General features: G+C 38.7%; 4 protein-coding genes across 7 annotated transcripts in view; 3 read left to right on the top strand and 1 right to left on the bottom strand.

Annotated features, from left to right (window-relative positions):
* ints7 (integrator complex subunit 7) overlaps positions 1-9,437 on the bottom strand; it is an 18,953-nt gene extending 9,516 nt beyond the window's left edge. Inside the window, exons 1-11 of the mRNA XM_036582215.1 lie at positions 9,246-9,437; positions 7,852-7,981; positions 7,468-7,614; positions 6,705-6,842; positions 6,319-6,365; positions 5,972-6,171; positions 5,180-5,302; positions 3,249-3,366; positions 2,200-2,334; positions 873-970; positions 177-416 (exon numbers count right to left, since the gene is read on the bottom strand). Coding sequence (XP_036438108.1) covers positions 177-416; positions 873-970; positions 2,200-2,334; positions 3,249-3,366; positions 5,180-5,302; positions 5,972-6,171; positions 6,319-6,365; positions 6,705-6,842; positions 7,468-7,614; positions 7,852-7,981; positions 9,246-9,339 — 1,470 coding nt within the window. The 5' untranslated portion in view covers positions 9,340-9,437. The remainder of the gene's footprint in view (positions 1-176; positions 417-872; positions 971-2,199; positions 2,335-3,248; positions 3,367-5,179; positions 5,303-5,971; positions 6,172-6,318; positions 6,366-6,704; positions 6,843-7,467; positions 7,615-7,851; positions 7,982-9,245) is intronic.
* A 685-nt stretch (positions 9,438-10,122) lies between these two features.
* On the top strand, positions 10,123-24,135 carry dtl (denticleless E3 ubiquitin protein ligase homolog (Drosophila)). The gene is made up of 15 exons (XM_036582713.1): positions 10,123-10,263; positions 11,875-12,000; positions 12,095-12,187; positions 12,999-13,060; positions 13,461-13,581; positions 13,896-13,961; positions 14,526-14,638; positions 16,019-16,092; positions 16,258-16,361; positions 19,401-19,505; positions 19,924-20,036; positions 20,237-20,326; positions 20,703-20,841; positions 21,445-22,097; positions 23,810-24,135. Exons 1-15 carry the CDS (start codon positions 10,215-10,217, stop codon positions 23,924-23,926), a joined length of 2,025 nt encoding a protein of 674 aa, XP_036438606.1. The 5' UTR covers positions 10,123-10,214; the 3' UTR covers positions 23,927-24,135.
* Positions 24,136-29,716: 5,581 nt separating this feature from the next.
* ppp2r5a (protein phosphatase 2, regulatory subunit B', alpha isoform) lies at positions 29,717-89,242 on the top strand. Of its 2 annotated transcripts, none has more exons than XM_036582213.1 (13): positions 29,717-30,472; positions 53,057-53,253; positions 64,869-64,970; positions 66,253-66,345; positions 71,069-71,199; positions 72,814-72,873; positions 76,108-76,216; positions 78,888-78,941; positions 79,615-79,665; positions 80,315-80,434; positions 80,856-80,983; positions 82,156-82,257; positions 84,342-89,242. In XM_036582213.1, exons 1-13 carry the CDS (start codon positions 30,313-30,315, stop codon positions 84,553-84,555), a joined length of 1,521 nt encoding a protein of 506 aa, XP_036438106.1. In that variant the 5' UTR covers positions 29,717-30,312; the 3' UTR covers positions 84,556-89,242. The 2 variants fall into 2 exon arrangements, with proteins under 2 accessions (XP_036438106.1, XP_036438107.1); XM_036582214.1 differs by having other exon boundaries at positions 30,255-30,472; positions 64,874-64,970.
* Positions 89,243-96,900: 7,658 nt separating this feature from the next.
* Positions 96,901-128,676, top strand: tagapb (T cell activation RhoGTPase activating protein b). 3 transcript variants are annotated; one of them, XM_036582211.1, is made up of 14 exons: positions 96,901-97,049; positions 104,165-104,250; positions 104,664-104,834; positions 112,834-112,998; positions 117,680-117,721; positions 119,144-119,228; positions 119,366-119,419; positions 119,687-119,753; positions 121,043-121,200; positions 123,175-123,336; positions 123,738-123,847; positions 125,040-125,220; positions 125,886-125,994; positions 126,858-128,676. In XM_036582211.1, exons 1-14 carry the CDS (start codon positions 97,005-97,007, stop codon positions 127,994-127,996), a joined length of 2,574 nt encoding a protein of 857 aa, XP_036438104.1. In that variant the 5' UTR covers positions 96,901-97,004; the 3' UTR covers positions 127,997-128,676. The 3 variants fall into 3 exon arrangements, with proteins under 3 accessions (XP_036438104.1, XP_036438103.1, XP_036438105.1); XM_036582210.1 differs by having other exon boundaries at positions 121,040-121,200; XM_036582212.1 differs by lacking the exon at positions 96,901-97,049 and adding an exon at positions 103,696-103,711 and having other exon boundaries at positions 121,040-121,200.
* Positions 128,677-144,179: the final 15,503 nt, after the last annotated feature.

Below are 144,179 nucleotides of genomic sequence, written 5' to 3'. Positions count from 1 at the left end.
GCAAAGCTAACTGCCTCAAAATGTGTGGAGATGCTCAGTATATCTAATAGACTTGATTATGTGGTTTCTGACACTGTATGACTCACTGTTATCTATAAACATGGTCATACAGACAGTGACAGCACCACCTATCCCTTTAGGTTTTTTTTTTATTATTATTATTTTGTAAGCCTGACCAGTAGCTCCTGCTGCTTTTCTGAGCTTGTATTGCCGGCACTCCTGTACAGCTCCACCAGATCTCCCAGCATGCTCTCTCCCAGGACAGGCAGTTGTGTGGCAATGGCTGCCAAAGCGTGACAGATCAGGATCCGCGCAGCATCGCACGCGTAGTGCAGCTGAGCCAACAAAAACTCCACACACGATTGGCTGAGGTGGGGACGACCCTTCAGCATCCGCACCAGAGACGCCAGAGCTGTCTGAGAATGTGAGAGAGAGAGAGAGAGAGAGAGAGAGCGAGAGCGAGAGCGAGAGAGAGAGAGAGAGAGAGACAGATTTATTGAAGTTATAAATAAATAAGTAAAACAATAAATAAATAAATCAATAAGGACTGTCAAACAATTATATTCAACAATATATAACCATTATAAATAAATTATAAATAAAATAAACAGCAATTGAGCATACAAATGTTTACATCATATACACAGTCAATGGTATAACTTGTCCGTGATTGTAGCCCCTCATTCATACAGCTTGTGAGTTTATGTTGTAGTAGAGGATCTTGAGGAGAGCTGGAGCTCCACCAAGCTTGCTGCCTCATTCAAAGACAAAGGACCCGGTTTTGTATGACTGAACATAACTGCCCAGCAATTATCAGCCAAATGGCCACTGAGTGGACAGAGTTTCCTATAAGGACTTGTGGCTGTACTCACTTTGAGTGTGGCCTGTGCAGAAGTGCTAGCATCCTGACTGCACAACAGTAGTAATGACTCCATCCCCATCACTGTGTCCTGCTCCAGCTGAACAAAATCTGAAGAAAATGTAAGGACATACATGGGATCATACATGTACGTCTTTGCTATGGCACATTTTCTGTTTCTTACCCCCCCCAATACATTCAATTCAGCAAATAAATTGTGCACTATAATCTGCAGAAAATGCCATTTTAAGTTTGTTTTGTATGTATATGTAAGTGTACATAAACACACACACACACACACACACACACACACCCCAGATACAAGTGCACTGGACACAGTACTGCTGGAGTTTTTAAATACTGTGACCACTCACTGTCCACTCTATTAGACACTCCTACCTTGTTGGTCCCCCTTGTAGATGTAAAGTCAGAGACGATAGCTCATCTGTTACTGCACAGTTTGAGTTGGTAGTCCTTCATCAGTGGTCACAGGATACTGTTGGCTGGATGTTTTGGGTTCTCAGTCCAGCAGTGACACTGAGGTGTTTAAAAACTCCAGCAGCACTGCTGTGTCTGATCCACTCGCACCAGCACAACACACACCAACACGCCACCACCATGTCAGTGTCACTGCAGTGCTGAGAATGATCCACCACCCAAATAATACCTGCTCTGAGGGTGTCCTGTGGAGATCATGACCACTGAAGAACAGGGTAACAAAGTATGCAGAGAAACAGATGGACTACAGTCTGTAACTGTAGAACTCCAAAGTGCTCCTATGTGGTCAGTGGAGCTGATCAAATGGACAATGATAGATGCATGGAGGAGTGCTTAATGCAATGGCCAGTCAGTGTATATAATAATGTCCCATATGTATTTTATATAGTCCTTTGCAAAAGTCTCAGACACTAAGCAAACTGGTTAAATCATTTATCTCAGCAATGTTTTCTACTTGTAAAAACACCATATATCATTAGAATAAATGCAAATAAATATTAAGACAGCAGAAAACAATACAAATTTCCTTTAAAAGTAGTTGATATCCTGTGAGAAAGGCTGATAAAGTTTGGTTCCAGATTTCACCTTAATCCCACAACCATCAATAAACCAGGTACTGGAGGCTACCTACAGTTAATACCAGGTTTAGAAATGGTTAAACAAACACATACATTACATAACTACTTACTATAATAGTGTTATGTGAATTTATTCTATGATTATTGTGTTGCCGAGTAAATAATCATGCAGGTACCCAGGACCACTTCCTCTGTTCTAATCATACCTGCAATGTGAACAGATTTGAATGTGCTGAAGAGCAGTGGGTGGGAAGGTAAAACTACCTTTTTCTGGACAGGAGATGGCGATGTTGGCCAGCACTGTGATCCCATGGGCTGCCACTGCCAAATTGCTATGGTAACAGCACTCCTGCGCCAGCTTAACCAGGTCAGTGAGGTGAGGAGCCGGTGAGGATTCACCTTGAAGAGAAGAGAGCTAATTAACCATAACAGATATCTGAGTTTAAGAAGTGCAATAACTGATACTCACAACCGCCAATGAAGCAGTGTTTAACTAAAAGTATTTGAGTATAAAATTGAAATATATAAACAAAATTATAATGGCTGATATTATTGATTACCAAAATTTTAAGGCCCTGGAAATTGGGGGCAGTATGGCCACAAAATTTTCATTTCAGCTGAGGCTCAAGATCGCTGTACAGTTTTTAAAATAAAACGTAAAGCTTTTTAACATGTTTTTAAGACCTAAACATAGCAAAAATAATACCATTTCCACTACACAACAGCATATACAAACTCAGAAAAAAATGGCATGCATTAATATCTATTCAAAGTGACTTGATGAAAAGGCATTCGGGCAGCCTTTTCAAAATAATGGTTACTTTAATATTCTGCAATAAAATCTTTGATACGTGCATATCGCTACTCTGATCTTATATTTCTACTGTTTTTGTGGACTATATATGTGAAATAACCATTTTATTTGAGTGAATACACTATAATTTCACATTGCCTCAACGTGAATGCAGCACCTGCTCCGTTCTCTCAGTTTTAAATGCACTTTTTTGCTAGTAGTCTGAAACCAGACGTGGCACGCCACATCCGTTAAAGCAGAACATTTCTGATGCAACCATTTTTTTTTTAAAACTGGTTGCAACTCGCAAGTGGCAAAACATGCCTGTGTGTTGACCTCCACCTCACCTGACTATGAATACTGGAAGCCACTAATAAAACTACTCTGCACACGAATCTACCAAGAGCGCATCGAGATGCAGCTAAGAAACAATGTTTTTCTCCTAATCTTTGTCTGCAGTGTCTCTACACTGTAATATACACAAAAACAACTTACATTATACAGTTAAGTTCGCTCTTACCTGCAGCTGGGCTGAAGTACTGTTTGATGGCGATGGTTCCAGAAAGAGTGGACAGCACTGAGACCATGCCAAGTTTCAGACTGTTATAGGGGGTGCTGAGGGCACACTCACACAACGTCTGCAACACACAAGGCAAGGCAAAGCAAGTGTATTTATGTAGCGCTTTTCATACACTTATGTAGGAGAATAGAAATTAGAAACATGCCTAAAACATGAGATTTAAAAGTGAAGAAATTGAAAAATCATATTAAAAATTGTATCAAAAATTCAAAATCACAAATTACACACACAAACACACACACAAGTCAAACACAGCCCAGCTCATGAAATTAATGCTCCTGATATTATAACCTTAATTTTTTACTATAATTGTTATTTATGCTAGTTTCTCCAATCTAATGATGCGCACAAAAGCAAAAACTATAAGAACACAATAAAACTGTCTGCATTATTTTTATTGGTTCTTTTTTATTTTAATACTAAGATGAAGTCCTGATCTCTTATACACACACACACACACACACACACACACACAGACACACAGACACACACAGACATATCATCTAAACCACTCATCCAAACACACGTCACCAGTCCATTGCAGGGCAGACAGACAGACAGACAGACAGACAGACATATACATCCACACACACAATCACACACACTCACACCAGGAGGCAATTTTGCGTGTCCAATCACCCTGACTGCAAGTCTTTGGACTGTGAGAGAAAACCCACACAGACAAGGGGAGAACATGCAAACTCCACACAGAAAGGACCCTGGGTGCCCGGCGGGGAATCGAACCCAGGCTGTGAGGCGACAGCGCTAAGTCCTGATCACATTTAAGTCAAATCTACAGCACCTTTAACTAAAATCAATTAGCTTCAACTTTGGCTAGTAAAAACAACTATTACTCCAAGCGCAAAGCTACTGCTCAACATTTTAATTCAAATAAAATGCTTTTTAACATATTTTTAAGACCTTTATTTTTATTACATATTTTAAGAGATCATTTTCCACCTCACAAAATCAAACACTGACAGGTGCTTTGAGATACAGTATAGAAATATGTCGTAGCTCTGCAGCTCTCTTACCAAGCTCCCTATCTAGCTCTTCTAACTGCTCTCTCTTTTCCTTTTATCTGCCCCTCATTAATTACACTATTAAGTTGATATTTTTGGTCGAGAGACTATTCTAAAGTAGTTTCACATATACGATTACTCTGTAGGCAACAGTCTTAAATTTAATACTGATCACAGTGAAAAGGGCCCTTATCCCACACTTTTCTTGAATTCATTTTTAATATATTTTTAATACAACTGGATTGACTACAAATAAAACTGGATATATAATAGTTGTTAGTATATATATATATATATATATATATATATATATATGTATATATATATATATATATCTTTTTTTTAAAGAGGCCACATTTGCATGGTTTTATCTAACAAAAGCAGTCATAAGTATTGTTTTTATGAATCTTGGTTTATCCCTAAGAATCAAACAGGCTTTCTGTTACTGCGCTTTTATTTCTGATATTGAGATTTGATTCCAAGTGATTTTGGTGGATTTTTCTTTTCAAATTTTCACACAGCATTAAGTACCAGTGCTGTGTTCAAATGATGTAGAAAAATAAAAATTTACAAAAATTGAGATGTTAGTTTTTCTTTGGACAGTGACAATATCTTTGATATATATATAAATATTTCCATATGTGGACTCTGTGGACTGGAAAGTAACTGGAATACTTTGAAATTTGAAACACTTTTTAATTATTACATCAAACTCTTATTTTAATTTGTTTTTTCATGATATGGGCCATTAAATATCTCAGAGAAACCTGAAGTAGATATCTAGCAGTTCTCAGATGTTATGCTAATCCGTTTTATTCTGTTTTAATCCCCATGTGTTGAGTGTTTTACCTGAATGTTCTTTTTGGTCCACATGTGAGGAGCTTTCTTGGCCAGCAGTTTCAGGTCCTGCACAGCGAGTCTTTTTACTGCTTTTCTGGGGTCGTCCTTCAGATACTGCAGGAGCAACTGAATCTGCACAAAGACAACAAACACTGCCTAAATATAAGTAAACAACCAACGCTGATTGGCTCAAGAAAAATGCAAGAAAAAAACAGCAGAAAAAACAGCAGAAATTCACAGTCTTAAATACACATACATATTGTTTAATGTTGTCTACAAGTTTTTTGTGTATTATAACATGGTATTCTCATGTCAAAAGATGAGGCTTATCACCCAATATTGCTGAGAGATTGTGTGCTCCAACATCAGCAATGTCGCAACTAAAAAAAGCAGATACAGGCATTTGCAAACGTTTGGGCACCTCGGCTAAATTACATGCTTTGCTAATTTTCTATGTGAAAATAAGATCAACACACTTCTGCACATTTTAATGCAACATCGATGTTATTGTTTATTTTTGTTTCTCTATGTCCTGCTTCTTAGGAGAAGACCTCATATATTCATGAAATATATATTATAAATAACAACGTACTATAGGTCCTCCATAAAGGAGGGGATGGAGGGCTTTTAAAAAAAACACCATATGTGCAATATGCGTAATATTTTTGCCAATCTGATTAAATTGCTGATGTAATCAGCAAACTATTATATCGATCCAACTCTATTAGAAAAATGTCAAAAGAAGGCAAGATGTCTCTAAATGTTTCATACACGGTGCATGTTGAGTATTTGTAATCAGACCTGTTTTGGGATTTCAATAAGTGATGAAGTGGCCAGTTGGGTAAACGTGTGCAGAGTAACGATGACCATAGGGGTGGACGGGTAGGAGGACACCAGCTCCTGCAGTAGTTCCCGGCTCCTGGAGGCCAGAGCGGCATCATGGTGCATGTACTGCAGCATGGGGATCAGCTTCAGCTTCAGATCCACCGGCGTATCCAAACCTGAAGGGAAAAGACAAAACAAACACAAACACATAAAAAGCACAGAGTGACTAAGAATCCGGCTAAATCTTTAACACAGGCAATAAATAAAAGAAAAAACATTTTTGCTGAATTTACACAGACTCACAGAATCAGAGATTCATTTACCTTGAATCATCTCACTGATCTTGTTGCAAATTCCTGCTGCGAAGTCTCTGAAAGCGAGGAGGCCAAAAAAACCACAAATAATTATGCCACAGTTTAATCAAATCTGCTCGCTTTCCAAATCCTAAGAAGTTTACATAAAAGCATTATGTAATAATGAGAACCACAGCTTAAAATGGGATAATAATTAAATAAACCCAATGCAAAAGCTCTTCTCTGTTAATCACATGATTTCTCAGTGCTGCTGCTACATTTATTCGATATGTAAAGAATCTAAACACTCACAGATAAATATGCATACAAATACCATACGTAGCTGAAAATATCTTTTGCACCATGAATAAAAAAAAAACACATTTCAATGCTCACTGAAGTTTAAAGGCCCTTACTTTGACTGGGATGAAAAACTGGCAGCGGCGAAAATAGCTGCTTCCACCTCAACGTTGTCGTGCGAGTCCAGGCTCTGGCGGATGCTGTGATGAGCATTTTTCCTCTCAGGGATGATGGACGCGAGGCTGCCCAGCATTCTGTCAATGAACATTTATAAACACCATAAATACAGCCACAACATCACCATTAAATTTAATGCAACCTTAGAAGTTACGGTTAAAGTATCAGCTCTAACTAAAGCTGATATTTTATATGAATTATTTCGCATGAGGAGCTCATTGAAACAAGATACTGAATATTTTATAACCATAAAAATTTTATATATTATATATTGCAACATTGGCCTTCACATTAATGATACTGCACAAGTCTGCAATATTGCAAATGAGCCTCTAGCCAATTACTAATTTTTTTGTGTGTGCTCTGAGCAACCACAGATGTTCTACAAACATACATCCTTTTGGTCAGACCACATCACATCAAGCATTTATTAACATGTTTTTAAATATGTAAGACACAAGGCAATAACACTAATCCTGTCTAAATAGAGCTTTTAAGGCACAGTTACAAAAACAGGCTGCTTAATTGTAAGACATTAGGAGAGGTAATAAAATGGTCGCGTAAAAATTATGACTATTACTGGTGTATAAAACCACACAAACATTATAAGTGGACCTCAAGAGAAACAATAAAATACAAGAAAATGTAAGATACAGGCCCTTTAAATGATATCTAACTACAAATCTGTAAAAGACTCTGTACCTGAGAGTGATGGCTCTGGCGACAGGATCATTGCTATGGATGACAGAAAAAACCCTTTTAACAAACTCATCCACATTCAGAATCTTCTCCAGGTGCTTTTCGCTCTGTTGTGTCACTTTCAGCACGCACAGCCGCAAGAAGTTATTCCTGAAGTAATAAAATAAAATCTGGGTTAAGATTTACGGTCACACACATCATCGTTATACATCACGTAACCAGTGTTAAATAACTGTACAGGACTTTATTGAAGCTGCAGAGCAACTTGTTGAGATTCAAAAAGATATATATTAAATGTATGGATTAAAATGTATAAAAACATAACAGCCTTTAGAAATTCATCCAGCCTGAACATAGAAAAATGACACCCTGTTGACGAGCACATACCCCAGTCTGAAAATGTCAGCTAGTTTCAGGAAGGCTGAGTTGATGAGGATGGGGAAAGGATATTTCTGGAAGAGTTTGGGGAAAAGTACCACGGCTTCACACTGTTCCCCCAGCTTACAGGATCTCAGTCCTTTAGTTAGTGACAAGAAATGAGTAAAAGAAAATAAAAAGAAATCAGAACTATCAAGCAATTCAGCAGAGACAACAACAGAGTCATGTTCTTTAACAAAGAATATTTATAAAGTCTATTACTATAAATATTATCATATAAAGTACATTTTTTAATACAGCAGATTTCTAACTCAGACATTAGACTTACTTTTCTGTATTTAAGTCATTTTATAAACCATGCAAAGATTTCATATAATATTTTTATACCATATAAAAGTGCATTTCTGCACCATAATAAAGCAGGTCTCTATTTCAACATCAGCTAAGGTCAGCTTTGAGCACTACACACTTGATGGCTCTACACAGATGCTTCTTCAAGCGTCCTTTAGTAAAGGCAATGGTTCTATTTAGAACCATGAGTTCTACATAAAACCATTTCATGTTTAAATGGTTCTTTGTGTATGAAGAAATGGTCCTTTACATTGATAGTAAAAGTGTTGTATGTGTATCCATAAAGAACCTTTTTCAAAATGGTTCTATATGACACCTAAGAGTTCTGCTATGCACACTTTAAAATGATGCTAAGGATTCTTTGGTAATGAAAATGGCTCTATATAGAACCATGGACACTTAAAGAACCCTTTGCATGCTTAAATGGCTCCTTGCATTGTGAAGGATTTCTTCAGATTGATGGAGAATGTGCTGTAGATGCTTCTTTATATAATTATTTTTGAAAAAGGGGCTCTATAGCATTAAAAAGGTGTTTTAAGGGTTTATTACAGTACCATCTACAGCACATTCTGAAGAGCCCTTTGACGATGCAAAGAACTTTAATCATGCAAAGGGTTCTGTGAGTGCTCATGGTTCTGTATAGAATCATTTTCTTTACTAAAGAACCCTTGAAGAACTTGTAGCTTGTAGCAACGGAAGAACCCTTTTTGTTGTTATATAAACCCATATACATCACATTCTCCATCAGTCTGAAGAAACGTTTCACCATTCAAAGAACGCATGTAAATGGCTCTACGTAGAACTAATGGTTCTAAACCATTTCCTTTACTAAAGAACCCTTGAAGAGCCATCTTTTAAGAGTGCACAATAAAGTGAACTTATCTTCATAATCGAGCGATTCTGAAAGTATCTTATCAAGGATTTTTATCAGCTACACACTCAGCTAGCGGAGCAGGACACTGTCCGCTCTCATAACTCAGTACTGTAAATATGTAGCATTAGCCATGCTAGCCGGTTATGCTAAAGCTAAAGCTAAGGCCAGCTGTGTTCACCTTTGTCCAGCTCCATCAGAGCTGAATTAGCGTCCAGCTCCTGCTCTCCATATCCAGCCTCTGATAAGAAGGAACGCGCGGTGGAAAGAGACATTTTAATCAGGACTTAATGAGTTTTAACACTGTTAAATAGTGATGGCTAATCTACACATTCATTCTTATTCCCCTCCTCTCAACATTACAGCGGACTGCTGCCCCCTGCAGGCCGGAGTTTCGGCTAGCTGAAAAAAGTGCTTTTACAGCCCAAAAATATAAAATAAAAATTGCCTATGATTTCTTTTTTTAACTCTTGCTCTGTTTCTGCCAGCAGCATTACAAAATGTTGACTTACTATTTCGACATAATGACTTATTTTCTCTTAAAATAATGAGTTACTTATTAAAATTGTTATTTTTTGTGTTATTGTTATTATTATTATTATTATCATTATTATAAATAATGCGTGTTAATAAATGCGTGTTAGTATAATCTCTGGCTGAATCTCAAATGACTCCTTGCTCCCTACATAGTGCACTAAGTAGTAGGTCGTGAAACAATGGCTCCTGCGTCCAAACAAATATAAGTGCATGTCTAACAACGAGCCGTTTAGGACTCAGCCACGCGTCTTCACATCTCTACTGGACTTAAAGTGCACTGTTTGGGTGAAGAAGTAGACGCCGCACATAGTGCACTATATAGGGAGCATCCGGTTTGAGATACAGCCTCCGCTCATCCGCCTTGTTCCTCTACCCGCCATCTCACAGCGTTGGTTCAGAGTGGGCGTGTCCATCCACTCCGTCCACCAATGAGAAACCGCAACATAACCCAACAGTGTCCTTCGACCAATGAGAAGCCGTGACGTAAATTCGGCGGGTATTTTCGTGTTTCTGTCTTTGTGCTCAGTTCGCGGGAAGAGCTTAGGGGCGATTTGTGTTGTTTTTAATTTAGAATTAAAAAGCGGGTTTAAGCTGCGAGGATCATCGGATCACAATGTTGTTTCAGTGTGTGGTTGATCGGGGAGTCACTAAAAGACGGAACGGTGAGTGGATTTATGTAATTTTGGACGGATTTATGTTGTTATTCAGCTTTTACTTTCTACTAAAGCCAGCAGCTCACAGTCACTCAGTCTGGACTCACATAGCTAACTAACCTAGCTAAAATACAGTTAGCTAATATATTAATGTACCTACGTTCGTTTTGTGGCACATACGCTTATAGAAAAGCTCTAGTAATGCTACAGGGATAAAGAACCCTTGAGGAACCGTCTCTTTTTTATATATATATATATATATATATATATATATATATATATATATATATATATATATATAGAGTGAATGCTGGCTCTGTGAGGCTGCATATGAGCTGTTAAAGGGCCCATATCATGGAAAATGTTCCTTGCATTTTTGAAATGAGTTTAATAAAGTGTGTAACATTTTTATTTCAAATAAATTTAGAAGTCCATATATGGAAACTAAACTGCAAAATCAGCCTCTCTTGAATTTGTTCTTTTTGTGGTCACAAAACCATTACGTTCACATGTGTTAGCCTATGTAGGCTGTGGCAGTTTAGCCCCTCCCCTCCAAGCTAAAGTTATAAAGAGTGTTTCAGCCTGGACTGCTTTTTGAGCAATGCACAATCCAGTGCAGCCAATCATAGCAGAGCTCTTTTACACATATCCTTATATCCTGAAAGGCTCAGAATAAAAGCAGCCTGATCTTAAGGGGCAAAGACAGGTTGGAAAAAGAATTATGTAGGATATGTGGACAGTTTAGACTGACCACAGCTCAGTAGTAGTATGGGAGAGATGGCCAGAGCCCTCAGAGAATATACTCCGCAGATGTTTCATTAACCATACTGTTACATGGTTTCTGTTGTCGTCACACTTTCGCTGTCTTAAAGGGAAATTCCACCAAATTGTTTAAAAATTCTCCATAATTAAATTGTTGAGATGTAAACAGAGTCAGTCAGTTGAGGCTGTGTTATCTTGTGAAACTGCGTTCCTCTGTAATTCAGATGTTGCACAGTTTCCTTTGTAAAGCTGAAGTGCTGTGGAGAGGACTGGACTGGCTGTTTGTAGCTGTAAACATGATTTAGAGTTTGTAAACAGACAAGAAGTGTTCAGTGGACATTATGCTGATGATCCACACTTAGAATCAAGGAATGAATCAGTTCTGCAGTCATTGAGAGTTTATCTATTACAAGACATTTCACAATAAGATACATGTGAAGATATCATGGTCGTTAAAGGGGAATTCCACCCAATTTTAAACACTTTTGCATAATTTAATGGTTGAGAATTAGACAGTCATTCAGAGTGGTTTGGTGTGAAATGGTTTATTGAAGAGACTCAGATTTCTTTACAGTGGTGGTGATAGGAACCAGGGGTCACCATGACTACAACACAGATACCGACATTTTATTTAAAGGTTACCAGTGCACCTACGTGTGTCTTCTGAGTTTTATATGGAATGTTGGTAAAATAGTGATAAATCTGAAAAATATGTTTTTTGAGGACTGTTTTGCCTGTTCAACCTGCACCCCACACCCAGAGTTCTCTATTTAGTTTGACAGGTTTAGTTATGTAATATTTATCTTTATGCGATCTGAATTCTTTCTTGTCTAACCCTTTTATGTCCCTTTAATCCAGTTAACAGGCGAGAATATCCACTGTCATCTCTATTGGAGTGTTACCAGTGCGCCCGTCATGATGAGCACATCTCGTACGGAAACACAGCGGTTGCCGTGCCTCCATTTGGATGCAGCTTCTCCACAGGTAAGACGTTTTTTGAATGAATGCAGGAACACTGAGAACAGCGAATTTTCTGAGTAAATATCTGAGTGCTGAAGCTGAAGTCTGTGCTCTGTAGCTTCTGGACAGAGCAACACTCTGGCTGTTGCGAATGAGGAGGGGATCGTATGCATCTACAACACTGCTGAGAAACAGCGCGCAGTGCTGAAGGGTGAGTATTAGTAATGTTAAAGATGGTTCCGCAAGGTTTCTTTAGTAGAGAGAATAGATCCATACAGAACAATGAACACTCAGGTTCTTCAGATTGACGGAGATGGTTTTATATACACTCTTTAAAAAGATGGTTCTTCAAGGGTTCTTTAGTATAGAAAATGGTTCTATTTAGCACCATGAACTTAAAGAACCCCTTGCATGATTAAAGGGTTCTTTGCTTGGTGAAGTATGTCTTCAGATTGATGAAGAATGTTTTTTTGAAAACAGGTCCTTCTGTTGTGACGATGTCAAGCTTGTAACAATAGAAGAGCTCTTTTTGGTGCTATATAGAACCATTTTCAAAAAGTTCTATATAGAACCATATACAACACATTCTGCATCAATCTGAAGAACCATGCAAAAGGTTCTTTGAGTATTCATGGTTCTATATAGAACCATTTCTTTGCTGAAGAACCAACTTTGTTTAAGTTTAGAGCCTTTTTGGAAAGGGTTCTGTATAGCACCAAAAAGTGTTCCTGCTACTTTTATTGATATCGTAACAATGGAAAAACACTCTTTGGTGCTTGAAAGAGCCCTTTTCATATATGTTCTATATAAAGTCATCTACAGCACATCATCCATCAATCTGATGAACCATTTCACTACGCAAAGAACCCTTTAATCATGCAAAAGGTTCTTTTAAGTGTTCATGGTTCTACAGTTTCTTTACTAAAGAAAGATCTTTTTTTAAGAGTGGTTGTGTGTTTTTGTTTGTTTAAACATTTGAAGGGCGACATGATCACGTTTCTGTTTTTGTCTCTGATTCACAGAATGGCCTGCGCATGATAACGCAGTGTTTGACATCGCCTGGGTTCCTGGAGCGAACAGCTTGGTGAGTTCACCGTCTGCGTTTGATCCTGAAAGTATTTTAGGATTAAAATGATTTTGGTTCAAATGTTCTTTAGTAAAGAAAATAGTTCTATATAGAATAAGAAACACTCAAAGAGCCCTGTCCATGATTAAAAGGGTTCTTTACGTTGTGAAAGTGTTCTTCAGATTGATGGGAAATGTGCTGTAGATTGTTCTAATGTAGAACCTTTTTGAATGGTTTCTTTCATGGTTTCTGACACTGTGACATGCTATAAATAATATCTGTAAACATGAATACAGGTATGTTTTTCGTTCATACGGTGGTCCATTTTTGTAGACAACGGTACGTTAGTCACCAAACTATTGCTTTAACCATATTTCCCATAAATGTCTATATTAATAGGGTTTTATTTGTTCTGAAGGTGACCGCATCTGGAGATCAGACGGCGCGTCTGTGGGACGTGCCCACAGAGGAGCTGCTGGGCAGCTTTAAGGGTCATCAGTGCAGCCTGAAGTCTGTGTCCTTCCCCAAGCAGGAGAAAGGTAAAGACAACGGTGACACTGATGGTTTCGGGCATTGAAGTCATTTCAAAATGTAAACTGAACTGACAGAAGGCAGATTATCTGGTTCATCACGGCTTTAGGATGGTACAACAATATTGATATCTTTATGAAGCAAATGACATGCTTGGTAGAAATGCCACCTTGAGCGATTTCATATTAATTCTCTGATCAAAAGCATGTCCGTCTGTGTGTCCTGGGTGAGCTCGCTTTAATCAGCAGTTATTTATGGACTTTCAGAATATTTGTGTGTGCATGTCTTTTGTCATGTTAATTTCATGTTTTGTTCTCGGCAGCTGTTTTCTGCACTGGAGGCAGGGACGGGAACATCATGGTGTGGGATATGAGGTGTAGTAAGAAAGGTAAGAGTGCACATCAGCATACAACACCTTCAGCAGTCAGACTGGGAAGGTAAATAAATAAATGTAAATGAAATGAATTGCAAGCTTATAAATAAATGTGAAAATACAGTTCTGTGCAAAAGTGTTAGGCAGTCAAGAAAACTTAAACTATTAATCTGAGCAGTAAGTGTTTTTTTGCCAGTAATACTGCTTTATATTATTATAATAAATGCATAAAAACAAATACAGTAAAATGTAGAATGATTTTATTTACATTTTTATTTATTTATAAATAAATCTGTACGTTAGAAGAATGCAGGTTCAGTTTCTACATTTCTCACCTCACTCCAGCCATTGCATCAATTTTTTCAGTTCCATCAGCAGCACCTGATTTAATTTTAAGAAAGGATTGATTAGATAAACTAGGTGGTAGATGGTGACTGTGGATACTGGGCAAATAGTAAAGGTTTACTGCCTGGATAAGTAGCTTTAACAGGCTAAGACGCCTGTACAATTCCTATAATTCCTTCACAATAACTGCTGGAGAGATTAGATTAAAATAGTAATTGTTTATTGTTTGTATAGATGGCTTCTACAGGCAGGTGAAGCAGATAAGTGGAGCTCATATGAAGACGGAGGGAAACACTCCCCAGACCAAGAAGAAACGTGCTTCATCCAGAGGAATGGCTCCTTCTGTGGTGAGTACAGCTCCTAGACACCGAGATGAACATCAGGGCCCAAATTCATGAAGCTTCTCAGCATAGAAGTGCTGATCTAGGATCTGTTAATCATGACACCGGTCTAAATCTCCAGCCTTCTCTGGACTTGCAGCCGTGTGGACTTAACATGCACATCACTGAGGAAGTCCACAGAGCTTCAATACAGACATCCTGTGAATTTCCTGAAAGGCCACTTAGGATGCAGACTACAGCAAAGTGTGCTTGTGAAGTTCATAGTGAAACGTGATGGCATAAACAAAACTGAAGGAGTTCCAAAAATAGTAAATAAAAATGAAACACTAGACAAACAAAAGTAAAATTTCATCTACTAGAACACACAATTTATGTTCAAACATGCAGATTTCGGTGTCAGTATCAACCAAGAAAGTAGTTGGAGCTGAAGCTCTCTCTCTCTCTCATTTAGTGGTTTTTATTCACAGCCCCAAATGCCACAAATAAGTGCTGATAACATGACGTACAAACAGTGCAAGCTGCATAAACGTTATGCAGTTTGACCGAGTCACGTTTAGAGCATGTTTTAAATGAAAATAAAAAACGCAGCAGACCCTCGGTCACCTCCTGCTGTCTAGTCTGCTCCATTCATTATCGAGGCAGCGTTTTGAGGTAGCCTTAGCATGGAACAGAACCACCTGAGCGATAGCTGCACTTCTTTTTCCTCTCTTACTGCCTGAGAAGCCATCTGATTCATTTTGCTCCATCAGACGAAGCTGCGGTTGGAGCCTAGCAGCTGTTACTTGATAGTGTGCATGACTGCAATATTTTCCAGATTCCAGCACAGGACAGACTTATGCAACAAATGACTTGAGAAATTTCGACAAAGTTAAAGTTGGCTTCTTATTTGAATTTCCCGTTCCACGTTAAATGATGCAGCACTTGCATTCAGGGGTCTATATAAGTGCCAGAATGTAACTGCTGCTCTATTTAAGGTCAAAAGAATGTTTACAAAAGCTGGTGGATAAGAAGCCGACTTCTCCAAACGGAAAACGACTTTCAGCACCACTTTCGCTGGAGTTGCAGAGAAAGCAGTATTGTTTAATTTCAAATGGAAAAAGAACTTATATATATTTTTTTTCTTTGTTAATAAAAATTTATTATACCATCATTTTTGACATATAGCCCAAAACTGCTAGGAGGTGAAGTCTTACCTTGATCCTTAGATCTGGATTGTGCATCACTAATGTGCATGAATGTATGTGTAATATATTAAACAAACTGAGTTAGTAGGAAAGTACCTACCTTCAATGACTGAATAAACTTGCAGAAGAATTATTGGCTTCAGTGTGCTGTCAGTGGGATAAACATTTATGAGGATGATGTTTGTCCCTGCTTGCCTCGTAGGACTCTCAGAGAGGTGTGACGGTGGTTCTTTTCCGTGATGAAAACACGCTCATCTCCTCAGGAGCTGTAGACGGGTATGTAATTTTTATGCATTCTATATGGATTCAAAGGGACAACATCTCCTTCTGTCTTTTCTTACTTTCACTGACCACAGTACTAATGTCACCTTTTCACTAAAGGAGGTTGTGAACGTAAGAACCTGCGTGTGTTCCTCTACTAACAGTCTGTTGTCTCTGCAGGATGATTAAGATGTGGGATTTGCGTAAGAACTACACGGCGTACCACCAGAACCCCACTCCTCTGCAGATGTACAAATATCCCGGCTCCAGTACACGCAAACTAGGTACGACAGTCGCACAGAACCACACAAAACGCATAACAGAACCACTCATAACTTAAATCTTTAATGATTTGGGTCGTATGGCCTAGAAGTCAGCACAGTATGCCTTAAAGCGCTCATACAGTGGAAAACCGGATCTTCCTCTCATTTTTAGAAATAAAACAGTCATATATAAACATTTCCAGAGTTTCAAAACATATCAAGTCCCCATATATACGGAAACTAAGCTGCACAAGCAGCCTGTTTTGAATTCACTGGTTCTGTGATGTCACAAAATGCCATACATTTACATGCATCTGCCCATTCAGTGTACAGCAGTTTAGCCCCACCTGTTCACACTGAAGTTATAATGTTTCAGGCTAGACAATGCACAGTACAATGCACTGCATCAGAACAGACATCGTTTACATACAGTCATGGCAAGATATATTAGTTAGCCTGCAATTGAAATGCCTTGTTATTTGCATACTTTCTTTGTTTGGACTGAAACGGCACAAAAAAGCCAAATCTGATCTTATTCTACACATACAAACTCTGGACTGGACAATTTTATTGGCACCCTTTAGAAATTGTTAGATATAATTGGATTTCTAGTAAGTAAACCTTGTTTAATTTGTCAGTAAACACACTTTTGACAAGTTGTAGGTGTAAGCAATATAGAAATCCTAGTTTTAACCAGTTTAAACAACATCAAGAAGTTTGCAGCCCATAACACTTTAGCTGACCCCTCTGGATGTGGACATAAGAGAGAAGTTGACGAGAGATTGCAATGAAGGATTGTTTAAATGGTACAAAAGAATCTGTCAACCTCCAAACAAATTCAAGCTGAGCTGCAAAAACATAGTACACACTATCTGTCGTCACCAGAATGAATGGGGGCTCTGTGGTAGGAGGTCCAGGAGGACCCCAGTGTAGAAACAGAGGCATAAAAAGGTCATATTTAGAAAGTCCTTCAGGGAGAATGTCCTGTAGACAGATGAGATGAAAATAGACCGTTCTGCTGAAGCACCTCGCTGTTATGTTTACAGAAAACAAAATTAACACAGTCCCTACAGTCAAACACTGAGGAGGTTCACAGATGTTTCGCTGCTTCTGGCACCGGTGTCTTAAATGCGTTCATGGCATCAAGAAATCCGAGCAGTGCCAAAAATTTTTGGAGCGCTACGCAGGGCCCAGTGGCATTACGATTTTGGACTTTGTCCTGCTAAAAGCGCCTTGACTATGACCCAAAGCATCCATCAGAAAGCATCCAGAATTGGTTTAAGACTAAGTGCTGGGCTGTTCTGAAGAGTCCAGACCTCAATCCCATAGAAGACCTGTCGCAGAAGCTTAGAGCGGCAGTTGGGAGAAACAGCCTTCAAATCTAGGAGATCTGTAGCAGACTGCACATTTTAGCATTTTAGCTAAATTTAATAAGCAAATAAATACAGTGGCCAAGGCCAGTTTCTTCCGGCTCAGAACAATCTCCAGATTAAAATCATTTCCCAATGCTTCAGATCAGGAAGGTCATTCCTGCCTTTGTGACATCTAGTTTGGATCACTGTAGTGCGCTGTGTTTTGGAATTACCAAAGCATTGTTTGCTTGTCTACAACTAGTTTGACATGCTACAGCCAGAATGTTAACTGGTACAACGAAAAGAGAGCACATTACTCCAGTTTTAGCGTCCTTACACTGGCTCCCAGTGCATTGCAGAATCCAGTATAAAATGGCACTGATGGTTTTAAAGCCTTTTGAGGTCAGGCACCTGCATATGCTGTGGACATGCTTTGTATGTATGCGCCCTCGAGATCTTTTAAGGTCTGTGTCCCAGTGACTTAACTGTGACATTAGGTATGCACCATCTGTGACCTTTTTTTTTAATAACCAAGCTTAAAAAAATACATCTTCATCGATTAACATTCAGCAGCTGTTAAACTGTGGAGCTGTGAACTGAGGACTGTACACTGTTGTGTTAATGCACAATGCTGTTCAGAAGGTGAAAATCCTTTTTGTCTTTAGCTGTAAAGCACTTTGTTTTTAAATGTGCTATATAAATACAATTTACTAATGGTTTTAACAACAAATCATAAGTCAGTAAATTAGCAAGAATTAAACAAATAGATGCAGTAAGTTATCATGGGAGATCTTTTCCCTTTAATTTCTTTCAACATTGAAATCTTGTGTGTGTGAATTTGCAGACAGTCTTCAAACAGCTGAAAACAATAGCTGAGCTAGTTTGTGTTTGAGATCAAATATTTTCAGTAGGATTTAAATCTGGACTCTGAGCAGCCAAAACCATTAGTGTTTTGGACAGGTTTTTATTTATTGATTTATTGATTTATTTAATGCACAGCAGTGTAATATACTCGCAATATACTATGATGCGAGTGGACAAAGTATGGTATTATTAGTGAAAAATTGTGGAAAGCTACTTTTGACAATTTCAACTGTGTATTTTAGGACCATTTTTGATTTACTCAGGAAAAAAAGGCAAGGGTGCCAATGTTTATGACCATGACTGTACCTCTCCTCTTGAGGCACAATAACATAAACAGTCCCTTCAGTTCTAAGGGATAAAGAGAAGTTGAAAATTTGTCTGTATTTTCCAAAAACAGTCACAGTGCTGACCCATGTCAAACACAAGGCCCGCGGGCCAAATCAGGCCCACAGCACAAGTATTTTCATTTTCTATTAATATTACCGCAGAGACTGAGCTCCTGGGGACATTTCAATTTTGAATATTTCATATGTCCATTTAATATTTCAAGATCTACAAGTGTCTGTGTTTTACTGCTGAAGTTTTTGCGTATTTTGAATAAACAGTGGCCAGTTGGGGTATAGCTTAATTAATTAATCATTTAAAAATGGTAATTAACATATGCCCCTTTTAGTGGTTGAGTTTGACACCCCTGCTGTAAGGTGACCTCAGGGAAAAATTCCACCTATAGGCCCTTTTAAGATGAATGTAACGTTTAGGCTGTATCCAGTACGATATTCAGAAAATCAACAGTAACTGCTTTCCTGGTCCTGTTTGAGAGCTCTTTTCTGTTTGTTTCTGGCAGGTTATTCAGGCCTCACGCTGGATTCCACCGGCTCCAGACTGTTCTGCAACTGCACAGACGACAACGTGTACATGTTCGACATTAGTGGACTGAAAACAGCACCAGGTGCAGAACGATTACTCATTCATCCTGCTTTATTTAAGTGGGGGACTTTATTTGGACTCACTTCTCAGAGTTTACTGAACATGTTCCTCCAGACCTGCATGTGTTTTGACTTATTCATATTTAGCAGTGTTAATAATGTGCCTGGACTGAGAATATATTGCTTCTGTTGTAACTAAACTTTGTGTCTCAGAATTTACTGGAGAAAAATGTTCTTACCTTGTGATATATTTCTAAGGGTCCATTCATTATGAAGCTGTAACAGCTGTTGTGAAGGGCAGCTGCAGTTTTCAAATGATATAAAACAAGTAAACAGAATAAAAACAAAGTAGTGCATTTGATACAATGTACAGGGAGCACTTATCTGATATTTATGTAGTGTGTTGCTATATTTAATCCGTGCATTTCTGTGTTTTCACAGTGGCTGTGTTCAGCGGTCACCGTAACTCTTCTTTCTATGTGAAGTCCAGCGTAAGTCCGGATGATCAGTTCCTGGCCAGCGGCTCCAGTGACTTCCACGCCTACATCTGGAAGGTGAGCTGCTTTAGTCTGGAGTGATCATACAGTCATATGCAAAAGTTTAAATACCCCTGGTCAGAATTACATGCTTTATTTAGGAAAATAACAGATTTTATCCTAGTTTTAGTGAAGATTTCTTTTATATTTATCTGCTGGATTGAACATAAACAGGTTCAACACGTGATTCTGATTCCTAACTCATGTTTAATTTGTAGATCTCTAATCCAGCACAAGCTCCAGTGATGCTGCAGGGTCATAGCCAGGAAGTGACCTCAGTCACCTGGTGCCCCACAGATTTCACAAAGGTAAACTGCATTAACATGTTGCCCACACAGCGACAAAGTTGACCTCCAAAATATTTCATGAATTGAAATGGAGGACCAGCAAAGACACTTGATAGATAAAACATGTTTGCATGCTGTAATGTTACTATAATAAACATGTTATAACAGTATAATATTGTTACTATATCACCTAAAATGCCTAGCAAGAACTGGTGAGACTGTACTAAAGCAGCACAAGGATTAGCTCAATGCTAATGGCTGTAAATGTGTATGTTGTATCACTTTTTACATTACATTACATTAACCCACTCTGGTATCGCAGTAATGAGAATTTGCCAACCATTCACTGAACTGAGCTGGCCCACATAACACACACTCCCTGTGTATCTCTCTGCAGATCGCTACCTGCTCAGATGACAACACCGTGCGGATCTGGCGGCTTAACCGTGGTGTAGAAGGGGAGAGGTCTTCTGTTGGAGAAGCTAACCTTGTAGGCTGGGCACAGCGCAAAATTCAAACTCCATCTCGGTCATCTGGTAGGTTTATATGCACTTGTTCTCTTACATTTTCCTGCTGTCAACCGAGCACTAAAATCCTAAGAATTGCTAGTTCCGTTTTAAGACCGCATACCTCAACTCGGGTTTTCTGTTTTTGCTGAGTGTCTGCAGAAGAATAGATTCCAGTCTCGATAGGATGCTGGTTCATAAGTCCAACTTTTAGATCCTTGCTAAAATCTTCTGGCTTGAATGGTTTTAACACAGATATTTCTCATAACAAACATGTCTGACTGTAGTTCATCTTGTTTACAGGAAGCAGCATTTTTTTAACTGTTCACAAGCTTTTTAGCGGTGCAGGATTTAGAAACTGGATTTTTTTTTTTCCTGTTGGCTTATTAATTCCACAGAAAACATAGATCCTTGGTGAATTTGTAACCCAGTGATGTGTAGTATATGAGGGGGCGTGGCCACACCTGTGCAATGTTGATACAGCCACACCCCCAAGAACTGAAACAGTGCAAATGAAGATGTAGGAATCAAGTTCTGGAGAAAAATGTTGTGTATGTTATTGTTGTTAGTACACCTACTAGAAACTTGATCCCTGGTTCTGAACTCTGATCTGTCTGTCTGTCTGTCTGTCAGGCCATTTTGCCCATATGGAGCTCACCCCTGCTCGGATCTCCAGCATGGCCAGTGTAGGTGGTCTGGCTTCTCCTCAGCCCGGATCCTGTCCGTCCAGTGATGCTGATTTGCCTCCTGCGTCCAGCACCTCCGTACCTGCTCACAAAAACAGCCCCACCCACCCTAAGACCCCTAAAACCCCCCAAACGCCCTCCTCCATCCGTCACTGGGTGTCCCGTACACCTGGTTCCCACGGTAACCATACCACACCCCCTCTCCGGAAGGTTCTGAGCCCATGTCCTCAAAGCCCTGAGCGCGTCTCGCCTTCTGAGAGGAGAGCAAAACGACGCCTGGAGACGAGCGACACCACCCTGGATCACCATGACAACAGCGACGGTGTTGCTGAGCTGTGGCCAGGCGCCAAAAGGAGCCGAGGGTCAGCCGGAACTTTCCAACACTCAGCAGAGGAGGAGGAGGCAAAATCTGCGAGTTTGGAGCTGAAAGAAGAGCCGCTTACATCGTCTGTCCAAGCAGACAAGGAGAACAGCTCACCGTCCAAACCAAACTGGCTCTCTGCAATGAGCCGAAGACTTAAACAGGCCCAGAAAGGGGCAGCTTTATCCAAGAGTCCAAACGGGGGCAAGAGACACGAATCCAGGGCACAGTCTGTTTCTGTAAGTTTTTTTTACTTCTGTCAGAAGTGTTAACAACACGGTCACAATATTTATCTATTTTTAAACGCTGCCATAGAACTATAATTTTGTGTTCAGTGTTTTACAATCCAAAAAAATACTAATTATGCTCTCTGTAATGAAACATGCTGTTGAAGTGATTTTGAGTACTGACCATTTCCACAATATGCTTTTCTGAGCATATTGTGAATTCATTTATCACAATAATGATAGATGCATTCATGTTTCCCAGCCCTATTCAGAACAGCACTATATTATTGACTGTCTGCTCTGTTTACATGCATACTAACCCTGATTGCACACCGCTGACGATAAAACCACTGATGGGCATTTCGAAGCAAAAGCAGCCAGCCAGGACATTCGATTGAATTATAGGGTCATAAACATTTTTAAAAGCATAACAGCAGGTAACGTCTAGTGCTTAGCCAGAGTGGACAATATTTATTAACAAACATTGAGACCAAACCATGAGACCAAAATATAGTACAGTGGATATCAAAATTAGGATAAAGAATTTTGAATATTTAACTTCGACTGGTGTCGCTGGCTATCAAAATGAATGAGCTCCAGCTGCCTTGTCACATTAGTTGCTGGCAGTGTGCTTGCAGGGTCATGGTTCAGTATTAGTCTGACTAAGACTCTTAGTCTAAAGTATGACCTGGTTGAATGATTTGTGGAAAATCTAAATGTGAGTTGTCTAACAATATTTAGATTGCAAATAAATGCAGTTATATTCTGTAAAGTATGCTCCAGTTGTTTCTTAACCAATGCTGAATGTAGTTGGCCACAAACTCAGAGTTAAGTTAAATTGCTCCACTTAAAATTTAAAGGGCCCATATCCTACATTCTTTTTGTTTTAATATTCTTTCCCATTATTTTTTTGTGGCCATTTACCAACCCTTTTTTTCCTCTCTAGCAAATAAACAGGCTGTTTTTGTTACTGTGTCTTTAAGACTGATGTATGTAAATGAGCTCTGCTTCATTTAAAAGCAGTCCAGGCGGAAGGACTCCTTATATATATCATCAGTATGATGGGCAGAGCTAATCTGCTGTAGACTGAATAGGTGGAAATATGTAGATGTGTTACTTTTTGTGACTTTACAGAAACCAATTTAAAACAGGCTATTTTTGCAGCTAAGTTTCCATATGTGGACTGAAGAGTGAATGTTGAACAAAATTACAACAAAATTTGTCACAAAATTAGCTTTTTTTTCATGATACAGGCTCTTAAAGATGAGCGTGAAGAATGTACGATTTTCTTTCAGTTGCACTATTTAAAATCTTGGCCAGACTTCTTAGGACAGATTTGGATATAAACACTTGGATCGCTTCGCTGACTGTCTCACTGAGCTTTTGCGGTGCTTTCTGCAGGACCACACAACTGATGAGCACAAGAGATGAAAGACGAGAGAGCCTGAGAGAACGAATCCCTTGCGTTAGATATTTATATATTTGACTGGAATGAGGAAAAAAGGAATGCTTCATATTGTAAAGTCAGACTATGCTGCCATCAGAGGAGCTGTAAATTGATTACTGACTGGACAGTCCAGTTTATTAGATAAATAAGAACTACTGTGTTTATTTATTGGACTAAATAAGAACTTAGTCAGGCTACTGTGTGTGTATAAACATAGTTATTGCTTTAGCTGTTTTTGTGCGGATTTATTGACTTATGTGTCTTTCTTCTTTTTCAGACGTCAAGTTCTCCACACTCTGTGAGGAAGATCTCCTCCCCGCAAGCTAAGCAGACGTCTTCTCCACGTTCCATGAAGAAGATTTCTTCATACTTTCAAAAAACACCTCAGAAATGATTCTTAGGTTTTTAAAATCTCCAGGAAAGGTCCAGGCTTCAGATCTGACCAGAGACTTTTAGTTGGACCCACCATCGTTCTGGTGTTCCTGGAGGAACATCAGAGACGGGAATAAAATTAAATTTTTCAAAAGCGTTTTTATAAGAAACATGCAGTGCTGCATGTATTATATTGTATATTTTACCCTTCTTCATTTTTTTAAATGAGAAAATTCAGAGGGGGGATTTTATGTAAATTGACAAAGTATATGTGATAATTATAACTGTACATTTTACATAAATATTTCCTATAGTTCTCTAACTGTTTGTTCACACTAAATTTTAATGTAAGTGTAAAACACTGACTGTGTAGCTTCTGTATGTGTACATAACACTGCCCTGTTTGTATTCCACATTTTTGGTTGCTGTGTTGGTCTTTAACTGGTGATCAATTAAATTAAGACATGGTCTGAAAATCTGTTTCCTCATTGAGGTTCCTGGAAATGTAGCAGTTAATTCAGGCCAAAAGTGTTCTGTTTAAATTGCATTCTTTATGTAGAATCAGTAATAGGCTTTACATATTAATCTGGACGTGAGGCTCAGCGGTGAGGAATTCTCTGCATTTTAGGACCACTTTCAGTTAATTAATACATCAATTTTTAGATTAATGTATGTGCACCCTGATGCACACTTATGGTGAGTAGTTTGTAGTACTTAAATCCATAATCATACAAGTCGTTATTGTATAGAAAACAACAAAAATATTTAATATGGCAACAGGTTCCAAGCTTTTCAACAGTAATGCAGTGGGGTGCAAACTTATCTGCAAAGAACCTGTATAGCTGCAGGTTTTTATTCCAACAAAACAAGCACATGTGATCAGTTGTTGAAGACTGAGACTGATTAAAGGACTGGAATCAGGTGTTTCCCTGCTTCTTTAGACTGAAAACCTACAGCCACTCTGGCCCTTTGTTGGTAAGACTGGATACCCCTGCAGTAGTGTATATGTGCCATGTTTTTAATCATCAAGCTATCAAACTCAGCCATTAAAATGGCAATATTAAAAAACCTTAGCAAATCCATGGGCCAGCTGTGTTTTTATTTCAGTTTTACTTGACATTTTGCCATGACCTGAACTGGCCACTGTTTATTCAAAATATGCCAAAACTGCAACAGCAAAACAGGCATTGAGATCTTATTCAAAAATAATTTTAAATACAATTAATCATACCAATTTTTCAAAACTGCCTATTTTCCTGAACTAGACACCAGACATCTATTCTTTTTGCGTAACCGCTGGCCCAGAGATTGTTGTTGGGGGAAGGGGGTCAGAACGCACACTTTGTTGCAGTGCATGCTGGGGACTGTAGTGCATTTCAGGCTAAAAACATACTTAAAATTATAATCATTTCGTAGGCCATATAGGACTATGTCACGGGCCTGACTTGGCCTGTGGGCCTTGTGTTTGACACATGGGCTCTAGGTGAAGGTGGCATCTGTTGCTGAAATCTAAGTCTAAGACTCAAAGGGAATATAATATATAGTATTTGACCTTTTCTTGACTTGATTTCTATTTTGTTATGGTTATAAAACAGAAAAACAAATCTGAGTCATCAGTTCAAGTACTGATACTGCTATTGTTAAGCCCTTACATGACCCGGACCCAGCGGTGGGCCTGAAGTTTTATTACACACTTCTATATCATAAGAATAGCTCAACCGGTTTGCATTGAAGTCCCTGTAGTTACTGAATAAAAACAAGCCTGGGGTTTTAAGGAGTTAAGTAAACAGTTTGGCCAAAGTAAAATTGGTCAAATCTCCCACCACCTTACTGTAAATATAGTCAGTCAGCCCAAACATGTTTGGTGTCTGAAGTTTGCTTCTTCAGTTTTAGCACTAGAGGTACAAGGCTAATGTAGCTAACAAGCAATGAAAGCTTAATCCCCCACCAATTAGCGTGGTGCTAACTCTATCCCTAAATCACAAGGCTGAGTTTGAGGCCAATGTGTGATGATTCGGACATGCAGTTAGCAGCAGTGCTAACTGGGTGTAAATGGAAGTGTTTATGTGGTTTCTGACTTAACATACATTTATCCATTTTCGTATTAGCTACATTAGCTTTGTAGCTCCAGTGTTAAAAGAAGCAAACTTAAGACACCAAACATGTCTTCAACTATATTTGTGTCAAAGAGGGAAAATTGAGTAAATATTTTTTGAGTAAATAAAGATTTTTGGCCAAACAATAACTTCACTGATTTTCGTGTCAACGCATTTCAAACTTTTAACTTTTTGGGTGTAACCTCCAGTCTGAGTTGAAATGTGGGGAAAGGCCACCAGGGGGCAACAGATATGTTCCCATCAGTCTCACCTACTGACCTTGAAATCTTAAAGTATGTAAACTCTGAATGTACTGGATGAGTGTGTCTTTTTGAGTTTCTGAGTCAAACATTTTATACACCTGCATATACAATTTAAGATATGAAATATTGAAGTGTGAGCTACAGCTACATAGAATGTTGGGAAACTGAGTTTGTAAACACAAAGCTACTGCTGGGTAACAGTTGAAGGACAACTACAAAACAGTTTTTGCTGTGTTGCAACAAAAAGAACTCTTTAGGTGTAATTTCATTAGGAGTTAAAGGAGAACAACCACCACTGCATGTTCTCAAGTCGAAACGTTTCATTACACTACACACTTTAAAAAGACGTTTTAAGGGTTTTTAAGCAAAAAGCTATATATACTATATAGAACCACGCACAACACATTCTCCATCAGTCCAAAGAACCATTTCATGATGCAAAAAACCCTTTAATCATACAGAGGGTTCTTTGACTTCATTTTCTTTACTAAAGAACTCTTGAAGAACCTTTTTTTAAGGGTGTAGGGACTATTTGCAACTGGTTATAGCTACGGTGGCATGCAGAAGTTTGGGCACCACTGCTCAAAATGCCTGTTACTGTGAATAGTAAAGTGAGAAGAAGATGAACTCCAAAAGGCAAAATGTTAAAGATGAAACATCCTCTTCAGCCTTTTAAGCAAGACTCGTGTATTATTTTTGTTTTGTATAATTTTAGAGTGAAAAAAAATGAAAAAGCACCCTGCAAAGGTTTGTGCACTCCAGAAGATTTGAGCTCTCAGATAGCTTTAGCCCAGGTCTCAGGCCTTAATTAGTTTGTTAGGGCTTTGGCTTGTTCACAGTCATTGTTAAGAAAGGCCAGGTGATGCAAATTTCAAAGCTTTATAAATACTCTGACTCCTAAAACCTCCCAACAATCAGCAGCCATGGGCTTCTCTAAGCAGCTGCCCAGAACTCTGAAAATTAAAATAACTGATGCCCACAAAGTGAAAAAGGTGGTAAGAAGATAGCAAAGTGTTTTCAATGTAAATAAGAAATGGAAATCAACAGGAAGGTCTGAAAGATGAAGAAAATTTTATGAGAGAACTGCTCATTGGATTACTAGAAAGGCAAATCAAACACCTGCACAAATACATCCTTCATGGAAGTGTCATCAGAGGGAAACCTTTCCTGCATCCTCACCATAAAATTCAGCATCAGACATTTGCAAAGGGACCATCTTAACAAGCCTGATGCATTTTGTCATGTGCACTGATGAAGTTGAAATAATTTTTAGGCTGCAATGCGAAACGTATGTTTGGACAAAAAAGGGAGCAGTATTTCATGAAAAGAACTCCTCTCCAACTGTTAAGCACAGGGGTGGATTGATCATGCTTTGGGCTTGTGCTGCAGCCAGTGGCACAGTGAACATTTCACTGGTAGAGGGAAGAGTGGATTCAATTATATACTAACAAATTCTGGAAGCAAACATTACACCATCTGTAAAAAGCTAAAGATGAAAAGAGGATGGCTTCTACAACAGGATAATGATCCTAAACACAACTCAAAATTCACAAAGGGACTACCTCAAGCTGCACAAAATGAAGGGTTTGTCATGGCCTTCACAGTCCCCCCCACCTAAATATCATTGAAAATGTGTGGAGAGACCTCAAAAGAGCTGTGCATGCAGGGCAGCCCGACTTCTAGCTGGCTAGAAAATGCAGGGTGCCCAAAGTTTTGCTTCAGGTCCTTTTTATTTTTTGTTATTTTGAAACTGTAAAAGATGGAAATGAAAAGTAATCTCACATAAAATATTAAAGAAATGTCATCTTTATGCCTTTTGGAAATGAGGTCATCTTTTCACTCGCTTAGCTTTTCACAGCAACAGAAATTTTGACAATCGGTGCCCATACTATATTCATAGTGATATCAACATTAAGTCTAGATAATACAGTTTAATACTCATTTTTCACTACTTTTACACAAAAGGTCTAACATGAACAGTAATTCTCTTCTCTATACTGTTTCTTTTTTTGTTTTTTTAGCTGGAGCGTACTGTTAGCACCCATGTGGTTCTGGTTCAGTTCAATTCCAGCGCAGACAGACGAGTTGAACTGGTCCTGCCACAGCCTGACTTATGCATTTTATCCCTCTGGGCTTATGTAGGAAAGAAAACACAGGTCAGTAGGAGAAGAGTGCAGCTAAAGTGAAGTGAAGCAATGAAGAGTCATAAAAGGCAAAATATTAGTTGTTGCTTTGACCTTAGAGATGAACTAAGACATCTGTTTTTTTTTGTTTGTTTGTTTTTTTACTGGGTTCATATTTGTGCAAAATATGGCCTACATTCACTTTGTTGATCATTTGTTGACAGTAGTTTACCACTTAATGCAGTGTCTCCCACACCCAGAGACCTTCTCTGTTTTTCCTGCTCTAACATACAGATCATACTGGGCTTGAAAATGTGATGATGAGTTGTATTAGATGTGTTAGATTCAAGAAAAACAGAAAAATCTGCACACTTTGCCTAAGAGTGGAAACCATCCTCTTACTTAAAATTCCATTTGAAGGCACAATCAAATGTAAATATGTGTGTAAAGATGAATCCATGAGCGTTCACACAGTCAAACTGCATTAAAGAGGAATTTCACCAATTCCACTCCAACCTTTCTCCAGAATTAAATAGTTGAAATTTAAACAGTTATTCAGAGTGGTTTGGTGTGAAATTCTTTGTTCTAGAGAAACTTACCGAGTCAGAATTTGTTCACAGTGGTGGTGATAGGATCCAGACATCTGAGGAGTGTAATGCCTCTATCAGCTCCCTCATGTGAAATGGTTATGATTATGCTGCCCTCATGTCCAAGACATTGCTTTTACAATAATTTTGAGAAGGTTTTGGTCTAAAAATTTTTTTGCGTTTTTTAAAAGCAATTCATGGCGGAGAGGTACATCATAAGGCAAACAGTCCCCAAAGTGACCCCCTTTTTTTAAGATTTACCACAATACATTTTAAAATAAAAGTTTGTTAAACATAAAATATTTGTGGTGTAGTCATAGCGACCCCTGGTTCCTATCAGCACCACTGTAAAGAAATCAGAGTCTCTACAAACAACCATTTCACACCAAACCACTCTGAATGACTGTTACTGACTTTAGCAGGAATTTTGACAAATGGGTGGAATTATAATAATAATTGATTTATATTGACTATATGATGACAATATACTACAACTTTTAGTTTCTATGTTTTTGTTTTTGTTTTTTTTTGCATTAAAATTCCAATTAAAGCAGTTTTACATAAACCGGACCCACTGACTGGCCCCAAGCGTGCAGCTTGAGGAACTCGTCCCAACACGAATCTGATTGGCCGCAGCGTAAGTCGAGCCTACGCGCTGATTGGACGCACCTCCAGTCCCGTCGCCGTGCGCAGCCTATAGCCGGAGTGGTGGGCGGAGCTTCTGCTTCTGTCATTCACTCCACACTGAGCTGCACATTCACCATAAAGGTCAGACTTCAGCGCTTCGGCGGCTGGAAATAAAACTTACTGCGTCGATTGTGCTGCTGCTCTGCGAGCTTGTTAGTCTTCTTTTTTGCCTGTGTTCGTCTAGGCTTGGATTTAGGTCGAGAATAAGCCGCGGAGTAAATCGATAGTTGCATCAACAAGGCTGCAAAATAATAATAATCCCGTTTGGATGAGCTATGCTCCACTGTGGAGGACGCTGGGATGACTTTATGGCTTTTAAATGGGAAAACTCGGCTATGAGGCACTTTACGTTTTGATCATTTGGGCTGACAACCTGTGGATGAGCCTGGAGAAGAAAAAGAAGCCCATCATGGCCACAACTTAAAGCTCTAGACGCCATTAGCTGGGTATTAGTTTTGTATTTGTATTGGGTCCCATGCTTGTCTTAGTTTGGTGGTCACTCTAGTCTGCTCCTATGGGCCTCTAACACCAAAAACCAAGGGCCCCACTTCTTCTTCTTCAACTTCTTGGACAAAATAGGCTCTCCTCTGCATTGATAGGCTTTGCAAGACACCCAGCTGCTGTCTATATCTGTTTATATTTGTGTGTCAAGATGTCGTCTGGGATCTCAGCCACTGAAAAGGTGGATGGATTCACTAGGAAGTCCATGAGAAAGGCTCAGAAGCAGAGGAAAGCCCAGGGATCAGCCCATTTCAGGACACAGGGAGGAAGCCTGAGCCCTGGTGAACTTTCAGCCTTGCCCCAGCTCAGAGGTAAGGGGATAAGATAAGATACTGCACCACATTTGGACCTCAGTTAACCATGCCAAAGCCTACACTCTTATAAATAAAGGTTTCTAGATGGTCATTGATTAGGGCATGCAGTTCTTGGAGAAACCTTTAAACCTTTTTTTGGTATTAAACCTTCTTTAAATTTGAATATCTCATTTAGAAAAATGGTTCTTTGAAAACCTATTCATTCCCGTGTTTTTCAAGGAACCAGAAGTGGTTCTCCCATGGCATCGCTCCAGAGAACTTCTTTGGGACTTTGAACCAGCAAAAGCTATTGTGGTCTGTTGGCCCATAACAGTTAAACATAGATGATCCTTGACCCAAGGATACAACATTTAAAGCTTGTTTTGTTTTTGCTTGACCAGTCAGGCTTGCTGTCAAAGGTATAACATAAGAGAACTGCCAGCTTGTTCAACTCCTTCAGGCCTGGACTAACTTTGCTAAAAATGCTTAGTCTAACCTGCAAAAATACCTAGCCTACCTAAAACCACTCATATAATGCCCACATGTGAAAGAGGCATGTCAAATCCAAAGGTTTCTTCCTCCAGAAGAAGCCCTTCCAGGCCACAACATGCTCTAACTGGGAAATTAGGCACCACTTTCTGGGTATTCTAACTTCTTTGGACCTTCTTTTTGCTCATTATTCATTTTTTGGCCTGAAATACTGGTACTACTAACTATGATAAACACAACCAGTTTAGCTTATTCAGTGTTTTTACAGCTTCTTTCTGATTCTTCAGCTTCCTTTGGGCCTGAACTAGCCATACAAATGTGACTAGTTCATTTTGTTGAATGTTTTTGGACCTTCGTTTTGCTTATTATACTTTTTTGGCCTGAACTAGCACTGCTAACTACTAATAGTTTAGCTTATTCAATGTTTTTACTTCATCTTTCTGCTTTAACTTCTTTGGGCCTGAACTAGCCATACAAACCATGACTAGTTTATTTTGTTGAATGTTTTTAGATCTTCTTTTTGCCTATTGCACTTTTTTTGGCCTAAACTAGCGCTGCTAAACACAACTAGTTTAGCCTGTTCAACATTTTTGGACATTATTTCTGCTTATTCTGCTTATTATGCTTATTAAATCTTTGGATCTGACCTGACCTGGCATGCCATCCTTCCTAGCTTAACTTACAAAATACACTATGTAGCCTACCACAACAAATTCAAAGGTTTCATCCTCCAGAAGAATCCCCTCATGATCCCAACAAACTCTAGCTGGGAAAAATTAGGCACTGTTTTCTGGGTATTTCACCTTGTTCAACTTTTTTGGACCTTCTTTTTGGTTATGCTTTTTTGGCTTGTACTAACACTGCTAATCACAACTAGCTTGTTGTAAGCTTTCAGACATTCTTTCTGTTGTTCAACCTGCTTGGGTTCTTCTAACCACAAGTAGCAAAAGTTGTTCAACATTCTTTGGGCGTTATTTCTGCTTGTTCAACTTCTGGGCCTGAACTAGCCATTCTCCAAACAAGGAGACTGTACATCCTACAAGGACTTGGCTGTGTTTCGTAAAGCAGGATATCTGAGTTTGCCAGATAACTTCAGCCTGAATTGAAGGCTGATGGCTATTAGACATTCCTATTAGACAACCCTCTGTTTTGGTTTAAGTTGTTAGGCTAAAATGCTAATCCTGCTTTGTGAAATACCCCCTGTAGAGCCATATTAGTTAGGACATGTAAACAAGCTGTCTCATCGTGAGGAAAGCCACAGAATATTTAATGCATAATAAAAATGATCCAAAATAAAGCCAGTCTAGCTGCCATGTTGAGGTTATTTAATGCTCAAACTTTTAACAGTTAATGAAATGATCCAGTTTGATTTGTTTGCAGATGCTTAAACGCAGTCAGCCTGGTCAATCCAAAGGTTTACGCTTGTGCCCACCACCCAGAAATCTACCTCACTCTTCATCTAAGTTGTTCCACACTTTCAAGCAGAGCGGGTTTGCTTACTTTGTGAAATTACAGTTCTCAGCTGTAATTGGCACTGCGCAGTCTCCAAATGCATGAACTTTGCCTTGCATTCATGTGGCTGTTGCTGACCAGTGACGATTTCAGATATCTTGAAGCTTGTAGAGTTGTGACTAATGCTTCACTGTGAGTAAAAGTCATTTAAATGGGAGAGAAGGCTTGATATCAAACAAAGAAGGGACGAGGCTGAAGTTGGCTTCTTATTTGAATTTTCCTTCCACCTTAAATGTGCAGTTACATTCTGGTGCCTGTGAAAATTGAAATAAGAAGCTGGTCTCAGCTTCGTAATGAAGGGGTTCATAAGGATTTAGCCACCATCCATTGCTGTCATAGAGCTGGAAGTGGCTCTAAACCGGCCAGTGGTTGTAGCAGGTTTTTAGCAGTAATGGCCTCCATGCCTGTAGGCCTCAATGCATTATGTGCTGTAAAATGGGTTTGGGTGAGTGGGGGGTCGTCAGATAGCCCCTAGCAGTAAGGAGTGGTTAGCATTGCAGTGAAATCTGGTTGAACTACATGACCCCTTGACCGCTATACAGGATCCAACGTTAGGCTTGTTTTGTTTTTGTTTGATTAGTCAGGCCTGCTGTCAGAGTCAGGGCAAAGGATGTAACATAAGGCCTTTTTGAGACATTTCATCTTGTTCAGCTTCTCTAGACATGATTTTAAGAAGCCAAACAAGGGTTGTTCCAATTAATGAATTATACTTGGTTGAAGAAATGATTGATTGAAATATATCTTCTCAGAGAATTGTCAACGATTATTTGGCAGCCTGCATAATTAAAAAGCATTTGTAAATTTTCATGTGGCTCTATTTTTTGCCTGACCGAGACTGAAGGATTTGTAAAATCCTGTGTTTAAAATATGAGAGACCCAGGGGAAGGCAAATATAGAGACTTGTACTGGCCACTCGGGCCACTAAGCTATGAATCTTGTGGTCAGAATAGTGTGTGTGTGTGTGTGTGTGTGTGTGTGTGTGTGTGTGTGTGTGTGTGTGTATCTTGCTGCTGTTGGAACAAATATAATATTAATAATAAATATACACACACACATGGGTGTTTTTAACTGTCATTTGCATTTGATTACTTTATCTCTAGTTATTTATTTTATCATCACATAACGTTGTTTTCTCAAGATATTTATAACAATATCACAACTTAATGAATGTTATCTCTATAAAACAGTTTTTATGTCATGATCAAAATATAAAGACGTCACAATCTCAAAAAAACAGTATTTCGTTTTGCCATGATAAAACATAAATATCACAAGGTTCTGAGAAAACTAATGAAAATGACTTATCACAGAACAACAGAGTGAAAAGTCATGCAAGTCTTGCCATGTGTATTTAAATTAACCAGCATGTTCCAGTTTTGAAACCCAGTCAGATGTTGCTTTAAAATAAGGAAATATTTATTAAAAACTTTACATTAAGAGGACCATTGTTGTGGTGGGCCCTGCCTCCCCCACCTTGTCACCACTCAATGGCAAGGTGCTAATTTCTGCTAGTTTTAGAGCACAGTTTCTACTTATTTATTGAATTTACCATACTGGGGGGGACCTAAACTATACTGAACTAACTTAACCTGTTCGTGTGTGTATGTGTGTAAATATTTAAATATTTCAAGATTTGAAAGGCTTTGAAGGGTTTGTTTATTTAGTTAAGTAAACTTTTATTATTTAGTCCTTTTTAAGACTCTAACCTCTCAATTAATCATCACCATAATCATAAAATCATAAATGACTCAATTACTAATACCAACAATAGTGACAGCTCTAATCAGCTGTTCATGTCGTTCACTTTGGCATATAATAACAGTGATATGGAACTGTTCAACCTCTGCTCACAGATAAATCAGAGTGACGGGGTTTACTGGCCTGACACTCTGCAGACCGCTCCATTTTTTTTTTTTTCCTTCTTTTTTTTCTTCTTTTCTTTCTCTTGTCCTGAGCAATCAGTGTCTCTTATTTTTGGACCACTTGCTTCATACACTGTAAGGCAGAGGTCATGGCAAATCTCATGTGGAAATACAAATGGGATGTTTACAGACTATTCTTTGTCACCTGATTCAATCAAACTGCTTGAAATAGTCAGAATATTATCCAATGTAACTGTACGCCAGCACAGTGGAACTACAATAGAGGGGTTTCCAATAAAGTGAACAGTAATAAATTTATTTCATGTGATATTTATTTTGTACATCTTGTGTATACAGTGCTGTGCAAAAGTCAGAGAACTTTCATTTATTTAATTTCAAGTCAAAAAAAGCTAGCACCATGTTATTCATTTTCAGGAGATATTTCTGAGGAGATTAGATATCAGATAATCCACCTGCATAATGAAGAGAAAAATTCAAAAGTAAATAAATGATAAACAGGAGTTTCTAAAACTGGAGTTTAAAAACTGATTAACCTTTTGACCAGCTGTTCGGCTGTTTGATTGGCAATGAAATAGATGAATGGTGGTCTTTTGCATAGTGCTGTACATATAATGCTTTGAATGTTCAGTTGGGGTTATTTGGTATTTTAGTCTGAGATGCACAAAAATATATTACTAATTATATTAGTTGTTTTAGATACAGTTGCTGCACGTCTTGAAAGTTTGTTGTTATTTTCACTTGTGCTTCTTTTTAAATTTGATTTAAAGGGCCCATATCATGGACAAAAGAATTACCTTTGTTTTTTAAAAATGTTGTTAAATGTTTTCAAAGATATCCTTCATTTCCCAGTACATACATTCCATATATGGAAACTAAGCTGTAAAACAGGCAGTTTAGAATTCATTTGTTTCTGTGATGTCACAAAAACCAACTTATTTATATATATGTGCCTTCAGCGTACAGCAGTTTAGCCCCTGCCCACTCATATTAAAGGTCTAATGTAGGGGTTGGCGACCCAAATGTTGAGAAGAAACATTCAAACAACCTTGGGAGCCACAGCATTTTATGTCCATTTTACCATCTTCGCTGTAAATATGTCTCAGTATGTGCTAATGTTCTAGTATAGGATAAAAAAATGTAATATAAATGAACGCAGACTTACTTTGATCTGCTTTAAGCTTTAGCTCAGCTATAGCCGCTTTTCTCACATCTCCAGCAGGAAACTGGAAAAGTGGAACAGTAAAATGTTGTAAAATGTCTCTCAGCATTCAACTTTTTATGAGGCTGTAGACAGCTTCTCATTCGCCAGAATTTTTCAGTTCCACCTTAAACGGCGCCAGAATGTAACTGCTGCAACATTTAAGGTAGAACAGGAAAATTCGAACAAGAATCTGGCAAATGAGAATCTGGCTTCATCTTCACGACTTTTTAGTGTGACAGTTTCTCGGTGCAGATTAAACGTCCATTCGTCTCCAAATCATTGATGTTCTCTTGGTCTTTTCTTTAGCTACTAGCTAGGTGAGACTGTTGTCTGCGTTGCTATGGTGACTAGCAGTCTGTACGCCAAACTTCAGGGTTAAAGGGTGAATTAGCAGTTATACATTAACTCCAGCGATTTAGACTGTTAATTGTTAAAATTGTGTTAGAACGACCAGCAGAGCTTTATTTGACAGCAAAGGAGGATTATTTTATTTTTACCTAAAAATCAAATTCTGCTGTGGAGCCGCAACAGGGCAGTAAAAGAGCATGCTGCTCTAAGAAGCATCTCAGCTCTAAAACAGGTTTTCTGCTTTTTGAACAAGACAACATATAGTACAGCCAATGAGACATAACAAAACAGTCTGATTGGAAAATGATCAGGTAAATAATGAGTTATGATTGTTTCTGGTTTGGGCCCTTTAAAGCCTGCATATACTGCAAGTCTCTTAACACAGAAGTTATCCTTGCTTATGCTCTAATGGTTTTGGTACAGGCAGTGAGTGGAAAATTGTTCTGATGTTAAATCGTTTCATTAATTCATGCTTCATTTGACGCCTTGCTTGAATGTGGAGAATGTCTGCATATTCAGCTTTAAAGTGATACTTGAAATCAAACTTTCCCGTCTACTCATTGGCTTCTATTATAAGAGGTTTTGAGTCAACAGGTTTTCTGTTCTTTACTAACTTCAGGGAAATGTGTTAAAATGACTGTGGTAATGGAGTTTGTGTTACAGATACAGCAGATAGAGATTAGATTGAAGCTTTGAGATTTTAGCGCACAGTTCTTTGTGTTTGGGGAAGCCCCTGGCACTGCAGCTGGACGAGTAAACATGACCGTAGTGGACGGCTGACAGATCAATCACTCAGGAAAGTGTCTTACGTAACGCACAAGGCTGTGTGTGCATGTGTGTGTATGTTGTGTTGGACATCAGAACATTGATTTGGGGAATAAGGGATTAGCTCCATGCAATCTGGATTACATAATCTCACCACAGTACCTGTCATTAAAATACACTGTACAAAAGGTCAGTTTAGGTGTGGTTACATTACACTGTCAGTTTTGTTTTATATATTGCTTAACGTAACTAAAAATGGACACTACAAAGTTTTTATATGTTTTGTTTGATAATTTAATTTTTTGGGAACCTCAAGAGATGAGTGATAAGTTAAAAGATTGATGATTAAATGATGAACAGTTTATTTTAAATAGAAAATGCAGAGTGTTTGTGCAGCTTATTCGATTCCCTGGTATTGCTGGGGTGTTTCTAAAGGGTTGCCATGGTAATTTAATTGGTTGCTAGGTTGTTTTTAGGGTATTTTAGGTGATTGTTGGTATGTGCTGACTATGATATCCTTCATAGTTGCAGTGGTGTTGCCATTTAGTTGCTAAGGTGTTCCAGGTAGTTGTGATAGTGTCTGTGGTGGTTGCTAGGGCCTTGCTATGTGGTTGCTATGATATTGGAGGTGATTGCTGATATTGGAGTGGTTACTGTAGTATCTCGCATGTTTGCTGTGGTGTTCCAGGGGATTGCTAGGTGGCAGCTTTGGTGTCTGTGGTGGTTGCTGGGGTGTTGCTGTGTGGTTCCCATGATACTGGAGGCGAATGCTAGGCTATTGCTGACATGGTGTTGCTGTGGACTTTGGTTAAATCTACAGTTGTCCAGTTATTGCTGTCAATCATTAAATACATGTAGATGTATCTGCTGTCTGGCTGTGAATCCTGCTCTTGCAGCCAGCATAAGGGGTCTGTAAGTGAAGAGCTAAAGCCCACCGCTGCTTGAGCAAGCGACTCTCAAGGTCACAGACACTGTATCAAGTTTTTACTAACAGTAAGTTCAGCCAAGTGCATTTCAGCCTGTAAAAGCCCAGCTGCTCTTTTCAGTGTTCTTAGAGGACTCTCTGGACGCTCTCTGCTGCTCTACAGCCCGGCTTTAGTAAACTGTAGCAGTGTAAGTCTCTGACTGTGCCACGATTCCATTGTGATTCCTTGCAAAACATTTCAAAACATCATTAAATTTCACATTTCACTGTAGTTAATTTTGTTGGATTCAGGAAAGAATCCAGCACAAAATAGCATTTGTTATTCACAGTATTAAATTACATCATTAAGAAGACCACGTCGCCATGTTGGCAGGCAAGCTGTAACTCTGACTGTGCTCTGATAGAGTACTGCAGCTACAACCTTGCAAGTAGATAAAAACCAAGCAAAACAGATCAGAATGACCAAGAAAAAGATGAAAAGATATGTAGACGCTTTAGATGCTTCTCCAGGAAACACTACAAGGTGAAGATTAGCTTGATTGGTGGACTGGATCCGTGTAGCCTGCACGTATAGCCTCCAGAGTTCGGAATGTTCCCGTGTCTGATATTTTATAAAAACTAATAAAAGTGGCCATGAATGCTCTTAAATAATAAACTCATACAAATATTTAAACTGAAGTCAACTTCTTATTCGCCAGCTTCTCATTTGAATATTTTGTTCCACTTTAAATGGTGCTGCAGTTACACTAAGGCACCTTAAACATAGAACAAATTGCAAAAGTTGACAACACCGGCTTACTTCCATAAATGCATCAATTTACCTCCATAAATGCTTTTTAATCAACAAGTACCTTAAACTTTCTCTTGGAGGTTACTGAGCAGCTAACGAGCAGCACAGCAGAGCAGCTGTTGAACGTGTCTCACCAGCTGATCTAATGCCGCGTCCCAAACCACACACCTGTACTTCACCTACTACTCTAATGAGAGCACTTCTAATGGTATATGTGCTATTTTTGCATACTATTTAGTGTGCTAGTATGCGGTTTGGAACGGGGTGCTGGTAACGCAGCAGGAAATCTTAGCCATTTAGATTTCAGCTTTCATTTGTTAGCACTACAGCAACAAATCAAACAAAATCAAGACAAATATATCAATTAATATGCTTTAAAAATAAGATTTATTTAATTTATTTAAATTTATTTAGTTATTTTTAAAAATACACTAATGTAACTGGAGGAACAGCGTACACAGTAGTGGATACCCTAAATATTAGGGGTGGGGGGAAAAAATCCATTCTTAGATGCATTGCGATGCGGACGTGGACGATTCTGAATCGATTCATAAATGTCAAAAATCAATTTTCGAAATATTTATTTATAATGTTGACGGAACGCAAAGGGCGGAACTTGGAAGTGGGGAAGTGCAGCGCCCGGACAGTCTGTGGCGGCACATAACAAAAACACCACTGGACGAGCAAGAAATCCGACCGGCTCCCTCTGCATTAAAGCCAGGTTAGGTCAGGAGTCACAACTAAATGTTAAGAAGAGACATTTTGACCTTTCAACAAAAATCTAACCACCTTGGGAGCCACAACATTTAATGTCCAGTGTGTCTCAGTATGTGATAATGTCCTAGAATGGACTAAACAATATAAATGAAAACGCAGATTTACTCTGCTCTGCTTTAAGCTTTAGCTCAGCTATAGCCGCTTTCCTCCCATCTCCGCCAGAAAACTTTTCCTCAAAAGTTGAATAGTTTCTTGTAAAATGTCTCTCAGCGTTTTACGAGGCTGAAGTCGCTTCTCACTCGCCAGCTTCTTGCTGAACTTTCCCGTTCCACCTTAAATTCTGACTGAGGCGCCGAACGTAAATGCGGCACCATTTAAGGTGGAACGGGGAAATTAGAAAGAGAAGCGACTTCATCTTCGCAACTTTTTAGTCTCTTGTTGCACGTATTTTTACGTGCAACAATTTAACGTATCTGGAAACCAACTACGTTGCTTATAAATGCGAATAAGTCCGTTCGTCTCCCAGTGTTCGTCTGTCTTTCTCTTCTCTTTTTTCATTCGCTGCTAACCTCGTTGCTAGGTGACCTGCAGGCTGCACGCCAATTCTCAGTCGTCTCAAAGATATTTTACTGACCCCCCCACCACCCGCTACCACGAGACCAAAACCGAAGTTATAAAATCACTAAAGAAAACAGGCAGGACGGCTATAATGTGCTGCGTGGTCATCCATCACCACTGGATCTTATTTCACCGTAACAGCGCATTTTATCGCAGATGAGTGGCAGCAGCATCACCAAACAAGAGCAGTGAATGAGAGCCTTCTAGTTCACTTGCCACATCACTTCCATTTGTTTCATTGATAAAAGATATTGGACGTAAATGCATTACGGATCATTACAAATACTTAGCTTTAAGAGTACCAAGTCCTCAGACAGTAAGAAAATAGAAATCATGTATAGAAAAAAAAGATGCATCAAGATGCATCAATAATCGTTTTATAATCGCATCGCAGCCTCTGAATCGTAATCTAATCGAATCGTGAGGTGCCTAGAGATTCCCACCACTAATAAATATAATATTGTTAGAACAAAACATCATATCTCCAAAATGATCAGTTCATCAACCTACGTTGAGGGTGACCCTAGTTTACAGTGTAGCCAAGTCTGTACAGAAAGTAGGGACTGATGAAATGGGAGTAATGAAAAAAATACAGTGTAAATACATATCAGTTGTTAAAATGAAAAAATCATAAAGTTTAAGAGTAAAAAAAAATCAATCAGTTCAGAGTAAACCGATAAAATAACTAATGAAATAACATAAATGACAAATCAAAATCATATTAAAGATATAATAATAATAAAATAAAGGAATGGAAAATATACAACAATAACTAAGCAGTAACGAAAAAGCTCCAAAACGTATTAACTTCCATTATTCTACAATAAAATAAAATTGGTGTTTCTGGACCCATACACATATACAGTTGAATGCAAAAGTTTGGGACAAATGTTGGTTTTCTAAGTGAAAATGTTAACACATCCTCTATAGAGAACACACTTCCACACATTTTAATGCACAGTTACTGTTTATTTGCTGAATTCAACATATTTGGGGAAAAAATAAATCATAAAATGTGGCCTGTGTAAAAGTAATGGCACATTCGATATGTTAAGTTGTTTTATAAACAAACCCGTAGCATTATCCCTCCTCTACCAAACTTTAGACCTGGCACAATGCAGTCAGGCAGGTAACGTTTTCCTGGCAAACCCAAACTGTTCCATCAGTCTGTCAGATAGAGAAGCAGACACGCGCGCACACACACACACACACACACACACACACACACACAGACGTGTGTGTGTGTGTATGTATGTGTGTATGTATGTATGTGTGTGTGTGTGTATATATATATATATATATATATATACACACACACACACACACGTCAGTGCATGCATTACTGACTATTATTATAATTCAGTTTATAAACTGATTGGGCCTTCAGATTGATGCATTTTTCCCTCCTCTGCAGTCTGTAAAGGCCCCGCTGCTGTTTGTAGTGTTCCTGTAGTAGTCACCAAATGGTCCCTGCTGTCTCAGTGCTCAGCGTTAGTAAACAGTGTTTCAGAGGCTTTTTTGCTGTCTGCTTTAATGGCTGTTTGAGGTAGAATCATTATTTCTGACTCCGGCGTTACGGAGGGAGTACGTTCACGCACAGCGGATCAGTCCTGTAGCGTGAAAGTGTGTTTATTTCCTCAGATGTGCCAGAGATGCCAACATCATGACTCACCGGGAGACAGGCCATGTTGCCACGGCAACCGGAAGCCCAGGGCGCTAATGGCAACTCTCAGCCGGTTGACTGACAGGCTGCTGCTGCCTGTGACTCATCTTCAGTCTGTGTGTGAGCGTGCACGAGAGTGTGTGCTCCTTCAGGAATGTTTTCTGAAACTTTTCACTATTTTCAGATTAGACAGGTTTGGTGTCTGATGTTTGCCTCTTTGTTTACCACTGAGACTATGAGGCTAAGGTAGTTAACAAGTAATGGAAGTTTATACCCCACCAGTTAGCATCATGCTAACTGCATGCTTATAGCTGCGTTCATGAGACTTTTTTGTATCTAATTAAGATGTGATGCTGGTTTGCTGTGGGTGAGATATGGCAAAAAACATAAATAACATCATAAAACTTAGACACTTTCATGATGCATGATTTGCATCACAATGTTTAGTTTTCCTAAAGATTGATAAGTTGGAACGAGGAAAAAGAATCATTAATGCCACATTTAACCCTCTGGGGTCCACAAACTCGCCCACGCGTCATATTCGATGTTCCTATATCCGTTTCTTTCTTTTTATAATAATACAGCACAGAAATACAGTTCAAACATTTATGAATCTGTAGAGTCGCCCTTTCCTTTCCATCTTATCACGAGATTGTACGTGAGAGTTATGAGGCTATGAAGAGGGGCTGAGATACACGTCATCTGCCTCTCATCGTGTGGAACTGACCAGTGGACACTCAGGAAATCACGAAGGACTGACCCAGCACACTGGAAACCCTTCATTCTTCATTCAGTCCACATTGGAGACTCATGTGAAATGGCGTGCAGAGAGTTTACAGCTGCTAAAGTTGCTGCAGCGGTTTTAGAAAGTAGTGATGAAGATAACAGAGCATTTTGATATGAAACATAAGAGTATCATGTTATATACAAGAGCCTTTAAGAGAGAATTTAAGTCGATGTTCACAAATCAAGAAAATGCCCTCAGACCTCAGAGGGTTAAAAAAAAAATACTAGCAAATACCTACATAAACCTTTTATAACCACAGACAGAATCCTACATAAACCTTTATGAAGGACTACTTTACCAGTTGTCAGTTGTATTGGTGGCTGTTTTGGCAATTTTGATGTCATTTCACCTCAGCAAGTGTTTTGCCAGCTAACGTTTATTGGAGTAAGTAAATAATTGTCTGTATAGGTTTACATCATTAAAGGCTGGTGTAGGTGTAGATTTTGAACGCTGTCCTTCAGTAAAACATTAGCAAAAATGATGCAATGATTATTATTCAACATTTGACACTACTCTCCGCTCTAAATCCATTTAAACTCGATCAATTCTGCTCTCTTTATGAACCACGCCGTTGATCTGTGTTGGTACTGATGTCCATAATAGACTCAGAGAAGCCCATTGTGGTTGAAATGTGACAATAACAATAAATATCATGTTTCCAGCTCTAAAACTTGAAACTGGGAATTTTGGGCCAGTGCCTATAACCAATATTTTTCATGTACATATCTGCTGATGCTGATACATAAACATTTATAAAATGTAGAAATTGAGATTGGATCCCTCTGGATATATAAATATAAATAAAACATTTATTTATGTAAGGTTACAAATGCAGTAAAATGAATAAAATGCAGATAATTTAGTGCAGTAACACTAAAGCAATGATGAGACGTTTTGGAGGCCAAAGAGCTCTCACTGGTGAGCTGAGCCGACCAATCTGACTCGCTCAAAAGAGCCTGAATGCCCATCACAATGAGCTGACAGTAGTGATTAGTTTCTCCCCTGTGTTTTATTTCAGTATCACTGTGACTGACTGAAGCCCCACCCCATGCTGTCTCCTATTGGCCGACGTATGTGTACATCAGAGTGCATTTCACGCATTGCCATGCGTTTGTGACACACGTGTCTCAAACTGTGTGGAGTTGTTAAGTGATCTCTAATAGACTTGCCTGTGTGGCTTCTGACACTGTATATGTGCTGTATGACATTCTGTTATTTATACAAATGGACGAAAGCGTGGACGAGTGTCTGACAGTGAGTGAGCTAGCAAACTGGAGAATGAATACATCAATAAATGAACGTGTTTCATAATATCAAAGAGTCTGAGTTGTCTTTTATGTTGAAGGCCTCTTCATTCAAATGAGTGTTTTTCAGTGTAGGCTGTGCAGGTGAACTGGGTCGTGTGTGTGTGTGTGTGTGTGTTACTGTATTTAGTCTTTTGTGAGGACGGCATGTCCTCATGATAGAAAAACATTAGCATTTTATAGCTGTCAGGCTGATCCCCAGAGTATTAAAGTTTCAAAATGTAATGTTCACTCCCCAGTCCATACAGTCCATATATGGAAACTAAGCTACAAGTTTGTGTGTATATATATATACAAATTTCTGCCCTGCTAGATCTGCCTCAGTCAGCTATAAATGCTATTATTGTGACATTAAAGCGTCTAGGAGCAACAACAGCTCAGCCCGTAGTGGTAGATCACGCAAACTCACCGAGCGGGGCCTCCGAGTGCTGAAGTGCTTATTTCTTTAGAGTTACAAATGCAGGATAATATTTGCTAACTGCAGGCCTAAATCATCACATACTTGCCTCAAACCACGTGGAATTGTTCAGTAATTTCTGATAAACTTGATTATGTGGTTTCACTCACTGTTATCTATAAACATGGACAAAAATCTAGCAAATCTCGATCCATTCACAGTTTTTCCTAGCTGAGGTTTTAGTGTCTGTTTCTTTAAGTTAACAATGTTGGCATTTTTAAGTCACTTGAAGCCCCTGTACTGTTTACAAAACGATATACCACATAAATCTACATGCTAGTCATTACTGCAAACATATTTAGTGGGACTGTAAGCTACAGATTAAACAAAGTCAAAGAAAGCATGTAGAAAAGTGTTTTTCAAGCACTGCATTATGATATCACATTCCCAAGGCCTTTTCTTCAGTTATGTTAGCTGTACAACTGTAAATAGTAACACACTCAGACCTGCATTGCTGGGTTATGTTAGCAGTGTGCGACTGCAAATGGTAATGCACGTAGGCCAGTATTGCTGGGTTATGTTAGCAGTGTGCGACTGCAAATGGTAATGCACGTAGGCCAGTATTGCTGGGTTATGTTAGCAGTGTGCGACTGCAAATGGTAATGCACGTAGGCCAGTATTGCTGGGTTATGTTAGCATTTTGCTGTTGTAAATGGAAATGCTTGCAAGCCAGCATTGCTAGGTTATTTTGGCAGTGTGCTTTTGCAAATGGTAACACACAAGCCAGAATTGCTAGGTTTGTTAGCGCTGTGCTGTTGTAAATGGTAATTCTGCAGGCCTTTGTTGCTGGGTTATGTTAACAGTGTGCTATTGTAAATGGTAATGCATTTAGGCTTGCATTGCTGGGTTATGTTAGCAGTGTGAGATTGCAAATGGTATTGCACGCAGGCCCATGATGCTGGGTTTATGTTAGGAGTCTGTGACTGCAAAAGGTCACGCACTCAGGCACGTATTGCTGGGTTATCTGAACTGCCAACGTTTGTAAACAGTAAGATACGTAGGCTTGTATTGCTGGGCTTTGTTAGCAGTGTGCTATTGTAATTGGTAACACACACAGGCCCGTATTGCTGAGTTATGTTAGCGGTGTGCTATTGTAATTGGTAACACACACAGGCCCGTATTGCTGGATTATTTTGGCAGTGTGCTATTGTAATTGGTAACACACACAGGCCCATATTGCTGGATTATTTTGGCAGTGTGCTATTGTAATTGGTAACACACACAGGCCCGTATTGCTGAGTTATGTTAGCGGTGTGCTATTGTAATTGGTAACACACACAGGCCCGTATTGCTGAGTTATGTTAGCGGTGTGCTATTGTAATTGGTAACACACACAGGCCCATATTGCTGGATTATTTTGGCAGTGTGCTATTGTAATTGGTAACACACACAGGCCCGTATTGCTGGATTATTTTGGCAGTGTGCTATTGTAATTGGTAACACACACAGGCCCGTATTGCTGGATTATTTTGGCAGTGTGCTATTGTAATTGGTAACACACACAGGCACGTATTGCTGAGTTATGTTAGCAGTGTGCTATTGTAAATGGTAACACACACAGGCACGTATTGCTGAGATATGTTAGCGGTGTGCTATTGTAAATGGTAACACACACAGGCCCGTATTGCTGAGTTATGTTAGCGGTGTGCTATTGTAAATGGTAACACACACAGGCACGTATTGCTGAGTTATGTTAGCGGTGTGCTATTGTAAATGGTAACACACACAGGCACGTATTGCTGAGTTATGTTAGCGGTGTGCTATTGTAATTGGTAACACACACAGGTATGTATTGCTGAGTTATGTTAGCGGTGTGCTATTGTAATTGGTAACACACACAGGCCCGTATTGCTGGATTATTTTGGCAGTGTGCTATTGTAATTGGTAACACACACAGGCCCGTATTGCTGAGTTATGTTAGCGGTGTGCTATTGTAATTGGTAACACACACAGGCCCGTATTGCTGGATTATTTTGGCAGTGTGCTATTGTAATTGGTAACACACACAGGCACGTATTGCTGAGTTATGTTAGCGGTGTGCTATTGTAATTGGTAACACACACAGGCCCATATTGCTGGATTATTTTGGCAGTGTGCTATTGTAATTGGTAACACACACAGGCCCGTATTGCTGAGTTATGTTAGCGGTGTGCTATTGTAATTGGTAACACACACAGGCCCATATTGCTGGATTATTTTGGCAGTGTGCTATTGTAATTGGTAACACACACAGGCCCGTATTGCTGGATTATTTTGGCAGTGTGCTATTGTAATTGGTAACACACACAGGCCCGTATTGCTGGATTATTTTGGCAGTGTGCTATTGTAATTGGTAACACACACAGGCACGTATTGCTGAGATATGTTAGCGGTGTGCTATTGTAATTGGTAACACACACAGGCCCATATTGCTGGATTATTTTGGCAGTGTGCTATTGTAATTGGTAACACACACAGGCCCGTATTGCTGAGTTATGTTAGCGGTGTGCTATTGTAATTGGTAACACACACAGGCCCATATTGCTGGATTATTTTGGCAGTGTGCTATTGTAATTGGTAACACACACAGGCCCGTATTGCTGGATTATTTTGGCAGTGTGCTATTGTAATTGGTAACACACACAGGCCCATATTGCTGGATTATTTTGGCAGTGTGCTATTGTAATTGGTAACACACACAGGCCCGTATTGCTGGATTATTTTGGCAGTGTGCTATTGTAATTGGTAACACACACAGGCCCATATTGCTGGATTATTTTGGCAGTGTGCTATTGTAATTGGTAACACACACAGGCCCGTATTGCTGGATTATTTTGGCAGTGTGCTATTGTAATTGGTAACACACACAGGCCCGTATTGCTGGATTATTTTGGCAGTGTGCTATTGTAATTGGTAACACACACAGGCCCGTATTGCTGGATTATTTTGGCAGTGTGCTATTGTAATTGGTAACACACACAGGCACGTATTGCTGAGTTATGTTAGCGGTGTGCTATTGTAATTGGTAACACACACAGGCACGTATTGCTGAGTTATGTTAGCGGTGTGCTATTGTAATTGGTAACACACACAGGCACGTATTGCTGAGTTATGTTAGCGGTGTGCTATTGTAAATGGTAACACACACAGGCACGTATTGCTGAGTTATGTTAGCGGTGTGCTATTGTAAATGGTAACACACACAGGCACGTATTGCTGAGTTATGTTAGCAGTGTGCTATTGTAATTGGTAACACACACAGGTACGTATTGCTGAGTTATGTTAGCGGTGTGCTATTGTAAATGGTAACACACACAGGTACGTATTGCTGAGTTATGTTAGCAGTGTGCTATTGTAATTGGTAACACACACAGGCACGTATTGCTGAGTTATGTTAGCAGTGTGCTATTGTAAATGGTAACACACACAGGTACGTATTGCTGAGTTATGTTAGCGGTGTGCTATTGTAATTGGTAACACACACAGGCCCGTATTGCTGAGATATGTTAGCGGTGTGCTATTGTAATTGGTAACACACACAGGCCCGTATTGCTGAGATATGTTAGCGGTGTGCTATTGTAATTGGTAACACACACAGGCCCGTATTGCTGAGATATGTTAGCGGTGTGCTATTGTAAATGGAAACGCATGCAGACCTGCATTGTTGGACTATGTTAGCGGTTTGCTATTGTAAAATGTAGCGCATGCAGGCCTGTGTTGCTGGGTTATGTTAGCAGTGTTGTCTCTGGTTACGGTGGTTGCTGTGCTCAGCTGAAGGCCTGCAGCCGTTTATGGGGTGTTGAAGATTTGTTATTGGAAACCAGGCTGTGAGGACGCAGAGCAGGTTACGCTCACTGTTTTACTCTGCCACACGTGAGGTGCTCAGCTTCTCAGGCACTTCACTGACCACGCTTTCAGACAAACTGTTGCTGAGCTCTAACAAGAGAAAAGTTCAAGATGCATCAAAGTATAGCTCAGTAAAAAAATCACGTCCCCAAATGACGTTGATCGGCCAAGCCATGCTTGGTGTCAGACAAGTAATACAAGCTTGTAACCCACCAATTATCATACTAGCTACGTGTCTAAATCACACACTAAAGCACTCACCTTAAACTGTGTGGTTCAGTAATCTCTATTAGACTTGATTATGTTGTTTCTGTGTGACACACTGTTATCTATAAACATGGATTAAAGTACATCACGTGCTTCAAAACAGCAGCAGCCAGATTACAGCTTGAATTTTGTCTGTACTTTTGTCTGTTTTGTAGAATAACAATGTCACATAGTGAGGAAAGTGTATGATTTTTGGAGACACAGCTAACACAGTGTTAATTGGTGGGGTTTAAGCTTTCATTACATATTAGCAACAGTTTATAAAAAAACATGGTTCTTCAAGGGTTCTTTAGTAAAAGGAATGACCAAGAGTTCTATATAGAACCATTTCATGCTTAAATGATGCTCTGTATGGTGAAATGGATCTGTATGGAGAATGTGTTGTATGTGTTGGATTCTATAAAGCACCAAAAGGGTTTTTCTATTATAATTTCAAGCTTGTAACAGTAGAATAACCCTTTTTTGTGCTATACAGAATCATATACAACAAATTCTCCTTCTATCCGAAGAAGAATTTCACCATGCAAAGAAACTTTTAAGCAGGGAAATGCCTCTATATATAACTTATCGTTCTAAATAGAACCATTCCCTTTACAAAAGAACCCTTAAAGACATCTTTATTAGCCTCATATCTCCAGTGAAAAACTAAAGAACTTCAGACACCAAAAGGTGACTAAGAAGGTTTAAGAAACTACCGATTTGATAGTTACTTTGTGTTTTTACACTCATCTAAACACATTTAAACGTGCTTGAGTATTTTCTTTGATTTGTTGGTAAAATGGTTTATTTCTGTAGACTGCATTATTTTTATTCTACTTTTTATTATCTGTATCCATAGTTTTTAAATATTTCATAACGTGGTGCTGCTGGATCTTTTTGGTCTTTTACAACTTACAAAAAAAAATCTATATTTTGTACTGTAAAAATATCTTGGAAGTTTTGAAATATTATTATATTTTTCCCAGATTATATTTTTGCTATTTACACCTTCACTGTATATGTGCTGACTAATGCCATGTCAATGCTCAGCCATTTCTGAAATAAAATGCCATCATGTCCAGCGTGATCTCACATGCAGTAACATGTAATGGCTATGAAAATTTCACATGAAAGATCATACTTTTTTGCACACTGTTGCCCACAACTGCTTTGTTTAACAAAACTACAGACACAGTTCAGGCTACACACTGGCTGCTACTGCTTTTTTTAGCTATACAACGTGCTTATGGCAATAATGCAGTAATCTTCCCACAGTTGAAGTGAATCTGAAATCAAAACTGACCTTCCCTGCCTATTTTTTTATTTCGCTTGTCATATTAAGCTTGATTCATCATATATATTTTAAGGCAACGTGACCTTTGCCCTGCCTCCAAAACATCTTCTGATTTTTGATTGCCCCCGCCCACTGGAGCATGGTGATGTAATAACATTAACCAATAATACTGGCCTCTCCTCTGAATGCATATTTATGCCACCGTGAAGCAAAACTAACTAGTCTTTAGTGCATTTAATAGCAAAATGACCATCTGAATGACACTAGCATGATACAACGTTCATCATTTCTACTGTAAATCTGTCACACTGGTTCCTGTTACCTCAGTATGTGTGTATGTGTTGAAGGTCGTAGCAGGTTTGTCAGTATTAAATAACGACTCTGCTTTTCCGTCTCTGTGCCTGTATGCCTGATGGGTAAATCTGATTGATAAAGCTTCTGTATTTATCAGAGCACAGACTGGACATATTGATTTTGGCTGATCTTGTGGAGATGCTGCACGCTAATCTAAACTGACCTCTAACCCAGTACAGCCTTAATGGTCACAACCACTTCACTGTTTGCTCTTTCTATCTGTCAATCTGTCCTCCTATACGTCTATCATCCATCTATTTATCAAGCCGTCCATCCATTTATTTATCTTTCTAACCATTTATCCGTGATCCATCCACTCCTCTGTCTGTCTGTACATTACTATTCATCTCTCTGTCTCTTTGTCTGTCTGTCTCTCTTTGTCACTGTCTGTCTGTCGGTCTGTCTGTCTATCTGTCCATCCACTCATTTATTCATCTATCCATCCACCAGTCCATTCCATCATTCACCCGTCTAAACATCCGTCTGTCCTTCTATCCACTCGTCTATCTATGCCCCACCTGTAAAAATGCTCAATCCATCTATTGATCCACTCATCAATCCACCCGTCTGTGCATTTATGATCCAAAAATCTTTCCATGTGTCTGCCTGTCTGCTTATCTGTTCATTTATCCATCCATCTATCCCCCATCTATTTATTTAAGCACTGATCATCATTCAGCTCCTATCTATCGCTATATCTGAGACCGTCCGTATGTCATTCATAACTGTATCTGTTTATCTATTAATTTATCCAGCCATCGATCTGTCTTTCTATCAATATATCTATCCATCTTATCACTCTCTGTGCGTCTGTCTGTCCATCACTTTATCCATCTGTTCATGTATCTAACCATCTTTCCATCTAAGTTACTCTGTAACTGTAGTGAGACTTTAGCCAATCTATTGTTCAAAGCTCAGGCTGAAACTCTTTTTGCCCAAAACTGGTTTAAACACCTGAAAGGTTTGTAATTTTCTTTCCTAGTTGTTTTATTATTTTGTGATCCAGTGTCATCCAGAGGAGAATAGGTTCCTCTTTTGAGGTTTGGTTTCTCACATTTGGTACTTCCTCTTGTTCTTGTAAAGCTGACAGTAACTTATGTAAAAAGCACTATAGAGAGATACAGAATCTGAACTGAATTGAATTGGATTGAGTGCAACAAGGGCAAAAAATGTGTGGCCTTTAGCTTTATATCCAAGATAGCACGGTCACTAATGTTTTTGAAAAACTGACAAAGAACATGTTTATTTGTATGATAAAAAGCTTTTGTGCAGCTGTGCGTCCCCAAGCATTTGGCAGAATGTACAGTCTTTTTGTCTGAGCTTCGAAACTTGAGTAAAAGATGCAACAAATGTTTTCTAGAGTGAACTCTGATAAAGACCTGGAACAGAATGGCCACATCGCACCAAACACTGTACTTTGTCACAGTATATTTTGTTGCTTTTGGCGCACGGCGGAGCAGCCAGTCATCCAGCTGACTGAACATTACCCACTGGCTCAGCGTCCTGCTGTGGCCAAAATGGAAAGGGTTTATATAACACTGAGCCAGCCTGTGACGCTGGCAGAATGATGGCCTAAAGACAAACAGGGTTATGAATAAGAATATTGATCAGCATGATCAATGAGAGTCCACAGGCCTGAATCTAATATGCCCACACTGATTAGTTCCAGTGCTAGAACCTGTGGTCAGAACGGTGCTGGATTCTATTTATAGACATCTGAGAATTAATTTAGCACTTTTACAGCCTATAAAGGTCCATCTGTTTTATTTCAGTTAAATTTTACTGGTGTAGCTCTTTTTATAACCAAAGCACACAGCAAATTTACAACAGTCTGGGCCGCCGTGAGCAAAGCAAGCCTGACAGCTTCCTGGGAAGAAACAGAGGTGATGTGTATAATAGTAAACAGGTGCTGTGGACAGATGGCGACACAGGTGCAGAGATATTTGGAGATGTTTGTTGGAAAAGACTCGTATTACAGGCGTATTATGAAGCTTTTTTGCCAAATACGACAAGCATCCCTGTTACTCAAAGAAGATACTTTGAGATGTGCAGTCATGCATTCATTCTTACAGACTACTTTATTTATACTTCAGTCAGTAGATAACTTACAGGGCACGTGATTTCCAGTGCAGGCAGAGATACACATATAATATTGTGTGGGTGTGAGATTAGTAAGAATAAAAAAGGTTGATTATTATTGAAGTGATACAATGGAAGAAACTTTCACCTAGTCTTTGTCCTCTAGAGTTTCACAAACACTGGACTGTGGCTCTTATACCTTCAGCTGTGTGCAAATGTGTGTTTACGGATCATTTACACAATTGTTTCATAGTCAGATTTGAAAACACATTTCAGACATTTAACTTTCTTAGACTTTAGACAAAAATCATTTTGCTTTGAGTCACTACCAAAACAGTCATTACTGAAACATTTTCAAGTTTCAGCAATGTTATGGTTGTTTTGGTAGTGACAATTTCAGCTAATTTTGACCAAAACTCGGTACACGACTAGCAAACGCAGCTTTACACATTTACTTCAAAACAGTGGGATCTAATTCCTCACCATGTGGCCATGAGGGACAGGGATGCAGTCTCACTTCCTGCTTTAAAATGCAGGGGTGGCTAAAATAAAGCCCCGCCTACAGACTAAAATTCTGTTTCAGTAGTGACATAAAAATGTGAGACAGCATTTTTTAACGTAAAAATTAAACTCATGATAAATCTTAACCTTCTAACTAAAGATGTTTTTACAAACAGTGTTAAAAAAATACAAAAAATGTAAGTATGATTTTCACAAGTGGAAATTTAGTGGTTAGGGTTTGAGACAGACACCTCCCATAGAAAGGACCCCATAAAGGTCAAATTTGTATATATTTATTTTATTATTATCTCTATTAATGCCTTGGGTTTAAATGGATCACAACATAATCCTTGTAAATATACAATACTTTCTTTTAATTTTGTAAAAGTTTTTTTGGGGTGTGCAGTTTAAACTAATTCAGTAGAGTGGTCCAAATACCTACAACAGTCCATGCATCATTATATTTTTTATATAGTTTACATACTTTTGTACGCCAGCTTTTATGTTTTGTTTTATTTTCCACCAAAATAAACAGCAGTTGTGCATTAAAATGTGCAAAAATATGTTCCCTGTAGAGGGTATGTTCAATTATTTTCACTTAGAGAAGCAACAATAGCATGTAATTTGGCCAGTTGTTTAGTTTATTAACTTCATTCTTGTTGCTGCTGTTTTCTCAGTCATTTCTGGATCTTCTATGGTTCCATTTGGGATCTGTTAAATTTCATATTTCCTTTGTTTCTTTGTGATAATCTGCCCATACGTGGTTTAGATCTAACTTTAAAAGAGGAACAAAACCATAACTCAAACTGAACTGCTAAATTAACTCTGTGCATGTGTGTTTCAGATGCTCCGTCCACAGAGCAGCAGGAGTTGTTCCTGCAGAAGCTCCAGCAGTGCTGTATACTCTTCGACTTCCTGGACACAGTCACTGACCTGAAGAGTAAAGAGATCAAGCGGGCCACTCTGAATGAGCTGGTGGACTACGTGTCCACTAACAGGGGCGTACTGGTGGACTCGGCCTACCCTGAAATCATCAACATGGTAGGACTGCAGCACATGGACAACAATTCATATTGCTGCTGTTTAGCTATTAACTGCATTTGCCTTATTCCTTACAATAAATAAAAAATTCACTAGTGAGCCTCTGAGGGGACACCTTGATTCATCTATGCACCTGTAGAGATCCGAGGTTGGTCAGGATGCTCAGAATGCTGTGTGTAATGGCAAACAAGTGTTACAGACTGTAGTCCATCTCTTTCTCTGCATACGTTGTTACCCTGTTCTTCAGTGGTCAGGACCCCACAGGACCACCACAGAGTAGGTATTATTTGGGTGGTGGATCATTCTCAGCACTGCAGTGACACTGATGTTGTGGTGACTCTTCTGTGAGGTACAGTTCCTTCGGAATTATGGATTGTTGTTTTTGTGGGGGTCCTGACCATTGATGGAGGTAAACGGGGGCTAATAGATTATACAGAGAAACAGATGAACTACATTCTGTAATTGTAGAACTACAAAGTGTATCCGTATGGTCAGTGGAGCTGATAAAATAGACCATTATTAATGTGAATTATTGAATTCATACACTAATTTATCAAAAACTCTCTTAGAAGCTCATCTGTGTCATTGGACAGAATGCTCACACACACATTCTCTGAGCGAGTTCTTCCAGCCAGGTTTGTGAATTGTTGATTTTGTTTGAAAGGGTGTTTTGAGTAATTGCTTGATTAAATATAGCAGGTGTTAAGTGTGTGTGTGTGTGTGTGTGTGTGTGTGTGTGTGTGTGTGTGTGTGTGTGTATACAGTCTTAGGCAAAAGCGTAAATAAGTAAACACCTCCTCTAAAGAGGCCACAGTTCTCCACATTTTAATGCACATTAACTTTTTATTTGCTGGATTTATGATAAGATAATCCTTTATTAGTCCCACAACTAGGGAAATTCACAGTGCTACAGCAGCAAAGGGATAAGATTAAGTTTAAGATTAAGTGACCCGTATTTGTCCCTCAATGGGGAAATTTCACCTCCGCAGTCTAACCCATCCGTGCAGTGAACTAGTGAACTAGTGAACACACACTGGGGGGCAGTGAACTGGCCACCTTCCGGTCACAAGGCTGGTTCCCTCACCTCCAGCCCACGACTGACCCAAAATTAGATAAAATGAGATTAGATTAGATTAAGTGACCCTCATTAGTCCCACAATGGGTAAATTCCAACTCCACATTTAACCCATCCGTGCAGTGAAACACCCACATACACACTAGTGAATGCACTCGGCTCAGGGGATTGAACCGGTGACTGACTACAACTGCCCCAAAGTCGTAGTCGGCAGGATTTTAAGCAAGGCTTTTGAGAATAGAAATATGAAGAAGAGAATTATCAGACAAGGTATTCTCATTAATTAATTACTTAACAAGATTAGTTTGTTACTTATTACTGTGTCGGCTGTGTGTATGTGTGTGTGTGTGTGTATGTGTGTGTGTATATATATATATATATATATATATATATATATATATATATATATATATATATATAAACACAAAAGATAGAAAATATAAACTTCTTCAAAAAATATAAAATCCTTCACAAAAATAACAATATTAACAATATAAATAAAAGATAAAAAAAATATTGGGTGGGAAAAATAAACCATAAAATTTGCCCTGTGCAAAAGTTATGGCACATTTATGCTTTGTTTTATTTTTCTCCAATATGGTAAAATGAGCAGGCAGCTGGCATCCCTTTTGAGGACCTTGTAAAATGGCGTTTAAAGTAAAGCCAAATGAAGCTCCACTTCACATTTACAGACGCTGAATCATCTATATTAAACTTGCTGTTACGTCAAGCAGGAGACAATTTACTCAGGCTGCAGTAAGTCTCCAAAGGTCTTCATGATACTGTTTATACAGTAATACAGCATTCTCTTTATATAATAGTTGTATTAAGGAGGAAAATCTTCAAGCGAATTTTAGTGCTTAATGAAGCCAGTACTTTCATTCTGGAAATGCAGACTGCATCACAAGAGAACATTTAAAAATGGTGTAAAAGTGCAAGACAAATAAGAGCACAAGACTTGGCAGCATAAGAAGTTTTGTTAAATTAGTAAGTTAAATAAAGGCATACAGTCAGTGCCAAACACTGAGCAGGAATTAGACCAGTGCCAGGAGAGCTAATGATACAAAGTAGTTTTTCTGCTTCATAACTGTAGTTATATTTGAGTTGGCTCCTAGCTTAATAATTTATAGTATGATCCTGTTTCCAAAAAAGTTGGGACACTGACGAATTCTATTGTTTTTTGAAAAAATATAATCCCATTTTGAATTTAATGCCTGCAGTATGTTCCAGAAAAGTTGGGACAGTCATGTTTACCACAGTACTTCATTACCTCTACTTTTAGCAACACACTGTAAGCATTTGGGAACTGAGGAGACATTTAAGGGAGATGATTTCTCGTTCTTGCTTGATAAAGAATTTCAGCTGCTCAACAGTTAGGGGTCTCTTTTGTCATATTTTCATTTCATAATATGCCAAATGTTTTCAGTGGGTGACAGATCTGGACTGCAGGCAGGCTAGTTTAGCACCCAGACTCTCTTACTACTGAGCCGTGATGTTGTAATATGTACAAATTAGGCTTGGCTGTGTCTTGCTGAAATAATCAAGGCCTTCTTTGAAAAAACCATCCACTGGATGGCATCATATGTTGCCCCAAAACCTGTATTTATTATTCAGCATTAATGATGCCTTCACAGATTTGCACCCATGCCATGCCATCCACAGTTTCCAAACAAATTTTGATTCATCAGGCCACAGGACATTTTTCCACTTCACCTCAGTCCATCTTAAATAAACTCAGGCCCAGAGAAGGTGGCGGTGTTTCTGGATCCTGTTTATATATGGGTTCTTTTTTGCATTTGAGAGTTTATCTTGCATTTGTGGATGCAGCGATGAACTGTGTTCATAGACAGTGTTTTTCAGAAGTGTTTCTGAGTCCATGCAGTGATGTCCACTACAGAATCATGTCTGTTTTCAATGCAGTGCTGCCTGAGGGCCCAAAGATCATGGCCAGCCAATATTGTTTTTTGGCCTTGTCCCTTGCGTACAGAGATTTTTCAAAATTCTCTGAATGTTTTAATGACATTATGTACCGTAGATGATGAAGTCCCCAACTTCTTTGCTTTTTTATGTTTACAGATGTTATGCTTCAATTACTGCACTACTTCCCCCACAGTTTTTTTACAGAGTAATGATCCCTTCCCCATCATTACTTCTGAAATACTCAGCCTCTCTGAGATGCTCTTTTTATACCAAAACTACCTTCAAAAAAAACAACTTCAGTAAAAGTACAAAAGTTTTAGTACTTAAGTTCTGAGTAACTGCAGTGGAACTTTTTAGTAAGTTCAGCGTCCATCAGCTTCAGAAGTGAAGTTTGTATGGCCCTGTTTTTCTCTATTTTTGTTTTGGTCTGAAATAAAAGTCAGAGATGTGATCAGTCACAAAGCAGTACAGATGTTGTCAACTAAAAAAACTGAATAAAATCCAACTCATAAAGGAATTGGTAACTACATACAAATAGCTAAAATGTAACTGAGAAAAAAAAAGATTCCTTTGCTCACCAATATACTTGAGTAGAAGTGATGGTATTACAATTTGAAAGTACAGCTACATCAATATTTTACTCAGATACATGTACTTGAGTAAATGTAGCTATTTATTACCAACCTTTGATAGTAGATACTGGACAATTCATGGTAGATACCAAATAATTCAGAGAAGATACTTTATAGCATATAAATTTATAGCAGTTATTAAATGATTCAAAAGTAGTTACTGAATAATTAATCGTCACTAATAAATAATTTGGTCAATAATGAAGAATCTTTAGTAGATACTGAATAATTCAGAGTAGTAATGTTATTAATAGTCATTACTGAATAATTTATAGTATCTACAAAATAATTCATAGCAGATACTGAATAATTTTTAGTACCTACTAAATAATGCATAGCAGATGCTGAATAATTAATTATAGGTACTGAATAATTTATAGTAGGTACTGAATAATTCAGAATAATAATTTTGTTTAGAATAATTAATAATAGTTTCCGGATAACTTAGATAATATGTTGAATTAAGTCTTTAGATTAATAGCCCAGTAGTTTAAGGTGTTAAACAGCTGGGTTGAATTTCTACTCAAATGTTTACAATACAACTTAGTTATCAAAAACAACCACACACAAAAAAGAGAGAAGAAATTAAAAGACCCCCCTGACCCCACCCCTCCCTCACTGTGCTGAAATATCACCCTGTCATTCACACAGACAGCAGCTGATCTGAGTTGTTTGGAGCTCTGCCACTCCAGGGCATCTCTCCCCTCTCCAGTGTAGCGGTCAGATCTCTGGGGAGGTGCTGTAGCACTGTTCTCCATATTCTAGTATAAATGTCATGATTATCTTTGACCTGAGGACTCTTCAGAATTGTAATTATTTCTTCAAATATGTACCAGTGTGTAACTAGAGGAGATTTTTCATGCTCTGTTTCTATACTTGGTTTTTAACAAACTGCATGCTGTCGTCTTGCTGGCTCTATGCCCGAAGAAGCTGTCAGTAAGCAGCAAACAAAGCTCCATCAGCTATGGAGTGACGCTGGTACGCCACATAGCACAACATTTCCAATTATGGCAGTCTTTATACACAGAACTTCAGCATCTGAGCATGCTTCTGAACACCACGTGCAGTCATGCAGTGCTCCTGGTCAGTGTTTTCTGATGCTTCACAGATTTCATTGTGGTTTCTAAGAAACTTATTTTCATGAACCGTATTTTGGCAATTTAAAATGGAGCTGCAAAGGAGAATTTTTTTTATTTTTTTTCCAGTGTTTCAGATGTAAATAGTCATTCAGAGTGGTTTGGTGTGAAATGGTCGATTGTAGAGGGTGTAGTGTAGAGTGGTGGTGATAGGAACCAGGGGTCGCCATGACTACAACACAAATACAGAAAAAACTCTGCTACAAATTTATTTTAATATACATTTTGAAATCCATTTTTGATCACAGAACTTTTGTAAATCAATGTCTCAGGCATCAGGCAGTGAATTCATAACGATTTCATGTAATAACTTTCTGTGAGGGAGCTTTTAGAGGTGGACGTCTGGTTCCTATCACCACCACTGTGAACAATTCTGACTCTGTAAGTTTCTTTAGAACGGAGCATTTCACACCAAACCACTCTGAATGACTTTATTTTATTCCCGTGATACCAGATTTATACTGAAATTTGATTATGCATGCTTTTTTAGTAGTAAACATGCCTACATTAGCTTAAAAGTCAACTTAAATCAGCATGTCATGGTTTTACTGCAACACTCTGGTTTCTCCAACCATAATGGGCCAAGCAGGGCCTACATGTAAACTCATAATCCACTCTGACTGTGCATTTTTCAGTAAACTGTAGCTGTGCTGATGCCCTCCGTTGGCTGTTTACAGCTGCAGGAAGTGTGATAGGAGCCAGAGCTGATATTTGTGTGCTTTTGCTTCAGGGTGCTGGTCATCTCAAGCCTGCAACATCCGCTTGCTGCCGATGTATAGAAAAAAAAAGATAGAAGGCTATTCTTCATTTTACAGTACTGTGCAAAACTCAGAGACCCTTTTGTTTATTTCATTTTAGATCAAAATAACCGTAAAGTACAAGTTGTTTATTTTTCAGAGACAGGAAAAAATATATATTAAGTTTTTACATGGACCATCTTTGTACTAACATACGTGGCTGCCACGTTAATGCTTTATTGGACGTCGGTGGAAATGATAAAGTGAAAAGACTGGAATATCCCTTTGTTTTCCATCAGTACAGCAGTTTTAGGCCCAATCCCATTTCTTACTTTTACCCCTCCCCCTTGTTTTCGAGTGTCACCTTGTCCCTTGGAACTGAGTTACAAGAGATAGTGGTTAAAATTCTCCCTACAAAATGGGACACCCCTTAAATAAAGAACATTACTTCATGAACAGGCTACTAGTGCTGCTCTGTGGGTGACCCTGCCAGTCTGCGGTGACAGCAGAGGAGGGTAAGGTTCAGCAACCTCGCTGCTGGGCTTCAGTTAAATTTAGGGGATCATGTGCCCTTGAAGAGGGGGAGAGGCGGTCAATGTTTATTTATCGCCCACCCCTAATTCTTCAGTTATATGAAGCTGAAGTCAGCTATTCTCACATTTATGGGTTTTCCATCTTGCCATTTTTTTTTCCTAATTTTTCCTCATTTGGAATGTGCCTCTGAAAAACCTCTGTTTGGAGAACCATGTAGCCCCATCACTTCGCCCTACCCCTCTATCTCAACAAGAATCAGGACTCCCTACCCCTAGACGTGAACACCCAAAATGGAAGGGTAGGGTTAAGTGGCAGGGGCGAGGGATGAAATGGGATTGGGCCTTAGGGTGCTGTCACCAAGGGTGCTGTGTAAACATTCAGAATCAAAAAGAGAAAACGTCTGAAAACAGGAATTCTTTTCTACTTTATTAGTATCTTTTAAAATGTTTGTGTTTTAGTTTTAAATAAGTATATTAATGAAACTTACATTAACGTTTGGTAAAGTTGTAGTTATTCTGAAACAGTGTTCCATATTTTACTGATGTGTGAATTTTTTATTTATCTACTGTCCTTCACTGGACAAACAATAAATTTGGCATTGTTTGACACACAAACTAATGTCAGTGTTCATAAATAATTGATGAGTGTTTGTATCTATCACTTGATCTGTCTGTCTTATAGATCGATAATATGTAATGCAGGACGATTGGATAATATATTTGTCTTTTATAACATATAATGTTTGAATTAATTTTGTTTGGACTAGTTCATCAGACTTTTCTAGCAGGTGTTAAACTTACCCTCTGTCTGTTACAGTGAACCCACCCATGCTCTAAACACAGCGCTTTCTGTCTTTTTCAGTGGAACTGTACAAGAACGGGAGGTGCTAGAAACAATGGTCAAGTGTTCGTTTGTAGCGGAGATGTATATGCTGCTTGTATAAAAAAAAAGATTATTCCAACTTAAATATTTTTGAAAATTATTTCGCATAAACCAAAACATGTTAGGTTGTGCCCCACTCTCCCCCAAACCAATTAAATTGAGTCTGTTAGCAGAAACCAGTGACCAGTTCAACTGGCAGTTCTTCATACGGTTGGATTTTATGAGAATGGATTTCAACACGAAAAGCTGGGCTTCTTCAAGCATGAAGCCACATTGTCGTCTGAAGCTCTGTGCTTTGTTAAGAGGTTTATGCACAACATTTTTTCTTGCTGTACTTTTGCTTTCACTTTAGTGAGAACCACAAACTGCATGTTGTAACATTGCAAAATTGATGCAGTTGAATAGCCACCTTCACATCAATGCTTTGACGCAGTTTTACACCTCGTTCCTCAGCATTAGCACCGTGCTGAATCAGGGTGCTCTCTGACCCACATTTCTGCTGTAAGCCTGACTCACCGCATCCCTAACATCTACTACTGACTCAGTCAGAGCACCGTGCAGAGAGGGGGAGGTGGGGGGAGTGCTTATCCTCTGTGAAGGAGATGTGTGATGACTCAGAGGGATTGGTGATCCTTGGTAATCGTTGCTGTCCTTGGGTATTATACGTGTCCAACACATCCCCGAGCTGCTGCTGAACAGGTAACAGTGTTCAGTCTGGGTAATGGATCTGAAAGACTGCCCGAACTGTAGGGGTAATAACGTCACTCTTAGGAGCCGAACTGGATCTAAAATAACGAGAACATAGTAGCTTTTCCTCTAAACTAGCTCAGTCCTCATTTACACTCACTCTGTCCTCTCGTTCAGATTTACTCTGCTCATTTAGACTCTAGCTGTGTCCCAATTCAGGGGCTGCATCCTTCGAAGGACATGGTATACGAAGGCATGTCCTTTGAAGGCTGTATAGACCTGCAAAGGCTGAACTGAGATGAGATGGTGTGCTCTATGGCAGATTTTCTGTTTTCTGTCACAGCACCGCTGATCCCGCCCTTACCGGTGTGTCTTGAAACGCTGCTCTTGTCAAGTTATTTTAAAGTTCTTTAAAGATGAAGCCAGAAACTTTCATTTTGGTGTTTTTTTTTTTCATTTATTAGAGCTGGAGATGCTTCTCTCTGTCTGGTCCTTGCTCCATAAAGCAAAACGAAACATTAGTATAAGTTTTGCTTCAAACCACATAGGGTTTTACATTTGTATCATTAGCTATTCGACTCAGTTTAAACCCAATACATACATATTTAAGTGTCTCCTCAGCCGCCGTTCACTCCTCTGCTGACATTTCCATGTCGAATCCTCGCCGGCACACAATGAACCTCATAATATGTTGTTTCCATTGAAAAGGACACATTTCTCGGCCGCATATGAAGGAGCCTTCGAAATGGAACAGCCTAGTCGCACTGCTGCGACGCAGTCGGCCTTCATATTCAGCCTCCAAAGGACGCAGCCCCTGGATTGGGACGCAGCTTGTGTCCCCTTGTTCAGATTCACTGTTGTCAATTAGACTCTGTCGCCTCTTTCAGATTCACTCTGTCCTCTCTTTCAGTTTCACTGTTCTCATTTAGACTCTGTCCTCTCTTTCAGACTCGCTCTGTCCCCTCGTTCAGATTCACTATTCTCATTTAGACTCTGTCCCCTCATTCAGATTCATTGTTCTCGTTTAGACTCTGTCCCCTCATTTAGACTCTGTCGCCTCTTTCAGATTCACTCTGTCCTCTCTTTCAGTTTCACTATTCTCATTTAGACTCTGTCCCTTCATTCAGACTCGCTCTGTCCCCTCATTCAGATTCACTATTCTCATTTAGACTCTGTCCCTTCATTCAGACTTGCTCTGTCCCCTCATTCAGATTCACTATTCTTATTTAGACTCTGTCCCCTTACTGAGACTCACTGTCCTCTCACTCAGACTCCCTGTCCCCTTGTTCAGACTCACTGTGTCCCCTCATTCAGATTCACTGTTCTCATTTAGACTCTGTCCCTTCATTCAGACTTGCTCTGTCCCCTCATTCAGATTCACTATTCTTATTTAGACTCTGTCCCCTTACTGAGACTCACTGTCCTCTCACTCAGACTCCCTGTCCTCTCATTCAGACTCGCTCTGTCCTCTCATTCAGATATTATTTTTAGATAAATTGTAAAATATTGTGTGTATAGTTGTATAAGTTATATGAAAGTCTTTTTCGTTTCTTAATGAAATGTATTTATCTGTATTTAATTTATTTATAAACACTATACACATAATGTGGATGATTATTTCTCATAGCAAGAAGGAACTTTGTTCAGCCTTTTGATACAAAGCCCAGTTTCTGCTGTACCCAGGTAGAATAAAACCTACAACCCTGGTTTTATATTAGTACTCGACCACTAAGGTTTATAAAAGCAATGAGTGTTTGAACTGTACTTCTTCTTCTGTTATTTTAAAATAGTTTCTATTATTGAAAAACAAAGTGCCTGTTTCAGAAACACTTTCTCCCTCTCTCTCTCTCTCACACACACCCACCCACAAAACAATCACTCACGCTGTTTCACAGTGAGCCGTATTTTTGGAGCTGTATTTTTGGTTGCCGTTTTGCATACACTGCTCCTCAGGTGTCGTCGTCCTCCTCTCGTTTGCGGCTGCTATAAATAGGATGAGGTTGTCATGGTGATAACCTTCCCAGAAGCTCTTTCTCCAGCATCACATTTTAAATGGAAGCTGTGTGTTTAATAGGCCATATATTGCCAGTTTTGCTTCAGTATCATTTGCACAATCCTCATAGATGATTCGTCAGGTTTTATATGCAGTCAATACAAAACAATAGCCTTGACATGCTTCACGTTCACTTAATGAGAAACATCCACTATGCATCTACTAACTGCCCACTTTATTAGAAAAAAATAACTTGTACTTCCACTCACTGGCCATTTTATTAGAAACACCTGACTTGTACTTCCACTCACTGGCCATTTTATTAGAAACACCTGACTTGTACTTCCACTAACTGGCCACTTTATTAGAGACACGTTCTTTGTGCTTGTAAATCTACTCATCATGTGTCTGTATTCTGATTTAAATTACTGATTATTAAATTGTTAGTTAAAAATTACTGACAGTGGACATCGTGGCCCCTTTAGAAAGAATGAAAATCTACAGCCTTTCTGGAAAAAAATGATCCACTACCTGTTAATAATGTGTATAATTTATAAATGTGTTTATGCCTCCAAGTTTTCTTTGTTGATGAAGATGATCTCTTCACAGTCAGTATGTTGTAATATTGGACACTTTCAGTACAGTATTGAAAATTTAATTTAAAACCTTATTGTCGATATGCCCCTCACTGGTCAATACACCCCACTGCCAGTGATCAACATCAGGCATCTGAGTGCAGCCTGTCAGAGTAAGGTGGGCAGGGCTTATACTGTGGGCAAACCGATGCTCAAGTCACTAGGCATTGTTTCTGAGCAGTTTATTAATTTTACAAGGTGTGATGTTTGGAGTTTTTGTTAGATGTTGTTCTGTTGGTGGACTTTTATTTGTCTGAGCCAAACCAGTCTGTGTAGAACATTATTAGAGCTCAGTAGAATCAGAATATTTCAACACATAAAAACAAAAAAGCTAATTACATCATGACCTCAAATATGTGTGTCATTAGTTTATTACTTCAGTATTTTGTGCTGTGTTTGTGATGAGTAAGGAGAAAAATGCCCACATAACATACACACCATTTACTGAGTCACCTGATTTTGTTTGTGCATTTAGCATTTTATGCTTAAGCATGTAATATACAGTCCTGTGCAAAAGTCAGAGACCCCCTTCATTTATTTAATTTCCAGTCGAAACAGCCATTTAAAAGAAAATTATACAGAGCTAAATACATCATCAGATGTCTGAGTGTTCAGTGTGTCACTCTTCTCCTTAATTACAGCTTCCATTCTTTTCAGGAGACTCACTTTCAGTTTCTCAAAGAAATCTACAGACACACCTCCAAAGTTCAGTCTTAGAAGCTGGTTGATCATTTTCTGAAGTAATCAAACACATTCAGTGATGTTGAGGTCTGATGTTGGTGGTCAGTGGTCAGTGATTCAGTGATGAGGTTTGGACTCTGGGGTGGTCAGTTCATTATTCAGCTTCTTTGTTTGATGTGTCCGTCTCCTTTTCTCAGTGAGGTTCTTCTTGACAGCTACACATCCTTTCAGACCCATAGCGCTGAGTCGTCTTCTCACAGTGGAAGGATGGACAGAAACACCTGTGGATGTTTTCAGATCTGAAGCAGCTTGATTTTCTCCTCTCTCTCAAAGATGAAAGCTTTAAGTGCCGTTTATCTGATGGGGGCAGTTTTGGTGTCTACCAGGTCTTCCAGGTGGTTGTTAGGAGTCTCATTTTCTCTGTAGCTTTAATCATTTTTTTAAACACCAGGTTTGGAAACTCCTGTTTAATTTATATATTTTTTGACTTTATCCTTTCTTATGCACGTGGAATATCTTATATCTAATCTCCTCAGAAATATCTCCTGAAATCAGAATAGTTAATTCTTAATTAATGGCTGTTTTGACTGGATATGAAAGAAAATGAAGGACTTTTGCACAGAACTGATTGACTGTTGTTTTTCTGACTGTGTTGAAAATGTTCCTCCACAGCACTAATCAGAGTATCCTCGTTTATTCCCAGATCAGCAGCAACCTGTTCAGAACTCTGCCTCCCAGTGAAAACCCTGATTTCGACCCAGAAGAAGATGAACCCACACTGGAAGCCTCGTGGCCTCACATGCAGGTAAACACAGTACAGTTCAAACATTTCAGTCACTTGTAGTGTATATGTTTCATTTTTTATGGAACAACAATAGACAGATTTGAATATTACAATATCTCATAGACCCATATTTTGTTCACAAAAGAACATAGAACACATATCAGATGTTGAGAGTGAGACATTTTTCCATTGCATGAAAAACATTAACTCATTTAGAACTTGATGGCAGCAACGCATCTCAAAAAAAACTTGGGACAGGGGCAACAAAAAGCTGTAAAAGTAAGTGGTACTAATAAAAAACAGCTGGAGGAGCAATTTGCAATTAACTCACTTGACTGGGTATAAAAAGAGAAAATTCTAAACATTAGTTTTATTAGACCTATTAACCTAGATATTTTATTAGACCTATTAACCTAGATATAAGTTTTATTAGAACTTCATTCCAGATATTAATTGTTTTGAAACTTCCTTCTAAATATTAGCATTTTTAGAAATTTATTCTAGATATCAGCTTTATTAGAACTTTAATCTGGAGAATAATTTTGATTAAAATGTCACTCTGGATATTAGTTTTGTTGGAACTTCGCTCTAAATATTAATTTTATTAGAACTTTTATTCTAAATTAGAAATTTAAATATTAGTTTTATTTGAACATCATTCTGGATATGAACATTTAATATTAATATTGAAAGTGAAAGGCCTGTGAATTTGTACAGGATGAGCATCATATGAGAATCACTTTATACGAGTATCTTTAACAGAACTGTTTTCATACTGTTGAACACAGTGATTCAGAGCGTATGAACACAGTAGCACTGTGTAGAGATGTGACTGAGGTGTAATGACTCTGTATATTAATGAGTGCTGGATGAGTAACAGCTCTAATATCACTGCAGACAGGTTGCCTGTTAAAGCGGAACTGAGGAAAGAGAAATAAATCAGTAATGAGGATAAATCCAGCATACAGTCTTATGCAAATTTTGGGTGCCTCTGGTCAAATCACATGTTTTGTTGATTTGTTGAAGCGTTGTCAGTAAGCATCTTTACAGAAAGTGAGCAAGCCCCAAATGAGCTTCGCCAAGGGCGACAGTGGCAAGAAAAGTTCCCTAAGAGTAAGAGGAAGAAACCTGGAGAGGAACCAAGACTCAGAAGGGAAACCCATCCCCCTCTAGTCGACACTGTCGATATTTATGATCTATTTATATGTGTACTTACTGTGTGTGTGTGTGTGTGTGTGTGTGTGTGTGTGTGTGTGTGTGTTTGTGTGTGTGTGTGTGTGTGTTTCTGTTTTTGTTTCCGCAGGTGGTGTATGAGTTTTTCCTGCGTTTCTTAGAAAACCCAGACTTCCAGCCGAGCACCGCCAAACGTTACATCGACCAGAAGTTTGTGCTGCAGGTCTGTGTTTAGCCATAACGTTGCTTAGCATGTTTTGAGTCGAAAGACGAAAAGAAAACACACTTCAAGTTTTGAGAATGAACACATTGTTGTTCACATCGAATCAAAACTGGTGGATTGTGATGCTGCATAAAAAAACTGAATTGGAGCCGGCTCAACTTTGTGTGTTGTACAGATATGATAAAAATCTGGCTGACCACTCTGAGATTCGTTGTCATGGTTCTAGTCCAAACAAATCAAGTGGTCTTTGTCATTCATCAATATAGCTTGTATACATTAGAATGAAATGTTGTTCTTCAGGCCTCAAGGTGGGCAGCAGAACAGCTCATCTTGCTCATGGCAGAGCACGAAAGCTTAAACAACAAGCAACACGTTCACTATAACAATGCAGAAGTTAAAAAAATATGTAGGATCAGGAGTGACTGTTTATAACCGTTCATTTGTTTATCTAGGTGTATCCTGAGCCCCATTTGCATTTGATTATTTGGGAGATGTCTGGAAACAAATTTTTCACACGTCTCCTCAGTGCTGAAATCTCTCACATCCGTATGGCAGTAAAATGACCACAGGATGAGTGAGCTTCTAGTGCATGTCAAACCGGGGACCTTCCGGGCCAAAGTCCTGTGGATATTACCATATACCATCATCTAACACTCTGAATTCAGTTCATAATGCCCTGCTAATTAGCTTATGAGCCAAATCAGGTGTGTTTAATGAGGCAGTGTGCTGAAGTCTGCATTGTTTTGGCCTGCAAGAACTGGAGCATTTAAAATTAGATCTTTAAAGAGCTGACAGTGATGCAGTTCTTATTTCTAGAGAACATTTTCTAAAAGATTTAATGGTAACACATTTTATTTGGAGTGGTCCTTTGTAGATGATTAATAAACTCTTAACAGATTATCAATAACACATCAACAACATAGCAGTGAAGTAGCAGTAGTGCAGCATCCGAATACACTGAAGTAAATATCTTCTAGATGTTCTGTTGATACATTACTGACATTAATTAGATGTATTGTTAATATGTTACTTCCATTATGCAAAACCTAACCTTACTCAGCCTTACCCAAAACCTAACCCTAACCCTGGCCTTAATCCTAACCTTAACCTTAACCCAAAGCCTAATCCTAACCCTCATATGTTCTTGATGTGTTCCTAGGAGTCCGTTGAGTGTTTGTTTCATCTAAAAAAGACCACTCAAAATAAAGTGTCACCAAGTTGGGAGTAAAAAGATCAGAGCAGTGCTGAGTGAAGGAGGGATAAAAACAACAACACAGCAGATCCAGATGGCAATAAAATCAGAGAAAGTTCTGTAAAAGTGGAAATTGCATTTAAACCTGTCTGATTAGGGCTTCAGTCTGTTCATGACTGGTTTCCCAAAGTGTTTGCTTTTTTAGTGACGGTGCTTACAAGAAAATGAAAAATTAATCACTGCTATTCATTGAATCAGTTTTCCTCCCTCTTCTGTCTTGGCCTTTTTCCTGAGTTTCCAGAGCATTAAAAACAAAAACATCAGATTTAATCGGGAGGTTCTTGCTCGATAATGGCAAAAGCCATAATTATGATTATATTGGTCAATATTGAGATCCTGATTATTTAGCATGATTACTCATTGACTTTGGAAACAAACTTTTTGACCGATTGAATTGTTAACCACCATGTAGCATGATGATGAATCTTATGAAGAAATTTCTTCTTAAAGCCCACTTCTATCCCAAAGATTCTAACGTTCACCAGTGTTTTCTTATTTGGGATTTGTTCTTAGATAAGAACACACTCTACACACACTCAAGAGCACAAAGGTGAGAACAGTTCTACAGTTTAAGAACATGTCATGACTTATTCTTAGGACCTTTCTCAAGAAAAGCTTTAAGAAAAAACAGGAAGATATTGGTGAATTAGGCCCAATGTTTTTTTGTTTTTTTTTCATGTGAAAAAGTAGTGTTTGGTGTGAATAGGCCATTACTACAGCGTGATTAATTATTACTATTGTGGGACTGTTTGTTGCATGTTTTCTTTCTTTGTACCTTAAAAACAGCATTTGTTTTGTCCTCTAGGGGGAAAACTGCAGCATGAACCACTTGTGTATCAAACCCAAAACTCTGCACACAATGCATGAAATAGGATCTCCTGAATAAAAATCTCAGGCTGTGTTATAAATAGCACATAGTGGTATTTATACACTCTTTAGCAAATGTGAGGATATTCTGGTCAAGAATTGTGCCTGTTGAGCTTTGAAAGGTACCATGACAGAGAGGAGGGTGTTGATCTCCAAAGCCACAAATTCACTTAAAATTGTCAGCTTTGGGTTCGTCTGTAATGACAAACCTGTTCGGCCTCCAGAGGCACATATTCCTAGGCTGTCAAATTGTTTGGAGATAACCAGGCGGTTACATCAGTGGTTACGTCCTCCTACTGGCCAGAGTAGAAGGCGTCATCCGGGCGTCTGTGGCGTACTGGAGGAATTCATGTTGGTAACATACTGCATACTACGTACTACTTTAGGGCACAGTCAGTATGCGAGCAGTATGTAGTATTTCCAACACAGCCTCAGGCCTTTGCAGTATTGTATTTTTTTTAAACATTATTTAGTGGGCTGACCACTAGATCAGGGGTCAGCAACATTAGATTTTTAGGTAAAAATAAAATAATCCTCCGTTGCAGTAAAATAAAGCTCTGCTGATCGTTCAACACAGTTTTAACAATAAATGGTCTTTAACGCTGGAGTTAATGTAGAACTGTTAATTCACCCTTTAACCCTGAAGATCAGCACGCAGACTGCTAGTCACCATAGCAACGCAGACAACTCGCCTAACTAGTAGCTAACGGAAAGGCAAAGGGAAAGATTTAAGATGAACATCAAAAATTTGGTGGCGAATGGGCTTATTTGCATTTATAATCACTCCAGCTGGTTTCCTGATACGATTATTCTGCAACGAGGAACTGACATAGTCACATTCTGCACCAAGTATATGGTCATTATTTGTGTTGTAGTTCACAGTCCTTTCAGAGAAGCGTCTACACGCACTTCAGTAATCAGATAATGAAAAAAGTAAACAAGAAACTGACTCCACCTTTGCGACTTTTTAGTGTTTGGCAGTTTCTCGCTGCAGATTAAACAAATCAGGAAAGCAGCTGGAGTGATTATTAATGCAAATAAGTCCATTCGTCTCAAAATGATCAATGTTCATCTTAAATCTTTCTCTTTACCTTTTTGTTAGCTACTAGATAAGCGAGATTGTTGTCTGTGTTGCTATGATGACCAGCAGTCTGCACACCAATGTTTAAGTTTAAAGGGTGAATTGGCAGTTATCATTAACTTCAGCGTTTCAGACCATTTATTGTTAAAGCTGTGTTAGAACGATCAGTAGAGCTTTATTTTACTGCAAAGGAGGATTGTTTTATTTTTTATTTTTACTTTAGAATCTAATTCTACTGTGGAGCCACAACGGGGCAGTAAAAGAGCCAACCCCTGTCTTAGAATATAAAATAAAAATTATATTATTGGTTACTGGAATTTTTAGCCACTTAAAATTGATATCTGCCACAAAATTTTCATAACAGTTGGGCCCTAGTTTGCAACATTACGGGTTGCATAATTTGTTAGCTACATTAGCCTCGTAGCTCCAGTGCTGAAACAAAGAAGTGAATTTCACCTGCTAAACATGATTTGGCTGATCAACTACATTTGGTTTAAGGTGTAAAACTGTAAATTGGATTTTTTGCCAGACTATTCCTTTGAGTTATGATGGTTGAGAGAGAGTCCCAGAGAGAGGGAGTCTGTGTCCAGTCGGGCTGTCCCTGATTCTCTCAGAGATTCCCCCACCGCTCTGTGTCCAGACTGTAAGTGTCCTGCTGGTATTAAAGGACAATTTTCCATGATGCACGTTTCCCACTGAGGCTTTAAATAGCAGACTGCTGTTTATCAGAGGGACAGAGAGACCGAGAGAGAGAGCGAAGTATGGTCAGTGATGGGAAGAGAGCACTATAAAACAGATTTAGTGTTTAAATTTAAAATAAGTAACCTGGAGTTTTATATGAAATGTTGAGGGCAAAACAGTGATGAATCTAAAAAATAAGGGACTGTTTTGCCTCACAGTGTCCTGTATGTGCCTCTGCCATGAATGTATTTTTTAAAAAAATACATTTTAGGTTCAAATGTTCTCCAAACTACACAACAAGATGGTTCTTTAAGGGTTATTTAGTACAGAAAATTGTTCTACATAGAGCCATGAACACTCCACGAACCCTTTGCATGATTAAAGGGCTCTTTTCATCATGGAAGGGTTCTTCAGATTGGTGGAGAAAATGCTGTAGATGGTTCCATATAGAACTGTTTTCAAAAAGGTTCTATAAACTTTTAAAATCTATTCTGAACGATACAGGCAGTCAGTGCAGCTCTTTTAAAGCGGAAGTGATATGATCTCTCTGTTTTGTCTTTGTTAAGATCTGTACGGCTGCGTTTTGTAAAGCACTGATGCATTTTGATGGTGGTTTTAATCAGTGACTCCAGTCATTCATTTAGAAATTGTTTTATATTTCTTCTGAGCATCAGGACATGCAGGAAATTTGGTATGGGATGCGTAGTGAATAATCACTCTTTCTCTTTTCACTCTTTCTCTTTTTTTGTTCCTCTTTGTTTGTTTCTTTCTTTCTCTTTCTTTCTCTTTCTCTTTCTCTTTCTTTCTTTCTTTCTTTCTTTCTTTCTTTCTTTCTTTCACAGCTGTTGGAGCTGTTTGACAGTGAAGACCCCCGTGAGAGAGATTTTCTGAAGACCATCCTCCATCGGATCTATGGAAAGTTCCTGGGTTTGCGTGCCTTCATCCGCAAACAAATAAACAACATTTTCTTACGGTAATGATACACTGGGAAAACACGAGTTCAGCATCTACATCATAAAAGATAATGTAAGATTAAATAACTCTGTTAAATGAACAGTTTGTGCAAAATTGTCATATATATATATATATTATATATATATATATATATTTTATATATATATATATATATATATATATATTACTGATAATGTAATACTTACATTTTACTACAGTTTTGGTAGTACATTATTGGGAACTTATTGCATCATTGGATTCTACTTGTCTACACTGGAAACGTCAGGTGAGCGTATCAAATCAAAATGTAAACAAAACGCGGACCTATCCGAAAATAGCTGCTCTACTGACGGGGCTGTGCAGCTGTGGTTTTGGGACTTTGTTTATTATTACTTAATTGGGAATGTATTACCTTCTGAGGCTGTTTATATGTAATACCTTATTAAATTATTGAGGTTTATTACATATTTGATTAGGTTAAGTGCAAAGTTTGTTACAATATTGAGTTCTACAAGACGTCCTGAAGACTTTGCGACGCGGTTTGATGCTACATTTGAGTGCTCGCTTGCTGTTAGGACAGGAAACAGTGATGTTGAAGGCTGAGAGCTGGGAAACCTGTTGAACTGTAGAGTTTCACTGAAATCTTAAAAAATAGCAGACTGTTGAGCTCTGCAGGTGGAGCTCTAGACAGAGTGACAGCAGCTCAGGGTCTACATTTGTGTCTGTGTAAGTCTCTCTCTGTCTCTGTCTCTGTCTCTCTCTCTGTCTGTCTCTCTCTGTCTCTCTCTCTCTCTCTCTCTCTCTCTCTCTCTCTCTCTCTCTCTCTCTCTCTCTCTCTCTCTCTCTGTACGTCAGTGGACCACTCCGACCATCTACTACAGGTTGAAAATAGCTGTGTGTAATGAGTGATGTGTCTGTTCGTGTACACTGTATGTCCAAAAGTGTATAGACACCAGCTTTTTTTTTTTTTATGCAATGAACAGTATTAAGTGTGCGGTTTGGGATGTTGGATCAGCCAGTGAGACACGTTCAACAGTCCAGCAGCTCCAGTGTCTGATTATAATGCTGCTGTGCTGCTTCTTAGCTGCTCATTACCCATCTCCTAAAGACAGTTTAAGGTGTTTCCTGATGAATGATGCATTTATTGAGCTAAGGTGGATTTTTTTTATTTTTCTGTATGAGCTGCCAGAATGTAACTGCTGCACTATTTAAGGTGGAACGGAAAATTTGAATGAGAAGCTGGCAAATAAGAAGCCAACTCCACCTTAATTGAGTTTATTATTTAAGAGCTTTGATAGCCATGTTTATTAGCTTTTGTAAAATCTCATGCACTGGAAGGTTCTGAACTTGAGAGTTTAATCTAATCTTCTCCTCATACTGTTTTCTGGAGACTGCATCTAGAGTGTCCACATATCTTTTCATCTTTTTCGTGGTCATTCTGGTGTATTTTGTTTGGTCCTTATCCACCCTCAAGGTTGTAGCTGCTGTTGAGGAGACGAGCTCTAACAGAGCACAGGCAGAGTTACAGCTCACCTACTAGAAAGGCAGCAAGGAGTTCTTCATGATGAAATCGAATACTGTTTATAAAATACTTAATTAGTTTATGGAGTTGCTTTTTTGTTTTTCTCCTCAGGTTCATTTATGAGACTGAACACTTTAACGGAGTGGCTGAACTCCTGGAGATATTGGGCAGGTCAGTTCTTACCTGTGCTGTTTTTAACTGTGTGATGTGACCACAATATGCATTCACATAGGCCCTTATTCCTAAAAATTGCATACAGTCAAATCAGATCGTACAATGAGTGCACACAAATTTCATATGCGGTTTTGTTAATCAGTTTCGTCTTTGGTTTATCTGTCCAGTCAAACTCTAGTCTGGTAGGAGTGTGTACATAAATGTTTAACAACCTGAAATAATGCTTGAGTTGCTGTTAACTAAGCAAAACTGTTATCAATATCATGTGTATATGTGTAGAGAGAGCGTTGTTAAATGAAGATCTTTCACCAAAAACATTCTATAGGGGTGATATTCTCCCTCAGGTCTAAAAGCAGAGATTAAGAAATGATAACTGTGAACTGTGAGCACATATTGCGGCTGCATCACAGCTACATCACAGCTACAAACATAACCTTGCACACATACATCTAATCCTGAGAGCTGAAATACTGTTGTTCTGTTGGTGAATAGTTTTTTCACTGTGTGTTTAAGCCCATGGCTCAGTCTAGTTGCTGTGACTGTTTGTGAAAGAGCCCATATCCTACATTTCTACATTCACTTATTACATTTGTATGGTTTTCTGCAACAAACTCTGTTGTATTTCTTTTTTTACGTGATCATTTTCCAACCTCTGTTTTAACATTTAACAGATTCAAACAGATTTACATTTTTGTTACTGTGTTTTAAGACTGATCTATGTAAATGAGGTCCATTCTGATTGGCTGCCCTGTTTTTGTGCCTCATTCAAAAAGTAGTCCAGGCTGAAACGCCCTTTATAACTTACGTGTGAATGTGTGAGGATGAGCTGCTGTAGGCTGACTAGACTGACAGACGTAAATGCGTTGTTTGTTTTTGTGTGTTAGCTTTGTATAGAATTCACTGCTACTGAAAACCACACCACAAAGGATCATGGGAAGCTTTTTTAAGCTCTGACCTCTGACTCTTTCCAGTGCTGAGCAGATGCCGGCTGTAGGAAGTCCTGTTTTTAGAAAGCGCCGCTGTATTTAGTTCAGAACTAAACCAACTCTCCACTGAGACCACAAATACTCTCTCTCACACTCACTCCCCCTGCTTTCTCTCTCTCTCTCTCTCTCTCTCTCTCTCTCTCTCGCTCGCTCGCTCGCTCGCTTGCTCTCGCTTGCTCTCTCTTTCTCACTTGCTCTCTCTGTCTCGATTTCTCTCTCTGTCTGTTTTTTTGTCTGTTTTTTTCTGTGTCTCTCTCTCTCTCTCTCTCTCTCTCTCTCTCTCTCTCTCTCTCTCTCTCTTCATAGTGTAGTGTAAATAAACTGAGAGAGTTGGTGAACTTAGTGTTTAGTGTGTGATAGGGTCACTCACCGTCCCTCCTACACTGGCTGGTCAGGGCGTATTGAGCTGTGAGTGTGCAGCACTGTCTGTGGTCCCCTAATAGATGCAGTCGAGTCTCTGTATTACAGAGGCTCTTAGATGTGGGATGATTACATTTTTGTGAAGAATTCTTTGTGGCTCTCAGAAACAGAGATGCATTTCCTGTCAGAATAGCCAAAAATCTCAGTTGGATGTTTATCCTGTTTGCCAAATTGTGGATTTGTAAGCAGACCCTACACTTCACTGACATGAAGGGCAATTGGTTTAATTACTGAATATTTTTAGCTACATTCTGATTGGAGTTTGACAAAAAATTGCTGTTTTATCGTGTAGAAAGCCCTGCATGAATAAATCATTTTGAGACCTAAATAATTATAGTTAGAACTGGCTGATTTAATTTGTGCCTAACAGAAATGTGTGCTTTGTTCGCTGAGATCTGGATCCTTTCTGAAATATAATAACTTCAGTTTTGTTTAGGTCAACTACCGGGGCCCAGATCTGGCAGTGCTGCCCCAGCAGGTTCAGGTTGCGCTATAGGCCTCTGTGACAAAAACAGCCTGTGTTAAATGTAACAGAGGAGAAGTCAGAAAATGCTCATGTAGTAATGAATTATGTCTTTTTGGTACATAAAACATATGTTCTAAATGGACCTCAGGGGAAAAAATAAATACATGTACATAGTATGACACGAGTCCTTTAATAACTGCTTTAGAATTCTGAATGTACTGAATTTCTATTCTTTAAATTGAAAGAACAAGAATCTGTATCTGAAGTTGACTTACTACTTGAAGATCAACTTAGTCTTTGAAGGCAGCTCAGTAGCTAACATTTTTGAGTTGAAACACCAATTTAACCATTTTTATATAATTGATCTATTCCTTACAGTGTAGATGTGAAATTAATGTATTTTCCACGTAAGCAGAACATATAAAATCCACACTGCTTCAGCCTGAATATCACAGTGCTTATGTACAGGTACTAAAACTGTAGCTCTATCAGAATATTGAGATCTGGAGGTCCGTTATTGTTCTGGCCCACAGTGTACAACTCCAATTTGTAATTTGTTGTGTGTTTTTTGTTTGTTGATTTGTTTGTTTTTTGTGGGGTTTTTTTGTACTTTATGTTGAAGGTTCCCCAAACATGTTATTTTTTTTTTTATCACAAACTACAGCCTTGTAGGGGGGAAAAAGCACCCACATTTTGTCACTGTCCAATGAAAAACTTATCTCCATTTTTTGCAATTTTTATTTTTCTGCATCTTTGGAGCTCAGCAGCTGTCTTTTACATTTTGTGTATATTTCATGATGATTGGACCAATAGAAATGTTCCAAAATTGCTTAGAGTAAAGTCTTCCCATTGACTTACATTGACAGTAAAGAACGTTTTTGCCCTCTCCTGTAAAGTTTCGGAGATACTTGTGGACAGTGACAATTTATTAAAATAAATCTAATGCAAAAGTTTGGGTGCCCCAGGTCAAATGACTTGTTGATTTTCTATGTGAAAATAAGTTAACACACCCTCAAACTGTGCATTAAAATGTGCAGAAGTGCATCCTCTGTACTGTTTATTTACTGATTTTTACATAATAGAAAAAATAAATAAAATCTGAAACATAGCCTGCGCAAAAGTTTCACTTTTATTTGTTTTACCAGTCTTTTATATTCAGTTAATAAATAGAAACTGTGCCCTAATATTAGCAGAAAATACCATATTTAAGTGTGTTCTCTGTAGAGGGTATGTTAACCTATTTTCACTTAGAACATCAAGAAGTCATTTGACATGGAATGCATATAACTATAAATCCTTCAGCTTATCTGGAAATCTCTCTGCTGCATTTGTATGTGATCATTATTTCTGCTCCTGCAGCATCATCAATGGGTTCGCTCTGCCTTTGAAAGCTGAACACAAGCAGTTCCTGATGAAGGTGCTCATTCCAATGCACACAGCCAAGGGGCTGGCACTGTTCCATGCACAGGTACTGACAGATTCGACACAAACACACATGTACAAGAAACTGTGTATATACAGCACTGTACAAAACTCAGAGACCCCTCATTTGTTTAATTTCCAGTCAAAACAGCCTTTAAGTATAATTAAGATATGACAATCCACTTCCATAATGAAGGAGAAAGTTAAACTGGAGTTCAGAAACTGATTTAAAAACTACAGAAAATGTGGCTCCTAACAACCACCTGGAAGACCTGGTAGACACAGAAACTGCCCCATCAGATAAACAGCAGTTAAAGCTTTCATCTTTGAGAGAGAGGAGAAAATCAAGCTGCTTCAGATCTGAAAACATCCACAGGTGTTTCTGTCCATCCTTCCACTGTGAGAAGACGACTCAGCGCTATGAGTCTGAAGGGATGTGTAGCTGTCAAGAAGAACCTCACTGAGAAAAGGAGACACATCAAACAAAGAAGCTGAATAATGAACTGACCACCCCAGAGTCCAGACCTCAACACCACTGAATGTGTTTGATTACTTCAGAAAATGATCAACCAGCTTCTAAGACTGAACTTTGGAGGTGTGTCTGCAGATTTCTTTGAGGAACTGAAAGTGAGTCTCCTAAAAAGAATGGAAGCTGCAATAAAGTTAGTGAGACACTGAAAAGAATTCTATTTTATTAAGTTGCTGAGACTTCTTTGCAGTGTACTGTTAAATAGGTTTTCAGCTTTTACTTGATGCTGAAAACTGAATAACTTGCACTGAATGAACATTTCAATCGGAATTTAAATGAAGGAAGGGTGGAATTCTGCACAGTGCTGTGTATTATGAGCTACAACATGATGGTATAATAAAATGTGCTCACATTTGCTGATGTAAATACAGAAAATGTTCATTTGTTCAAGGAAAAATACATGGAATATATCAGCAAGAAGAGAATCTAATTCGGTTTCAGTGTTAGATTTCTCTTCAACATAATACTCACTCTGCAGGCGCCTGAGTTAGAGATTTATGGACAGTGCTGCCATCTGGTGGCTCAGCTGCTGATTTTATTTTTCAAAAATAAAAAAGATTCTCTAGTGGGTTGGATTAAGTTCTATATTGAGGCGTGTTGGCTTCTGAAAGCATTGGGAAGGTGTTAGATTCGGACACAGTCTGCAGTCCTGCTGTTTGCTTTGCAGTTTTTCTTTAAACAGCTTAAAAGCATTCACCTACCCCAAGCAAACTCCAGCAGCTTTGTCATTGTGCTGGCAAAGTACAAGTAAACTGTAGGTGTATTTTGAATTATATACTACAGTTTAGTTACTTTAGTAGTGTTTTATTTAACAAGCTGTTAATTTTCTCACTTTTATTGCAGCTGTATCAGTGAGTTTTAGTAACGCAACAGCCATGTTCTCTGTTTAACTGATGACTCAGCTTGAATTTAATCATCATGTCACATATAAACATGCGTCTCTATCTGTATGTATGACGTTATAACTATTAAATATATGGATATTAATACAAATGAAGCATTTTTAATGAATGGATACAGGATTCTTTTTGACTGCTGGTATTACATGCCCAATAGATGGCAGCATTTAATTGTAACCTAAACACTACAGTCCTTACTTACATATATGCTATGGTATGGAATGTATATAGAACATACACCGATCAGGCATAACATTATGACCACCTCCTTGTTTCTACACTCGTTGTCCATTTTATCAGCTCAACTTACTATATAGGTGCACTTTATAGTTCCACAATTACAGACTGTAGTCCATCTGTTTCTCTGCATACTTTGTTAGCCCCCTTTTACCCTGTTCTTCAGTGGTCAAGACCCCATGGACCCTCACAGAGCAGGTACTATTTGGGTGGTGGATCATTCTCAGCACTGTGGTAACACTGATGTGGTGGTGGTGTGTTAGTGTGCGTTGTGCTGGTCTGAGTGGATCAGACACAGCAGTGCTGATGGAGTTTTTAAACACTGTGTCCACTCACTGTCCACTCTATTAGACACTCCTACCTTGTCAGTCCATCTTGTAGATGTAAAGTCAGAGACGATAGCTCATCTGCTGCTGCAGTTTGTGTTGGTCATCCTCTAGTCCTTCATCAGTGGTCACAGGACGCTGCCCACAGGACGCTGTTGGCTGGATATTTTTGGTTGGTGGACTATTCTCAGTCCAGCAGTGACACTGAGGTGTTTACAAACTCCATCAGCACTGCTGTGTCTGATCCACTCAGACCAGCACAACACACACCGACACACCACCACTACGTCAGTGTTACTGCAGTTCTGAGAATGATCCACCACCCAAATAGTACCTGCTCTGTGAGGGACCATGGGGGTCCTGACCACTGAAGAACAGGGTAAAAGGGGGCTAACAAAGTATCAGAGAAACAGATGGACTACAGTCTGTAACTGTAGAACTACAAAGTGCACCTATATAGTAAGTGGAGCTGATAAAATGGACAATGAGTGTAGAAACAAGGAGATGATCATAATGTTATGCCTGATCGGTGTATATTCTGCATGTTTTAATAAGTGTTATAATGTTACGGTTATAATGAGCAGGTGTACACTGTTTAGATAATGCTTAAAGAAGTAAATAAAGCAAAAATGATTCTTAACAATATATTTTGATGGAAAAGTGTGATCTTTAGTGCTCATGTTGTGCTCATGAGGCTTTTAGTGCTCATGTTTTCTTCTTTTTCAGCTGGCCTACTGTGTGGTTCAGTTTTTGGAAAAGGACCCCACACTCACAGAGCCGGTAAGACACCGTGTCCCACCCGGGGCTTGATTAGTAAAGTATATGGTTCCGGATCACTGAGTGGTGACTGATCCAGCAGGTCAATGAGAGGAGAGAGCACAGAACACATAGTTGCATCCATAATTGAATCTTAAGACTAATAAATGTGTTAACAAGGTTGTTACAAAAGGCTAGCCATTTAAATTCAGTAGTCTTATGCTATGAAATGAATTATTTCAACACTACAGAGTATTTAATACTTCTATGTCATGGCCCTTTTATAATGGGAAGTAATGAGAGGGTGGGAATTGGCTATGACTAAATTAGAGGAGAAAATGTGTTAAAAACAGCAGCACATCTTTCAGCATCCTACTCTGTTGGGTATGACACTGAAACAGATTCTTTTAAACATATCTGAGTTTAGGAAAAAGAAATAATAATCAATGCTTAAAACGGAATTAAAATTTATACAGAAAATAGAAAAAGTACAGTCGTTTCATATTTAAGTGTGTTCCCTGTAGAAGATGTGTTAACTTATTCTCACTCAGAACATCAACAAAACAATACTGGAGTATTTAAACTTTTGCATATGATTGCGAGTGTCATGTAATTGTCTGTTTTGAATTTGCTTATTCTTTTGATTTATTTATTTTTTGCTGTTTTCGTCACTGCATCCCTGTTTGTCTCGCTGCAGGTGATCCGGGGGCTTCTGAAATTTTGGCCTAAAACCTGCAGCCAGAAAGAGGTAAGAGTGATGATGCTGTAATGTTCAGATGTGTGTAAAGCACAGAGAACAGCTTAATCTGGTGTACGGTAAAAGATTTCAGACTGTACAGATACTTTCCTATGTGCTGCACCAAATCAGGAAGTTAAAACAACAGCATTATATTCTGTCTATGAATCATCAGTCATGTTTCTACATGATGGACGATATGGCAAAAATACAATATCACAGTACTTTAAGGCATTTTCACAGTACACGATGCACGTCATGATATTTATTTGAGCCTCACCCACTCAAGTCATGGGCCAGACTGCTTTTTGAATAGCACAATACAGGACAGCCAATCAGAATGGTGCTCAATTACATATTAGTCTTTAAACCACTAACGAAACAGAGGTTGGAAAATTTTCATGTAGAAATGAATTATGACTGTTTTTGGTACATAAAGCCAAACAAATTTTATCAGTGGGGAAAAAATAAAATACAGTAACAACATAGCATATTGACCCTTTAAGAACTGACCATTTCTAACATTTACTTAGAAAAAGCATATTGTGATGTAAATTATCACAATAATGATAAATATTGTCATACTGCCCAGCCCTAATAAATGGCCAACTCTTCCCTTTCATTGTAAAGCTGCTGTATTATGTTGCTTTTATCTGTTCAGGTTATGTTTCTGGGGGAAGTTGAGGAGATTTTGGACGTCATTGAGCCGACTCAGTTTAAGAAGGTTCAGGAGCCTCTTTTTAAACAGATCTCTAAGTGTGTGGCCAGTCCTCACTTTCAGGTACAGACACTTTACAAAAATGTTTTCCAATACAGTACCTGTCAAATTTTAAAGCGTCTAATATTTCAGTTGTCTTAACTACCAACTACATTACTTACTCATATTGCATAATTCAGTATCAAGCACAAAACTCACATTCAGCGGTTTCACTGCTGTAAAAAAACAAAAATCTTCAAGTCTGTGCACTTTTCCTGTCTATTTAGAAGGTAGTTACTATGCATCACCTATACATTTGTCTTGCCAGCAGGTCCAGTCTTTAATTCCACATAACTTAAGAATAATTTGCATTGTTTTCCATGTAATGACTGAATAATAAGCCTTAGGATGTAAACCTGGCAACGGAAGGGGATAATCCTAATAGCTTCACTGTAAGACTGCATCCTGTAGAGTTTAGTGCAAAACAGCACTCTGTCTCCCGCAGGTAGCAGAACGGTCGCTGTATTACTGGAACAATGAGTACATCCTGAGTCTGATTGAGGAAAACATTGACAAGATCCTGCCCATAATGTTCGGCAGCCTGTACCGGATCTCTAAAGAACACTGGAACCAGTATGTATTCTATAGAATAGGGCTGCAGAGACATATGATACATACAATGTAAGCATCTCCATAGAAAATAAACATGCAAGGGAAAGTAAATGTATAACACTGTCAAACGATTCTAAGATCAGATTGACTGAGTCACTCAGTATACACTTAGGCCACCCTTCGTTAATTTAAATACTAGTCAAAAACAGCCAACTTATTCATGTTATTCATTTTCAGGAAACTAATCGGAACACTAATATAACAGAAAATAAACAGAAACCTCAACAACTAAACATAATTATTTTCAGTGTTCTGTGTTTCCACTCTTTACCTTTGATGCAGCTTGCATACCTTCAGGAGACTTACTTTCAGTTTCTCAAAGAAATCTGACACACCTCCAAAGTTCAGTCTTAGAAGTTGATTGATCATTTTCTGAATTAATCAAACACATTCAGTGATGTTGAGGTCTGGACTCCATTGTTCAGCTTCTTTGTTTGATGTGTGTCTTTTTTTCTCAGTGAGGTTCTTCTTGACAGTTACACATACTTTCAGATCCATAGCACTGAGTTGTCTTCTCACAGTGGAAGGATGGACAGAAACACCTGTGGATGATTTCAGATCTGAAGCAGCTTGATTTTCTCCTCTTTCTCAAAGATGAAAGCTCTAAGTGCTGTTTATCTGATGGGGGCATTTTAGGTGTTTTTGAACTTCAGATTTGGAAACTCCTGTTATTTCACTTTCACTTTGACCTTCCTGATGCAAGTGAATTAGCCTTATATCTAATCACCTCAGAAATATCTCCTGAATAATGAATAACTTGTACTTAGTGGCTATTTTAACTAGAAATTATACAAATGAGGGGTCTCTGACTTTTCTCAGTACTTTATGACCACATGTCAAATGAATTCTGTATATATGCACCAAGTTAATAAAAAACACTATGCTGTTCATAGAATAGCCTTTAACCATTATGTTGTTTGGCACATACAGTCCACTGTTCATGAATTACATTGCTTGACAGAAACTGAATATGAATATTATTATTCATAGTTATTGAACATTGGTCTGTTTGATTATAATTTATGGCTGTTTTATAAAAGCAGTGATCCAGCATGTGGATTATTACGGAGTTAATATGTACTGAAATGTAAAACAATGCCCCATTTAATCTTTTTCTCTCACACATTTTCCAGGACGATTGTAGCTCTTGTGTACAACGTGCTGAAAACTCTTATGGAGATGAACAGCAAACTGTTTGACGAGCTCACAGCCTCATATAAAGCCGAAAGACAACGGTGAGACTTCCCCCCCCATGATTGAGTGCTGCCAGGCCTCAAAACTCAAAGATTCTCTACCATTTTATTTATGTATTAAAGCCTCAATCACAAAACTTTTAGAGCTAAATTATGTAACACAATCAGTGCCAACCTAGTCAGTCTGTGGAGAAAAAGTCTGAGATTACACTGAATTCAAAGGACATTATTTAATATGTGGATAAATAATGACCAAGCTAGAGTCTCCTCAGAGTGAAAATAAGGCCAAGAAAGTGTTGCTTTTATAACTAGCTGTGAGAAACTGTGAGTAAATGTTTCCTGCCTATGGCCTGTATTAAGGATGAACAGTATTTCTGATGATTTGCTGTGTAATGACTGATGATTAATGATTTTTTTAGTTGCAATATTTTTTATTTTCTTTTAAAAACATGGTTTAAAACATTTTTCATGTCAAAATGCATTTTTTTTTGCCATGGCAACCTTCAAAGGTTGGTGCATCAGTTTGGTGGGTAAAAGATTCTTTTGGGGGTTCTGTAGTAAAGACATTAGTTCTAAATAGAACCACAAACACTTAAAGAACCGTCTGAATGCATAAATGGTTCTTTGCATCATCAGTTCCTTTCTATTATGGAAAAAACAGTGGTATATGGTTTTAAGAGTCCTTTTAAAATGGTTCTGACTTCTGATGTAGCACTGAATAGTGTTACACCATTGTTACAAGTCAATCAGATTGAGTGAATAAGTAGAAACTGTGCACTAAAACTTACAGAAAAATGTCGTATTTGAGCCTCTGTAGTAGATGTGTTAACTTATTTTACCTTAGAAATTCAACAAAACATCATTTGATAGAAGGTCTTATTTAACCCTTTTGTTTCCAATCAAAATTTAACAGTGAATTAAGAGTATTACTACAATGCAGTGTTTAAATACAAACCCCATTTCTGGAAAAGTTGGGACATTTTGTAAAACGCAGTAAAAACAAGAATATATGAATTGTTACTTCTAAACCTTTATTCAACTGTCCAGAGTACAATGAAAAAAATCCCAATTTTTTCACTGATCAACTTAATTGTATTTTGTAAATATAAACAAATTTAGAATTTCATGCCTGCAACACAACACAACAACAGTTGGAACAGAGGCATGTTTACCACTGTGTTATACCACCTTTACTTTAATTAGACTTTTTAATGGTTTGGGAACTGAGGATACTAATTATTGCAGTTTTGCAAATGAGATTTTTACCCATTCTTGCTTGATACTAGACTTCAGCTGTCCAACAGTCCATGGTCGTCGTTTGATTCTCCTCTTTATGATGCACCATACATTTTCAATAGAAGACATATCTGGACTGCAGGCAGATCAGTCAAGCACATCCACTCTGTGTCTATGAAGCCACACTGTTGTAGCACGTGTGGAGTGAGGCCTGACATTGTCTTGCTGAATCAAGTAGTGACATCCTGAGAAAAGACGTCTTGATGGCAGCATGTATCTCTAAAATCACAAAATATACTTCCGTGTGCAATGGTTTCCGGCCTTGCCCTATACTGACTGAGATTTCTTCAGATTCCCTGAATCTTTTCACAATATTATGTATAGTAGACTTAAATTCCTTGCAATCCTATGTTGAAAAATGTTATTTTTGAACTGTTTGACAGTTTTCGTACAAAGTTTAGCACAAAGTGGTACAACTAATCTTTGCTTGGGAACACTGAACCTTTGGTGGATGCTCCTTTTATACCCAGTCATGATATGTCCAACTGTTACCAATTCACTTGTTTATTGTGGAATGTTTCAAAGTGGTGTAACTTGAATATTCTATAAACTTTTCACTCTTATTTTGCTCTTGTCCCAACTTTTGTTGAGTGTGTTGCAGGCGTCAAATTCAAAGTGTATTTACAAAACACATTCAGGTTGGTCAGCCAAAACATTCAAAGTTAGAATGAACAAATCATAGATTCTTAATTTTATTGTATTTTAAAAAACGTTTCTGGAAATGAGATTTCCATTATAAGTATGATGATTATTAGATAAATGAATTCCAGTTCCGGATTGAATTAATATACAATTTTGCCATTTTAAAGTTTGTGCACTCTTATCCTCAGAGAGAAGAAGAAGGAGCAGGAGAGAGAGGAGTTGTGGAAGAAGCTGGAGGAGCTGAGGCTGAGCGAAATCTCCAAAAACCAGAATAACACTCATGGCCTCCAGAACAGCAACAACAACAACAGCAGCGGCGAGCCAGAGGACCACAGCAGAATCAGCACCACGGACAGCATTAACACCAAAAGCTACACACTAAACGTGCAATGTGCCAAATGACACAGGACTGCTTTATTACTTAAACCATGAGGGTTTAAAACCAGCAGCAAACGGGAAGATGGGATCTGTAGGGACATTTAAAACTGAAAAATCATTAAAAAAAACTATATAGATCTATACACAAGTACTTTATTCTCTTTTTTGGCAGAAAATAATATATTTGGACTATGAGAATATTTTTGGATGTTAAAGTGCGGTCATATTACTTTTTTTGTGTCTGGTCAGAGATTTTAACCTCCTTACTTGTAATAAGGCCTAATTTAGAGCTTGACAGTACAAGAGCATGCTCTTAAAGTTGCACTTTACTGTACTGGGGTTGGGTGACTCATGTCCAAAGAGAGAAAAACAATCAGTAGCATTGTGTTAGCTCAAATTTAATCTATGTATGTGAGCTATTTGGTTTTTCAGCCTATATGTGATTAATCAGCCACCTGAAAGAGCTATAAGTAAGCTTTAACAAGAAATTGGGCAGTTCTTTTAGAATCTGCAATCATTTACGGTTTGATTCAGTTTTTAAACCACTGCTTACTGACCACTTTATATAATAACACACCTCTCCCCAATCTACCTTATACATCCACTTACTCATGACACATGGTGGTGGCAGCTCTGTGAACACTGATGAGGACAAAAGGATGCCTAACTGTATATCAGCAGATCAGCTACAACTGTACACCAGCAGGGTGGAGCTAGACAAGAGGGGTTTCTGATGAAGTGGCCGGTGAGTGTGTATGTTCAAAGCAACAGGTCATGGAATGTTTATTGTTCTGCAAGTGTAGCATCACCTCTTTGTGAAAAGATTTCATGTTTTTATGAATGACAGAGCAGATAGTATCTACCCAGTCAGCTGGACTGTAAAGACTACTGTCGCTAACAGGAAAGAACAGCAGTGCCAAAGAAAGCATTCAAACAGTTGATGGCACTTTGGGGGCAGCTTAGCAGATCTAGTAGCTCAGCTGAGCTGACAAATACACCCTTTTGTTCCAACTGTTGATTGGACTAGATTGGACAAACTTCTAACTACTTTCAGTCATTTGCAGTATAAAATCCAAAAGTGTGACCACACACATACAAAATATATATTGTTTCAGATTATTAAAACATTTGAAATATCCATTTAAAAACTCAAAACATATGCGGCAGTTTCACATTTAAGCTATCCAACTTAGCAACTGTAACTATAAAAAGAACACATTTCTGGGTGGTCAGTTTGTGATTTTCAGCTGTTGTCTGCCGCATGCCACATCTTTACATGTTACAACTGGCTATTCAAACAGACGATGCATTGAGCGGTCACTTTTTTCACCTGTCCAGTCTGGCACATGACTGGCCCAACATGCTCGGAGTGGATAAATTTGTCCTGTCGACATTTTGAAAGGCTGATTTTTGAAGCACAACAGTGAGCGATGACCTATAGTTAATAATTGCATTCATTTACATGAATCCTCTCACCAGTAGCACCTGTGTGAACTTAGCCGTGCTGAATGCAGCCTTAATTAAGTGTTGTAACCGAACCCTTTTCCATAATGTATGTTTCAGGCTCCGCCTTATGCAGATGATATCAGATACCTCATTGTTATTTTTAGCTTCTGGTTTCCAGTGAGCTGTTAATAGATAAAAGAAAAAAAAAATGGTGCCCCGTTCGGTGGTGATGTTCTGGATTAGTTCTGCTTTTACAGAATGTGGTTTGTATGTTTTTTTTGTTTTGTTTTGTTTTTTTTTGTTTGTTTGTTTTTTTTGGTTTGTGTTTATCATTGTTGTTTGCTGTAATACCAAAAATGTCCCCACCACTCACTTTAATTAATGCATAATATTTCCAATAACATGAGCTGTTTTCACTGGAAGTTGATTTGTTAAGCTCATGATATTTGATTCTCTGAGAACGTTTCCTTTGCTGTATGTAGTAACAATGGAGACTTTAAGCAGAGATGGCAGCAGGGACGGGTACAAAGGCTAAAAAAAAATGTGCTTTTCCATCTGCGCAAATTTGGATCGCAGCTTTTTGCGACTCTAACCTGCTTTTCAACTACGGCAAAAACAACAGCTGACATTGCGTGACATTTCAGCGAGTTAATTTCATGCTTCTGATGTGTTTAGAATATGAAATTCATTTGCAATAGATTTGGCATACTAGAGGGTACCGGACTACCACTATTCAGGTATTCATTTTGGTTCATCATGGGACAAGGGAGAAAATATACAGGCTAAAAATTCATAAATTTTATGTTTTAACAGGGCTGTAAAATAGTGCCTGAACATGAGCCCTTGCCAAGGATGTGACAGTGAAGATAGCGTAGCTAGCTCTGGCACAGCTTTTTCACCAACTAGGCTAACTACTCTAGCTGATGTTAGCCTGGCCCAGAAACAGTGGAAAGTATATTTCTTTGACAGACTAACATGTTGGCATATCGTGCACAGAGGAGAAAAGACCTTGTGAAAAAGATGGAGTCTTCATGAGCTTCCAACTTTGTTAGCTGTACTGTTAGCGTTAGCGCATTAGCTCATCTAAAGAGGCAGCGTTCAGGACTCTCCCAAAATCCACAGATTTCCTTCTGCTAATTGTGAATTATATGTTTTCATATTTCGGCTTGCCAAAACCAGTGCCACAAACTGAAAATTATGCCTGCGGCCGTATACTTATTTTGGCTGAAGTTCATTTTTTAACCATTTTTGTTGCTTCTCTTCCTTGTGGTTAATCACACTAACTCTTACTGGAATCTAACTGGAATTTGTAAAGTAGTCACACATCCCTACATTAGATAACAACACTATTCCTTCAGTGAATTTCAAAGACACTGCTTAAAGCAGCACTATGTAGGATTTGAAGATTTGGAGACCTCTCTGGTGGAATTATGTAACTGTGCATAACATACGGTAGAACTTTTTGGGTTTTCCAGCCGTCCTGTTGTTGCTCACTACCTTTTGTTTCCATGCTAACACAGATTTCGCCCTCCCAGCAGCTGCTTAAAGTCCCTGTTGTCTTAAAATGTTGGTGTTTTTGTACCTAAAAATGAAATATGTCCCGGAAATGGCATAACATTTGAATCTTAACCTGTTAGAGTGCTAGTTCAGTAGCATTCAAATGACAATGCATAGTTATAAAGTATTTGAACACAGTCTGTTGCAAAGGACGCCTGTGACTGAAAAGACAGACAGATGCTAACTAGCTAACTAGGCTAACTACTCTAGCTGATGTTAGCGAGGTCCAAAAACAGTGTAAATATATTTCTCTGACAAACTAGCTGGTTGGCACATCGTCCACTGAGGAGAAAAGACCTTGTTAGCATCCCACTCAGCTGTAGTGTTAGCGTTAGCTTGTAGCTCATCTGAAGAGGCCTTCATTACTCATCTGAGACCAATATCTGCTGCTTTTTCTTGGCTGTTTTTGAATAATAAAACACGTTTTCAGATTTTAGCTTCTTAAAACCAGTGCTAACGTCTAGGAAGTAAGCCTACAGCCTTACACAATTTTATTTTCTTTTTTTTTTTGTTAATGTTTCCTTCCCTGCAGGTAACCAGATAATCGTTCATTATCATGTACGGATAGAATTTACAACGTCAGAATACACACTAGATAACAGTATTTCAATTGATTCAGCACAAAATTTTAAAGCAAACACTTTGGACAAACACTTTGGTCAGCTGTCTTGTTAGAGTTTTTGCTCACTGCTTTTAGGTTTCTATGCTAATGCAGAGTTAGCATTCCCTGTAGCTGTCGATGCTCAAAGTCCCTAATGTGCTAAAATGTAGGTGTTTTTGTACCTAAAACAAAAATATGTCCCAGAGTTGCCATAACATTTTAGTCTTGGGCCATTAGATTGCTGCTTCGAAAGTTGAAAAAAGGCACAACCCATACTGTATAGTATTATGTTCAGTCATTTATAGTCTTTCCTGAGGTATGACTGACCGTTTCCCCACTTATTTGAAGTGTTGCCACACATTTAAGATCATGCTTTTGTACTAAGAACATCTAAATCTGGTTAATCTTAGTTTTTTAATGTGTTAGACACTGTAGTTCTATATAAATGTGGGTTTAGGGGTGAAATGACTTGAATATTTTTTGATTATGCTACATTTAGAAACTTGAAAGTAACTTGTAGTCTATTTTATATACATGTGCTCTTCACACAGCTGCCACCGCTGCAGTGCTGACGTCGGGCCTTTAGAGGTTACAGACACTGAGTGTGTGAACTAATTGTGTACTTTTCACTTCAGTAGTGACGTGAAAGCCACCTCAGATATTTAAAAGTGGTCAAATATGGTTCAATGTTTGGCCCAAAGGAACGAACCTGAGAGCTGTGTGGTCTGTAGAGACGCAGCCTGCAGTATTAGCACAGAAAATGGGGTGTTTGTGTATGTGTGTGGGTTATTTTTCCAAGAATGAAAAAGTAGAGCCATATATTTTCACAGTGTAAGAGTATCTGAGAAGTAAATCAGGGTTGATTGGACCACTCTTGGTCTGTAGCTTCACTAAAGTGGATCCAGCTAAGTGTGTGGGTTAAGCAGAGGCTTTGTGTGCTTTAAGGTGAGTATTTTTCTTTCCCGGTTGTTGAAGGTCCTGTTATTTGTTGTACCTCTCTGATATTTCTCTATCAGAGTAGCATTCCTGTCTGTGTGAAATCCGGTCGTGTGGAGAACCTTAACGGACTTTGAATACCACTGAAATAAAGGCAACCTAATGTTTCTACTGCTTGTCCCAGGAATGGCTTTTATTTCTTACTTGGATTATGAAAAGTGTAATTTTCCTCAAGTTTGAAAAAGGATTTAAAGTGCCCATATCCTACGTTTTACCTGCATTTTATTTTTTCCTCAAGATCGACTTATAAGGCTTTTGTAGATTTGTGTGCCAAAAATAGCCATAACGCTTTTTACATTTTCAATCTTTACGACAGATGCACGTAAGTGACCTCTGTTCTGATTGGTTGTCCTGTATTGTGCCTCATTCAAAAAGTGGGGGGTGGTCTAAAGCCTAAGGCCCTTAGTTCCAGTGAAGGGAAATCTTAATGCTTCAGCATACCAACATTTTTTTGACGAATGTGTGCTTCTAACTTTGTGGGAACAGTTTGAGGAAGACCCTTTTCTGTTCTGGCATGACTGAGCCCCAGTGCACAAAGCAAGGTCCATAAAGGCATGGCTGGGTGAGTTTGGTGTTGAAGAACTTTACTGGCCCTCAAAGAACCCTGACCTCAACCCCATCAAACACCTTTGGGATGAACTAGAACGGAGATTGTGAGCCAGGCCCTCTAGTCCAACATCAGTGTCTGACCTGGATAAATGGGCTTAAATTCCCACAGACACCCTCCAAAATCTTATAGAAAGCTTCCCAGAAGAGTAGAAGCTGTTAGAGCTGCAAAGGAGGGATTAACTCCATATTAATGCCTATGGATTTAGAATGGAACATCAAAAGCTCCTGTTGGTGTAATGTGTAGGTGCCCCAATACTTTCCATATAGTGTAGATTCAAAATATACAATTCATACAATCCATAAATGGGCTGCAAAAATGTTAAAATATTGCTAGGGACTGCTTTTTTGCCAGAATACCTCACAAATCATTAGGAATTTTATGTATCTATTTATTTAATTTATTCATTTATTTATTTTGCATAATCCGATCCCTAAGTTTCAGACCAAAACTTTGTCTCATAACTATCCTAATACGATGGGCTTCATTCTCCAATATCTTCATAAGTTTTTTCTTAAATGTGTTTCTGAGAAAGTCCTAAGAAAAAGTATGTTGTGAATAAGGGCCAATTGTCTCAGGCAGTGTATTCATAACAATTTCATGTAATAACTGTCTGTGAGGTTTTTACTCTGACTCTGTAAGTTTTCTCGAACAGAGCATTTCACACCAAACCACTCTGAACGACTCTGTTTTTATTATCCCACCGCTGAATATTACAGCATTTCAACCAGCAGTCAGAACTCTACACCGGCCTGTTCTTTTCATGCTGTCGCAGTCAAAGGGTGTCGCTGCACAGTGTAATTATGTAATGATGCAAATGGCCTGCTGAAATGCTGTGTGGATCTTATGCTCTGGGACTGCTGCCAGTGCTCATTATCAACAGTTCATTTGTGTGTGTATGTATGTCACTTTCTAGAAAAATCTTATACATCCACAGTTCCTTTAGTATAGGTTACAGTGAGTTTTGCGTTTCTGGGGTGTGAGTTTGATTTGAGTCTCGAGTCTCTGAGGTGCAAGTCAGAGTCAAGATTCTAGTCTGAAGTTTTTGGGGTACAAGTCAGAGTTGAAATTCCAATCTAAAGTCTCTGGGGTTCAAGTCAGAGTTGAGATTCCACTCTAAAGTCTCTGGGGTTCAAGTCAGAGTTGAGATTCCACTCTAAAGTCTCTGGGGTTCAAGTCAGAGTTGAGATTCCACTCTAAAGTCTCTGGGGTTCAAGTCAGAGTTGAGATTCCAGTCTAAAGTCTCTGGGGTTCAAGTCAGAGTTGAAATTCCAGTCTAAAGTCTCTGGGGTTCAAGTCAGAGTTGAAATTCCAATCTAAAGTCTCTGGGGTTCAAGTCAGAGTTGAAATTCCAGTCTAAAGTCTCTGGGGTGCAGATCAGAGTTGAGATTCCAGTCTAAAGTCTCTGGGGTGCAGATCAGAGTTGAGATTCCAGTCTAAAGTCTCTGGGGTGCAAATCAGAGTTGAGATTCCACTACAAAGTCTCTGGGGTGCAAATCAGATTTGCAGATTGAGATTCTGGACTAAAGTCTCAAGTCCAAGTTGAATCATCAGTCTGATTTGAGTCTTGCGTCTCTGGCATGAGTCTGAGTCAAGTTTCATGTCTATGGCGTCAGAGTCTAAGTCAAGTTTTGATTCTGAGGGGTGCAAGTCAGAGTGGAGATTCTAATCTAAAATCTTTGAGGTGCAAGTCAGAGTCGAGATTCTTGTCTAGAGTTTCTGGGCTGCAAGTCAGAGTCGAGATTCTAATCTAAAGTCTCGGGTTGCAAGTCAGAGTGTGTCTAGTTTTGAGTCTCTAGCATGTGGGTCTGAGTGGATTCTGAGGTGGAATCATAGGTTTCATAGGCCTCCTAAATCAAATAGGCATGGGATATTTATTAAGCTGATTTTTTTTAAGAAAATGAAATATGATTGTTTACTGTGAGCACTGGCACTCTATTATGGTAGTGCTGAAAGGATTTTATGGGATTCAGTGTGGAAACAGCAACATAACGACCCAGTCAGCAGTGACTTCGGAACAGTTGTGGTTCGGCCATCGACTTAACTTCTCATTGAGTTTATCCCTGTGCGAGAGACTCTGCTACCAGAGTGATTTTAACTGCTTTAGATGTTCAAGTATGCAGCACACATACTATAGGCTAACATAGGACCTCACTACTATATAAATGTAAGAGTTCATGGGGGTAATTAGCCAATTGTATTTTTTTTATTTGGACCACTCGTAACATTGCTAGCTAAATCAGCATGCTTCGGTCTAGTTCCAGTAGCTGCTCAGTTTAGGCTGTAAGCTCAGTAGTGGGCTACATTAGTGATTAGATGAGAAATTAAAGTTGTGTTACTTATGTGTAACATACCACAACCAACATGCGAAAATTCACTGTTATAACTAGCACATTGATAGCATATCACTATGTAACACTGATTATGAAATCAAAGTATTTTATCTTCGTAATGAAGGTTTTGTAGAGATAGACTTTTATAATGTATGTTTAATGTATTCTTTTTGAGATGATGTCACACTCAGAGTATCACAGGACCCTGTAATATTTGAGGGAAAAGTGTACACAGAACAAAAGGCATTGGGTTTGTAACATTTTTGTTTACATTTTTGTTTACCACGGGGTCCGACAGCAGCAATTTCCACATTTTCCTTTTTTACCCATAGAGACAAACAGCTTAGACCCAGAGTTCCTTATTCGGGCATGTCACTGATTACAGAATAAGAGGTCTTTTCATACGAGATCTTTTTCGCCATTAGTTATATAATCTAAATGAATGCTTTTTGACTCCCTTTGACCACCACAGCATGAAAATCACAGCCAATCATAGTGTGCGGTGTAATGACTGTTGTTTTTACTGGCTCAGACACATACTGAGAGCCTTACTGCCAGCCCCCAGTCTGTACTAGTCAGAGCGAGCTTTCTGCTCTGGTGGTTTAATTTGCTTATTGTTTACTGCTCTGCTCTGACATTAACTGGAACAGAGCTCAAAAAGGTGGTTGTTGCTGCTTTACTTATGATGTAAATGCTAATGTAAATGATGTAAAAAGAAAAACAGTAACTAAGTGTGAATCAAGCAAAAGTAATCTCATTTGCAAGATTCCACTTCTGGTAAACCCAAACTTTATTCAGAGACCTTTTGATTTTTTTTTCATCTTTTAAGGGTGAAACTTCCAAGTAATGGGTTAAACTTCTGATTGTAAGATGACTCATACAGGAAAAGGATGTAAAGAACTACAGACTGACAAAACAAAACATTGGCAAAAGGACTAGTTTTTAATAAGAATGTGGTCAATCTTAGTCAATTATTTAGTCAATTACTTAATTAAATATTATTTTGATTATTAATCAGATATGAGTTTTTCTTCTTTGTCCATTTCGAGCTTGTTAGATTTATGATCAAATAGGAAAACTTGTTTAACTTCTAACCCAGCATGTTGTTAATGTCTGTAGGAGACAACAATGACAAGTTACTAATAATAATAAATTATTTGTATTGTATCTTTCTTTTGCTGTGTTATTGTATTGACACAACATACCTGATGTGATCTCCAGGCTTTGTATTTTATTGTTTTGTTTTAAAACATTAGGATACACCTTCACAGCTTCTTCACAGCTAAGCCAGATACTTATGATAGCTTGTTTACCCAAATGGTATAATCTCCAACTCATAAAAGCCAAAGAGTTGCGGTTTTGCTCTTGCTTTCTTGGGAGATGACTCTATTTTGGCCTTTTGTTCATTCCGATTAAATCTGCTCAGCAAAATTTTGCAAAATTTGCCAAAACATCTCATAACAAAACCACACCAGAGGGCATGCGCATGGCCACAAAAGAGCAGAAGACTCTGGCAAGAAGAGGGCACAGAAGGAAATAAAGAAAAATTGCAGTGCTGTTCTGATTGAAACACCATTTACAGTGCTGTGCAGACATTTTTGGAAATGATTTTCTTCCTTTATTAGATAGAATCAGTTTAATCAGTCCTTCATTTAGTAAATCACTGTAATCAAACGTGTATTGAGTTCAGTCATTTTACTCAATCCTTCATTGAGTTAAATCAGTTTAATTTATCCTCTATAAAGTTAAATCAGTTTAATCAACTCTTCATTAAGCAAATCAGTTTAATCATTCCTTCATTAGGTAAATCAGTTTAATCAGTCCTTCACTGGTGTAAGACAGTTTAATCATTCCATAATTGAGTTATATCAGTTTAATCAACCCTTCATTGAATTAAATCAGCTTAATCAATCCTTCATAAAGTAAATCAGTTTAATCAGTCCTTCAATGAATAAGATCAGTTTAGTCAATCCTTATTTGAGTTAAAAGAATTTAATCAATCGTTCATTGAGTTAAATCAGTTTAATCAATCCTTCATTGAATTGGATCGGGTTAATCAATCCTTATTTGAGTTAAATCAGTTTAATCAGTCCTTCATTAGGCAAATCAGTTTAATCAATCCTTCATTGAGTTAATTCAGTTTATTCAATCCTTCATTGAGTTAGATCAGTCATGTTGATGGTGGAATTGATCACATCCCACAACAACTGGAGCTGGAATTAAACCTCTGATCTCATAACCAGCTGACAACACAGCAAGCATTAGTACAGTCAGCCTACTTTTCTACTGCGTTCATGTTCATTTGTATTTATTCTAATTATCTTGTTTTTACAACCAAAACAGACTTACTGTCCAAATAAATAATAATAGTAAATAATAAATGTAAGTATTTATGATATATAACAGTAATTCGACTTGCGCCTGTCATGAATCATTTAAGTGTGTGTGGGTGTAGCTTAAACGTCAGCATGCTTCCGCCAGCTACGCTTCAAAGAAAATTTGCATTAAAGGTAGTTTTTCTGTGACAGAGTGGTGAATGTGCCATTTCTACTGTGCTCAATGAAGAGGTGAGTTTAATGGGGTGCATTTGTTAGAGTAGTATTGATGGATGGATTTAATGCCACAACTAGTCAGTAGAGCCACTCAGCACTGTCCTCAATATTCCTCTTCATTTCAGTGTAACTGCTGTTTTTGTTATTCTCATATATTCTGAATTTTATTAAGTCTGCTGTTCTGTGAGAGTTTTAAAGAATTATTAAATTCATTGGTATATAAACAAATATAAACATAAATCTAAACAGATGATCATTTATTCATGTGTCTGCAGTCAACAGCTAATGTGTTGTTTTATTCTGTGGTACACAGTGAAACGCAGAACAGGGCAGAAACTGGACTGAAGTAAAAATATTACGTTTTCATCCAAACTAAAATTCTGCTTTGTGTATATTTATTGAAAGTATTTATTTGAGTTGAATGAAAGCATTAAATTGCCTGTACCCACATGTTAAACTGACAAAAAATTTGTATAGTGTAGTTACTGAATAATAAGTCTGAAGATGAAAAAAATGAATAATAAGCCTGCAGTTTATGTGGTTAATTTTATTTATGACTGTCAATAATAGCAGTTCAGTGTGTAAATGTCCACAGTAATGATGTACTATTTCACACTGCACTTGAACCTTGCGCAGTGCACTCTGGGGGGTTTGGGGGAGCCTGTAGGTCTTGTTCTGACATGTTGTTGTGCCCTGTTCCTGTTGTGATGTTTTCCTGTTGCATTGTCCCTCGATAATTCACATCACCGGCGGCCTGGAAACCAGAGCAGTGCGTTTCAGAATGAATCTCTCCTGATGTTATACAGCGGTGTGCAAAAGTTTGGATCAAATTCCTTCTTTTATTGATTTTCTAAGTGAAAATGAAAAAGTTAACATCTGCAGATTTTAGTGCACAATTCCTGTTTATTTGCTGTGTTTAACATATTGGAAAAAAATAAAACATGAAGTGTAATATGCGCCATAACTTTTGCCACATTTTATGCTTTATTTTGATTTCCAGTATGTTAAACTCAGCAAATAAACAGTAATTGTGCATTAAGATGTGCAGAAATGTGTTCTCTGTAGAGGATGTGTAACTTACTTTCACTTAGAAAACAACAAAACAACAACATGGAATTTGACCCAAACTTTTGAGTACGACTGTATGTATCAGTGCATAAATGGCCGAGGTTACTAGAGGAGTTATGAACGTCATACATTTGTTATTAAAAATAATAAAAAATAATTAGTCCTTTTAAACTTGACCTTTCTCTGTCATATTTGTAGCATATCATTGCTGTCAGAACAAAACCTGATCTCCACTTTTGCCATTTGTCTTTCTTTTTATTTCTCTTGTGTCAAACTTTCATGATAAATGGACCAATAGAAATGCTCCATGATGGCTTAAAATCATTACAGTAGTTTAATTGACAGCTTAGACAAGTTATGGTCATGATATGATATGGTCAGTTGCCAAAGACAATTTTAACAATTGTCCTTCTATTAAGAATCCTAAAGCAGTGACCCACTGGTCTCTATTATATGTATATTTATAGCCAACACGTTTTCTGTTTTTTCTTGTTTTGTTTTGTGTTTTTATGACCTTTTTAAATACCTACCATGTTTGGGAACTGTGAGGTCCATTTATGTCTAGGTTTGTGTGCCAAAAACTGTCATAATTTGTTTTTACATGGCCATTTTCCATCCTCTCTTTATCCCTCAGAATTAGACTTTTTGTTACTGCACCTTTAAGACTAACATATGCAAATGAGCTCTCTTTTGATTAGCTGCTCTGTACTGTGTCTTGCCCAGGCTGAAACACTCTATATAACTGTAAGTTATAAGTGTGAACTGGCTGAGTAGGCTGATATGCATAAAAGTATGTTTTTATGACGTCACAAAAATGGTTCACTCAAAATAGATTGTTTTTACAACGTAATTTCAGCATATAGACTCTCCAGACTGGGCAGTGATTGGCAGGTTTTTAAACTTTAACAGTGTTTACTGACTGTATCAAACTCTATCATTTCAAAAACCTGAGGAAAACAGGACTTTCCATGAACCTGACTTTAAATGAACTGACTCGCATCCTGATCTGCTTATGTCTGGCAGCGCTTAAAATCCAACTCTAGTGGCTTTTGACATAAGATGTTGTAAAAATGTTGCATACTTTGTTCCCATTCAAAGCCAGATTATTTTTCACCAGGTCAAGCGGAACCCCCTCCTCTTTCTGTCCCCCCTGGGCCTCCATTGTTTCCAGCCTCATTAGCAGCTCTTGGAGGAGTCAGGGGAGTGTAGGAGCTCACTCTGAAGCTTTCTGGTCACTAGAGTGTTGAGAAGCTCTAGTGCTGCAGACTGTACTGAGCTGTGCTGTGGTGTGCTATGCCAATCTGTTTGTTACAATGAGGAGGGGAAGTTACGATGATGCTGCTGCGCCAATACGACCAGTGAGTAGCTTTAATATGCTAATTTTTGACTTTTTGAATTCAGTCCAATTAATATGAATGTTTTGGATTTATTTTATGTTTTGTAACTTATAATTTACAGCTTACAGTTTAGGGAGATTTAACGTGCAAGGTTTGGGCCTATTATCTAAACACCTATTATCTACATAGTCTGGATAAATTCATAGTAACTATATTTACGTAGATTCACGTAATTGAAACATTGTTGAATCTGCCTGACTCAAAAGGGGGATCTTAAAGGGGAAACTGCAGTTTGGTGTGAAATAATTCATTGTGGAGACTCTTTACAGTGGTGTTGATAGGAACCAGGGGTCACCATCACCAACATGTATAAACCATATATAAGCTCAGAAGACATGTGTAGGTTCACTGGTGGTTTTGGATAGTAATTTTGGATTTTGTTAGTTTCTCTAGAACAAAGCGCTTCACACCAAACCACTCTGAATGACTCTGTTTACATCTCAACCATTTAATTTAACGCATATTTTTAAATATTTACATGTTAAAAAATTGGTGGAATTCTCCTTTAATTGTAAGCTGTAAAAGCTCCGAAGAAGTAGACTAAATGGAAAATTTTCATAATAACTGCATCTGAATCTTCAAAAAGTTTAATATTTCTCAAAATCTATTGTGTAATGTGTGAATCTCAAAGATAGTATGAAGAAATTTATCTAGAAGTCTGACCATGTGATACTGAAGTGACTAATTTGCGCAATTGTAGTTACGTGCCTACATAACAAAAGTTGTGAAATCCACTAACTTTCCTCTAAGAGAAACAATACCAGCAGTGTGTTCAGTGTTTAGACTGGCCTATGTACCATACTTGGTATAATTGAGCTTCTTCTGAAAGGATCTTTATCCAAATATATATTGCTGAAGTCACAACACCTAATGATTAGGCTTAAAGAGAGGGCATTGCATCTCTTTAAGACTGTACTGATATTGGCATAGAGATCAAATTCATTACCATGTTTGGTGCCATAATACCAACTGAGAGTATATCAGTCCTAGTTTGTAAGCTTGCTTCATCCATAAGTGTGATTACTTTAATCTATTTAAAACATAACTTATGCAGTCAGAGCATCTAGGACAGTAGGTCAACAGATATAAAGCTGTGTGCCATTTGCCTAGCTATGGTAGTTGAAGCCATATTTATTAATAATCTGACAACATATATAGAGAGAATAGAAGGGGATCTAGAATGGACCCCTGTGGAACACCATAAGCAATGTCATGCTTTCTATGAGTTAAATAAGAATAAAGCAATTTAGAAACATTTCCTAACAGACCAGCCTATTTTCAAACAGAGAGAAGGCCTTGCATCTCTTTAGGGATGTACTGATGTTGGCATAGAGATCAAGTTTATCACCATGTTTGGTGCCATGGCAGTAGCTTTGAAGTAGGTCAGGGTGTTTAAGTGCAGCATTGCTGGCTCAACAAATATGTAAAGCTGGGTGTTGTCTGCATAGCTATGGAAGTTGCCACCTTATTTATTAATAATCTGACCAAGTGATTATATATTGTTTTTGTCATGTATCTCCAAAAAAAGTAAATTTACAGAGGAAGGCAAAAACCTTTCAAACGTTTAATATAAGCTGATGTAAAAAGGTTTTCTTCCAAGTGATTTTGGAGCATTTGTATTGGCTCGATTACAATTAAATGTTCATGCAATGTAAATGACGTCCATTATGCTCAAATGATTGAATGAAGAAAAGTAACAATCTGCAAACGGAGATGCAAGTTTTTCTTTGGACAGTGTCAATAAATAGGGAAAACAGAAGGTGACCAAGGATGGACTCCTGTGGAACACCATAAGGAATGTCAGTGTATTCTATGAGTTAAATAAGACTAGACCAATTTAAGAACATTTCCTAATAGTCAAACCTATTTTCAAATAGAGAGAAGGTCATATATCTCCTTAGGGATGTATTGATATTGGCATAGAGAACAAGTTTGTTAACATGATTGTTGCCATCATATCAACTGACATTAGATCAGTCCTGGTCAGTAAGCTTGCTTCACCAATGAGTCTGATTAACTTAGTATATCTAAAATGTAGCTTGCAGCTTAGCAATACAATATTACTATCACATCAGTATTATAAGTCTATATCAGCAATGTTTAATTCGATTTTAACTGAACACTTCTTGCAAGAATGTGTAAAATATGTTCTCTCTTTAATATTGCTATTATCACTCATCTCAGTCAGTCATTCAGTCAGTTTTTGGCAACCTAGTAAACAGCAAGTTACAGTTGTCGAGTCATGAGAAATAAAAGTGTGCATTAACTTCTTATCATCATGCAAACTAATATATAGTCTTAAGCAATGTTTCTCAGGTAAAGGAAGGCATATCGACTAACATTGTTGATGTGTGCTTTAAGACTTCATTCAGAATCAAAAAGTACACACAATTTCCTGACTACATTTTCTCTCATGATTTTCTCTCTATCTGCATTGGTCTGACCAGCAAGAATTTCTGATTTCTGTTTTAGCCTTATTACATTTAAGAATTTTATTCATCCATATTGGCTATGCAATAAGTCAACAGATAAAAAGCTGTATATCATCTACATAGCTAGGAAACTTGACGCCATATTTGTTAATAGGTTGACCAAATAGCGACACGTGTAGAGAGAACAGAAGGGGACCAAATATGGACACCTGTGGAACACCAACACTAATCAAGTACTTTCTATGAGTTCAATAAGAACCACTCAGTGTAGCATTAATGTTAGCCTGACAAACAGATTGATTATGGCTCTTTTATATACACAATTCTTTAAGGAGTTGGCAAAAAAAAGCAGTTTACCATCTTGCAAAAGCACAGAGTAGAAGTCAAATTGTTGTTAGAGAAGGGCTTTAAATTGTACATGTCTAACTATATTTACTCTGAAACAGTATGGCTTCCCATGCTTGTTCACTGAAGTAGTAGTAAGCTCTCACACTGCCTCCTGTCTGTCTTTATTGGAAACTGTTCAGGCACAAAACAACACGAGTAACGTAAAACTAAAGCCAAGCAGACTTGACCAAATTACTGAAATTTGTCATATCAGTGTTTCTAAGTTCTGTGTCCATGATAGCTGATGGAACAAGGCTTTGGCTGGTTAACTGTATTTGGTTAAGGGGCCGAATTATGTAAATAAAATTTTTAGCAATGCTATCATTTTAAAGCTATGAGAAAGTACTGTAGTGGTACTTGCCACAGTGGATCCAAACCTAATATGTCTCAAATGGAACCTATTTGAGCGCTAATATGCTCTTAGTTTGGGCTCTGCTGTGCTTTTGCCACCTAACCCAGTTCCCATGCAACTGGAGCAACTTAATAAGACCTTAATAAATGTAGGCAGTAAAAAACTCTGAAACTGTGCTGTAGAAGTAATTGGTTTATAATTTCCTCAAATCATTTGGAAATATGAGCGGCAGTCAGAAATATAAGCCATGTTTTAATACTTACCTTTCTTGATGTGAAAGAGTCCATAAACATCATACAGCCTAATTATAAGTCTAATAACAAAATGCTAATTTTGATTACAAATTACAAAAATGCATTTTATTTAAATCACTTCAAGATTCATTTTTTGTCTATTGAGCTTTTTGTGAGGGTCATTAGACACGTAATTTTGGTTCTTATAATTATTAAATGCCATCAAGTGCTTTCTGTGGATAGTTTTTCTCCAGAATTTCCTGTTTTCTATTTGGGTCTTAGAGCTTCTGAATGGCTGGTTCCTCCTTCTTTACTTGTATCTCTTCCTCTTTTACCTTCAACTCTTCCAAGCAGAAAGATCTTTTCTAATGAATTAGTTCTTCTCAGAATATGTCTTCATTAAGAGCTTTAGTTTGGTTATCTGAGCTTCGACTGAGAGATGAGGCTTGATTTGTTTGAGGATCTATTCATTTTTTTGCCATCCAAGGTTCTCTCAAAAGTCCTCATCACACCAGAGTTCAAAGGCATCTATATTTCTCCTGTCTCGCTTGTTTACTGTCCAGTTTTCGTATCTATAAAGAACGACAGAGAAGACCCCAGCCTGGACAATTCTGATTTACCATTTTCTAATATTTCATTATCTCTTAGAATTAAACAGTCTGTTCTTGTAAATGTGCCATTAAGACTGATAAATGTAAATGAGCTCTGTTCTGATTGGCCCTGTATGGTGCCTTATTCAAAAAGCAGTCCTGAAACTCTCATTATAACTTCAGTGTGAAAGGGTGGAGCTAAGCTGCTGCTGGATACAGTGTATGTTAATGAACTGAAATCACAAAAACAAAAACCTCTGAATGGGACATTTTGTAGCTTAGTTTCCACATATGGGCTATTTGAATCTCTTTTAAACATCAAAATCAGTTTTCCACTATATGGGGCCCCTAGAATGTGCAAGTTCCTTTTGCCTTCTTCATCTGCATGTTTCCTTTGAAAGAGAACCAAAAGTGGTTCTTCTATGGCACGCAACCCTGTTTGGTTCCATTCCTCACCTTTATTATTTTATGTTTTCAACATTTGCTGTGTTATATCATGCCTGTAATTATGATGCAATGTGGACTTTTATTCACCTTCCTCCTGCGCCCCATGATGCCTTGGGGAATGTAAACTGATATATATAAATAATATAGTTAAATAAAGTATATATATAATATAGTTTAATAAAGAAAGTGTAAACTAACTAAACTATAGGCACAGATTTTAACAATAATAACTGGGAATTTTCAAGCGGTGATTATGAGGCTACATTGTGATCTGAAGCTCTGTACTTTCTTGAGAGGTTAATGCTCATAAGATTCCTGTTCTTTCTGTACTTGCAGCTTCACTCAGCTGTAGTGACACACATTCCTCAATTGGCTTATTTAAACACTGTAATGAATGACACATCTGTTCTCCAGCTGGATAGTTCAGCCATAATCTCGAAATACAGTGGTCGTGCAAAAAGTAAGGTGGATACTCCAGTTAGTTCTGATGGCACAATCTAATTAGTTTAGAAGTGTTCTACCGCAAAAACTTTATCATTCCACAGAGCCATGGCATTTGCTTTACGCTGCTGCTAACCATTACTGCTTTAGCACATGCAAAAACAGAAAATGGTTATGTTGGATAACTTCTATGAGATACTATTTGACCTAACTGCATCCTGTTTGGTCAGATTCTGAAGAAGAGCGTGACCACAGACCGACTTCAAACTCTGAACCTGTTGTTACCTTTAAAAAACCTTTTATGTACAGCTGTGAACAACCAAACAAACTAGAATTGGCCAGAAACCAAACAGAACCCAGCGAACAGGATGAGCTGTGAAATATTTTATAGACCGACTGAAACAAAATCGCATTCAGTGTCATCTGGCAAACACTGAAAAGGCTGAGCTGAACCTGATATTGTGACAGTTTCATGGCTCTGTCTGTTATGCAAAAGGGGGCTACTTTTTTGGCAGAGGGAGTCACCAGTAATAAAATACATGTGATACAATGTTTGGGGCTTCTGCTTTACATTTTCTTCATTTTGCAGATTGAGTGTTGTTATGAATAAGATCGCAGCTGTGATGGTCCGCGGTACTCGTGTCTGCAGCTGAATCGCAGCCGTGATGTTATTCACGACAACTCACTCCCTTGTATGTTCTATCGAATGTGCTGTAAATGGCTCTATATAGAATCTTTTTGAAAAGGGTTCTATATAGCACCCAAAAGGGTTCTTCTATTGTTATGGTATCAAACTTGTAACAATAGAAGAACCCTTTTTGGTGCTACATAGAACCATTTTTTAAAAAGGTTCTACAACACATTCTCCATCAATCTGAAAAACCCTTTCATGATGCAAAGAACCCTTTTATCATGCAAAACGTTCTTTGAGTGTACAGGGTTGTATATAGAACCATTTTCTTTACTAAAAAAAACCCTTGAAGAACCATTTTTTGTAAGAGTGTAGTTGATGGTTCTGTAAAGAACCACAAAAGAACCCTTGAACATTTTTAGGAAAACCTCATTTCTCCATCCAATGATGATGTCAAACAACAGATTTCATATAGTTCTTTTCTTACGTCCGTCCCATTTTATGCAGTACATCCTGAATGTAATACTATTGTCTGCTTTTATAAGCCTCTGTTTTGTCTTAGTGCTCAGTTGGCTATAATCCATGCAAACGACAGCATATTGTTTTTCATGGCGGTGCTGGAACAAGTGCTCATTGTTTTGGGTTGAATGACTGTCCCAGAATGCAACGGTGCGGATGAGGGGTCCCCATCCAGGATGCGCTGTAATTAAGCTGCGCGACAGTGTTTTGCATTCAGCAGCTGATCCACATCCAGTGTAATTATTTGGCAGTGACATGAGAATTAATGGGCTTATTTGTCACTTACCAGCACAAATACAAGCAGACAGTTTTGTTTGTTTAGCTGTTTAGTTGGTGAAACAGAAATCAGCCCTTTAGCCAGAAGTGGGCAGTAATGTGTTAGAAATGCCCTAGCGAGGGTAATTGGGGAAATTGGGAAACTTCAGCCCAGTTAAAGGCCATTCTCATTGTTTACTCACTGTGTGCCTGCTGGCTGTGGTGAAATATCTAACAGGCGTTTATGTTACGAAATTCTGTGTTTCAAATCTTGTCAGAGACTTTAGAAGTGCAGAATTCAGCGAGAATGCCTGCTTTACTGACGTGACTACTGAAGTGAGTACATCAGACTGTGAAGGGTGTTGATAAAACTTTTACTATGAGTAATACAGTGAATCATCTACAATGTATGCAAAAGTCTGGGTGCCCCTGCTCAAACTATGTGTCGTGTTGATTTTCTAAGTGAAAATAAGTGAACGCGTCCTCCGCAGAGAACACATTTCAGCACATTTTAATACACAATTACTGTTTGTTTGCTGAATTAAAAAAATATGCAAAAGGTATGGCACATATTTTATGTTCTATTCTTTTTCTAGATCTTTTCTCGAACTTTTTTAGACCCTAAGATCTCATTTGATTTGACTTGACTACAGCTGCTTGTAATAGCTGTTAGTCACTTCATATGTATTACAGTGTTGAATTAGTGAAGGCTGATACTCTTTTAGTCTGTTATTAACTCTTTATAATGCTGCTGCAGTACAAACACAGTGTCCTCTTGTTTTAATTTAGCACCTGCGCAGTCTGGCCCAGAGGAGACGGTCAGCACCCACCCTGATGTTTGGAAAGGCGTTGGGAATGCCCTGGTCCCCTATAAGGTATAAACCAGTATCACTCTAATGTCTTTATGAAGTCTCATTAAGGATGGGTCATTGTAAAGGACTACTTTCAGTTCCCAGTTTTATGTTCTTGGTCATTTGTGCTCAGTGTGTCCACCAGCTTCTATTCTTTTCAGGAGACTCAGTTTCAGTTTCACTCTTACAAAGTTCAGTCTTAGAAGTTGATTTAGCATTTTCTCATTGAAACACATTCAATGATGTTGAGGTCTGGACTCTGGGGTGGTCATTCCATTGTTCTGAGAACACCAGCAGCTTCTTTGTTTGATATACCTTTGACAAACCAACTAGGGCCATTTACCACTATTTAGTGACCCAGATAAATGAGGTAAATGGCCCAAGTTGGTTTGTTTTTAACTGAGAATGAAGCTGTGTGTTGCTGTTGTGCTGTACAGGGAGGAGGCCCCATTCCCCATTTCTGTGGAGCAGAGCCCATTTGTGCTCGGTTTGGCCACTGAGGACTCTGAGCTGCTTCTGGATGACATGGTCCAGCTGACTGAGGGACTGAAGACCAGAGAGAGACATCTGTTTCTTCTCAGTGATGTGCTGGTCATCGCTAAGCTGAAGTAAGTTTTAATGATGTACCTCACATACTTTTTCAATCTAGTAATAGTAATCTTATTAGAAACACTTTGTACTTCCACTAACTGGCCACTTTATTAGTAACACCTACCGTGTACGTCCACTAACTGGCCATTTTATAAAAAAAAAACCTCCCTTGTACTTCCTCTGTTTCGCCACTTTATTAGAAACGCTGACCCTGCACTTCCACTATCTGTTCAATTTATTAGAAACACCTAACTTGTACCTCCACTAACTGGCCACTTTATTAGAAACACCTACCTTGTACTTCCACTCACTGGCCACTTTATTAGAAACACCCATCTTGTACTTCCACTCACTGGTCACTTTATTAGAAACACCTACATTGTACTTCCACTCACTGGCCACTTTATTAGAAACTTTATTGTACTTCCTCTGTTTCCCACTTCATTAGAAACACATACCCTGTACGTTCAACAGTAACATCTCGCTGGCGATCCATTCGCTTATGTTTGGCCCTTTTAACTGATTCAAGGTGGGCATCCATGTCCATGTTGGTCAGTGAAATGGATCAATATGTGTAATTTGAGCTTTCTGTGCGCTTTTGTGTTTCCTATCACTATAAAAAAGCGTTGTGCTGCCTTTATTGTTGGATGCACTGCGGTAGTTTCACTCATTCAAGTGCAATTCACATTGCTATAGAAACACTTATTATTGATTTGCATTGATTTAGCAAATTGACAAACGGCCGCTGAAGCGTGAAGTACATATTTTCAGCTTTGTTATATCATATTAATAATAAACGCAAAACAGGAAAAAGAAATCACATTTTTAAAGGAGAAGAGTAGAATAAACAGCACAAATAATCACTTATTGCATTGGGGTTAATATGTTGAGTTATGACAAATGCAGAAACAAACTCATTTGTGTAAAAATACATTTTGGAAAGCCATGTCTCTGAACTCTGTACAGAAAGGAGCCTTCTGAGCCTCTTTTTCTCTTTATAATAGCTGCACTGTCTCTGCCTGAGGCTCACTGAGCTGTGAGTGTCTCGTGTCTCTCACATTTGCTCAGAGTGACTTGAGCCCGCTCAGACACAGGAAATGCATCTTAAACCAAAACGCTTCTCGTCTGATCAGAGTGTAAGACGGTATTTCAGCTGCTTCCTCCTCAGCTCTCGGTGTGGCACTCTCAGCGGTGTAAGTGTATACAGTGCCAAAGTGTGCGTTTTTTTTCTGTTCTGTCTCAACTGCTGAGCTGCTGAGCTGATGATTCAGGCTGATAATTTCACTGTTTGTTCATGCAGTAAAATGTCTGGTGCTATATTAACCTTTACTGTCTGTTTCTATACAGCAGAACACAGGAGAATTCGCTGCTTCGGCTTTTAGTGGATTTATGTCTCACCACATGCTTGATTACAGGGCTTGAGAATTTATGTCACATTGCACTGGATTGTGGGATTGTTCGGCCATATTGGCAGGGTTCATTCTTCGTTTACATACTGCCTATACTCACATACACTCCGATACCTCAAAGAGATCAATATTTTACTGTGTTTTTTGCAGAATTTCCCTCGATTGTCCATGTTTCTGACTGCTTGCCGACCACAGCCACGCCATACATAAAGAGAGTTTTGTCTAACAATTCGCTCTAAGCCTCACTATGTCTTGCTTTTTCAGCCGTCAGGGCTGGACTTACTCAGTACTTCCTAAACTAACAGAACACAGCTATCTCTGCCTTCATAATACAAGTCCTTCTCAGAACAACCCAGCTAATAAATGCTAGAGAACTAATACTCTAAAATTGACATGCAAAACATTATGAAGATGCTACAATATTTTAGCATGTTAGCGTTTCTTTTGATGATTAAACTGCTTCTTTTTATCCAGTCAGGCCACCTCTACAGAAACAATGGATTTGATATGTCCACCCTCAGTTGTTTCTCAAAGGTGCACTTTGGTGACATGTTTAGACACTGGGCAGCACATCAACATGATAACTGCAAAGATTTGCATCGTTATTTATCTACCTTCATCTGCATTGTGAGCACCGCCACAAATCAGCTAAATTTAGTAAAAAAATCAAATCACTGATTGATTCTCCTGGATGTGTACAGGACTGAATGGCAACCCTTTTTTATGTCTTTGTATGTTAAAAAGTGAATCAAATGAAAAGAAAGTGCATCTTAACACATACTATATAATTAAATGTATAAATATACACTATATTGCCAAAAGTATTCGTTCGTCTGCCTTCACACGCATATGAATTTGAGTGACATCCCATTCTTAATCCATAGGGATTAATATGATGTTGGCCCACCCTTTGCAGCTATAACAGCTTCAACTCTTCTGGGAAGGCTTTCCACATTTTTAACCATTCTTCCAGAAGCGCATTTGTGAGGTCGGACACTGATGTCTAATTCATCCCAAAGGTGTTCTATCGGGTTGAGGTCAGGACTCTGTGCAGGCCAGTCAAGTTCTTCCACACCAAACTCGCTCATCCATGTCTTTATGGACCTTGCTTTGTGCACTGGTGCGCAGTCATGTTGGAACAGGAAGGGGCCGTCCCCAAACTGTTCCCACAAAGTTGGGAGCATGAAATTGTCCAAAATCTCTTGGTCTGCTGAAGCATTAAGAGTTCCATTCACTGGAACTAAGGGGCCGAGCCCAAATCCTGAAAAACAGCCCCACACCATAATCTCCCCTCCACCAAACTTTACACTTGGCACAATGCAGTCAGACAAGTACCGTTCTCCTGGCAACCGCCAAACCCAGACTTGTCCATCGGATTGCCAGATGGAGAAGCGTGATTCGTCTCTCCAGAGAACACGTCTCCACTGCTCTAGAGTCCAGTGGCGATGTGCTTTACACCACTGCATTCGACGCTTTGCATTGCACTTGGTAAGATAAGGCTTGTATGCAGCTGCTCGGCCATGGAAACCCATTCCATGAAGCTCTCTATGCACTGTTCTTGAGCTAATCTGAAGGCCACATGAAGTTTGGAGGTCTGCAGTGATTGACTCTGCAGAAAGTTGGTGACCTCTGCGCACTATGCGCCTCGGCGTCCGCTGACCCCACTCTGTCATTTTACGTGGCCGACCACTTCATGGCTGAGTTGCTGTCGTTCCCAATCGCTTCCACTTTGTTATAATACCACTGACTGTTGACTGTGGAATATTTAGTAGCGAGGAAATTTCACGACTGGACTTGTTGCACAGGTGGCATCCTATCACGGTATCACGCTGGAATTCACTGAGCTCCTGAGAGCGACACATTCTTTCACAAATGTTTGTAGAAGCAGTCTGCATGGCTAGGCACTTGGTTTTATAAACCTGTGGCCATGGAAGTGATTGGAACACCTGAATTCAATGATTTGGATGGGTGAGTGAATACTTTTGGCAATATAGTGTATATAAATGTACATTTTTATTTGGACAGCCATGACATTGTAGAGTGAGCATACAAGACGCAGCAAGAAATGCCCAGTCCAGCGCTAACCCAATACATAACGCTGGGAAGTGATAATGCGGGAGGACACAACATTCGAGGAGGCTAGACACTTCTAACCAGTAGTTGACTGCAAAGCCCACCTTCCTCTGACACAATTTACACCAAGCAACACAACTACACTAATAACAACATAAGCATTAGCAGCAACAGTTACAGTCCCTCTCTAAGCCAGGAGTGCGGCCATGCAAAGTGACCCTCAGCAGCGCAGCCCACAATATGCAAGCATTACCTCCATTTTCATTCACTGACTTTTTCCCAACCGGTGCGTTTAACTGCCTGTTTGCACAGTTTACAAACGGATATTCCCGGGAAGATTTAACTTTGTTCATTTACTGTATATTTCACTCAGCTACTGCATATTTAATTGTGTTAACTTACTGACATATTTTATTCAGCTACTTCATCTCAGTTACTTCATATACTTCACATACTTCATACTTTAGTTAGTTCACATAGCCGCTGCAGATTTAACCAGAAAGCATTCATGCCATCTTTGATTTCACAGTTACTGGAGTATTTCACTCATTTTTGGCCCTTTTCGCACATTGTCTGGCATATTTCATTGTAGTAGCCTTTTAGCAAACACTGCTTGCCCAGCTATTAAGCAAAATAATGATAATATTACTGTACTATGCAATTCTAAACTCCACAAATATCCATATTTTTACACTCGAGGGCAGTCAGTCAATCTAAAATCTTTAAGATAAACATGCAAAAATGCTAATTGTCTGACACCTCAGCTAATATTACTAGCCTAGCCACAGCATACCTTCACCTCGCAACTTTTAGCTGGAAAACAGCACATTCTGAAACATTTTTGAACTAGTAGTCGAGTCGATCCACATGCTAGTCAGCTCTGCCAACATATTGTAGGGGTGGTGCAGTGAGGCCCATGGCGAACGCCATAATATTTGGTGAGTCCATGGGATTTCAGATCAGCCAAAACAAGGAAAGCAAGTAGGAAAGGAAGATTCATTTAACCATTCTAACCGAGCCTGGACTAAATAACCCTCCCACTATGGCAGACCACCCATAAGACACAGCATCATGACATCACATTCACAAGCACTATAATATAATAATATAATTCTGTAGAAGGCCACTATCTGCAGATCTTAGATCGCGTGCCGGAACATAAACAGACAGACACTCCGTGATGTAAGCAGGTGCTAGGTTGTTTTGAGCTTTGAAGACTAGTAGCAGAACCTTGAAGTCTATCCTGAATGATACAGGCAGCCAGTGCAGTTCTTTCAAAACGGGAGTGATGTGATCTCTCTTTTTGTTTTTGTTAGGATGCTGCTGCATTTTGTACAAGTTGTAAGGGATGTGTTAATTCTTAGGAAGTCCAGCAAGAAGAGCATTACAGTAGTCAAGTCTGCTTGTAACAAATGCATGAACAAGTTTCTCTGCATCGCTCTGAGATAGAAAAGGCTGAACTTTAGTGATATTTCTTAAATGATAAAAAGCTACTTTAGTGACCGTGTTTACATGTGGGGTAAAAAGCTCAGAGTCTAAGATCACACCCAGGTTTCGTACTTCAGGTTTGGTAGATGAAGCTAAAGAACCAAGTTTCTCAAAAATCATTTTTCTCTGAGTTTCTGTACCAACAATCAGTAATTCAGTTTTTTCATGATTTAATTGTAGAAAATTTTGCCACATCCACTGAGAAATATCTGACACACAGCTGGTTAGTCTGTCTGCAGAGTCTTGATCTTCAGAAGGAATAGAAATGTATAACCGGGTGTCATCAGCATAGCTATGAAAATTTTTACTATGTTTCCTAATAACATCACCTAGAGGTAGCATGTACAAAGAGAAAAGCAAAGGTCCTAAGACTGAACCTTGGGGGACTCCACAAGAAATGGCAAATCATTTTGATGAATGATTTCAAAGTGAAACCATGAACTGCCTATCATATTATTAAATATGATTTAAACCATTCTAAAACTGTGCCTGAGAGGCCGACCCAGTATTCAAGACGCTGGAGTAAAATCTTGTGGTCAACGGTATCAAAGGCTGCACTAAGATCTAATAAAACCAAAATAGAAGGATTTTGTGCATCAGCGCTGAGCCTGAGGTCATTCATAACATGAATCAATGCTGTATCTGTACTATGGTTAGAACGAAAACCTGACTGAAACTTCTCATATAAACTGTTTGATATTAGATACGTATTTAGCTGTTTGAAAGCAACTTTTTCTAAGACTTTACTTAGAAAAGGTAGGTTTGAAATCAGTCTAAAATTATTTAGTATGGAAGGATCCATGCTACTCTTTTTTAGCAGAGGCTTCACCAGGGCAGTTTTGAAAGCATCTGGAAAAACACCTGTTGACAGAGAACAATTTACAATGGTTAAAACATCATTGTGAACACAATCAAAAACCATCTTAAGGAATGAAGTAGGAACAGGGTCACGATCACATGTGGATGAACTTAGTTTGTTTAAAATAGTTGTGAGCTCCTCATAGTTGATAACAGAGAAAGATGTCATTACTGATGTAGGTGACCTATCAGGGACATTATAGGAGCTTGTTTGCGTCTGCTGAGCTACACCCTGTCGTATCAGGTCTATTTTATTTTGGAAATGAATTGCGAACTCTTCACAGATATTAGAAGATAAATCACCATGAGACGCTCTAGCAGAGAAGTTAGGGTTAATTAGTCGGTCTATGGTGGAAAAAAGGATTTTGGTATTATTTCTGTGTCTATTGATTACACTAGAGAGATATGACTGTCTGGATATTTTCATAGCATTATTATAGACTGAGATCTGCTCTTTGAGAATATCATAGTGTACCTGCAGTTTAGTTTTCCTCCCTAAGCGCTCTGATTTACGACAATTTCTCTTAAGCTGGCGTATTTCCGCATTCATCCATGGATTTTTAAGAGTGCGCAAGCTTTTCTTCCTTTTTATTGGGGCGAGAAGGTCAAGGCTTTCCCGTAATCTAGCACTTAGATCGGAGACTAGATCATTACAGGATAGAGTCGTATCTGTATTCGCTGAACCATTATAAACAGTTTTAAACTTTTCAACTGTTTCTGAGTCTATGTAACGTGTTTTAAAGTAACTTTCAGGTACTTTCTTCTTTACTTCTAAGTTGATTTGAAAGAAAATACAGAAGTGATCTGATAAGAAAACATCCGAGATTTTGGACACCTTTGTTTTTAAACCTTTAGTGATGACCAGATCCAAAATGTGGCCTAGCTTGTGGGTAGAGCTGCCCACGTGCTGCTTCAAATCAAATGTCTCTAGAAGTCTAATGAATTCTAATGCATTACTATCTGAAGGACTATCGATATGTAAGTTAAAGTCCCCAGACAGAAGAATCTTATCATAGTTTGTGGACGCTACTGATAATAATTCCGCAATTTCTGACAAAAATTTACTATTTTGCTTCGGAGGTCTGTATATTACAATTATTAACACAGGTGTATCATTAAAAAGGTTGATTGCAACATACTCAGGAGACACGAATTCACCAATAGAGGTACTTTTGCAGATAAAGTCACTATTATTACTCCTCCTCCTCATCTGCCCTGTCTTACTGTATGCATAAATCTGTAGTTTTCAGGAGCAGCTTCAAGTAAAGTTGCTGTGCCATTATCACTAAGCCACGTTTCTGACAGAAATATAAAATCCAGCTTATGCTCCTTGATAAGATCTCGAATCAGCAGGGTTTTGTTATTAAGTGACCTTACACTGAGTAGAGCAAGGTTTAATTCTCTGCTAGTTACACTGTGTGTTTGGGGGGGACTGGTCTTTTTAAGGTCTACACAAATTAAATGATCAGGGTTATGACCGTGCACGGTTTTCTTTGATTTTTTAATTACACGGGGTTTGATGACCCTAATGACGTTTTTGGAGCAAAATCTCCCTACACAACTAGCTTTAGTGCTGAGACAGCAGAAACAGAGAGGAATGGCAGCAGTTAAGGGGACATCATCTATATCATTAAAGGCACTTACCTGTCTACTGATGATTCTACTTACCCGTCCGTTGTCTACTACATTTAAGTCCAGTCAGGCCTGGTGTAGTACTTTCTCAATATACATAGTTTTTCCAACATGTTAAACTTAGAAAAATAAATAAATAGAAATTGGGCACTAAAATTAGCAGAAAAATATTCAATCCTTGTGGAGTATGTGAACCTATTTTCACTTCAATCAACAAACCATGAAGTCTACTACATCTATAAAGCTCTTCTAAACCTAAACCTAACCTAAATCAATGATCGCCCACACCTGTACGCAAACATCCAAACCTAACCACTCACATCCTGTACATGACCTAGACATACACCTGTCTCTGACCTTAATCAGCCTTCCTCACCCACACCTGACACAATATGTTCTCCAAACCGTTCTTTGCGGCTAAAACATCCTATTTTCACACATAATGTGGCACAAGAGTCCCATTTTCTCATAATCACGGTATAATACACAGCAAGGCAATAGTAACATAGGTGCAAGAGATATTAATACATTTCTTTAATATGATTTCTCTCCTCAGGTCCAGTGCTAGTTACAGACTGAAGCATAGAGTCAACCTGGAGGACCTTTGGGTCTATGGATTCAAAAGTGAGGATGATGAAGTGGAGGATGAAGATGGAGAAATTGACCTGAAGACGACCGTCCTTCTGGCCTGGGCTCTCTCTCTCTGTCTGGTGTCTTTCAGGTGAGTCTGGAGCTAAAGGTTCATGTGTTGGGTGAATGAAAGATGCAGAAATGCATCCATATGCAGAAAAAGACACAAAAAGTATCACTTTATATTAACCAGTATATTTAGAAATGTCCCAGTCCCAGTTTTTCTCAGTTTTCCCAGTTTTCCCCTTTAATCCCAAATGCACATGCAGATGGTTTTTTTCTAGGGTTCTTTAGTAAAGAAAATGAACACTCAAAGATTTGCACAATTAAAGAGTTCTTTGCATCATGAAATCAGATTGATGATGAATGTGTTGTATATGGTTCTATATAGAACCTTATCAAAAGGCTTCTATGTAGCATCAAAAAGGGTTCTTCTATTGTTACAAGCTTGACATTTGAGTGTTCATGGTTCTATATAGAACCATTTTCTTTACTAAAGAACCCTTGAAGAACCATCCTTTTTTAAATGAGTGGAGTCTACAACACCACCTCTATTTATAGAGCCTGATTCACTCATCACTCATCATGTCTGCTATAGCAGGCTGGGAGTATTGGGCTGTCAAGCATGCACGCTCTTTAGAAGTTCGAGCGAACACTCAAACAGTGATCAGAAACGGCTCATTCAGTGCACTTCAGATCAGTAAGCGCTTTATCATGTATTGCTTAAACAGAGTAAAAAAAGGTTCTTCACACTCACACATCTCTTTTACAAAAACAGTTCACCAATTGAAAGATTTATTCAGCAACCAAAGTGGTTCTTTTATGGCATCGAACAAAGAACGCTTTATTTCATTTTATTTTATTTTATTTTTAGAGTTTATAAAAAAAGACTTCCATTGCATGTTAGCTACATTAGCCTTGTAACTTCAAACACCAGTCAGCTGTGACTGATTAACTATATTTCAGTTTAGTGGTAAAGCTGGGTAACAGTTTTTTGTGAACTGAACCATTCAGTATGATAACTATGTAACTGTGTAACTCGGTAGCTCCTTGATCTTTGTTGTTGATCTAAAACTACGTATTACTTTCCATAGCGCTCCTTTTCTCAGCCAATTTCAGGAAACAGTGTTTTTCAGTCCTTACACTGCATAGCACTGAGCACTGTTGTGGTTCAGATAAGATTCCCCTGTTGATTTGCTTTCAGCTGGAGAGCCTGATTGCATCTACTCATATCGTAAGAGGGTAGTTTCAGAAAGGCGGTTAATAAAAAGAAGAAGTAGACATTTGAAATTTCTGCCACAGGAAGCCAAACGCTGGACAGGTCACATGCCGACCAACCATAAAGGGATATTCCGCATCACATGAGGGCTCTTAGCGTAAAATCGGCCTTGTATGGGAAAACAAACAGGGACTTTCTGGCAGATGCCACCAAAATGCCGCTGTAAATGTTAAGGTCAGAGTTCAGTTTAGTTCAGTTTCATTTATATTATTTACATTTTGTATCTAAACACTATGAGTCATTTAATATTTATACTAATTCATTTGCTTTCATTTTCATTTACTTCTGATTTTCACACTGACTGGATCAGATACAATGTGGTCAGTTATGGTCTGAAGTTTCTATCTATTAAAAAATGAACAATAGTAGAGGAAAGTTGGGCAAAGCATCATATTGTTTTTTGCTTAATGACTTGTAATATTTTTACACAAACAACATACACACCTTTACTACAAATTCAAATGTAGGCCCAATTCCATTTCTTATTTTTACCCCTACTTCTTGTTTTTGAGTGTCACCTGGCCCCTTGGAACTGAGTTACAAGGGGTAGTGGTTGAAATCTTCCCCTACGAAATGGGACACCCCTCAAATAAAAACATTGCTTCATTAACAGGCTGCTAGTGGTGCTCTGTAGGCAACGCTGCCAGTCTGCAGTGACAGCAGAGGAGGGTAAAGTGCAGCAACCACACTGCTGGGCTTTAGTTACATTTAGGCCATCGTATGCTTTTAAAGAGGGGGATGCAATGATTATTTATTATCACCCACTCCTAATTCTTCAGTGATATGAAGCTGAAGTCAGATACCCGCCAGCTTCTTGTTCAAATTTTCTTGTTTCACCTTAAGGGGAGCAGCAGGTATAATCCAGCACTTCAGGCATCAGAACTGCTGGACTATTTAAGGTGGAACAGGAAATTTAGCTAGCTAGCTAACGAGACAGTAACATAACATTAGCAAATATTTATTCTTGTTATGAAGAAAAGGACCGTAATACACTGAAATTACATTAAACTAAGATAAAACAACGGTTATCATAATTTATAAAATAGAGAAAATTTCTTTGGTCAAAAGTTTCTTTGGTCACTTGCACAGCTATCTTGCCAATACTCTGTTTGGAGTGTATCTCTGAAAAACCTCAGTTTGGAGGGCCATGTAGCCATAACACTTCACCCCACCCCTCTATGTCAACAAAAATCAGAACACCCTACCCCTAGATATGAAAGAGCTAAATGTAGGGGTAGGGCAGAGTGTTAGGGGTGAGTGGTGAAATGGGATTGGGCCATAGACTGTTGTGAGTGCATACAATTTATGAACTATTCGCCAAAAAGTGGAAATATGAGTTTACCCCATAGACGGGGTCATTATAACAGATGGAGGGACTAGTTGTAACAGTCACTATAAAAGTCTGGGAAATCAATGCAAACGCAGTTTACATTTACATTTACATTTACTAGCCACACAACAGGTTATTGTTTAGAAACACTGACGTGAACATCTGCACAATGACGTACTTTAGCCTGGCTAGTTCTCACTGCAAGTTTATATTCCTTAAAATGGTGCTACATTACAGCCACCCAGAGGGTGATTAAATTAATACAGGTGTAACTTTGTTATGGGAACATAAGATGACCAACAGCTTCCTCTTATTGTTAAACCTGCTTAACTACATAGAAAGAAATTGTGTTACATTTTGCTCTGTGTGATGTTGTGCCTAACAGACACAGTTCAGGCTTCATTCTGGCTGTTGCTGTTTTTAAGTATGGTATGTATGTTTACGTGTTTATAGATTACAGTGAGTCATACAGTGTCAGAAACCATATAATCATGTCTATTAGATATGTTTGAGAACTCATTATGACGCTAATTGCTGGGGTATAAGCTTCCATTGCCTGCCACATTAGCCTCATAGCTCCAGTGCTAAAACTAAAGAAGCAAACTTCAGACATGTGTCTTTATACCTTACAGACATGTGTCTGTATACCTTACAGCTCAATGAAACAACGGTCCATTCCTTCTGACAAGTGATGAAATCAATAGCAGTTGTCTCATGTATACCTTGTAATGTAAGGTAAAGGCTATAAGACCATCTCCAAGCGGCTTAATGTTACTGTGACTACAGTTGCAAATATTACACATTCAAGTGTAGCCAATCTCCCTGGATGCAACAGCAAGAGGAAAATTGACTCTAAATTGAACAGAAGGATAGTGTAAATGGTAGACAAAGTGTCAAGGAAAACTTCCAACGAGATACAAGCTGGACTCGGGTCAAGGTTGATCACTGTCTGATCACACCATCTGTCATTTTTATGAGCTACAGTGGGCACCATCAGGAGGGGTCTTTTCAACTCCACTGTTAAAAGAAAAAAAAAGCCAGACTGTAATTTGCTAAAATGCATATTGAAAAGCCACCGTGCTTCTGGGAGACACTTGAGTCAAGTCAGCTCTATGTTCACAGATGAAGCTTTCAAAGAAAAGAACACCTACTGTGAACACACGGAGGAGGCTCGGTTATGTTTTGGGGCTGCTTTGCTGCGTCTGGCATGGGGTGCCTTAAATCTGTGCAGGGCACAATGAAATCGTAAGATTATCAAGGCATTCTGGAGCGAAAGGCACTGCCAGAAAGCTGTGTCTCAATTGCAGGTCATGGGTCCTCCAAAGGGATAATGACCCAAAACACAAAGATAAAAGGGCCTAAGTAGTGAAAAGACCAAAACATTAGACTTGTGTTGAAGATCTATGAAAAGAGCTGAATCATGCAATCTGGAGAAGACATCCTTCAAACCTGAGACAGCTGGAACAGTTTGCTCAAGAAGAAAGGGCCAAACTACCTGTTGACAGGTGTGTGATGCTTATATGTAAAGACGTATGATGTGGTGAGAAAAACTCCCAACCCAACACCTCTGACTTTTAAACGATTTTTTCAGTCTTAACTGGCGACTGATAGCAGCGCACACTCACCATATTTTAGCCTGTTTTTATTCTCACTCAATAATGTGACTTCATCCGGTTTGGAGTTGTGCTCTGCTCTTCTCTACTTTGTCTGTCCCTATGTACTCATCCAGTCAAGTACTTGTATGTATAAAATGTTGTGAAAGGCACCAACAAGTGCTATATGGAGCTCTAGATGTCCTTTATTTTCTTACCAAATGACACAGTGACCCCCGGTAAACACTGACTATGATGAAAATTTCCAAAATCTGTACACCCACTCCACACCACCTATCACCGAGCGTCCTTCCTCCTGCCCTTATTAAAACCTCAAACCTCTCAGGTGTGGCAGCATCACAGAGGGAGAATTTCCACTTGTCGACAGAGTTTCTCTCTGAAAAGAGGAAGTGGCGGTGTTGCCATGACGCTGCTTCCTGTGTCTGTGACTTGGTGAAGTTTCCTCTTGTTTAAAAAGAGGGCGAGGGCTGCGAGGGCCCAGAGGTGTGACTTCTGCTTCGTGAAGCCGTGTGGACTAGTAACTCATACCATGCTGTTATTTTACCTACAGTTTGCCTGAGGTTAAAGAACGCTGGTTAGATACTCTTCACAGGTAAGCACTGATCTATGATACCTCATTCATTACACATCATTTTTACTCATTCTGAGTTTTAATCTACTTGAAAGTGATACATTAACAAACAAAAATCAGTGTAGATCAGTATAAAAGTTAAACATGAGCTAAAATTCGAACACAGATTAACGTAAAGTATAAACATGAGTTAAACAACTGCTAAAATCATAAGAAGTGCTGGAAAGTTTGTGGCTGCACCATGTGGTACTTTGACTGGGGCTTCAGGACTGTATTCACTTCATTAATTGTGCAAGCATTGGTGAATATGATTTCTAGTATATCTCCATATTAGTAACTTAACAGAAGAAGGCAAAAGCTTTTTTTTTTAATTTTTCATATAAATTAATGTAAAATATTTTATTCCAGGTCATTCTAAAGCATTTCTGCTTTTCCATTCATTATAAAATTTTCACAAATGTAAAGGCTTTGAGAAAAGAAGAACAGAGATACATGATTTTGATATGACATGATGATATGCATGAGGCCAACATTTACAGTTTACCAAATGGAAGATTTATAACATTATTTTGATACTTTAGCATTTACAGAGTTCACTGTTCCCTGTAGTTGTGCCTGACAGATTTCCACAGCTTCCAAATGTCCATATCATGTTTATTAAAACAGCACAAACTTTTATAAAACAACACAAACTTTTATAAGAACCTGAATTTAAAGTAGCCAAAGAGTTTTCATTTTCTCTTGCTTTTGTCATTGTTGGTCTTTATTACTGGACATGTTGGCTCACCTCAGTCTGCTCTGTATACAGAGATAAAGTCACTGTTATTTATGTTTTGTAGCGGGTCATACATTTACGCTTGTGTTTACATGTTTATATTTAAATGCATATTTTGCCTTTATTTTTGTTTATCTCCTTAACAAGCCATGGACCCGCTGACAGGCCCAAAGTTTATTACACACTTCTATAACCTAAGAATAGCTCCATTAGTTTTCATTGAAGTCCCTGTAGTTACTGAATGATAAGCCTTAGTATGGAATAAACCTGGATTGTTAAGGGGTTAATTGTACATTCTGTGTAATTCAATCACTGGACTGCAAGTCAGAGTGAAGAACGAGAGAGAGAGAGAAAGAGAGAGAAAGAGAGATGGTGAGATAGATAGAAAGGGAGGGAGAGAGAAAGAAAGAGAGAAAGTGGTAGAAAGAAAGAAAGAGAAGAAGAGAGGAAAGCAGACAGAGAAAATGAGAGAGAATAAGAGAATGAGAGAAAATGAGAGAGTAAGCAAGCAAGAGATAAAGAAAGAGCAACGGAAGGTGACAAGGAAAACAAGGGAGGGAAAGAAAGAGAGTTGTTTTGATGTTATGTCACATTTAACCAAAACTCCAAGCATCGCCCATGTAAAACCACTTTGTTTACACGTAAAACGACTTTGCATATCATAACAGGAAAGTCAGAGAGGCGAGAAAGAGGACAAGCTGCACTTCTCCACCCCCCAGTGTCCTCATGAAGGTCCTGAGCAGCACCACCACTGTAAGTCCTGGGACGTTCACAACACTTACAGACTCGTCTCTCAGCTTTTTTATCCACACGCCGCTTGTAAATGTTATAGGTATCAGCATCTACATCACACATGGCTTATATTTCCCTTCTATGTTTGTCTTTTCTAGAATAAAACTCTAAGTGGAGGTGGAATGGACTCTTTCATTGAGTTGCCTCTTCATGTGAGTATTAGGCTTGTTTTCTTTCTGTTCATTAGTTGTGTTCAGTTTGTTTTCTTGTATGATTTGTGTTTAAGTCGTGTGTTTGAATGCGTTTGTGTGCAGCGTGTGGAACAACGTGAATGTGGTTATGTGTGTGTGTGTGTGTGTGTGTGTGTGTACTTTAGTCACATGGTGCACACACACACACACACACACACACACACACACACACACACTCACACATGCACACACACTTTGCCCACATACTCACCACTCAATCTTCTCCAGGGCAACAAGATCTCCGCCCTGCCCAAAGAGCTCTGCAAACAGGAGGCCCACACCGAGCCGAGCACGGGTGAGTTTGAACCAGTTTCAACACGGCTGTTAGAAACTGTACCTGTGGTTAGGGGCCCTCCAGAGAGCAGCAGTGAAACTGAGTGGGAGAGAAGAGAGAAAGAAAGAAAGAAAGAGAGAGAGAGAGAGAGGTGAAAGCAGAGAAAGAGAAAAAGAGATAGAAGGAGGACAGGAGGGGAGAGATGGAGGGAATGAGGGAGAATAAAGGAGGAGAAGAAGAGAAACAGATGGCGAGAAAAAAGGGTAGAGGGATGAGACAGAGAGAAAGTGAGATGAATGGAATGACAAAGGAAAGAGAGATGGGAGAGAGATCGACAATAAGAGAGATAGAAGGAGGAGAGAGTGAGAAAGACGGGAGAAAGCAGAAACAGAATAAGAGAAGAAAGAGAGATGGAGAGAAAGAAAAAGTGAGGGGGTGAGAAAAAGAAGGAGATGGGAGAGACAATGGGGGAGAAGGAGAGAAAGTGAGATGGTAAAAGAAAGAAAGAACAGAGTGAGATGAAAAGAGAGATGAAGATAGAGAACAAGAAAGAAAGAGAAAAGGGAAGCCTGAGAACGAAGAAGAGAAATGAGGAGAAAGAAAGAGAGAAAAATAAGACTGAGAAAAAGAGCTAAACAAGAGGAAAAGCTGGAGAGAAAGAGGAATGGGAAAAGAGACAAAGAGAAAAAACAGAGAGAGAGAGGGGGGAGAGAAAGAGAGAATAAAGGAGAAGGAGAGAAAGAGAAAGTAAGAGATAGAGAGATGAGCAGAGGGATAAAGAGAAAGAGGATGAAGAGAGAGAGAGAAAGGAACAGATAAGTGAGTAGAAAGATAGAGAGAGAAAGAAAAAGAGAGAGAGGGTGAAACAGTGGAGTAAATAGAGAGAATGAAAGAGAGAAACAAGTAGAGAGAGAGAACGAAAGAGTGAAAGGTAATAAGAGAGGTATGGGCAAGAGAGAGAGAAGTAGAAAAAGGACAGAGAAACAAAGAAATGGGAGAGAAAGAGAAAAAGAAAGAACAGAAAGAGTCAGGGGAGAGAAGGAGAGAAAGAGCGTTGGAGAAAGAGAGAGAGAGAGAGAGAGAGAGGAGGCTCATCAGAAGTGCATCAGAAAGAAAAGTTCACGTCTTTATTTGAAGTGCAAAGAGGCGTTTTGTGCTTTGAAGCTCTGAACCAGGTGATTAGCATCTTGTGGCTGTTAGAAAGTTCACACTTAATCGTCACCATCAGCCTCATCTGTTTACCTGATTCTCTCCCTGTCAGTACTGACGCACTAATGAACCCGTCTATCCTTTCATTGCTCCTCCAGCAGATCATGAAGGCAGCACTGGGACTAAGAGGGGCTTATTCTCCTTCAAGCTGAAGCGGAGCTCCACGCACACCGGCCTGCCCATACGCTCAGAGAACAGGAAGAGCCTGTTGTTCGGCCAGCCGCTGGCCAGACACGCCACGCTGCCCAAACCCATCACTGTACGTCCGCCTGCCTTTTATAGGCACTGTTTTTTTTGCTCTCTTTTAGTTCCTCTCTTTTCATTCATGCTGAAATGTCGGCCTGCGGAGCCATTTCCTCATTTCACATCTAGCATAGCCAGCTGAGCATCAAGCACAGACATCTATGCAGGGTTTCCTCATTCTGGCCTCTGGTATCATCTAACCTTGAACATAATCATCCCATTAGCACTGACGGCTCTGATTCAGGTTCAGCAAGAGAGTCAGGAGATGATTAGATCTCTTTCATGTACTCTCAGCGCTAAAAGCATATGTTTTGAACTGAAATACTGAAATAGTATGCGTATGACTCAAATTCCCGATAAGGCTTGTCAGGCCAGAGCGTCTCTCACGCTGCAGATATAACTAAGCAGGTTCAGCCACAGCTGTGCAGGAGCTTCACCGCAGATCTAATCGACAGGAGATAATATTTTCCATTTGATAGACTGTCAGTGCTCTACAGGGAGCAAACTTGTGTTTTTCTGTGCATTTCAGTGCTCACTTTCTATTTTAACATACTGGAAAAACATAAAATATAACAAGTGCTATAACTTTTGCACAGGCCACATTTTACATTTTAGCAAATAAACTTCAAACTGCCTTCTCTGTAGAGGAGAGAATAAAGGAGAAAGACAGAAACAGATGGTGAGAAAGAGAAGAAGAGAAGGAACAAGAAAGAATGTGAGAGAAGGAAAGATGCACAGAGTGACAGAGGGAAAGAGAAATGGAGATAAGGAACAGGACCCTCCTTTATTCTCCCCTCTACAGAGAGTGCCCAAGTTTATTTTGAATTTAAAATGTAAAATGAGGCCTGTGCAAAGGTTATGGCACATTTTATATTTTATGTTTTTACAACATGTTAAAAGCACTAAAGCACTAAAATGTGCAGAAACACACACGTTTGCTCCCTGTAGAGAACAGACAGTCTTTCACATAGTGTTACCCTGTTTTCACTTAGAAAATCAACAAAAACATGGAATTTGACAAGGGGAGCCCAAACTTGCTCACTACTGTATGACGTAATGTTTATAATGGCTTTCTGTTTTGCACCTATTGTTTGTCTTGAGTTTGTTGCTCACCACGTTGTTGTTTCTTGTTGACGTACATGTGCTGAGCTGAATCCAAACAGTGCACCAACATTGTTAAACAGCAATAATGAATGTTGAATAGCTCTTCTGTGTAGGAGCACATGTGTTTTGGATGTCCCTCAGTTGAACATTTTTTTAGTCAGTCACACTTACAGATTATATTTCAATGTAAAAAAAAAACTTTTTCCATCCTTGTAGGTGAGCAAGCAAGTGTTTTTAATGTGTTGGAATGCTGTTTGTTTATTGTGGCAGTTGTATAGGATTGTTTGTTGTGAAGAAAGCTGCAGCTGTGCTGTTTGTTTTTACAGCAGGGGGTTCACCCCTCATTGCTCGCTAGCAGCTCAACACAAAGCATTGGCCTGCAGCTTTGTGAAGCTAGTAGTGGGTAATTAGGTAGCTACACAAGCAATAACTAGAGTGAATTAAGCATTTCTCAGAGCACTTTTATTTGTGTATTATGCAATACTTGTGTGGAACCTTTACCTAAGCACTGGATGCCTATTTTCTTTTGATTCCTGTTAAAAAATGATAAATTAGCTCTAAATAAAGACAATTTCTGTAGCATAGAACTTATTTGAACATTGGGTCTGCGTTATTATCAGAGCTTCTAGACAATATCTAATATAATTAGACTGAGCCTTTAGATTGTCTTACCAGAGCACTAGCTAGATGTCTTCATATCAATCAGTGATGAGGTAGTGACTGTGGAGCTGATGAGGCTTAATAAGAGCTTTACAAGAGCATTATAATGACCCCCTGTACAAAAGTGCAACCATACCAAATCTTGAAAACATGACCCTTTACCCATTTATGTTCTTGTACACATTACTTCATTCTCATTCATTGTTCGTCCTCTCCTTTTCCTCAGGAGCTCCTCGTGCTGCTATGGAGGAAGGGTCCAGCCACTGAGGGCATTTTCAGAAAGGCCTGTAACAGTAAGAACCTCAGCGCAGTCCGTGAACAGCTGGACTCCGGGGCTGAAGTGGACATGGAGGCACTGCCTGTAGCTCTGCTGGTCGGGCTGTTGAAGGTAAGCATTATAATGGCACTGTGATCTTAAAGTGCTGAATTCAACTGAATTGATTTTGTAACATTAAAATGGCTTCTAATAATGTTCAATAAAAGATGTGCTTGTTATTTGACCAAAATAAATTTCTCAGGCCATTTTCAAATGTAAAAATCCTCAAAAGAGAAAAAACAAGCTAGGAGTATTGTTTTTATTGTATTCTACTACTGGGTAATTCAATTTCCCAGCTACATTTGTGTTTTCAGTATATTTCATTAATAATTTTCAATTGTACAAATATAACCAATTCAAATCAAATTCTGAATCATACCAAAATATTTTTGAATCATACACCAAAATTCTGAATCATACCAAAATATGTCTGAGTCATACCTGTCATATATCTGATCTTACTTAAATGGCAGACGTTCCTGAAAGAACTTCCAGGCAGCCTGCTGGTGGCTGAGTACTCTGATGAGTGGGTGGAGGCTCTGGAGAAAGAGGAGCCAGAGGAGAAGCAGAATGAGCTGAGAAGGTAAGCAGTTAATATTCACTTACCGAACTCACCTTTATCAGAAACATTTACCTTATAGCTCCACTATGTAGATGCACAGTTACAGACTGGATTCTGTCTGTTGCTGCACAGTTTATCAGCATCCTCTACCCCAGAAACTGACCATTCATGGACAACACAAACTGTACATAAACAGACGAACTACAGTCTCTAACTGTACACCAGCAAGGTGGAGCTACAAGAGAGGGGTTTCTGATAAAGTGGCCAGGGAGCATAATGAAACTATACTGACACAGCAAACATGGCAGTTAGTAAGCTGCCAAAATACTTCAAGAAAGCCCCTAACTTCACTACAATCAAAAAGGAGAACAGAAAGGGGGGCTTTCAAATGGACTTTTTTCAGAGAGAGTAAATTAGGGAAGAACCACATCTCAGAGTCAAAATGTCAGACAGACACTTCTGCTTTTTAGCCTTTAATCCTTAACCAGATGTTTTAAAGAAAAGAGTGCCAAACTGTTTTTCTTCAACAACCAGTGTTGTCGACTAAATCTTAAAGAGGAAATACATCATTTGTTCATAATTAAGTGGTTAAGATGTGAACAGAGTGATTCAGAGTGGTTTGGTGTGAAATGCTCTGTTCTAGAGAAACTTGCAGAGTCAGAATTGTTCACAGTGGTGGTGATAGGAACCAGACAGCCACCTCTAAAAGTTATTACATGAAATGGTTATGAATACACTGCCTGATGTCTGAGACAGTGATGAAAGTTTTGGCCTATTTTTAAAATACTTTCACGGTGGTGCATGAGGCAAAATAGTCCCAAAAGGAAACTATATTTTATCAGATTTACAGAGTTTACTATCATCAGCATTCAATATAAATCTCACATATAGGTTCACTGGTGGTTTGGACAGTGAATTCTTAAATAAATTGGCTAAATCTGCATTGTAAACCTCATGACCCCATGTAAATTGAGTCAGTAAGTTTCACACCACACCACTCTGAATGGCTTTATATCTCAATGATGTTGTAATGCACACATCTTTTAAAACTAAGTTGAGTTCCCCTTTCATTTACATTTCTTAGTGTATTTGTATATATTATATCCACCTCTGCGTCCATCACACTAAATGGATATTAAAGCTTCAAATCATAACGTGTGCCCGAATTTCCAGATGTGGACAAATGTATCTACATATCTGTCTATCTGTCTAGAATGATCGAAAAGCTCCCTGAAGCCAATAGCATCCTGCTGCAGTATCTGCTCTGTGTGCTCCACCACATCGCCCAGCATTCAGAGAGAAACAAAATGGACGGCAGGAACCTGGCGGTATGCATCGCCCCAAACCTCTTGCAGGACAGCAGCCAGCTGCTGGACGTCGTCAAGGTTGAAAAGGTTAGACTACCTGAAGTTTCAGTATTACTAATGCATTTCACATCACCTGAAGGCTCAAAGTCTCAGTATTACTAAGCTGTTCAGATCAAAGCCTGAGAGCGCAGTGCGCCTGCTGTGGTTTCTGATGCATGAAAACCCACAACATTCTAGTTTTCAGAAATGGCACAAGATTGTTTTTGTTTGCTCAGGTATGAGAACTTGGTATGTGTACACTTAAAGATGAAAAAATACTGAGAAAATGTGCTATGAGAACAATTAAATTGGGGCAGAACACAAAAAGATCACACTGCGTTTGCTTTCACTGCGACAGGAAACAATCAGCCACGTATCTGTATCAGATCTGTGGGCGAAATGCTCCTGAACTCTCCTCAGGACTATATGTTCAGCACTGCAGTGGAAATATTCAGCCCATTTTTAGACATTAAAATCCAACAGCTATTCAGACCTGCAGTCTTTTCAATACTGTGCTATTTACAGCAGCAGTTTTCAGTTTCAGTTCCAGGGACTGGGTTTATTTTAGCGCTTTCCCTCCAGCTCTTTGTGAATGTCAGGTGTGCTAGAACAGGAAAACCCCCCAGTATACCCAGATGCACTGTATATAGTGTGTACCATATACAGCAGCTCTATTTACTGTCCTAAAGGTACTCTCCCTTTCTCTGTTTTAGGTGACAAAGTTAACCCAGTTCCTGATTGAAAACTGTGTGGAACTCTTTGGAGAAAAGATCCTGACTCTTCTCGGGGACCCAGAGGAAGAGGAGATGGGAGATAACTCAGGTAACTTGGCCACTTGGGAGCCACTTCATGATGTCTTACTCAATCAGGGGCCTGAATGTAAAAAAAGAGAAACACAAAGGAACTTCAAGGTCCTACTCATAAGATTTGTCCATTTAAAACCCTGTAAAGCAATTTAAAATGACTGCTCTGGGGTGTTTTTAACAGTTTCAAACACTAAATGAGTCACTACAGGTTTCTGAACATTAGTCCGCCCTCACATTCACATCATGACAGATGTGTACATTTCAAAATAAGTGCACTGTTTTGGCTTTTTACTTGTAAACAACTTAATTATAAATAACAGCGAGATTTTTTTTTATAAAAGCAGAAGAGAAGTGCAAGATCTTAAAGTATTTGAAAAAAAAAAAAGTTTAAAATATTTAAGAATTGCAAAACAGAAATCAGAAAGCCAACTAAATTATGATAATAAAGAGGAATTCCACTTATTTTTAAAAATTCCTGCATAATTCAGTAGTTGAGATGTCAAAGTCATTTAGAGTGGTTTGATGTGAAATGGTTCATTGTAGAGACTTTACAAGACTATTTTGCCTTAAACACCATGTACATACAGTATCTCTTTCCATGAATGGATTTTCAGAAAAAATGCATTTTATTTTAAAACAATGTCTCAGACATGGGCAGAGTATTCATAAACACTTCATGTAATAATGTCCTGTGAGAGAGCTTTTAAAGGTGGATATCTGGTTCCTATCACTGCCACTGTGAACAATTCTGATGTCCAAAAGTTTATCTCTTTAATTCTGCAGAAATATTGTGAAATGGTCAAAAAACACCATGTAGAAAATGTAGAGTTTTAACTGAGAAGAAAAAGAAATTCATATTTTGACTTTGGTTTTATGCAGACTCCATGTCTTCACACCAACATGACTCAGCTTACGACAGCACAGACCCTGATGGCGACGGAGAGAGCGGAGAGGCGCTGGGGCCACAGGAGGAGGAAGAGGGGGCTCTGGGTAACTGCCAGATCAGGATCGAGTGCACTCTGGTACCCACCTGCTCCTCAGACACCATATTCCACCCCAAACCCTTCAACCGACGTAGCTCGGAGCCCACCATCTTCCCCTCAGCGGCTATTAAGAGCCTCCGAGGCCTGGCGCGTAGCCAAGACGACTGCTCCTCTGCCAGAGAGGAGTACGAGGATCAGCCGCTGAAGAAGCAAATCTCAGACGACTCTTTCTTGCACCCACACAGCTGCCATAGGCTACTGACAAGGAAGCTGGTCGGCAGCCTCAACATGGACGCCATGGTTAATGGCACCAGGTCGGCACCAATTTCCAAGGCCTGCTCTTGCTCTTCCTCTTGCTCTCTGGAAAGCGCGGCCTCGAATGTGTCTGAAACCTCCGTGTTCATGGTGGCTAGCTCCCCTGCGCCATCCCCAGGCAGCGCAAGAAAGAGTCAAGCCTCATCCAAGCCCAGAGCAGACACAAATAAAGCAGATGTGGACTCGAGGCGCCATTCTTCTCCTTTCAAGAGAGCTAAAAGCCTGGGAAGCTTCTCCACCACTAGGGGGAGCTCTAAGAAAGCAGACTGTCAGAAAGATGCTGGGTTTTCATGTGGGACTCTTCAGGAAGATTCGCAGAACGAAGCTGAGGGTCCGGAGGAGCCCGTGAGGCGCCAGCGCCCGCTCTCCGCCATCGAGGTTTTCCAGCACGTAGACAGTCGAACTCCTAGCTGCCCGCCATCCTACGAGCAGGCTGTGCTTTCTGGGACCCTGCCGGCCCCACCTCAGTACCGAAAAATGACTGTGCATGAAGCCAGGAGGTCTCGTCCCATCTCCATGAACGATTGCATCTTGGACTCTTGCCCTACTGCCCAGTTGGACTCATTTGAACTTTCAGACCATAATGTGGTTCCGCAGGGGTCATTCAGGCAGAGAGCCATGTCTGAGTCAGTAGCCCGCTCAAGGATTGAAAAAGTGAACCGTAGATGCAGTCAACCCGTGTTCGAGGAGTTTTCCTATGCAAAGGAGTCTTACGTGTAAATGGTTGCATGTTTTTCTTAAGCCCTGTTGGAGTTGGATTAGTTTTCCTGGAGGAGGTTTTGTAATATACTGTGGATTGGCCAGTTGGCTCAGGATAATGACTATACTGCTATTACAGAGGGAGCTTTAGGCTCAGCAAATAACAGAAGACCATTCACACCATAATTATGACTGTCAGACTGTACAGACTGCACATGCTGCAGATTCAAGCTGGATTGAAATCAGTCCACAGTTATTACTGCCAGTCTGTAAAAACTACACACAGCAGATTCATACTGGATTAAAATCACAGGTCTCATTGCTAATCACTAAAGTTGTAGTACCTACCTAATTAAAACTCGTCCAGCTCCAGTAGAGCTTTACATTGTGTGCACATAGCGATACATTATCTTTCCACAATGCGCATGTATCAAGTTGGCACCTTTGATTTAGTGCAGTGTTCTTTGTAAAAGCTATTTAATATGCTAATGTAAAAAAAAATAATAATATTTTTTGAAATACTGCCAGTGTGAAGCTATGTAAATAGATTTAATGCAAATTGTTTATTCTTAGTTTTTTTCTGTACTGGCCTTTTTGGACACTTGTATGATAGCACTTGTACATTAATTATTAGAGATGTCTGTGGTTTTTATATGTTCTCCTCCCACTTTCCTTCACTACAATAAACATCATTGCCTTCATTTTTGAGTTCATCTTTGGGAGTTTGTTCACACCTCACCTCCACCCACAGTCAGAGCGTACAAGACTCTTGGGTGCTCTTTCCTTTGAAGTGTCAGAGCTCTTAAAGCAACAGTTTGGTTAAAAAAAATCAAATATATAAAAATAAGTGTATTTTTTTCTTTTAACTGGAGGTAGTCAATAAGACATTTGTGTTAAAATTAGTTTTTATTTGTTTTTGCACTGGAGCTATGAGGCTAAAGTCCCTGCCAGAAAAACTAACATAGACCAGCATTCAGGGTCACCAGCGATACAAGCATATGTTGTGTTTTGAAAGCTGGTATGCTGGTCAACCAGCATGTCCATGCTGGGTGATCAGCTAAACCAGCACTAGACCAGCATAGACCAGCTTAGACCACCATTTGCTGTTTTTTATCAGCAGGGGTAGCAAGTAATTGAAGCTGGTACATCTCACTAAGTAGCATTTGTGTTCTACATGTTTGTTTTTTCTTTTTTAGTTAGAGGTACGAGCCTATAATGAGGGGCATAAGCTTACTTGTTAGCTATTAGTCTCACAGTTCCAGTGCTAATGAAGTAAACCTAAAATGCTAACTGCAGGCCTAAATCATCACATAGCGGCCTCAAACCATGTTGAATTACAATCTCTAATAGACTTGCTTATGTGTTTTTTGACACTGTGTGACATATTGTTATCTATAAACATGGACAAAGGTGCACTGCCTAGCCAGCAGCAGCCATCATGTTAGCTTCCATTAGTTGTTAGCTATATTAGCTCCAGTATGTATAGCTATATGTAGCTCCAGTGCAAAACTAAAGGAGCAAACTTCAAACACCAAAAATGTGTAATAGCTGATCACCTATATTTGGGGAAAGGAGAAAACTGCCTAAATTTGAATTGCACACCGTATTAGAATTAGCCTAAAGAGTCTAGGCTGTTCTCTTTTTCTCTGTGCATTGCGTAACAAAGCTGACAAAGCTTCATTGAGAACACTGTGTTCTGCTGAGGGGCTGCAGAGAGAGAGAGAGAGAGAGAGAAAGAGAGAGAGAGGAAGTCTGCTGTGATCATGAGGACAGATTTGGTTTTACGCTGAATTCGGTCTGCTGCCTCTCTGTGCCACCATTTCCTCCTGCTTAGATTAGAACAGCAATGGCAAAGTGCAAAATGAGAGAGGTTAAGTTTCTGTTGGAACCTTATTAGTAATAATGTAGTGCACAAATGCTGAATTAATTGCTTTATTTGATGATTGAAATACAAGTAGTGGCCCCAAAAAGTATTTGGACACCTTACTATTGGTTAAAATATAGTGAAGTTCAGGTAACAGTATAAAATGTTTAACTTGTTTCAGAGAAAAACACTTTTAGATGGTTGAGTCTTTGTGTGAACATAACCAGACTCCTATTAGGCATCTCTAGTGCAAAGGAGGAAACGTCAAAGGGTATTTTTCCACTACAGAAAGTACCAAAACTTTTGACAAAAGATAACTGAAACTGTGTTGTCTCCATTGGCTATATCCAGTGGTTGTTGCTACTAATGCTACTTGAGGGCGTTCTCTGTTTTTGCTAACACTTTCAGCTGAGGCTAATGAAAATTTAGCAAATTCTTCCAGGTGAGGCTAAAGTCACTATAAGCACTATTTTCACTAATAAAAGCAAATTTGAATGGTATGTTGATGTGTTGATTGCCATTTTGAGAATTATTACTCTGTAAAGAGTTCACTAAGGTAACATAAGCTAGTTAGCAAACTGGCTAATGCTGTTAGCGTTAATTGCTAGCTTCCACAGAACAAGTGTTTTTCAAACTCGACGGCTAAAAAGATAAGCATAATTTGATTCTACATGTGATTCTGTACAAATGTAGACATTCTGTGTAAGTATGTAGTGCAGAACTGTTTGCTGTCAGCCAATAAGCTAGCAAGCTGTGTAGCTTATTAGCCAAATGAAATGGTTTAGAGTGGCATTAAAGTTTCCAAAATGACAATTAAAATGTTAACTGTGGTTATTGTGGTAGTTCCAGTCTCTCAAGCAAGTGGAAGAAAAACTAGAATTTGAAAAATGCCCACAGTCTGAGGCTGTTTTAATGACAATGGTGTTGCTGAGTTTGTGTCATCGATGAGATCATGAACACAGAAAGGTAGAAAGATATTTTAGATGCAAACCTGCAGAAACCTGCAAAGAAATAAAAATCTAGAACTCACAGTCTTAGAATGGCCTGATTAATATATATGCCACTTGGTTTGACTTTTTGTTTCTTAACGCAATGAACTTAATACATTCATGGCGTAAATGTCCAATACTTTTTTGGTCTACTGTAGGACACTGGACTGCAGTCATTTTCATTGCTGACTTCATAGCTCGATTGTGGTTGTCATATATATAGTTTCACTCTACTTACTAATCTTACAGAGAAGTGCTCATTACTGCTCTTTGCTGTTATCTGATTGGCCCTGCAGCTACTTAAGACATTCAGTGAGAGTACTAAAAGTTGTGGCTCTGGTCTGTGGTGCTCATGTTCCTGTGAAAAATATCACCTCAGAATAGAGGCACAAAGATCGCGCCAGTTTTGCAGAGTGTAAAAAAAAACTGTGTAGTCAAAATGCTTTATTCATACTGGCAGGTGCTGTAATTTTGCTATATATTTAAAGTATATTATATTATTACTGAGGTGCACTTACATAATTGCATACATGTTGCTACACATTTACATAATAAATTCTAATTGCATTCTGTACGGACAGGTTTGAATATATTTCATTTGTTTGAATATAAAAAAAAATCGCAATAGCAGAGTGTAAGATACATTCAAGTCAGTTGACAATGTTATGCTTTAAAAATCTTAGTTATAGCTGTTGTTTTGCAGTAATATGTAAATGTGAATTATGTAAATGCATAATGTATTACATAGTTAAGTAATGAATAACATTTACATTCATTTTACCTGCTGTGTCAGCTGGTCTGAGTCTGATGTTTGAAATAAAAGGACAAAAAACAGCAAAAATCCAAATGGTAGTTTTTGCAAAACAAGGCAGTAACTATCAAATTCAAATCATACTGAAATATTTCATCTTCTACTTACAAACACAAACGTGGCACAGATTAAAAGATTAAAAAAAACAATCTGCACTTTCCAGACAGTTTATCTGCTTATTTCGATGAGCTATAAGTCTGAAATAATTAGACCAAACATAAGAAGAGGCCTTTTTATTGTATATATGACATTGGGTTGCAAGTCTAATCTTAAACCAAACTGCAATGTCAGTGGCAATTCAACACTAAAAATCCTTTTTAGTCTGGGTTTAGGCTCGATCTGGGTCTCTGAAACCAGCTGATGGTGTTATTGCGCCGGCTTTGTTAGAATAAGTTATGTAACTTTTCCGCACAGGTCTCCGTGTTATGTAAGCCAGCAGCACTCGCTCTGTAAGCTGTTGGTTATTCAGTAATGAACACTAACAAGCTGCAATGTTTGGATGGATATTTTACCCTTTGTTCTTCATTAATGATGTTAGACAGGCGGCAGAAACACTAGACATTCAGAAATTATGTGAGAAATTATAGCAACAAATGTCGTCCCTCACTGTTTTCTAAGGTTCTTCCGTCCATCGTGGCTTTTTGTCACTGAATGAAAGAAGTGGACAGCCCAAATATAGCACAAAGGCAAGTTTCAAAAGAGTATATTTGGCTTCTCCTATGTATAGCACATTTAGCAACATTGTGTAACTGCAATGTGACCAAATGCAAGAGTTTAACCCTTTCAAAGCGGCAACAGGGCTGTATAGACAAAACAGTATATTTCAGTTACACTGCTGCTTACTGCAGTTGTAACATAGCTTTGCCATATATTAAAAACACACTGGTAAACTGTTGATAAAGAGATTGATAGATAGATTCTGTCAGCTGTGCACGTTGAGTTTGCCCAGCCTCCACCCATACAATTCCCATGCACCTGCCAAAGGTAAGGCATGAAGATGGCACAGGGAGCCGGACAGCTCACCTGTAACAATTTGCGATGGCCCTGTTGGTCCTGTTTAAAGGACCAGTTGATGTTACGGTAACTGGGCACAACCTCAAAGCCAGCCTGGGAAGGTGGTTTGGAGAGTGGGTGTGGCCCATGCACACAAAAGAGAAATTCAATGCTTATCTGTAAGCAGCTGGGGCACCTAAGGGTCCAGTGCCTGCAGAGGAGGTGGTCAGCAGGCACCCAGATGTCATAAAACTTGGGCTGCTGGTGGACAGCATTCCAGTGGGGTTACATGGGGGGGTAGCATGCTTGAGAGGATGGGCAGATCCTGGGATAGAGATTATACGCACACTGTCCTGGTGCAGCAAGAGATTGTCACAGGGGATGCTACCCCTATATGCCAATGATCCTGCCGACTACCCCCATCATTCCAGAGGGAGGTTTAGGATAAAGTGCAGGAGATGGTGGACAGAGGAGTGATCTACCCATCCAACAGTCCTTGGGCCTAGCCAGTGGTATTGGCCTCCCACCTTATGCATTATCTACCTTGGTGACCTCTTGGTCCACATGGCAGATTTTGGAATGGCCCTACAGGATGTGAGGAAGGTATTTGATTGCATTGGACAGGCCAGACTCTCCCTTAACCCCAAGAAGTGCATGCGGATGCAGCAGGAGGTGGACACAAAGATGTTTTACTATTTGTACATAAGCATGTTCGAGGAGATAACAACTATATAATAACTATTATATATAATATACTATACAACAGTTAGTTCCGGCCAAGCAAGCTGATTGGTTGAGAAGCGGTCTAACCGTGCTGATATTTCGCCATAACATCACGGGTTTTTCACAAATATTGTATCACTCCGCTAAGACGCCCTTCCTAAGCAATGAGTTTGACAGCTGTAGGAGACGCTCAAGCCATTTGAACATTTTTGCTTCTTACTTTGCCACAAACAGAAAATGGATACTTTTAAGATCACATTTGACCGACAGCCGATTTGGTCAGACTCTGAAAATGAGACTACACTAAATTTGCAAACTGTCATCACCACTGAGCAGCTTTTCAGTCGGCAGCTGTGACAGAAGAAAACCTAAACAACCTGGAATCAGCCAGAAATGAACCGAATACCATTCGTCAAACGTGTAGTCTCATCTTCAGAGTCTGACCAAATCGGACTGAACCATAAAACTGCCGCAATAAAAAATTAATTTCTTACTTTATTTATTTAACTGTTGTATAAAAGGAATAGAACACTCGAGGCTGTGTGTTATCGCTATAACATCAATATATAACTAGATCACAGCCATGATGTTATTTCGCGATAACACACTCCCTCTCGTGTTCTATTGCTTAATTACAGAATGATATGAACATTTGTAAAAAAAAAAATACATTTTTATAGCATTATGATACAGAGAAGTTATACTGTAATATAGTTTGTTAAGTTCAGTTTAAGTTTAAAATGTGAGGTTTCCACTGTGGGTAATGAGTGTTACAGCTCTTAGCATGTTTGGTTGTGCTGGTTTTAATGGCCCTCAAGTCTGAAACCATCCCTACACTGTTTTGTGTGTTCAGCAACAGGTGGTGCAGCAGTAACCACCTGTTGATGAAGTCCACTAGTACCATCTCTACACTGTTTTGCATGTTCAGCAACAGGTGGTGACTGCTGCACCAAGACATAGATGGATTTGGATGTTACAGAACAAAGTGCAGAAGACATGACACAAACATTCACAGCCAGTGGTGTGTGGGATGTAGGGTTATTGCGGTTTATTTGTGCAAAAAGCATTAACGTGTGCAATAAAACAGTAATGTGTGGGAGAAGCGATGATATTTCAGTGGTGTAAGTGGTATGAAGGTTATTGTTTGTGAGGAAAGCCTTTTCTTACAGGCAGATGGAACACTTTATATCTTGCCTTGCAAGAGGTAATATTTACTTTCAACAAACATTAAAAAAAAGATGTGCTGATTGACTATATAATACTGTATAGATAGACAGATAGATACATACATACATAAAAAGTAGCCACTGCCTTATTGATGATACCTGAGTGTGTTACTATGCATAACTGAGGTGGCCAGAGGGGTGGCCAAGCTTCAAGCAATAGTGGCACTGGCTACACTCCTGCTAGTGATGTTGTTGCTTCAGCACTGGATGGGCGAGAGGGAGAGAGAATATGTGACATTATTCATAAATACATTAAAAATGGTGTTGCTTGCTACTTAACTAATGTTAGGTAGATTATCAGTGAACTGTGTGGCCTGGCTGCAGGGTTCTGCGTGGTGATTGTGTTGATCTGTAACATTATGTTTGGATGCTTTTCCACAGTAATGCTAAACATCAATGTTAGTTAATTATATTTCTGCTCTAACATTGAAGTAATTCAACAATGTCATGTTGGTTAGCTTACAAAAGAACCTGCCCATTTACAACACTGGACACAGTATAAAACAATATTAACATTAGACAAGAGAGGGCTTCTGAATGGCACAACTGTCTATTGCAAGTTCCGTGGCCGGGAGTCTAAGAGAACACAATTAGCCTCGCACTCTGAGTGGGTAGGATAGCCCCAGCCCCGCAGTTTGAAAAGATGAAGTGGTGCTTCACAGGTCTCGGAGGAAGTTAGCTATCAGGGTTCCTTCTAGCTAATGAAAAAACGTTTTAGAAAAGCTTGCCCTCAAATATCCTCCCCAAAGCAGCTGTAGGTTTTCAAACGTTCCTCTAACCTTCGAGACGACCAAAAGGATTTTGTCCTAGTATTTAAACTGGATCTCACTCTATAGACCACTGCAGAACCAATGTTGGATGTGAGCATTGACCAAAACAGAGGTAGCAATGATTACATCTTTCATTTTGGCCTAGAACTTTGTACTGTCTCTTGGTGAAATGGGGCCTCTGCCATTTAAGCCATGTAGCCAGCAGAGTGCTAGCAGTGTACAACATAAAAATGACTCTTTCAAGTCTCCATTCATTAACAACATCTTGGTTGTTCTCTTGTGAATGTTTACGTTCCTCCTGACAGTTTGAACTGGTTCTCAGAATGACTGCATTACGACACGGACGTGACAGTGTGGCAATGGGTTCAGACCATGGGTGAATCTGGAACTGACGTTACCATCTTTTACCCATAAAAATGTCTTTTAAGAAGACTAGCATGCTGAACTTTTTATAACGAAAATAAAAAATTTTGTATTTGTACATAAAATGGTTTCTCTCCTCCACTGAGTCAGCACTGGTGTTTTTTCCTGATTGCATCGGCACTGACACAAGGAATTACGGGATATAAAAGGAAGCGAGGGACACATCTATGCTGCTTCAAAAAATGGCCAAACGGAGGACTCTCAGCAGGCAGCATTTTATACAAACATTCTATTTGGACAAGACTTGGTGTCTTGCTGCCTTAGAATACAGTACAGGTCTGAAAATGAAAACTGCTCCACAGAACGAGCGTCTTTCAGGGAAAAATGAAGTAAATATCTTAATAAGGATGTTTAAATTAGCCAATCTTATACATTAGAGACATTATAAAGGAGAACATTTTCATTCATAAACCACCATCACTGCTGTAATGTTTACCCTACTATGACAACTTCGGCTGCGTTGAATACAGAAGTGTGAAAAAGGGTCTGTTTTGAGACCGGGATTATGGAGTTCACTGTATGAAATTGTTTATGAAATCAAAAAATGATAAAAAGATTGACCTTTTAAAATAATATTCACCAATGTGCTGACATTTGCAGTTGTTTTTGAACACTTTTTTGGATTTGAAGATTAATGTTGGTCTGGATGTCAGTTCTGCACTGAATAAATGCCTCACTGAACTGCTGTGGGTTTTTCACCTTTGCGCCTCCCCCACAGTGCTTCCTGTCTTCTTTCTCTCTCCCACCCTCTCTCTCTTTTTCTCATTCTTTAACTCTCATTCTTTTACTCCATCTCTCTCACTTTTTCTCTCTCTCTCCTTTACTATAATCCTGTATTTTTCTTTCTTTCTCTGTTCATCTCTCGTTCTCCCTCACTCTTATTCCTTCTCTCTCTTTTGTCTTGTATCTCTCTCGTTCTCTTTCTTTCATTCCATCTCTCTCTCTGCCACTTTCTCTTCTCATTCTTGCTCTTCCTTTCTGTTTCTCTCTCTCTCTCTCTCTCTCTCTCTCTCTCTCTCTGAAAGTGTCCTATGTCATCTCTGCTGAGACACTTTATCCACTTTACAATAATACATAATAAATCCTGATGTTTAGCTGAGAGAACTGAATGTTTTCTGTCGTGTGGCTGACTAGTTGAGGTTTTTTTTTAAGACTGTGAACTCTAAACCACTTCCTGATGGCAGTGCCAACTGTTTGAATGACATAACATTAAATAAAAGATAGAAGAACGAACACAAGATAAAGGTTAACTTTCCACGTTGATTAAAGAGAAAAAGTCAGATTTTACAGTAATTTGCTGTTATTTGCAAAGTGTGTTGAGAAAGTAGGCAGCACTTTGTGCAGCCTTGAGCAGCCTGGTTCAGTTTTCAGTACTTCGACTCACCTTTTGGACGTGCATCACACCTTCGCTACACAAGTGGCCACACCTTAGCAACCACCTGGATACTATAGCACCTGAGCACCTTAGCAACCACCTGGGATGCCATAGCAACATCCCAGCAACACCATAGCACTTTTACAACCACCTGGGATACCACAGCAACAGCCTAGCAACACCTTAGCAACCACCTGGTATACTATAGCACCTTAGCAGCCACCTGTGATAGCATAGCTATGCCTAGCAACACCTTAGCAACCACCTGGGACACCATAGCAGCAGCCTAGCAACACCTTAGCAGCCACCTGGACTACCATAACAATGGCTTAGCAACACCTTAGCAGCCACCAGGGATACCATAGCAATGGCCTGGCAACATCTTAGCAACCACTTGGGATAGCATAGCTATGCCTAGAAACACATTAGCAACCACCTGGGATACTATAGCAACAGCATAGCAACACCTTAGCAGCCACCTGTGATAGCATAGCAATCACGTTGTCCCATGAATCTCACATTTTTCTTCTCCCTGACTTGTGAGACATCTTGGAAATACAAGTAAATATACAAATATGAGTAAATATACACAAAGAATGCATCTTTAGATGTCAGGAAGTAGAAATAGTCTGGACAAAAAGTCAGTATATGGCATATGCACACTGCAGGATCTGAAGGGATTATGTAACACACATAACACATATATTTCCACTCACTTAGTCACTCAGGCTGTATTATAACAAGACAACACTAAACCACAGTCAGTCGTGTGGCACTGAGGGATTATATTAACATCAAAAGCCCCAAACAGAGGAGGGGAACCACTAGGGGCGCCTGCAATTTTCAATTTTAATTTATAAATTCATTATGCTTATCGTTGAACTCTGGACGTGTTATAGCAATATTCATTTCTTTTTGGTTGGGAACAAAAGGGTTAAATTCTTGAAGTGGAACGGTAATGGAAAGATTTTTTCTCTGTGGTCTCTAGACAGATACAGCTAAGCGAGCTATTGGTCAGGACTTCAAATGCTGAACGCAAGGCCTACCAAGTCAGACTGACCGCCAATATAAATAGGAACTGACAATCATACTTTGATTTACAATGGGATCAATTTTGAGAGATAAAACATCACTCTTTGCCTTCTGGAACTTCTACATATGTAGACTGTGAACATGAGTTGTAGACTAACCAGCTCTCAGTTAGTTGTTAGGAATGGAAAACAGCGACGGCAGTTCTATAAAACTATAAAATCTATAAAAGCTCTATAAAACTGCTACATACAAGCTCAAATACATGTTAAAGTCTGTTACAAGCTTCAAATAAAACATGGAATGTCTTTTACCAGCTTCAATTAAATGATTTTAAGCTACGAGTACATGTGAATTGCTGTTAGCTTAGCACTAACATACCACTAGAACCCCATAGGGGTGCTAGCATGAATCAGCTTTACTATAGAGGTCGTTTTTTGAGAGTTTTGACATTTATGGCCTGAACTGAAGGCCCTAATATGAATGGTCAAGGTTCTCCGTTGCCAACCAGAGACAACAGACATATTCACGCTGACTGAGCAGGAGTTATATATTGTCCTTTACTGCAGAGCGTTAATGCTAAACAGAAACGTAGGTGAGGTGATAAAACCACACACAGAGAGGAGAACTGAAATAGCACAGAGGGGAAAAAGGAGCTTCTGTAGTTCCATGTTTCACCTTTACTTGTTACATAAAGGTGTTATACAGTGCATAGTTCTTGTAGAGAAATTCTTGGTAGAGCTGGTCAAACATACTAGCACAAGAGGCTCAAGACAAATTGTACTAGTACAACATAACACAACCTAACACAAGCAACACTAATGAATATACTCTCACTGGACACTTAGTTAGGTACACTGAGATCTTGGAACTACACTCATTGTCCATTTTATCAGCTCCACTTACCATATAGGAGAACTTTGTAGTTCCACAACTTGCAGACTGTAGTCCATCTGCTTTTCTATATGATTTGTTAGGCCCCCTTTTCCTAATTATCAAAGGTCAGGATCCACACAGGACCACCACAGAGCAGGTATTATTTGGGTGGTGGATCATTCTCAGCATTGCAGTGATACTAAGGGCCTCTTTACGCTTTGCATTAACAAGCGTTTTTGGTGATCAGATTGCATTTAAAGGTGTAAACAGCCCTGCATTGTGATCAAATGATCGATTGGATTATTCAAGCCACATTCTGAGGTGGCTGAGACGGATCTTGACAGAAGTGTAAACGGAATGCGTTTTCGTTATCCATATACAATTACATGAACAGAAACTCAAGGACACTTCAGTCATGTCCTGACAGCTCAGGGGATCACACCAGCAACCTTGCAATCACAAGACTGGTACCCCAACCTCCAGCACATGACTGCCCCCTGGCTGCAGTTCACCCTGAACCAAGGGCCGTTGTGCGCTCTGGGCCACCAGCAGCTTTTTGTTTGGTTTCTTCTTTTGGGTCTATTTCCTTTTCTCAGTGACAGTATGTGTCCACTTGCAATTTTGCCTCACCTCATCCTGTTCATTTCCATTCAATGGAGGCTCTGCTGCAACACACAGTGCGTGATGGTTTAATGCGGCGAAATCGGCAGAAAAGATCAGCAGATGTCCACTTTCTGCAAATTATTGTGTCTGCAATATTGCCTTTAGCCAATCAGGCAACATTAGACTGGTCTTCATCACAAACAACAAACATACCTTTCTCCAAACACAGAGAAGGGCAACAGTGGTTCTCTTTCTCTGTGTTGAATCCATGACAGTTTTACATAATGATAAAAATATCTGGTATTAAGCAGAACTGTTGACGGTGAAGATTTGCAGGGAAGACATTTGATTGATTGATTTGCTTGTAGGTTACTTACTAAGGTAGCTAGCTTGCCATTGAAATAAATCAAGCTAACTTTCTAGCTTGTGTGGACAACTGATGCCTACAGAAAACTACAGAAACAGCCACCTGCGTTGAGCAGAGAGATCTGGCGTAATGGAGAATGGCGAGAAAAAGTGCAAGTGGACACATATGTTAAAGGCTTCTTGACAGCTACACATCCTTTCAGACCCATAGCGCTGAGTTGTCTTCTCACAGTGGAAGGATGGACAGATGGACCTGTGGATTTTTTCCTGAGGTCGATTCACAATGAAACATGTTAAAAAACTTTTAATATGTTGTCCCTAGCCATGTTCTCCCGTATGGGGAAAAAAATTTTGTACTCGTATCAAACATACTTTTGCAGTGAATGAAAATGGCCAAAAATGTTTCAGTTAAAAATATTTTCTAAATACCCATTTATATTCGTTATTATTGTCTATATTTTTGTATTTAAACAGAGCCTACAGATATAACTAAATATACATGAACTGAATGAATGGTACTGACTTTTATAGTCTGCATTGTACTTTGCCTTAACCATGTCCATATGCAGTAAGACACTCACACACAATGTATTTCAAATAAACAACATATCAAATCATAACTGTATTTTCACAGAGTATCAATACGTACAACACTTGCTTTTACCACGTTAAAGGTTTATTTGCTAATATTTAAAGTTAAGATAATGGAAAACAAATTTGTTTCAAAAGCTATTCCAAACAGTAAAGTGCATTAGACAGGATCTTTGCTGTTGTCATACTTTTTAAAATGTATTTGTAAAATACATTTACATACATTTATTATTGTACAATACATTTCTATGTGTAATGTTTCCCCATACATTTTAAAATAAATGTATTTTAAAATACATTTGGTTAATATGGCAATATATTCTGAAATACATTTTAGTGTTTGGGATGTATTTTTGCATGGATTGCAATGTATTTGAAATGTAGTACAAATGTATAAAAATATATGTCCATGTTTTTTTTCCCATACTTTGGAAAGCATTTGTGAATGCTGCCATGACCTGCTTTGCTGGAATATAGAGCTCCACACTGTACAGTAATCTCTATTGTAGTACATTACCTTTATATCTAGATTTATGTGCTCTGTGTTTTTTGGCTGCCAAATGTTTCCAAGAGACTAATTATGTAATTTTGAAATATGCATTTTCAGTATTTTCAATAAATGACCCTGTTTGCCTCATTTTCTCCATATGTGAGGCCCCTGTGATCCCACCTGCTGGGACTGCTAAATGCACTGTCATTCATTTGCTTTATATATAAACTTCAGAAACTGATTAGTCACAGATTAGGCACAGGTTTCCTGCTGCCATGTATTTTTGATGTCTAAGAATACATTCATCACAAGTGAGAATTCTTATTAAGCCTATTAATGGCTGAATGGGGGTGTCAGTGACACTTGGGGGCAGTCCCAACCGTTCACACTTAGTATGTTCATAGTGGCTTTTTTTTTACCCAGCTTCTTCTGAATGTTAGTCATGGTTGATTCTCTCTTGCTATTTAAGTCTTCTGGTGATGCGATGCCTACCAGTCTGCAGCCAACCACTGCATCTTTTAAAACTCGCAACGTCATAAGAAAGAGGAGTGCACTTCTAATAGAGCATTCTGGAAATGTCACCTAATAACTGCCAACCACTGGTTTAACGGCCCAATATCTATATTTTTCTGTTTTTAAGTCCACTTATAACATTTGTATGGTTTATGTAGCCAAAGCAGTCATAATTCATTTTTATATGACCATTTTCTAACCCTGGTTTATCCCTTAGAATTAAACTGTTACTGTGTCTTTAAGAATAACGAGCTCTGTTCTGATTGGCTGCAAAAAACAGCAACCCAGGCTGGAACACTCCTTATTACTTCAGTGTGAGTGGGCATGGCTAAATTGCTATAGGCCAAATAGGCAGATATATGTAAATAACATCACAAAAACAATAAATCCAAAACTTAGTTTCAGTATATCGATCCTTATGGACTAAGGAAGTAAACCAATGATTTGGCCAAAAATCCAATTTTCGCAATTTTCCGCTTAACCCAAACATAGCTGATCAGCCAAGACGTGTTTAATGCCCAATGTATAACACTGATATGCTGTTATCAATAAAATGGATGAAAGTATTTAAGTTTGCTACTGTTTCTAGCCATGCTAATGTACTTTACCTAATGTTAATAGACAGCAGCGTGTCATACAGAGTGAGAAACCACATAAGCAAGTCAATTAGAGATTACTGAACAACAGAACACAGTTTGAGGCAAGTGATAATTTAGACATGCAGTTAGCACCATGACAATTGGTAGCATATATGCTTCCATTACTTGTTAGCTACATAGGCTTCATAGATCTGGTACAAAACCTAAGAAGTAAACTTCAGACACCAAACATTTCTTGACTGATCAACTGCTTTTGGGGTAAAGGGGGAAAGAAAGTGTAAATTAGATTTTTGGTCAATCTTTACCTTTATTCAGCACTTAATGTGATTTTTCACCAACAAAATCAATCAATCATGCTTTATCTTTTTTAAGACCCGCATTTACAATGTAGCTGAGCCAAAATGAAATAGGAAGCAGGTGGTGAGGGCAGCAGAGTGTGCCATTGGTAAGACAGTACCCCACCTGAGAGACATTTAAACTGTCCAGAAGCCAGCAGTATTTCAAAGTATTCCCCCAGGCAGTCAGATGTATAAGTCCCTCCTCCCCTCCCTCTCCTCCCTAAGACTAAGACTGAGACTAAGACTGAGATATTTTTCAGTAAATATCATTTCATTATTTTGCACTAATATCTCATTGTGTTTATCCTTACCTCTTTGGCCTTATTTATCTTTATTTTCTTCTTTATTTATGTCCTTGCTCATGTCATTGTTTTTAAACAATGCCAATAAAGATCTATCTATCTATCTATCTATCTATCTATCTATCTATCTATCTATCTAGGAAATGTCCAAGGCTTGGGACTAAGATGTGGACACAAATATGCTAACAAAACACGAAGGCTTGGACATGGAAGCATAAGAACTCAAGCTCAATGTAATAATGCAAATGTAATACTAAGCAATAAGCACAAATTATTATTATTATTATTATTATTATTATTATTATTATTATTATTATTGTTGTTGTTGTTGTTGTTGTTGTTATTATTGTGCCATCAAGTTGCCATCAACACCAGCTGTGTTTCAGCAACAGTTCAACCAACATAAACACTTTAAACACTATAAACACTATAAAAACAAACACTACAAACACTATCAGCACAATAAACACTATAAACACTACAAACACTATCAGCACAATAAACACTATAAAAACTATTAGCACAAGAAACACTATAAACACTGCAAACACTATAAACACTACAGACACTATAAACACTATAGACACTATAAACACTATAAACACTACAAACAGTATAAACACTACAAACACTATAAATACTAAACACTATAAACACTATGAACACTATAAACATTATCAGCCCAATAAACAGTATAAACACTACAAACAGTATAAACACTACAAACACTATAAATACTAAACACTATAAACACTATGAACACTATAAACATTATCAGCCCAATAAACACTATAAACACTACAAACAGTATAAACACTACAAACACTATAAATACTAAACACTATAAACACTATGAACACTATAAACATTATCAGCCCAATAAACAGTATAAACACTACAAACAGTATAAACACTACAAACACTATAAATACTAAACACTATAAACACTATGAACACTATAAACATTATCAGCCCAATAAACAGTATAAACACTACAAACACTATAAACACTACAGACACTATAAACACTACAAACAGTATAAACACTACAAACACTATAACTACTAAGCACTATGAACACTATAAACATTATCAGCACAATAAACAGTATAAACACTACAAACACTAAAAACACTATGAACACTGTGAACACTATTAACACTTTAAACGCTACCAACACTATGGACCCTAAACACTATAAACATTATAAAGACAAACATGACAAACACTGTAACACTACAACCATTTTCAGCACAATAAACACTATAAACACTACAACCACTTTCAGCACAATAAACACTATAAACACTATGAACACTGAAC

This window comes from Colossoma macropomum, unplaced genomic scaffold, assembly GCF_904425465.1.
Source record: "Colossoma macropomum unplaced genomic scaffold, Colossoma_macropomum, whole genome shotgun sequence".
NCBI lineage: Eukaryota > Metazoa > Chordata > Actinopteri > Characiformes > Serrasalmidae > Colossoma > Colossoma macropomum.
This window is presented reverse-complemented; position numbering and strand designations above follow the sequence as displayed.

What these genes read in the sequence shown, in the direction of transcription:
- dtl (XM_036582713.1), top strand. Translation starts at nt 10,215, where the DNA reads ATGTTGTTTCAGTGTGTGGTTGATCGGGGAGTCACTAAAAGACGGAAC. An exon ending in CTTCCCCAAGCAGGAGAAAG is followed by an intron (nt 13,582 to 13,895) that starts GTAAAGACAACG and finishes TGTTCTCGGCAG; the next exon opens with CTGTTTTCTGCACTGGAGGC. An exon ending in GCCCCACAGATTTCACAAAG is followed by an intron (nt 20,327 to 20,702) that starts GTAAACTGCATT and finishes ATCTCTCTGCAG; the next exon opens with ATCGCTACCTGCTCAGATGA.
- ppp2r5a (XM_036582213.1), top strand. Translation starts at nt 30,313, where the DNA reads ATGTCGTCTGGGATCTCAGCCACTGAAAAGGTGGATGGATTCACTAGG. An exon ending in ACCAGAAGTTTGTGCTGCAG is followed by an intron (nt 66,346 to 71,068) that starts GTCTGTGTTTAG and finishes TTTCTTTCACAG; the next exon opens with CTGTTGGAGCTGTTTGACAG. An exon ending in TGGCACTGTTCCATGCACAG is followed by an intron (nt 76,217 to 78,887) that starts GTACTGACAGAT and finishes CTTCTTTTTCAG; the next exon opens with CTGGCCTACTGTGTGGTTCA.
- tagapb (XM_036582210.1), top strand. Translation starts at nt 97,005, where the DNA reads ATGAGGAGGGGAAGTTACGATGATGCTGCTGCGCCAATACGACCA. An exon ending in TGCTGGTCGGGCTGTTGAAG is followed by an intron (nt 123,337 to 123,737) that starts GTAAGCATTATA and finishes CTTAAATGGCAG; the next exon opens with ACGTTCCTGAAAGAACTTCC. An exon ending in GGAGATGGGAGATAACTCAG is followed by an intron (nt 125,995 to 126,857) that starts GTAACTTGGCCA and finishes GGTTTTATGCAG; the next exon opens with ACTCCATGTCTTCACACCAA.